General features: G+C 35.0%; 1 long non-coding RNA gene and 1 pseudogene across 1 annotated transcript; one reads left to right on the forward strand and one right to left on the reverse strand.

The window, feature by feature from the left end:
- Window positions 1-38637: 38637 nt before the first annotated feature.
- Window positions 38638-108215, forward strand: LOC139842160 (uncharacterized; annotated as a pseudogene).
- Window positions 65839-68445, reverse strand: LOC139844845 (uncharacterized). Its single transcript, XR_011758114.1, has 3 exons — window positions 67665-68445; window positions 66516-66689; window positions 65839-66033 (listed from the first exon to the last, which is right to left on the reverse strand). It is a non-coding gene; the product is annotated as an uncharacterized lncRNA (long non-coding RNA).
- Window positions 108216-144179: the final 35964 nt, after the last annotated feature.

Consider the following 144179-nt stretch of genomic DNA (forward strand, 5'->3'; position numbering starts at 1 on the left):
CAAATACATTGCTCCTGACTCTAAATCCTTACGGACAAATCTTTTTCATCATCCTTCGTTATTAGAAATTCTAAGATATCATCGTATCTTTCATTATAAATATCCTCGATATTTCTGAAGATATTTTCATAGCTATTCTTATCTGAAATCATTTATCTCTTGGCACTATCAGTGTTACATCATAAAGGAAGCTGTTTTAGTTTCTAAATTCTGAAAAAAATCGAATTTAAAATATGAATGTTTTTGAAGTAGTGTTGGGAACTGAAGCATGAGTTAGTATAATATAATGACACTTGATCAACGTGATTATATTACAGTAAGTCATGCTGAGTTTTGAATGAAACAAGATGATTCACAGACCATACCGTCATCATGTGCCATGTTACACAACTCTTGCATTCTACTTGATCTCTAATTATATCAAGAACATATTTCTTGAGAGCTCTGGCTTTTCCTGTGACTTCCGGTAATTTAACCAACCAAGATCTTGCTATTACAATTTTTCTCTTAGAACATTAGTCATGTTCATTCGAAACTCCATACATACGAATGCTAGACCATTAATTGTTGTGCTTAATGGCAAGTAGAGAAAACAAAAGCATGAAGCTTCGAAATAGAAAGGGGAGTATAAATCGCAGCAAATAAGAGAGAGCATTAACTGTGGATGTCAATGATTATAGAAAGACAGAAGCAGGGACTCCGAAAAATAAGGAAAGATATAAACCCCAATAAAAACCCAGAAATTACAAACCATGTATATCGATCCGTATAGCAATATAAAGACACGGGAGAACTAAAAACACTATAAAACCAAGAGTATAGTAGAAGTGAATAGATTCTTCCGGCGGCAGATAAAAAGAAGAATGACAGATATGAAAGTTAGGAGTATATCAAGAATCAGAACTTGATGGAGCATATTGACGAATGCTTTAAAGTATGAATTGAGGGAGAAAGAATAGAAGGTGTGAGCTATGGAAATAAGGAAACGAAGGAAGTGAATTTATAGTGAAATACCCGACAGAGCAATCGAAGCAGATTATTGCATTTAACCAAAGAAGATCCTAATTTCCTTAATTATTGAAAAACCAAATCTTATTACGAAGACTTTCTCTAAATCCCTTGAACTTTGGAAATCAACCCTATCTACGTCAAAAGATATGACGAAACTTTATTTTCTCATTTCACTCTTTTGCGATAGCTTCACTCATACTTTTCACATAATCGAGTTGTTTTATCCATATTACTCAATGACGATAAAACGCTAATTTCTAGCTCGTATGCATCATGAAAACATACTTACTATCAGCCATGACCATCCCAATCAAATTTCGGGACGAAATTTCTTTAACGAGTAGATACTGTGACGACCCAGAAATTTCCGACCAAATTTAAATTTAATCTTTATATGTTTCCGACACGATAAGCAAAGTCTATAATATTGAGTCTCAAAAGTTTTGAAATTATATTCATGTAATCAATTACCCTTTTGACTGTGTTCGATGATTTACGAACATTTATGTGTATATGGATATGTATATATAATATATAGTTATGTTAATTGAAAACGTTAACAAAGTATTAGATGAATAATACTTTACATGAACGTAATTGTTTCAATATATTTATCAACGGAATTAAAAGATAATATCAAATGATTGAATTATCAGATACATTATGATATTGTTACGGGTCTCTATTACGAGGTCCACATTGATTTGAGAAATCGTTCCTTTTTAACGGTATTCGGAATAATTGGTAAAGTGATCTACATATGAGAACAAAGTGTCAAATAACGATAATTAGACAAAAGTTAGTGGAAGACTAAATTTCATAATAATCAATTGATTTAGTTTCAAAGGTACGAAAACGTTTTTCGATATAATAGAATTTGATTATTTAAAATGTCTTTGATTAAATAACATGAGTTGGAATATTGGTTGTTAAATATATAAATAACTTGCAACGTATATTTAAAACGTGCTTAAATATATGATTTCAAATTAATTAAGTAAACGATAGTAACAATTGGTTATTGATTCGATTGATATTTAGTCATGTTAATTAGAACGTTTGAGAAGTTAAAATAAATCTTGGCGCATAAATGAATTATATCAAACTAAGTTCAAGAGTGTAAACGTTAAGTAATATAATAATTTATATTATGTAAACAATCTTAAATTATACTTTGAAATATAATTAATATTTGAAAAACTGAATATTATATTATTAAATAAATAGTTCTAAATTGATATTTCTAAATGAATATATATATATATATATATATATATATATATATATATATATATATATATATATATATATATATATATATATTTTACAACATGATAAAATATAATATTAACCTTGATATGAAACGTTTTGATTTAAAATAATACTATTATATATATATATATATATATATATATATATATATATATATATATATATATATATATATATATATATATATATATATATATATAATATATATAGCAAAACGATGATTTAAAGAAGCAAATGACCAAAACACTCATATGGATAAGTTACACTTTGAGTGGGATAGTTTTTCATTGATTTGAGTCGTGTTATTGATAAAGGTACATTACACGAAACGTAAAGTATAAGATTTTATAGCATAGGAAACCATGTTCTAAAAACCGGGACCGGGACACTAGTCGAGAGACAACGTACAAGTCTTTGGAACTAAAATTACAAGTTAACTATGCATGTAAATATAATATAATAATTAAATAATTATAAGAATTAAATATATTATATTAAATATTATATAAAACCGTCGGCAGGAAAATGTTAAAAACAAGTGAGTGCTGGCCAGGTACCCCATGCGATCGTATGGGATATACCCTTCACAGCCATGCGATCGCATGGCAAGGGGAGGCAGGTGAGGTTCTATAAAACGCGAAGTTTTCTGACGAATTCAATTCACATTTTATCAATCGATCTCTCTACTCTCTCTATAAATATATTATTATTATTATTATTATTATTATTATTATTATTATTATTTAGATTAATATTATTATTAATCTTATAGTTAGGAGTATTATTATTATTAGTGGTTGTATTATTATTAGTATTATACATAAAATACTACGACGAGGTCATGAGCGAGCTATTTCAAAACGGGTTTTTCGAGCGGGATAGAGCTAAGAAAATTATGGGTTATAGCTATGGAGGTTATGGGTATTTTTCGGGGGTATGCTCGTGAGGTCAATCTAGTGTTTATCATTTCTGTTGCGTCTACGTACTTTCTTGCAATATTGAATCACAATATTGATACGTGAGCATTCATATCTTATCTTTTATATATCAATAGTGTATCCCTGACTAGTGCTCGAGTATATATATTTATGCATGCTTGTATGCTTAATTTCGTCGTTAAATAGTTTATGATAAATCATAAATTTAATACATATGCTACTGAGATAACGTATATGATATGCATGTCGTTGAAAAGCTGGCGAAAAATTAATAACTTTTCATTTAGAAAGCGTATGGTTTCATTGAACGGATTGAAAGATATAGTCAACTGAATTATTATTAACTTTAGTATTATTATTATTACTATCTTCGTTATTATCGTCATTTTTATTATTATCTAATTATTGTTATTATTATTATCATTATCGTTATTAATATAAGTATTAACATTAAAAATTGTTATTTGTTATGATATATGGAGTAAAAGTCAAATATGGATGATAATTCTGTTTACATACGCATGCATAGGAATAGTTATTTGCATAGTAAAATTATGAATTATTGATTACTATTTCACCTACTCTATAATTGAAGATGAAAACGAGTAATGTACAGTTAAGTTTTAGTATTATAAATACTCACTCAATTGTAAGGATATGTACACCATTCTTCAATAAGAATTTACTCTCTTCTTTCTTCTTTCACATAAATGAAAATAGGCCACAAAATGTAGTTATATACTACTAAATTACAACACGTTATCAGCACGAAGAGCTCCCGTCGGCCACCGTCCTCCACCGTTGGAAGATCTTGAAACCTCATGTGTCTTTTAATCAAGAATTTATTAGCTTGGGTTCTTCCACCACTGATTCATCAGGTACTCTATACATGATTTAAATGACTACAAAATGAACACATGATAAAAAGAAATAAATAAAAATAATAATAACGACTACAAATTGTAAGATGACTTTTTGATAATTAAAACACATTTGTGGTACTCGACACTCGATCAATTTACTTATATTAAGGATTACCTTTGTAGTTAGCTACTACTTGAATTTAGATGTCTTTATGAAAACGGAACATACATCCATTTTTTTTTTGTGGTTCACATATAATTTCTTTTAATTTATTGATTTTTTGTTTATATACTCTTAAGAAAATTTTCCGATAGATAATACAAACAACTTACAAATATATGCATATTCAATATTTTCAAATTATAGAAATAATCAAACTTACACTAATTGGTCTACTTATCAGAAAAGTACCAGGCCCATCGTATATCAGAAATCAAGTCATACACTCGTTCATTTTCTTTTTCCAATCCTCTATGACGGATTTTTCTCTCTTAAAAAAAAATCTATACATATACAAACATGTACATTGTGCTAAAGGTGTTGTACCTTTTTCATAAATAATACTGAGTATACAAAAGTAGAGACCAAACCAACGTTTCTAAATGAGCCCAACTTAGGAAGAGAAAACAACTTACCACTCTCTTGAAGTTTTATTCGATCACCACCTTAATCACTAGCACCATCACACAACATGTTGTTTGGCATGAATGAGAAATAGACAACTTATAATAATTTGAGTATTGGACATTTATGCGTATATCAACATTTGAGAGATAAAGTTTACACTTTTTAATTACCTTTACAGCTTGCAAAACCTCTCATTCAAAATATCATTCACGAAGCTTAGGCCCACACTTTGTGATAGTGGAATTCATTAGGTACATCTAATTATTAATTTCTTTATTTTAAACGAAAAGCAAAAGCCACGATTTCTGTTTCCTGTGTGGCAACAACCGAATATTTTTTTTCCAAAACACTTTCGAGTCCTACAGCTGCTATGTTGTCCTATTACTATTTCTGTGATCCGTTTTATTCTGTTCTTATTTCAGTCATGTTCATAAATTTCGTACCACACACTTTAGTATTTTTTTTTTTTAGCGACAATCACCAAACCTAAAATACCCCACTTACCAATTTTCTTTTCACTAGTGGGTTATAAAAGTAGGAATATTGTAATGAAAATTGGGCCGCTGTTTTCATAGTTTAACATTTTAAAATTCAACAACTTGAAGTTAAAAACTCACAGTTGGTCACTTTATGAAGGTAGAACAAAAACGATGGCCGACAATGAGATTACATAAAATAACGAATAACTATTTTTTTTAGTTTGATTATTTTGAAAACTTGTCTTTTAAAAGTTGCAGTCAAATGATAAGACCTCACTAACCAAATCCCCAACTAATGATAATATCATTAATTTAAAATGACAAAAAGAAATATTTAAATACAACTTTCGGTTGATGATCGTGATTCGAGATAATGGCTATTGATATAAAAATAAATAAAAAATAAAAGCTATATCAAAACAAACACTATTTTTTTTTTTTTTTGGTATTGCGACGAGTACAAATCAACTAAAAGTCTAAAAGATAAATGCTCTTATAGGAACCAGATATTCACAATAATTGCCTAAGCTAGATATGAAACAAATAGTTCATCAAGAAAAAAAATATGCATCTAAAGCTTCTACTGAAAATTATTGTGCAAAGTACAACATATAACTATATGGTCAAATTCATTTGAGCCTTCGGGGTCACACACATATACACCGAGACGTCAAATAAAATATATATATGATGTATATATATTAGTCAAGTAACAAAATAGTAAATCAAAATTAATTCATATGAATAGTAAATGAAATGAAATTAATTAATTTACTATTCACATAAAAAGCGCATATGATGAAAAACACAGCGCATATGATTAAAACCGCATATGATGAAAAGCGCAGCGCATATGATGAAAAGCGCATATGAAGAAAAACGCATATGATAAAAAAACGCATATGATGAAAAGCGCAGCGCATATGATAAAAAGCGCATATGATATAAAGCGCATATGATGAAAAGCGCAGCGCATATGATGAAAAGCGCATATGATAAAAAGCGCATATGATGAAAAACACAGTGCATATGATTAAAAGCGCATATGGTGAAAAGGATATATGATGAAAAAGCACATATGGTAATTAATGAAAAAGCACATATAGTGATTAATGGAAAGCACATATGGTGATTAATGAAAAGTATATTGTGAAAAGGAATCACAAATGTTTCTTGAAAGAATTCAAGGTAAGATATGTGAATAAATTCATCCACTATGTGGACCATTTAGACATTTCGTGTTCTTATAGACGCATTTAGTAGATGGTCTCATGTTTGTCTATTATCAAGCCGTAAAATGGCATTTGCATAGTTTATTGCACAAATTATTAAATTAAGAGCACATTTTTCTGATTACACTATTAAAAGAGTGCAAATTGATAATGCTGATGAGTTAACATATCAAACATTTAATGATTATTATATTTCTATAGGGATTGTTGTTGAACATCCTATTACTCATGTACATACAAAATTGGTTTAGCTGAATCAATAATTAAATGCTTGCAGCTAATAACTAGACTATTGAAAATGAGTACAGAACTCTCAAAATTTATATGGGGGCATGCAAATTTACATGCTGTGATATTATTTCACATTAGACAAAGTGCAACTCATAAATATTCTTCCCTACAACTTGATTTTGGCCGAGAGCCAAATATTTCCCATTTGATTGTGCAGTGTATGCTCTAGTTGCACAACTTAAAATGGTTCCTGAAAGGAGGATGACGATATATATATTGAATAAAAAACATCTTCAATTATAAGATATATTGAACTCATGACAGGTGATGTTTTTTACAGCACGTTTTGCTGATTGTCACTTTAATGAAACATTGTTCCCTAAATTAGGGGGAGAAGTGAAAAATAAAGAAAAAGATGCTTCATGAAAAATAAAGAAAAAGATGCTTCATGATGTGAACATCAATTAAGGTATATAGAACTCGCATAAAAGAATGCGAAACAAAAGTTCAAAAATGTTGCATATGCAAGAACTTGCAAATTAATTACGTGATGCATTTAAAGATACAAAAAGAGTGACTAAATCATATATAATAACAGTAAAAGCTCCAGCTCGAATTGAAATTCTAAAAGCTGGCAATAATGTCACTCTTGAGTCTTTGCCACGCATGAAATGTGGAAGATCAATTGGTTCCGAAGATAAAAATCCTTGAAAAGAAAATCAGCTGATAATGAGGTGTTCAAGAAGAACCAAATATCAATACTCCTTCTGTAGAGGATATTGATAACAAATACAGAAATTGCAATAAATTGTGCAATATAATGAAACCGAAACGGAATGACAAATATTTATGAGAATTTTTCATATAATGACATCATAAATAAAGATGATGATCTAGAACCAAAATTTGTCATTGAGTGTCAAAATAGACATGACTGAGCTTAATTGAAAGGAGCAATACGAGCTGAATTAGAATCGCTCAATAAAAGAAAAGTTTTTGGATCAATCGTGATCACTTTTAAAGATGTGAAAAGTATGGGATACAAATGAATTTTTATCCGAAAAAAAATGCAAATGAAGTTACAAGGCAAAACTAGAATTGTAACTCAAGATTTCCTACAAAGACCAGAAATGAAATATGAGGAAGACTTATCATCCTGTAATGGATACAGTTACTTATTATATACTTAATCAACCTGGTAGTTACTTAAATGCATCTCATAGATGTTGTTACTACTTATCTGTATGGATCACTTGATAGTGATATACATGAATATACCTGAAGGGTTTAAGGTATCATAAGCATTTAATACAAAATCCAAAGGAATGTATTTCATTAAATCACAAAGATTTTTATATGGGATTATACAAGTACTTGATAAGAAAAGGGTATACATATAAACTTATTTGCACGTGTGTTTTATAAAAATAATGTTCGGATATGTGATCATAGTTGTTTATATTAATTATCTTAAATAAAGAAATCTATGAAGCCATTCAACTTCTAAAGAAATATTTTGAAATGGAAAAATCAAGTATTACATTGATTTACATATTGAGCATATGACTAATGACTTACTTATACATCAAACAATTTATACAGAAAAGATTTTAAAATATATTAATATGGACAAGACAAAAACCATTAAGTACTCCTATGGTTGTCAGATCTCAATATTGATACTGATCCATCCTCTAGAAGATCATGAAGATTTTCTTGGTTCATAAGTTCCATATTTTATTGCAATTGGGGCTCTTATGTATCTTACAAATTATACAAGACCTGACATTTCTTTTGCAGCTAATTTGTTGACAAGGTTCAACTCAGCCCCTACCAAAATACATTGGAATGGGATCAAATATATATTTTGATACCTTCGGGGAACTACTGATTTATAATTATTTTATTCTAACAACTCAAAACAAGATTTGTTTGGTTATATAGATGCAGATTATTTATCTGATCCACATAAAGCTAAATCTCAAACTGGATATGAATTCCTAAATGGAGGCACTCAATACCATGGTGTTCTCGAAAACAAATACTTGTTGCAACATCATCAAATGATGCCGAAGTGATTACATTACATGAAGCCACTCCGGAATGTTGTTGGTTGAGATAAATGACACAACTCATTACTGATTCTTGTGGGCTAGAACGCGATAAAAGTCTAACAAATATCTATGAAGATAATACAGCTTGCATAGCACCGATGAAAGAAGTGTATATCAAAAGTGACCAAACAAAACACATACCTCCTAGATTCTTCTCATACACTCAAGATCTCATCAAGGACAACCAGATTGAAATGAGATATATTCAATCCAGCAAAAATCTGCCCATTTTTTAACCAAAGCACTTCCAACTGCTGTTTTCAGAACACACGTTCACAATATTGGCATGAGACAAGTTCAAAAGATGTGACGACTCAACGATGTCTACTTGAGGGGGAGTCAACTCTATGCTGCACTCTTTTTCCCTTGGCTAAAGTTTTTATCCCACTGGGTTTTTCTTTAGCAAGGTTTTTAACGAGGCAGTACTAGTTGATCTGTAACGAAACAAAATTATCATCCAAGGGGGAGTGTTATGATATATGGAGTAAAAGTCAAATATGGATGATAATTCTGTTTACATACGCATGCAGAGGAATAGTTATTTGCATAGTAATATTATGAATTATTGATTACTATTTCACCTACTCTATAATTGAAGATGAAAACGAGTAATGTACAGTTAAGTTTTAGTATTATAAATACTCACTCAATTGTAAGGATATGTACACCATTCTTCAATAATAATTTACTCTCTTCTTTCTTCTTTCACATAAATTGAAAATAGGCCACAAAATGTAGTTATATACTACTAAATTACAACATTATTGTTATTATTACTACTATCGTTATTATCATTAAGGTTATTATTACTATTATTATTAATATTATTATTATTATTATTATTATTATTATTATTATTATTATTATTATTATTATTATTATTATTATCATTATAATAATTATTAGGATTAGAATTAGTATTATTATAATTATTATTATTAGTATCATTATCATTAAAACTAATGTTAGTGTCATCTAATTATTATGATTACTATTATTATCATTATTGTGAATGCGATATAAAAGAGAACTAAAAACAATTAAACAAATCGATTAGGAAATATTGAGTATAAGTATCATGATGAAATTAAAATATTGTAAGATATTGATTTAGATAAAAATATCGTTTTTATTATTTTTATCATTATTATTATTATTATTATTATTATTATTATTATTATTATTATTATTATTATTAAAAGTATCAATAATATTAAAACTATCATTTTTATTAAAATTATCATTTTTAATAGAAATATCATTGTTATTATAAAATATCATTATTATTATCAATTTAGTATTATTATTATTAAAAATTATCATTTTGAATAGAATTATTATTTTTATATAAAATATTATTATTATTAAAGTTAATATTAAAAAGTATTGTTATTATTAAAATTATCATGATTGGAATTATCATTTTATTATAATTAATATCATCATTAGTAAATATAAATATTTTTATTATTATTATTAGTATGATAATAATAATTATTATTATTATTATAAAATAATATAACTTTTACTCATTAGTAATATTATCAATATTATATTATTTAATCAAATAACATTTGATACAAATATATATTTATTAAATGTAATACAATTATACTAATAATACATATCACTATATTTTTATCATTAAAATGATATTATGTAAACGTTATACAAATTATAATACTTAATATATAAAAATATATTTTTATCATATATTAACATAAATTTTTATCGTTAATACATTATAATAAATGATGAAATAATTTAAGAAATATTTTCTATATAACTATTAATTATTTAAAATATGTAGAATAAATATAAGATATTTAATTATTAAAATAACATATAATTCAGTAAAATATAACATAGGTTTCAAATAAATATATATAAACTAATTACATTGATTTATCTAAAAATTTCCAAATACGACAAATTAGTCAGTTATGTGATAATTTGAGTTTTATAAATTATCGATTTATTCAACTATCAAGACTTATACTCTGGTAATATAATTATAAACATATATAAATTTTGATAGTCATTTTTGATTAAATAACTTATGTTGACTTTTGCATGATAATCTCGAGCATTAGGATTGTGATACACTACGAAGTGACCTAAATTGTTAGACAGATATTGACCAACATATAAATATGTATAATTAATATAGGTTCATGAATCCGAGGCCAACTCTGCACTTGTTCAGTGCCGTCATTTGCATGATTGCTAAGAAATACAGTATCGTGAGTTTCATTACTCCCTTTTTAAATGCTTTTGCAATATATATTTTTGGGACTGAGAATACATGTTCTGTTTTATAAATATTTGACAAAATAGACACAAGTACTCAAAATTACATTCTATTGTTGGATTATCGAAATCGAATATCACCCCTTTTAGCTAGATAGCCTAAGAATTGGGGAACAGACACCCTAATTGACGCGAATCCTAAAGGTATATCTACGGGCACTAACACCCCCCATTTCTGGAAAATGGAATGCTTTAGTACTTCGATTTAAAAGGTGATTGCGATTGCCGTTATATAGCATACTTGCGAGTATGCGGGGGATATTCTATATGCATCCTGTTAGTTCGGTTATCAAGCGTTCACCATACGAATGATTTTTATACACTTGCGAGTGTAATGTTATTTATGAAAAATGAAATCTTGTGGTCTATTAAAATTATGGAAATGATCGATTATGATAAACTAATGAACTCACCAACCTTTTGGTTGACACTTTTAAGCATGTTTATTCTCGGGTATTAAAGAAATCTTCCGATGTGCATTTGCTCATTTTAGAGATATTACTTGGAGTCATTCATGGAATATTTCAAAATACGTTGCATTCGAGTCGTTGAAGTCAATAAGATTATTATTAAGTCATTTATAGTTGGATATATTATGAAATAGCATGCATGCCTGTCAACTTTCGTTGTAATGAAAGTTTGTCTTTTAAAAACGAATGCAATGTTTGTAAAATGTATCATATAGAGGTCAAATACCTCGTAATGTAACCATATGTTATTGTATTCGTCCTTATTGATTAGGACGGGTTGTCTCGCGATTAAATGAATGGGAGAAGAAGGTTGTGATTGAAGAGCTTAAGGAAGGGACAGATCCTTTTGGTACTTTGGATGATGAGGAGGACAGGGCTCTTGAGATTGCAAGAGGTTACACGGAGGATAACCCACTGTACGTAACTCCACTTCAAGTAATAACTATTTCTGAGTTTTTAACTATGTAAGATCACCTTAATCATACTACTGTTTATGATGATTTAGAAGAAGGGGAGATCCCTCCGGATCTAACCAAGACTGAACAGGAATTGATGGACTGTCTAGAGCGAGAAGCTAAGGAATCTGCTGACGCTGCATCAAAAGCCTCGACTTCAGGGGCTCATAAGTTTGATGAGAATTTAAGTGATTCTGATGCTATTGATGAGAGTGATAACAGTTTTGATGAGGTTATTATTGAAGATGAGCTAACAGAGTCTTATCCTCGTTATGAAGGTTTTGCAGATGATGATCTTCCAACTTTTGCTGATTATTTTCAAATGAACGATGAGATTTTGAATAGAAAGTGCAAGGAGAAAGAACATAAAGAATAAGAGAGTGTGTAGACGGAAGGGTTTTTGCCAGTGAAAATTAATAAAGAAAAGGTAGAAGTGTTGGAAGAAGAATGGAAGATTTCAATGCGAATCCGAAAGTATGTGATGAAACCTGACGTGGAGCCTCAATTTTTGAAGTTTATTGAGTATTGCGAGAGTTTGCATGCTAAAGGAAAGATCATAGCTTGGGCCTACATAAAAAATTTCGATATCTACGCGATTAAGAAAGAACACGGAGTGGATTACATCAGATATGCACATGAGTTCACTTCGTCACCATATTTTGAATTTATGCAGGTCGCTAGGCTCAAGATGTTATATCAGGATTATGTTCGTATTCCTGATCTTTTGGATCGTAAGATAAGAAGATCATTTCGGTCGCCTAATTTCAAAGATTTTCGACCCCAATTTCTAAAGATCTCTTACAGGACGAACAAGAAAACGGGCATAAGAAGGAAGATAGTCAAATATCAACCTGTGAAGTATATGCGAAAGGTTCCTTTGAGGAAAATGTCGCAGCACTTCAGCCCTCATTTTCGTTGGTGGTATTATGATTAACGCTCTGAGGAAGCGGTTATCGTGTTAGATAAGGATGGAGGAGATAAAAATGATAGTATCAGGGTTCTCGATCCAATCTGACTGAGAAATTGCTGTGAAGAAGATATGTTTACCCTATACTACAACAAGATGCTCTATCGCCCAGAAAATCGTGTGCAGGCTGAACAGTATTGCAGAGTTGTGAAACTCTGTTATTTGAAGAACTGGGTGACTGATCCTTTTACTGATTGATAGCTGAATTCTTGTTCTACGGCTATGTCTTAGGGGGAGTTTGTTGGTGCATGAATCCCCAGCCGTAGTTTACGTTATCGTTTTAATACATTCAGTTATGTAATAACATTCTCGTATGACTATTGATTACATTTGTGTTTGTGTGTGCTTAGTTTTATAATAATCAATATGTTAAACTGCATACACATTCGACCGAGTGTGTTCACACACTCGACCGACTGTGTGACTCAGTCGACCGACTGAGTGACTCAGTCGACCGACTGTGTCGGGTTGCAGTATATATACGGGCTGAAATCTACTTTGATAGGTTACATTCCCTATCAACCCTAATTGACTGGTTACGATTTCTCTAGATCCCTAACACCATTACCACCGAAATAACACGTTAAGGAGTTGTTCTAATCTAGGTTTCACTCTAGGTTTGGCTTAAACGAATCTAATACGACCCATATCTCGGTTATAGTTGTATCTAGTGAATTCCGCATCTAGATACAATCCAAGCGACCTGAGATCCGTCAAACATCGTCTACAGAGCTGCAGCAAATTAAGCAAGAAATACTAGATTTTGACTAGATACGTGATTGAGGTATGTTTTCATTAATGACTTTATGTTAATCATAGTTTGCACAATTGCATTTTAATTGCCATATACGATTTGATTTCTATAATCAGTAATTATATATTTATATGGTGATTATGATGTCGCTTTTCTTAGTTATGCATGTGTGTAGAGGTAGATTTCGAAAGCTACATTTTGGGAGCAAAAATAAAAACAAAACTTTGTGCTCTTTTCTTAGAAGAGCATCATAGTTCTGATTATCGTTTGAATTTTTTTTTATATTTTAATTGATTATTCTATATTATTTTATAAATTATATTTATTTTATTTGTTGACTATAGCTCGGCAAGCTTATCTCTTTATCAACCATACAATAGTACAACAAGGTTTCTTGAGTGATCTGATTTTGTACATATGCTTAGTGTGTTACTTTTATTTAATTTTTAATGAGAAATGAGATGGAAGAAGGTTGAAATAAAGAAGAGATTATGAGAATACCATTACTGTTAAAAAAAAAAAGGGAAATGCCTCAAATTCAAATAAAAACCTAAAAATCTACGCTAAAGAAAATCGACGAGTCATTAGTGAGAAGAAATGGTAACGGTCGGATGGATGTTCACATTTGTTGACGGTACGTGATATTTGACCAAACCATAACTTCACGAAATAGACGAAAACAATCATGTTAACGTTTGGTCAAGTCAGTATGATTTGATTCATAATCAGGTTCTAATATTTGTGATTAGGATGAGTTTTGATCGTGATTTTGATTTTGACTTGGAGGTTTTTGATTTGTTATTGGTCAACTCATATGTGTCTTACTTTTGTCTCCATTTTGATGATTTGTCACTTTCTATAGATTTATCGAGTTGGAAGAAGGATGAAATGCAGATGAGAATATCACTACCATACTATTTAACAATGAAGGAAATATAAATTGTTATATAGACAAAAGTACATATAGCACGAGTACTAGTCTTGTTAATCGTTTTTTTTTTTATCATTTTGAAAGATATATATAGGAGTGGATTTTTTCCATCATTGAAATTACTTCAACCGATATATATAATTAATAATTGGTGAATTTAATAATTAAATAACGCATATATTGGTGAATTTAATAATTGATATGGTGGATATATCACCAACCGATACATATAAATGATAACACATCGAATTTGATTGGTAACTCCCTAATTTTTTTCTGCATTGGTATTGTTATCCATTAAAATTATCCGTCCACATTTATATTCGATCGTCAACATTCATATTAGGTGGAAGAAGTGGTTTAATGAATATCTCTTGAATATTAAAAACTACTTAAAATATTGTACTAACCTTATATTTAAATTGTTACTGATGACAAATTATACTTTTTGAAAACATTGATTTATTTTGATTTATTTGAATCTTTTAAAGTAATGACATATATGTAATAAGAACATTTGTTGTTTAAAAGTAGAATGTTAACGTGACTATGTTCTATGATAGAGGGATACTGTGATAAATGTTGTGTTATGATATTGTGAGTGATATAGTAAAATATAATTAGTACTCGAGTAAATAAGAAAATTAAAAATCTAATCAATGAAGTTGTATCTCTTCCGTTGTGAAAATCGTGGTTTTCCCCCCCACAGACAACTATGCCTGCCACAACTTGTGCTAAGGCAAGTTGTGGTACAACAATGTCCCTTTTTGTGGAAGCACAGCAAATGGTTTAAAAAAAAGTGACGAATATTTTTTTATTTGGTAAACTCATTATAAATAACATTCATCACTCTAATTAGGTGTTCTAAAGATATAGTATCAAAACTTCTTGATTATTATATAATAACTTAACTATAATAATAAAAAAGAAAGGAACCATCGACCACATGAAGATGATAGCCACCAGAGGAACATTTATAAAAAAATAGAAAACAATAATCATTAATTTTTGAAAAGCCAATGTAAAAGTAGTAATGAAACTAATACTGAGTAATTCTTAATATATATTTTCTTGACATATCCTGAACTTCTCATAGTAACAAACCTGCACAAAAGTAACAAAATACCTTTTGTAGATTGAGTGATTGACCACTTGCATGTCTATTAACCAACTCAACAGCTTGTTAATATTAAGTAATATTAATATTAAATATAAATAATTAAGGACCTATTAATTACACGTTCCATGATCATTTGACTTTCTCAACACCTCTCTCAAATTAAATGGAAAAAGGAACTTTTATTACATATGAAATCCATTACATAAATAGTCATTACCTGCAAAATGAAAATTGAGAAGACAGATTCAAAAGAAAATGCACCAGACATATTTATGTAACGGATTTCATAATCTGATGAGGGACTGGTTATTAAAATATTGTTTCTTACTTTTGAGTGGATCGCTTCGAGGACAAAAGGAAGGAAGTTAGATTGGTTATCATGGCTCTCGAATCCTTATGTATGTAGTTCGTGTTGTTTTCTTGATTGGGTTGCTCCCTTTGCATCCCTCGTTATGTATTTAGTCTAAGCTCGTGTTTGCTTGGGTCCTCTAGTCTTTGTAAAGAGGCCCTTGCTCTTGTAATCTCGTGTTTTTTATAAAATATATTTTGCCTTGCAAAAATAAATAAATATATTTTATATACTTTTCTAAAACTATGTCAAAATTTGCAGTGTAGAACTAATTCAGACGGAGGAAATGTAATTTATCTGTTTAGTGTTACGGCAGAGTTTCTTTTATATTTATTATTTGTTAAAATTAAAAAAAAAATAGCTAGTGGTAGGTTTCCATTACATTACATTAAAAATGATTAGCTATTGTTATGACAGTGCACACTAGTAAGAAGTTCGAAAACAGGCTTGGACTCGATCAATGGGCGAGTCCAGTGACATCAATAACCGTCATGTGGTAGTTGAAATGATATTGACAAATGAGGCACCACCAAGACTAGAGCATGAACATGAACTAAGACCAGATGTTACACAGGTGGGACAGGAACCAACCATGCCTTCAGCAGGACTAGATCAACAAGCACCCTCACCAAAACCACATGTTGCACCTGAAGTCGTCAGTGTAAATGAACCAGTAATTACTGCTGAACGTATACAGACACAAGGACCAAAACCCACTACTGCACCACCAATACCCAAATCTGCACAGAAACAAGTACAAGCATCAGCATCAAAACAACATCTTGCACATGAGGTAGTCAGTGTAAATGAACCTACTGAACTTATACAGACACAAGGACCAAAACCCACTACTGCACCAGCTCTACCACCGATACCCAAATCTGCACAAAAACATGGACAATCATCGACATCAGGACAAGCATCAGCATCGGGACAAGCTGTGTAGAGACCCGTCCTAATCCATCTGGACGAAGTCCATATTGATTACAAACGATTCACAATAGTTGATTACATCGCGAGGTACTTGACCTCTATATGATACATTTTACAAACATTACATTCATTTTTGAAAAGACAATCTTTCATTACATCGAAAGTTGACGGCATGCATACCATTTCATAATATATCCAACTATACTTGACTTAATAATAATCTTGATGAACTCAACGACTCGAATGCAACGTCTTTTGAAATATGTCATGAATGACTCCAAGTAATATCTCTAATATGAGCAAATGCACAGCGGAAGATTTCTTTCATACCTGAGAATAAACATGCTTTCAAGTGTCAACCAAAAGGTTGGTGAGTTCATAGGTTTTTCATAAAACAATAAAATTCATCATTTTGATAGACCACAAGATTTAAATCTTGCATGGTACAAATGGGCCTGAATCCTATACCCACCTATAATGTACATGCGATATCTTTTAAATACAGTACACCTTTCTCGTGTACGAAATCATCTTTCATAAATCTTAGTAACCGTACACATTTCTTGTGCATAAAAATGACATACACATAACCTGTGTATAAAATCATTCTCTCGATACATAACATTCACTTTTCATTGCTTTCATAGCTTGGCTTGGTAACCGACCTTAACATATAATGCGCATAATAATATCCCCAAAACAGAACATCTCGTCTGTATAATAATCATATAAACTTCGAAGTACTAAACACTACGCCCACTAGCCCTTCCGTCTATTGAACATTCTGGGTGGGGGTGTTAAACCCGGTAGCTACCTTTAGGATTCGCGTCAATTAGGCGTGCACTAATTCTCAAAATTAGTGATGTTCCCTAATTCTTAGGTTACCATGCAATAATAATCAGGGGAAAAATATTCATATCAATTGTGGAAATTATCAAGTCCACATAATTCAATGGTGGCAATTATCACGTCCACATAATTCATTCGAGGAATGTTTTGCTTGTGTCTATCTCGTCAAACAATTATAAAAGCATTTCATGTATTCGCAGTTCAAAATGTATTTCAAAAGCATTTAATAAAGCAGTTGTAAAAGTAGCGCATGTATTCTCAGTCCTAAAAATGTAAAGAGTAAAAGGGAGAAATGAAACTCACGTATACAAATATTGTAAAACAGTTAATAAAGCATTTGCATGTATTCTCAGCCCAAAAATGTAATGAGTAAAAAGGGAGCAAATGAACTCACTCTACTGTATTTTGTAGTAAAAATACATATGACGTCACTGAACAAGTTCAGGGTTGACCTCGGATTCACGAACCTATATTCAATCATGTATATTAATACATGTAATGGTAATCGAACAATTATATATTAGTAGTGATTCTATTTGTTATTTTATTTTATGTTTTATTAATAACTTAATTAGATATATTTATCTTTATATAGATAATTAACATTTATTATCAAAGTATTAATATGGTTAGGTTTTATATCATAAATATATTTTTATATAGAAAATCTTCATTTGATATATTAATAATACTAATAATAATAATGATAAAAATAATACTAATTATGATAATAATTATGATAATTCTAATAATAATAATAATAATAATAATAATAATAATAATAATAATAATAATAATAATAATAATAATAATAATAATAATAATAATAATAATAAGTAGGCTACCTCAGCTCAAGAAGTAATCCTAAAAAAATGCCCAAGTCCGGGTTTGAATCCACGACTTCCCGCTAACTCAAAAACAATCCTAACCATTACGCCATTTGAGTTTTTCTGAAACAATCACCATCTTAATTTCTTTTAAATCCTTTTCTATCCCTTCTTCTTCCTAAAATTTAACCGAATTCTCCGTAATCATAACATCAACATGCTTATCCTATCATCATCATCTTATCACCATCTAAAATCTCGTTATTACCACGATCCCATCACATTACCATCATGACTTGTCTCATCATCGAATACCTCATTTATACTGTATCACTATCTCATTAACATGTTAATTGAATATGGGTTATGGAACGTGACTATGTTTCGTGAAGTTGAGCTGAGTTTTAGAATTAATACAAGGAAATTGGGCCAAGTTATAAAGCTATGGATTAAAGGCCCAATGAAGCAAACGATTTCGTGGCCCATCTACCATTCAAAGGCCCAACAGAAAAATGAAGAGGCCCGATCACATGCACTTGTGGGTGTCTGGTATCCTGCGATGGTAGCAGGAGTTCAAGGGAAAAATTACACGATCATCACAACCTTAAATTTCTATCTTATCATAATCATCATCTTTATTTACCAAACTCGTTAACAACGTCATCGATCTTGTTGTTTATTACTATGATCATAATATTACCATCATTGAGTACATCATCAACTCATCTTCCCTATCAACTCTTCAGTCCAATAACGCACTAGATTAATCCATCCCAACTAGGAAAGTTAAATGGGTTTGATTATAACGGAATTATAGCTGTCGAATATTTAATCACAAGTGTACATGTTAGAATGATTGAAATGGAATTCTTGTGGAAAAGGAATCGTCCTTAACGCTATTCAAATCGCCCCACTAGTTCAAAAAGGCTGTCAACTTGTTGGCAAGAATAAAGGGGTAGGTTTTCCTTGGCCTACCACGAAAAAAAAATCAAAAGTAAGGAGTTTTTGTCGGACAAAAGGGAAAGAGAATATCATGCAATAGCATTATTCAAAGGCTGTTTTTGGGTTCCACTAATTGTTCGATCGAAGACCAACTGTACAACAACCTATCACAAATACATTCGGTGGCCATCTGTTTGTACTTGTTACCCTTATTTGTTTAAAATAATCAAGTGGGTTAGTTGATAAAAAGGGTGTCGGTAATGAGACTTGCTTTTGTTCCACTTGTATTAATAAAAACGCATTATATATAACACAAATTATACCTAAGTTGATCGAGCTGTATAAAAATCCTCGTCCTCTTTTTCCTTTGTAAAGTGTTCAATTATATTGGCTTTTGACACAGGAGTAGGAGAAGATTAAAATAGCAGTAGCTTCGTTCGATCATATCATAAAACGGGATATGGTAGTATAATTATGATAATTGATGGTGGTTACATGGTGGAGGAAAATGGTGATGATTGTCGACGTGTATTTGAATTGCACAGAAAAGAAAACAGTAGGTATGTTATTTAACTTGGATTTTGTTCAATAGAAGCTGAAACAGATAATTTGCAGTAGCAGTCAAGTAACTGAGATGATTGTTTGTGGTGGTTTGGTTTCAATGAAAATAATGGTGCTTGTTGGTATAGGGTTGATGAAGATGATTAGAAGGTGACGGAGGACATGGTTGATCAAGAAAACCAAAGGTGTGGTTGTTATGATGGCGATAACACAAAAAAAAATATAGAAAGGTGTCTCGATGGTATTGGAAGATCATGGTGGTTGATGGCGTTGGAGGTGGTGGAAGTGGTACCCGGAAGGTGGTGTTGTATGGTTACGATGTTGCTCGAACAAAGCATAAACAGAATTAGTTGATGAAGTCCATGGGTGTTGAGATGATGTTATAATGACAGTCCCTTTATAATTTTATTTGATTTTTCTTCCTTTAAGTTTTCTGTTTGTTTTCTCTCCTTTTGACTTGCAGCAGGGTTTTGTAAAGTGGAAATAATAGAATGATGATGTACATGAATTGATTTGTATTGGATTGTTGTGATCAAGGATATGGACGCCAGACAGGAATGAAAAGAAACAACAAAAAAATATAAAGTGATATCTTCAATTTCAACAGAATCGTACGGGTCTAGATTAATCTTTGTAATCAGATTCCAAAACTTACAAATCAAAAACAGTTTGGAAAAGGATGTGAAACTGAATTGTACGATTGATAAGGATAGGTAATAAGTTGTGCACAAGAACAAAAACTCAATCCAAATCGATGGATACGTTCAACAGATTCAATTCATTCTTGCTTTAATCAAATTAATATTAATAATATATATATATATATAAATGATAATAATAATACTTTTGATAATAATAATTAATAATTAATAATAATAATACTAATAATAATATAAATACAAAAAGAATAATTTATTTCTATTAATACAGATAATAAGATAATAATATTTATAATAATAATAATACCAACTAATACATAAGAATGATTCTAATGATAATGATATTTAGTTATAATAACAATGATAATAATAATTTTATTAATGTTAATAATCATAATGCTATACTAATCATGATGATATATGTATTATTAATGATAATAATATTATTAGTATAGTAACTATATTCTTCTAACTTGATATCGCATTTAATATATATATATATATATATATATATATATATATATATATATATATATATATATATATATATATATATATATATATATATATATATATATATATATATATATATATATATATATATATATATATATATATATATATATATATATATATGTATATATATGAAAGGATCCGAAACTAATCATCCGGACGTTGTCCATATTGATTACAAACGAATTACAATAGTTGATAACATTGCGAGGTACTTGCCCTCTATATGATACATCTTACAAACGTTGCATTTATTCTTAAAAGACAATCTATAGTTACATCCATAATTGACATATTCGCCTGACATTTCGTAATATTCAAATGACCTAAACCGCCATTTACTTAATAATAGTCTCTATGAACTTCAATGACTCGAATGCAACGCCTTATGATATAAGTCCTTAATGGCCTCAAGTAGTATCCTTAGTACGAGATAATGCACAGCGGAAGACTTAATTCATACCTGAGAATAACATGCTTTAAAATGTCAACATAAAGTTGGTGAGATATAGGTTTAATGTCGACAGCGATATAAATATAGACCACAAGATTTCATATATAAACATTTTAATAAAAATATTCTAAGTGGTTGAGCACTTGGTAACCATACTTAACAATTAATCACGTCGCATATTCCCTTTAATATGAAATCTTACTACACTGTACCAAGTGTAGTCACGAAACGAAGTACTGTGCAACCGTTGAATACTGGTCGTCCAGTCCGGTTGGGGTTGTCAGGCCCGATAGATCTATCAACAGGATTCGCGTTTACAATACCGCTGTAAATATTAGTTACCAAGCTACAGGGAAGTATGCCAGTGGTACAACTCAACGTAGAATATATTTTTCAATTACTTGTGTCCATAACGTAAAACATAAAATACATGTATTCTCATCCCGAAATATTTAGAGTTTAAAAGTGGGACTATATACTCACTTTCGTCTTGAAGATATATATAATTTGACTTGGTCTCCGGTTGATATCACGAACCTATCCATATATAATATATCAATACCTTTTCTTTTTAAACAAACGTCACATATATATACTTGTTATACTTTTAATACTTTGAATAATTCCTTAGTCCGTAGTTAGCAGCTCGTTGTTAGTAATTCAATTTTAATGGTTCATTTTTAGATGTTTAATATACCCGCAATGAAATAAATAAAACCCCCAACGAAATAAATAAAACCCCATCGTATATGTATTGGTCGAGATTAATCTTGACCCACGGTACCGGTGTTGTCAAATGACGTGTTGCGTACATAAAGTACCGGTGTTGTCAAATGACGTGTTGCGTACAAACATGGGATCTTATGATTAATCTTCTCGTGTTGTTTACGGGTGATCCTGAACCATATAAAATTGAATTATAAGTACATATATATAAAATATCATGTTATCTTAGAAATATGTGATTTATTTAATTTTTCCCAATTAATCCCGAAGTTAAACAAGTCTAGGATAACCAATTTTGTTTCGGTCATAGTTTCTTCGTTACAAATCCGTTTTCGTTGATTCAACTTGCCATCTCCTTGGATCGAGTCCCTCTTTAAGACTATGAACTGAAAATACCTTGGTTTGTATTCAAAATCACACGACATAGGTGAAACTTTAGTGAAACTTATGAAGTTAAACATTTTTGTTACAAAAAAATAACACTTAATGACCATTTTTCTAAAAATACTTATACTTTGAATTAAATCATGAAATTTCTATGTGTTAACATATTTATAGTAAAAATCATTTTTCCAGAACATAAACCTCCAATTCAAAGTTTAAGATAGTTTTTAATTATCCAACCCAAAACAGTCCCCGGTTACACTCCGACGTCGTAAAAACAGTTTTTAAGATATTCTTTGAAAAACCAAGTTATACCTTGTTAAGTTAGCATATATTTAAGTTATATTACAGGTCTTGAAGTATTTTAAAAGTTAAGTTAGAAGGATCTATTTAGTTTGCAAACAAGTTTGAAAACTTTCAAACTATGTTCTTGTTGTTAAAATTGTATACCACAAAATATGATAGCTATATATATATGAATCGAATAAGGTTATGAACATAGATACTACCTCAAGTTCCTTGGACAAGGTTTCTGTAAAAGAGGAGTAAAAAGCTAGAACCAAAAGGGTGATGGAATTGGATGAAAGATTGGAAGTAAGTTTGTGTTCTTGGAAGGATTTCTTGAAGTGTTTTTGTATGGTTTTCTTATGGTGTTTAAGTAAGGTTTTTGAAGCTAAATGATGGGGAAAATGCTTGGAGATGATCAAGTATGAAGTTAAGAGTATTTTGAGAGAGAAATGGAAGTGTAAGTATAAGAAAATGGGGTGAAGAAATGGTGTGCATGCATAAAAACGTTTTTAGGTTATAAAGGAAAAAAAAATACCTAACTTTGTTTTCTTGCTAAATAATTCATGCTACTTGACAAATGGTTGGTTCCACATGTTTCTTAATCATTTAAGGCTGCTAAGGAGCAGATTTTTATTGGTATATACCAATAGTAAATACATCTAGAAGCTGCGTATGATACGGGTACATATACCCTAGGTATACGTATAGAAATCTTTGAGAAAACGGAACGAGAATTCAAATATAGCTATCTTTTGTAAATATACTTATATTGTTTTATGTATTTAAGTCTTTAAAAGTGATTAAATACATTACTTATACGATATATGTATAAACATTATAGGTCATAAGTATTTAAGTCAAATAACGTTACGTATGGTTATCGTTTTGAAAACTTAAGTTAGTAGTTTCAAAATATACTTATAACTTATTGTTATTAATACAAAATGAGATATTAAAACATTCTTAGATCATGTTAAATATGTATATATACATATATATACACAAACGTATAATTATCATATATTGTATAGTTCGTGATATCATCGGTCAAACTAGACGGTCAAACGTTGTGTAAAACTCTTTTCGAAAACATAAGTCTCAACAATTTGGATTGCTTATCATGTTGGTAAGGTTTAATTTATGTAAATATTAATCTTATAAGTATAGAACGATCGAAAAAGTGCGGGTCAACTTTAGGGTTTTTGCTTATCGTGTCGGAACCATATAGAGATTAGAGTTTAAATTTGGTCGGAAATTTCCGGGTCGTTACAGTACCCACCCGTTAAAGAAATTTCGTCCTCGAAATTTGGTAGAGGTTGTCATAAATAACAATAGGAATGTTTTCATGACGAATATGAGGTAATAATGAAATTTTATCATTATTGAAAGATTTAGATAAAACGATTCGGTTATGTGAGACGCACGAGCGAAGCTATCACAAAAGAGTGAAATGAGTAAATATAGAATTGTTGTAACCGATGACGTGATTATGATCGATTTCCGGGATTTAAGGGTTTTAAAGAAAATCTTATGTAATAAGATTTAGTTTTGCGGCGATCAGGATCTTCTTTGATTTAACGCGGCAATCTGTTTTGATTTCTTTGTCGAATATTTCACTATAAATTTACCTCCTTCCCTTTCTTTCTTCCCACATCTTCTATTCTTTCTCTTTAGTTCCTACTTTAAGACATTCGCTAATATGCTCCATCCCATTCTAATCCTTGTTATATTTCTAACTTTCATATCTTTCATTCTTCTTTTTCATCTATCACCAGAAGAATCTATTCTCTTTTATCCTTTCCTTGGAATTATAATGTTTTTAATTCTCCCGTGCCTTTACGTTGCAATACGTATTGATATGCACGGTTTGTAGTTTCGGGGTTGTTGTTAGGTTTTATACCTTCCCTTATATTTCGATGTTCCTACTCCCATCCCTTAAAATCATTGTCATCCACAGTTAATGCTCTCTCTTATTTGCTGTAGTTTATGTTCCTATTTCTATTCTGAGGTTTTGTCCCTTCGTTTCTTCTTCCTGTCCTCGAGCCAAGCGAACAATGGTCCGAAATTCGTAGGTAGGAAATTTGGAATGAACCTAGCTATTGGTTTTAGAATGAAATTGTAATGGCACGATCTTGATTCGTTAAATTACTCGAATATTCCGGAAAATTAGAACTAACAAGGTGATACGTTCTAATATGTTTGGAGACTTGATAGAATGTAAGAGCCGTGTAACATGGCACATGATGACGGTACTGTGAATCATCACATTCCATTAGAAACTTAACATGACTTACTGTAATATAATGAAGTTGATCAAGTTTCATTATATTATACTAATTCATGCATCAGTTCCCAACACTACTTCAAATCATTTATATTTTAATCTCGGAGGTTTCAGAATTTAGAAATTAACACAGTTTCTTTTATATTGTAACGCAGATGTTACGGAGAGATAAATGATCGCAGATAGGAATAGTTGTAAAAATATCTCCAGAAATATGAAAAATATGTATAACGAATGATATGAAGATATCTTATAATATCTAAGATAAGATGATGATGAAAAATATCATCCTGGCAAGGTTTTGAATAAAGAGTAGGGTTCTTACTGACGGTTTCAGCAGGTACGGAATCGTTTGTATTCTTTGAGAGCAGGTTCAGTCCCTGTGATTTATCCACAGCCTCTTTCATACTTTGCTTCATCCGTTTTCTAGTTCCAAACTTTTTTTTTTCCAGCTTTACCACCTTACTATTCTTTGTCATCAAACTTTTGACCGTTAAAGTCGTTTACAGTTTTTGCTGCTTCGTTAGCATTTCAAGAACTATTTCATAGTCCCGGGTGTTTTTCAGAAACTTCACGTTCAGATTATGAAATTCTTAGGGATAGACATTATAGATATGATGGAAGAAGTTCCGCGAGATTTTCAAAATACTGATTGTTGATTTCGCCAAAAGGATAACGATCTGCTGGTGCACCTGTTGATGTTGTCGAGGGATATAAAAGGTTTTCCGGTAATGACGGCGAAAGGACAAGGTATAAATATCATGATTATAATAGAAATAATCTCACTGAAAAGTCGAAGTGGAGCTGTGACAAAATTAGCTTCTTGAAAAGGAATTGTAGGGTTGTTCTTGCTAATAAATGGCAAAGGATTCAATATGTTATGTGTTAAATTATGAATTTGGGTTCGAGAGTTCTTCAGGTGTATAACTGTATGTATAAATCTTCATTCCGTAGGCAAGGTGCGGCGGGTTCAACTTCTCGGTCGAGGTGTTTTCAGGAATCATGAAAGGATTTGAATGCGAATTGTAATCGTCAAGTTACGAATGAGGTTTAAGATAAAATCAAGTGGCAAGCTTGAAGAATTGTTTAGCTTCATATGTTACAATCAACATTTTAATTCATTTTAATTGTCCAGAGTTAGCCGGAACAGTTAGCGTGGAATCCTTAATAGATTTTTAATTAGTTAAATCGTGTGTTTCTAACAATTTTTTTTTTATTTTGTCCAATGTTTTCTTCTTTATGCCACTTGTTGGATTCTGGTAGGTCAAAATCCGAATATGAAATTTGATTGAAAATGGTTATTCTGGGGTGAGCGGATACGAATATCGGTGGTTGTAAGTAAGATAATAGATAACCGTTGAATCAGATTCAAGAATGTACAATATAACTTATTAATGTGAATTCTAAATATTCCTCGGGTACTACCCACCCGTTAAAATATTTTCATCATTAATAGTTTGTACGAAGGAATTTTTAATTACTATCTTTATGAAAATATACTTGCATATATATTTTCTTCAGAGATAATCATAGATTTAATGAGTCAATAAGATATTAAACTCATTTGATTTATCGTTAATTCTAGGTTACATAATCTCTAAGACTTTAGAAATTACATAATCGTCATACGATACATAAAGCGAAGATAATCGATGTAGAACGATATATAGAACGAAGATCATACTCGAAGTACAGATATTGAGTCGTGTGATGTTGATATTCGAGATACAGATTGTGATGTTGAGATTTAAGGCGCGGTTGTGATTGGGGTGATAAAGGTACTGTCAGCGTTGACGATGGTAGTACGGATTATGCTGCTGGTGCTGCTGTTGGTGTTTGTAACCTTCGCACCATATTCTCCAAAACCACTACCCGAGCACGGAGTTTGTTGACTTCTTCTATTATACCGGGATGATTGACGGTTGGAATGAGCGAATGAACAAGATTTGAAATATGGGATAGTATGTAATCATGACGAGATACTCTAGAAATGAGCGAGAAAATGGTGTTTCGAATAGGTTCGCCGGTAAGTGCTTCAGGTTCATCGTTAAGAGGACAATTTGGTGGATGGAATGGATCACCTTCTTCTTGCCTCCAGAAATTTAGTATATTACGAACCCATCCCCAATTCATCTAGAATAGATGATGGGAAATTGGTTGATCCATTCCGGTAACGCTGTTCTCGGAGCTCGAATGGAAATCCATATCGGCGAAGCTATCGAAGTCGGAGGAATTTGAGCTGGATGAAGAATCCATCTTGTATGGTCGGAGAAATGAATTTTTGGTTTGGAATAGATTATAGGAGTTGGGTTTGGTACTCTTCAATACATAATTTACATATGTATATATAATATCAAAATCCCATGAATTACGGAGAATCTTTGAAATACGTCAGGCAATGTCTATAGTAACAGATACGCTAGGATATGAATTTTGTCTATACACTATCGATGCACTAAATGCAGTAAGATGTGTCTAGACTTAAGAATGATAAGCAGGCAGTTCCCTAAGAATGATAAGCAGATGATTTCCGACTAGGATTGATAAGCAAAACTTTTGACAGGCAGACACGGTCAAAGTCCAGACTCACTTAATGTATCCTAACAACTACTAGTTAGACACACTAATGCAAGGCCTGGTTCGCTAAGACCAACGCTCTGATACCAACTGAAAGGATCCGAAACTAATCATCCGGACGTTGTCCATATTGATTACAAACGAATTACAATAGTTGATAACATTGCGAGGTACTTGCCCTCTATATGATACATCTTACAAACGTTGCATTTATTCTTAAAAGACAATCTATAGTTACATCCATAATTGACATATTCGCCTGACATTTCATAATATTCAAATGACCTAAACCGCCATTTACTTAATAATAGTCTCTATGAACTTCAATGACTCGAATGCAACGCCTTATGATATAAGTCCTTAATGGCCTCAAGTAGTATCCTTAGTACGAGATAATGCACAGCGGAAGACTTAATTCATACCTGAGAATAACATGCTTTAAAATGTCAACATAAAGTTGGTGAGATATAGGTTTAATGTCGACAGCGATATAAATATAGACCACAAGATTTCATATATAAACATTTTAATAAAAATATTCTAAGTGGTTGAGCACTTGGTAACCATACTTAACAATTAATCACGTCGCATATTCCCTTTAATATGAAATCTTACTACACTGTACCAAGTGTAGTCACGAAACGAAGTACTGTGCAACCGTTGAATACTGGTCGTCCAGTCCGGTTGGGGTTGTCAGGCCCGATAGATCTATCAACAGGATTCGCGTTTACAATACCGCTGTAAATATTAGTTACCAAGCTACAGGGAAGTATGCCAGTGGTACAACTCAACGTAGAATATATTTTTCAATTACTTGTGTCCATAACGTAAAACATAAAATACATGTATTCTCATCCCGAAATATTTAGAGTTTAAAAGTGGGACTATATACTCACTTTCGTCTTGAAGATATATATAATTTGACTTGGTCTCCGGTTGATATCACGAACCTATCCATATATAATATATCAATACCTTTTCTTTTTAAACAAACGTCACATATATATACTTGTTATACTTTTAATACTTTGAATAATTCCTTAGTCCGTAGTTAGCAGCTCGTTGTTAGTAATTCAATTTTAATGGTTCATTTTTAGATGTTTAATATACCCGCAATGAAATAAATAAAACCCCCAACGAAATAAATAAAACCCCATCGTATATGTATTGGTCGAGATTAATCTTGACCCACGGTACCGGTGTTGTCAAATGACGTGTTGCGTACATAAAGTACCGGTGTTGTCAAATGACGTGTTGCGTACAAACATGGGATCTTATGATTAATCTTCTCGTGTTGTTTACGGGTGATCCTGAACCATATAAAATTGAATTATAAGTACATATATATAAAATATCATGTTATCTTAGAAATATGTGATTTATTTAATTTTTCCCAATTAATCCCGAAGTTAAACAAGTCTAGGATAACCAATTTTGTTTCGGTCATAGTTTCTTCGTTACAAATCCGTTTTCGTTGATTCAACTTGCCATCTCCTTGGATCGAGTCCCTCTTTAAGACTATGAACTGAAAATACCTTGGTTTGTATTCAAAATCACACGGCATAGGTGAAACTTTAGTGAAACTTATGAAGTTAAACATTTTTGTTACAAAAAAATAACACTTAATGACCATTTTTCTAAAAATACTTATACTTTGAATTAAATCATGAAATTTCTATGAGTTAACATATTTATAGTAAAAATCATTTTTCCAGAACATAAACCTCCAATTCAAAGTTTAAGATAGTTTTTAATTATCCAACCCAAAACAGTCCCCGGTTACACTCCGACGTCGTAAAAACAGTTTTTAAGATATTCTTTGAAAAACCAAGTTATACCTTGTTAAGTTAGCATATATTTAAGTTATATTACAGGTCTTGAAGTATTTTAAAAGTTAAGTTAGAAGGATCTATTTAGTTTGCAAACAAGTTTGAAAACTTTCAAACTATGTTCTTGTTGTTAAAATTGTATACCACAAAATATGATAGCTATATATATATGAATCGAATAAGGTTATGAACATAGATACTACCTCAAGTTCCTTGGACAAGGTTTCTGTAAAAGAGGAGTAAAAAGCTAGAACCAAAAGGGTGATGGAATTGGATGAAAGATTGGAAGTAAGTTTGTGTTCTTGGAAGGATTTCTTGAAGTGTTTTTGTATGGTTTTCTTATGGTGTTTAAGTAAGGTTTTTGAAGCTAAATGATGGGGAAAATGCTTGGAGATGATCAAGTATGAAGTTAAGAGTATTTTGAGAGAGAAATGGAAGTGTAAGTATAAGAAAATGGGGTGAAGAAATGGTGTGCATGCATAAAAACGTTTTTAGGTTATAAAGGAAAAAAAAATACCTAACTTTGTTTTCTTGCTAAATAATTCATGCTACTTGACAAATGGTTGGTTCCACATGTTTCTTAATCATTTAAGACTGCTAAGGAGCAGATTTTTATTGGTATATACCAATAGTAAATACATCTAGAAGCTGCGTATGATACGGGTACATATACCCTAGGTATACGTATAGAAATCTTTGAGAAAACGGAACGAGGATTCAAATATAGCTATCTTTTGTAAATATACTTATATTGTTTTATGTATTTAAGTCTTTAAAAGTGATTAAATACATTACTTATACGATATATGTATAAACATTATAGGTCATAAGTATTTAAGTCAAATAACGTTACGTATGGTTATCGTTTTGAAAACTTAAGTTAGTAGTTTCAAAATATACTTATAACTTATTGTTATTAATACAAAATGAGATATTAAAACATTCTTAGATCATGTTAAATATGTATATATACATATATATACACAAACGTATAATTATCATATATTGTATAGTTCGTGATATCATCGGTCAAACTAGACGGTCAAACGTTGTGTAAAACTCTTTTCGAAAACATAAGTCTCAACAATTTGGATTGCTTATCATGTTGGTAAGGTTTAATTTATGTAAATATTAATCTTATAAGTATAGAACGATCGAAAAAGTGCGGGTCAACTTTAGGGTTTTTGCTTATCGTGTCGGAACCATATAGAGATTAGAGTTTAAATTTGGTCGGAAATTTCCGGGTCGTTACAATATATATATATATATATATATATATATATATATATATATATATATATATATATATATATATATATATATATATATATATATATATAATTATGTTCCAAATATTAAATATATAATAATTATATAATGAAACAAATAATTCTAAAGTATAACTTTTAATACATTGTTAATGTTTTGCAAATTATTATCTTTACTCACATCTAATCATAATATACTGTTCGTGAATCGTCGGAATGGTCAAAAGTCAATTGAATATATGAACAGTGTTCAAAAATTTTAAGATTTCAACTAGGGGTGATCACAAAACCGTCAAACCGCGAAAACCGGCCGGACCGGACCGATTTTTTGGTTCTGTCCAGTTTTGAATATTAGTGGTCCGGTCGCCGGTTTTAAGATATCTAAACCGCCAAACTCGGTTCGGTTTACAGTTTCATTAGGCCACCGGCCGATTAAACCGGACCGGACCGGACTAACCATCATTGTTCTAGACATTGGCCCACATTGTTTATATAATCTTATGATGGTCATTAAATAGAAAAATCATCAAAGAGATGATACTGCAGAACATGAATGTGACAAGAAACAAACCTTGCCACTTGAAAGCTCAACACATTGAGCTATAAACATACTGAAAGGGACAAGAATGCATACAACATCCAAGAACAAAATCAAAGTATCCCTAAACTGAATAAGGCTATCACTATATTTTACAAATAGTAAATAAACTTAAAAGTCAGCCACGAATAGAACCGATAATTTACATTCTCCAGCTATCAAAACCGCAACAGGTCATAAGATTAACCATTCTGTATTCACTAAAACTCGATCAATGCGTGAGCTCTACCCATCACCTCCTTCCCGTCTAAATTTAGCGTTTTGTAAAGCTTGAACTTATAAGTTTGCGTTGAACTTACATAAGCTACCCACATAAGCTACCCATTTTACCACTTCTTAATGGAAAGTAACAAATTACTTATTCAATGCTCTATTAAAAAAGTGAAGTTCAAAACCGTCAAACCGGTCAAACCGGACCGGACCAAAATGGACCAAACCAACCAGTTAGACGACTTTCTTGGTCTGCTCTGGTTTTACATTTGTTGAAACCGTGGTTGCCGGTTTGGTTTGAGATTTAGTCCAAACCGGACCAAACCGAACCGTGAACACCCCTAATTTCAACATTATAGACATTGCTTATCGTGTCGGAAACATATAAAGATTAAGTTTAAATTTGGTCGGAAATTTCCGGGTCGTCACAGTACCTACCCGTTAAAGAAATTTCGTCCCGAACTTTGAGTGTGGTCGTCATGGTTAACGATAAAAATGTTTTCATGACGAATATGAGTTGATAAATAGAGTTTTATAATCATTGAGTAATACAGATAAAACAATTCGATTATTCGAAGAGCACGAATGAAGCTATCACAAAAGAGTGAAATGAGAAAATAAAGATTCGCCTTAACTTTGACGTAGTCACATTTGAATTTAGAAAATAAGGTGCGTCTTAACTTTTGAAGTTGTCTTGGTTGAATTTCGGAATTCAAGGGATTTAAAGAAAATCTTCGAAATCTAAAAGATTTGATTCTTCGGCGAGTAAGGAAATTAAGATCTCTATAAGTAAATGCGATCATCTGTCTCGATTGCTTTGTCTGGTATTTTCACTATAAATGAACTTCTTCCATTCCATTAATTTCCACCACTCCCATTCTCTATACTTTAATTCATACTTCCAAATCATCAGTCAATATGCTTCATCCAGTTTTAATTCTGGATATATTCCTGACTTTCATATCGATCATTCTCCTTTTTTATCTACCACTGGAGGAATTTGTTCATTTCTACTATTACCTTGGGGTTATAGTGTTTTTAATTCTCCCGAGTCTTTATATTGTTATACACATTGATATACACGGTTTGTAATTCTTGTGTTGTTGCTGGGCTTTATATTTTCCCTTATATGTCGGAGCTCCATACTTTTATTTCTTCTTCCCGACTTCAAGTCAAGCGAATAATGGTCCAGAATTCGTAGGTATGAAGTTTCGATTGATCATCCTGTTCTAAGCAAGAAGGAACGTAATTGCACGATTTGATTTGGTAAATTACCAGAATTACTGAGAACGGAACTATCAAGAATATAATTTCTTGATACGTTCAGAGATTAAGCAGAATGAAAGAGTTGTGTAACATGACACATGATGATGGTATGATGTACTGTGAACCATCATCACGTTTCATTAGAAACTCAGCATGACTTACTGTAATATAACCATGTTGGTCGGGCGTCATTATATTATACTAACCCATGCTTCAATTCCCAACACTTCTCCCTAATTCATTCATAATTTATATTTAGATTTTACAGAAGTTTCCAATATAATGGGATACATAAAACACGAAGAGGTAGATAATTTCGGACAAGAATATTTATGAAAATATCCTCAGAAATATCGAAGATATTTATGATGATATTTTGGAATTTCTAAGTTCGAAGGTTGATGAAGAAAGATTTTTCCACAAGATTTTAACATGACGTCGGAGTAAGATATTCTCTAAAGATTTCATCGGATCCAGAATTACCTGAATTCTTTGAATATAGGGTTTGGTCCTTGTATTTGTCCTTGGTCTCCTTCATGGTTTGCTCAATCCGTTTTTCAGTACCAAAATTTCTATCGAGTGTTCCCAACACTCCATTCTTTATCATCAAACTCTTGGCCATTTAGACCATCTACAATTTTGTTGTTTCTTCTGCATTTAATGCTACCGTATCTGAATCATCGGTTATCAATCCGAGGTGGTTTCAAGAGAATTGTGTTTTTAGATGATTAAACACTGATGGTAATCGTCAAGATACGAATGATTGTTTAGGATGAAATCAAGTGGCAAACTTAAAGAATTGTTTAGTTTTATATGTTATAATCAATATTTTAATTCATTTTAATTGTCCAATGTTTTCTTCATTATGCCACTTGTTGGATTCTGAGAAGTCAAAATCCAAATATGAAATTGAATGAAAATGGTTATTTTGTGGTGAACAGATTCGTATATCGGTGAATGTAAGTAGGATAGTAAATGACTGTTAAATCAAATTAGAAGAATGCACATTGTAACTTATTAATGTGGAATTTAAATATTCTTCGAGTAATACCTACCCGTTAAAATGTTTTCATCATTAACAGTTTGTACAAAAGAATTTTTAATTACAATCTTTATGAAAACATATATACATATATATTTTCTTCAGATGTAATCATGGATTTTAACGAGTTAATATGATATTAAACTCATATGATTTTCGGTTTGAGCTAGAATAAGTAATCTCTAAAACTATTAGGAACCACATATTCTTCGCAGAATATTTCTTCACTGAAGTTATGGATCAATACTTCATCGTTCATTGTTGTTGGTACTCCTTGGTATCTATGGTGCGTATGATGTTGATGTTCGAGGTATAGATTGTGATGTCGAGACGTGTGATGCAGATGTTGCTGGTGGCGGTACTGTTGGTGTCAGTGATGTTGCTGAAGCTGGTATGTTTTGCACCATATTTTTCAAGGCTACATCTCGGGCGCGAAGCTCGTTGACTTATTATTCCGGGATGATTGGCGGTTGGAACAAGCAGATGAATAAGGTTTAGAATTGTAGATAATATATAATCGTTGCGAGATATCCTGAAAATGAGAGTAAAAATGGTGTTTCGGACTGGTTCGCCGGTAAGTGCTTTAGGTTCTTTGCCTAGAGGTGAATTTGGTTGATGGAAAGGATCACCTTCTTTTTATCTCCAATGATTAAGTAGGCTACGAACCCATCAGATGAATTGAGGATGGATGATTGGTTGATTCATTCAGGTGACGCTGCTTTCGGAGCTTAGATGAACATCCATGTCGGAATAGCTGTCGGAATTCGACGAACTTGAACTGGTTACAGAATTCATCTTGCGCGATTAGATAAAGGATTTTTCGATATGAATGATTTTCGGATATCTGATGATATTCTAATTACATAGAATATCTATGTATAGTACAGAAGATCCCGTAGATTACGGAGGAAATTAAGGAAACGTGTCAGATAACGTCTACAGTAACAGATACGCTAAGATATGGATTAGCAGATACGCTAAGATATGAATTTGTCTATACACTATTCATGCAATCAATGCAGCAAGATGTGTCTAGACTAAGAATGATAAGCAGATAATTTTGACAAGAAATGATAAGCAAAACTTTTGACATGCAGGCACGGTCGAAGTCCAGACTCACTAATGCATCCTAACGACTTATCAGTTAGACACACTAATGCAGACCTGGTTCGCTAAGACCACCGCTCTGATACCAACTGTAGAGACCCGTCTTAATCCATCTGGACGAAGTCCATATCGATTACAAACAATTCACAATAGTTGATTACATCGCGAGGTACTTGACCTCTATATGATACATTTTACAAACATTACATTCGTTTTTGAAAAGACAATCTTTCATTACATCGAAAGTTGACGGCATGCATACCATTTCATAATATATCCAACTATACTTGACAAAATAATAATCTTGATGAACTCAACGACTCGAATGCAACGTCTTTTGAAATATGTCATGAATGACTCCAAGTAATATCTCTAATATGAGCAAATGCACAGTGAAAGATTTCTTTCATACCTGAGAATAAACATGCTTTCAAGTGTCAACCAAAAGGTTGATGAGTTCATAGATTTTTCATAAACAATAAAATTCATCATTTTGATAGACCACAAGATTTAACTCCTGCATGGTACAAATGGGCCCGAATCCTATACCCACCTGTAATGTACATGCGATATCTTTTAAATACAGTACACCTTTCTCGTGTACGAAATCATCTTTCATAAATCTTAGTAACCGTACACATATCTTGTGCACAAAAATAACATACACATAACCTGTGTATAAAATCATTCTCTCGATACATAACATTCACTTTTCATTGCTTTCATAGCTTGACTTGGTAACCGACCTTAACATATAATGCACATAATAATATCCCCAAAACAGAACATCTCGTCTGTATAATAATCATATAAACTTCGAAGTACTAAACACCACGCCCACTAGCCCTTCTGTCTAGTGAACATTCTGGGTGGGGGTGTTAAACCCGGTAGCTACCTTTAGGATTCGCGTCAATTAGGCGTGCACTAATTCTCAAAATTAGTGATGTTCCCTAATTCTTAGGTTACCAAGCAATAATAATCAGGGGAAAAATATTCATATCAATTGTGGCAATTATCAAGTCCACATAATTCAATGGTGGCAATTATCACGTCCACATAATTCATTCGAGGAATGTTTTGCTTGTGTCTATCTCGTCAAACAATTATAAAAGCATTTCATGTATTCGCAGTTCAAAATGTATTTCAAAAGCATTTAATAAAGCAGTTGTAAAAGTAGCGCATGTATTCTCAGTCCCAAAAATGTAAAGAGTAAAAGGGAGCAAATGAAACTCACGCATACAAATATTGTAAAACAGTTAATAAAGCATTTGCATGTATTCTCAGCCCAAAAATGTAATGAGTAAAAAGGGAGCAAATGAACTCACTCTACTGTATTTTATAGTAAAAATACATATGACGTCACTGAACAAGTGCAGGGTTGACCTCGGATTCACGAACCTATATTCAATCATGTATATTAATACATGTAATGGTAATCGAACAATTATATATTAGTAGTGATTCTATTTGTTATTTTATTTTATATTTTATTAATAACTTAATTAGATATATTTATCTTTATATAGATAATTAACATTTATTACCAAAGTATTAATATGGTTAGGTTTTATATCATAAATATATTTTTATATAGTAAATCTTCATTTAATATATTAATAATACTAATAATAATAATGATAAAAATAATACTAATTATGATAATAATTATGATAATAATAATAATAATAATAATAATAATAATAATAATAATAATAATAATAATAATAATAATAATAATAATAATAATAATAATAATAATAATAATAATAATAATAATAATAATAATAATAAGTAGGCTACCTCAGCTCAAGAAATAATCCTAAAAAAATGCCCAAGTCCGGGTTTGAATCCACGACTTCCCGCTAACTCAAAAACAATCCTAACCATTACGCCATTTGAGTTTTTCTGAAACAATCACCATCTTAATTTCTTTTAAATCCTTTTCTATCCCTTCTTCTTCCTAAAATTTAACCGAATTCTCCGTAATCATAACATCAACATGCTTATCCTATCATCATCATCTTATCACCATCTAAAATCTCGTTATTACCACGATCCCATCATATTACCATCATGACTTGTCTCATCATCGAATACCTCATTTATACTGTATCACTATCTCATTAACATGTTAATTGAATATGGGTTATGGAACGTGACTATGTTTCGTGAAGTTGAGCTGAGTTTTAGAATTAATACAAGGAAATTGGGCCAAGTTATAAAGCTATGGATTAAAGGCCCAATGAAGCAAACGATTTCGTGGCCCATCTACCATTCAAAGGCCCAACAGAAAAATGAAGAGGCCCGATCACATGCACTTGTGGGTGTCTGGTATCCTGCGACGGTAGTAGGAGTTCAAGGGAAAAATTACACGATCATCACAACCTTAAATTTCTATCTTATCATAATCATCATCTTTATTTACCAAACTCGTTAACAACGTCATCGATCTTGTTGTTTATTACTATGATCATAATATTACCATCATTGAGTACATCATCAACTCATCTTCCCTATCAACTCTTCAGTCCAATAACGCACTAGATTAATCCATCCCAACTAGGAAAGTTAAATGGGTTTGATTATAACGGAATTATAGCTGTCGAATATTTAATCACAAGTGTACATGTTAGAATGATTGAAATGGAATTCTTGTGGAAAAGGAATCGTCCTTAACGCTATTCAAATCGCCCCACTAGTTCAAAAAGGCTGTCAACTTGTTGGCAAAAATAAAGGGGTAGGTTTTCCTTGGCCTACCACGAAAAAAAATCAAAAGTAAGGAGTTTTTGTCGGACAAAAGGGAAAGAGAATATCATGCAATAGCATTATTCAAAGGCTGTTTTTGGGTTCCACTAATTGTTCGATCGAAGACCAACTGTACAGCAACCTATCATAAATACATTCGGTGGCCATCTGTTTGTACTTGTTACCCTTATTTGTTTAAAATAATCAAGTGGGTTAGTTAATAAAAAGGGTGTCGGTAATGAGACTTGCTTTTGTTCCACTTGTATTAAAAAAACGCATTATATATAACACAAATTATACCTAAGTTGATCGAGCTGTATAAAAATCCTCGTCCTCTTTTTCCTTTGTAAAGTGTTCAATTATATTGGCTTTTGACACAGGAGTAGGAGAAGATTAAAATAGCAGTAGCTTCGTTCGATCATATCATAAAACGGGATATGGTAGTATAATTATGATAATTGATGGTGGTTACATGGTGGAGGAAAATGGTGATGATTGTCGACGTGTATTTGAATTGCACAGAAAAGAAAACAGTAGGTATGTTATTTAACTTGGATTTTGTTCAATAGAAGCTGAAACAGATAATTTGCAGTAGCAGTCAAGTAACTGAGATGATTGTTTGTGGTGGTTTGGTTTCAATGAAAATAATGGTGCTTATTGGTATAGGGTTGATGAAGATGATTAGAAGGTGACGGAGGACATGGTTGATCAAGAAAACCGAAGGTGTGGTTGTTATGATGGCGATAACACAAAAAAAAATATATAGAAAGGTGTCTCGATGGTATTGGAAGATCATGGTGGTTGATGGCGTTGGAGGTGGTGGAAGTGGTACCCGGAAGGCGGTGTTGTATGGTTACGATGTTACTCGAACAAAGCATAAACAGAATTAGTTGATGAAGTCCATGGGTGTTGAGGTGATGTTATAATGACGGTCCCTTTATATTTTTATTTGATTTTTCTTCCTTTAAGTTTTCTGTTTGTTTTCTCTCCTTTCGACTTGCAGCAGGGTTTTGTAAAGTGGAAATAATAGAATGATGATGTACATGAATTGATTTGTATTGGATTGTTGTGAGCAAGGATATGGACGCCAGACAGGAATGAAAAGTAACAACAAAAAAATATAAAGTGATATCTTCAATTTCAACAGAATCGTACGGGTCTAGATTAATCTTTGTAATCAGATTCCAAAACTTACAAATCAAATACAGCTTGAAAAAGGATGTGAAACTGAATTGTACGATTGATAAGGATAGGTAATAAGTTGTGCACAAGAACAAAAACTCAATCCAAATCGATGGATACGTTCAACAGATTCAATTCATTCTTGCTTTAATCAAATTAATATTAATAATCTATATATATAAATAATAATAATAATAATAATACTTTTGATAATAATAATTAATAATTAATAATAATACTAATAATAATATAAATACATAAAGAATAATTTATTTCTATTAATACAGATAATAAGATAATAATATTTATAATAATAATAATAATACAAACTAATACATAAGAATGATACTAATGATAATGATATTTAATTAACAACAATGATAATAATAATTTTATTAATGTTAATAATCATAATGCTATACTAATCATGATGATATATGTATTATTAATGATAATAATAATAATAATATTAGTATAGTAACTATATTCTTCTAACTTGATATCACATTTAATATATATATATATATATATATATATATATATATATATATATATATATATATATATATATATATATAATTATGTTCCAAATATTAAATATATAATAATTATATAATGAAACAAATAATTCTAGAGTATAACTTTTAATACATTGTTAATGTTTTGCAAATTATTATCTTTACTCACATCTAATCATAATATACTGTTCGTGAATCGTTGGAATGGTCAAAAGTCAATTGAATATATGAACAGTGTTCAAAAATTTTAAGATTTCAACATTACAGACTTTGCTTATCGTGTCGGAAACATATAAAGATTAAGTTTAAATTTGGTCGAAAATTTCCGGGTCGTCACAAGCTGCGCCTGCACTCAACCTTCCATGTCAAGATCTTTTAGCTGGTAAGCTATACTCCCTTGGGGCCCAAAATTTTGAAATACCCATATATTATTCTTTCAATGCTCGAACAAAAAAATACATCAATTTTAAAACAGTTTTGCGCAATTAAAAGAAAAGTTGAAGACCAACTTAAAGATTATCAAGAAAAAAAGATACACGTCAATCCCATTAATTAAGGATGCTTTAAGTTTTAACGCATGTCATTTAATAATTTAATTAAGAGTTGTAACTGATTGATGTTAATAACTATTGACAATGATATATTAGAGACCTTTGACTTTACCGTCCATGCCCTGTATGGGATTGGTGCGGGTTTCCTCTTGAGCACGTAGTTGGGGGCGAGTATAGCAACTGCGGAAATGATTGCGTGGGTGGTTAAGTCCCCGGAGTGATCCCAACTAACTGTTGTTAAAAAAAATAAAAAATTACGAGGGTCTATTATATCTCGAATAGGCCTTCTAAAATAATGAGAAAGCCATATCCACATGTTTAAAAAATATACTCTTGGTATGTAAAAATATTTGTTGAATACTTAGGTGCGAGAAGACAGGATATTTTTAAAATATGTCTCCCCTGTACAAATCATCAATGGAAGGAGATTGGGAATTAGCTAAAGACATATTGCAACGACCAATCAAGATTACAGTTGCAGACAATTGTTACAGTGTGGCATCACTGCAAATTTTGAAACGGTGCTTCATATTGCTGCATCATCTGCTCAAAGCACAGATTTCGTGCGACATGTTATTGGCGAGATGCAACCTGCGGATTTGATGTATCAGAATAAGAATGGGAACACTTCCCTTTGTTTGGCAGCTATGACAGAAAATGTTGAAATTGCCAGAATTATGGTGGCTAAGAACCGACGCCTGCTGACCGTCCGTAATAGTAATGATATGACACCGCTTTTAATTGCTGCTTTATATGGAAAGCGTGAAATGGTAACTTATCTCTACGATGAAACAAATCCGGATGGATGGTCATATGCGAATAATATATGGGTTTGTTTAAAATGTGTCGAGACTGATCTATTTGGTAAGGACTGTTTACCTTGTATTTTCGTATTATATTCATCCAATTATCATAAAGTATGATTCACGACTACATTAAAGATAAGCAAGTGTGATTAGGCTTATTTAGGCATAAATATCATATTTCTTTTCAGGGTTTATTTTCGTTTTCATATTTATTATAGGTTACGACTCATCAAGTAATTAGTGATCACTTCTTTGTAGATATTGCACTACGAATATTTCCAAACTTGGAAGGCGATGAAGGTGACAGAGAGATTCAGAGTATTCTTGGAGTTTTGGCTCGAAAACCTTCCGCATATTGTTGGGGTGACCTTCACCCCTTTCCCACATCGGTTGGAGAGGCAAAAACAAAGGCCCTTATATGTGGCTTGATACCTCTTCCTTACAGGACGCGTTTTAAACCCGTGAGGGCAGCTGAGTCGCTGGTGGCTCGCTGTTCCCAAAGCGGACAATATTCTGTGGTGGTCCTGGCTTCTATCTCCGTTGCCAACAACTGGTATCAGAGCCGGGGTTACCACACCGATGTTGGGGGAGGGGATTGTTGGGGTGACCTTCACCCCTTTCCCACATCGGTTGGAGAGGCAAAAACAAAGGCCCTTATATGTGGCTTGATACCTCTTCCTCACAGGACGCGTTTTAAACCCGTGAGGGCAGTTGAGTCGCTGGTGGCTCGCTGTTCCCAAAGCGGACAATATTCTATGGTGGTCCTGGCTTCTGTCTCCGTTTTGGGTTTTGTTATTGGGTTTCCAAATATGAGTAAGTATTAACAAGCCCAAGCCCAACAAAATTAGGCCCATTGTAACATCCCGCGTTTTTCCGTTAAATTTAATTTTAACACCGTCTTTTTTTTTTAAACATAATCTTTCGTATTTAAATTAATAGTTTCCGTGAGTAACGTTCATTATATTTCCGCTATTTAATTTTGACATCACCCGTTTACTCGAGCGTTTTAAAAATATTCGTTTGGTTAATTCCCGCACCCGATTTGAAACTCGAGGGACTAAAATTGACACGGGGCAAACTAGTTGACTAGGTCAACTAGTCCACCCCAATCACCACCATTCAACCATCTCCCTCTCTCTCTCTTTCTCTCTAGCAAGAACACACACACAAACCCCAACTTCATAGAATCATCATCTAAATTCGGGATTGGAAGCAAACTTCAAAACAAATTACATATTTGGAATCCTCTCTTCATCCTCTACAATTTGATACCAACTTCATCTCGTTTGGGTAACATTTCTAAAACTCTAGATTTCTCTAAATTCGTGTTTTTGATTTGAAATGGTGTTAGTTAGTGTCTATGGCTCGTGTATAACATGAATATATGTTTTGTTTGCTCGATTTGTCGATTTGGAGTAACTAATATGAACTTTGAAATGGGTTTGCTTAATCTTGCATTTTGGAAGATTAAATGTTGTTTGATTGTTAAAGTTCATGTTTTAATTGTGTTACTAGTATCACTAGCTTCGTTTTGATGCGTAGGTTGATTAAGAAAACTTCAAAAACCCGATTAATGATTTTGTGATGTTGACTAGGGTTTGATAGTTCTTGACATGAACTTTTGATGCTTGAATGCCATGGAATGTTAATTGTTAGTGATTAGTTGTAATGTATGCTTAATTACCTTCGAAACGGCATATCGTATGTGTAAATTGGATTCCCGAATCATAAAATACGTTTTACGAACTTGAAACTTTGAAAATAAACCTTTCTTGATCAATTGACGAGTTTTCGGTTATTGTAAATGATGTTTTTGATTGATGATATGTGGTTAGTTGTATTCCTCGTCAAAATACCTTTTCGACGATATATGATAGGCATTATAAGTGTTTGCGGGTCAAGTGTTGTGTTAGAAAAGGTTTTGGTTCGTGCACACTTGGAAAAACTGACCAGAATTCTCTGCCCAGGTAGTGGCGCAGCGCGCCCCATCCCCGCGCGGCGCGCGGATTGGCCTGGCCAGATTCTGCCTTGTTTGGCGCATTTCACGCGAAATGTTTGACTAGCTACCGACCTCCGATTCACATGAAACTTGTTTTAATATACTTGTATATGAATATTTAGCATAGAAAAATAGTTCGGGACCCGACCCGAACGCGTTGACTTTTTCGTTGACTTTGACCAAGTTTGACTTTTAGTCAAACTTAACCAAACTTTTATACAATCATTCTAACATGCTTTTATACTTGTTTCTTGTATGACACTTGACAACGTGATTCACATGCTATACTCAATCGAGTCGTAACGAGCCATAGGACTAATTGAACACATTTCACCCGACCTTGTGTCGTAACCGATTAATTGATATAACTTACTTGTTTAGGTCAAGGCTAAGCAACTTTCATGCATACGTTACTTTGTGAAGTACTTTTATACTCGTGCACTCGAGGTGAGATCATAGTCCCACCTTTTCAACAACTTTTTATACTTTTAAATTGTGGGCTGAGAAACATGTACTTTGTTACATTTTGTACTACTTACTTTTATACTTTGAACACAAGTACAAGGAAAACAAACATTCCACAGCGAGTTAGAACAAAAATCCTCAATTCGATTATCATTAGTTACACTTGCAGGGTGTAAGCGAGAACTTATATTGTGTGGCCATACGGGTTTGACAAACCCTCATTACGGACGGTTCGCTACCGTCTACGGATGAAATATATTTTCGGGAAACAGTGTATGTTCTAACACTATTGTGATGGGGTTCTATGGAAGGAAACGTTAAGTCTTGATAATTGGGTGCTCGCGAACAATACTTTTGGAATGCAAACGATTTTGATAATCAACTATGGGAATACTAAATCTTGTGGTTCAAAAACAACGTTTATTACAAACACCTATGATTTCACCAACGTTTTTCGTTGACAGTTTTCTATATGTTTCTCAGGTTCATACTTGGCTATTTGATACATGCTTCCGCGTACACTCATACTTGCTTGGAGTCGAGCATACATGCATACACTCTGATTTCTTGCTTGGGGTCAAGCATACATACATACATACGCTAGTGATAGCACCTTTGGATTCAAACATATTGTTTACATACTTACGCTATTTATAGCAACTGTGTTTTTCAACTTATATTATGTCGCAAGTTATTTCATTTATACTTTATGACTTTTGTAAACTTAGACTTGTTGTCGAACGGTTTTGTAAACTAAACTTGCAAGTCTTGTACCTTTCAAATGAATGCGACATAATTTTGGTCAAACGAGTCTCATATAGGGACTACGACCACACAACGGGACCTAAGTTAACGGCGCCGTCAATAACGGCTTTGGTCGGGTCGTTACAAGTGGTATCAGAGCGTTGGTTGTAGGGAACTAGGACGTGCTTTAGTGTGTCTAACAGAGTCGTTAGGACGCATTAGTGAGTCTAGACTACAACCGGATAGTTAGCATTTGCATTCTGACATACGTTTGCTATAGATAGCACTTACTTGACTACTTGTGCATTATACTTGAATCATTCTTAGGCAAACTTTTTAATGGTACCCAACCTTCATCATACGAACTCGCATTCCGCCACTTTTTGGTAACACACGTAAATTCATGATTCATACACGTATGGATGACGACGACTTCATTAGTCACACTTGTTCGGGAACTCTGTCTCCCGGATTGTTATTTGCCACCGTTTCAACTTACTATCGGTTTCCCACTGGTGTCTCTTACTATCTACTTTTTGGTGTTACTACCATCACTACTCTAGGTGAGTATCGTCATCAACATTTATCACTACGGTTGCGTGCTACTCGTTATCATGACTCGTTACTCTTTTCATACCTAAATACATTATTGTTTGAATCGAACCGATTTGACGTTAACAATCATTTATACACTTCCCGCGGGGAAACGCTTCTTTAGAGTTGTAGAAACTATTTCGATTTAATACGAGTCACGTTTGAGACGTCGTTACATTTTGTTCATTTTAGATTTTCGCGATGACACGAACTTGAATCTATAGAGTGATGTGGGAATGGAGGTATGAGTTAGCGTAATATAACGACACTCGATCAACGTGGTTATATTACGGTAAGACATACCAAAGTTCTAGTGACGCGTGATGGTGGTTAGACTCGATCAACCTAAACACCACCATGTGCCATGTACATGACTTCATCCTTTCATGTTTGGACATCCGAAAACTCCGAGAATATTGATAACAACCATACCGGGGACACCCCTTCGACTTTTGTCGAACTATACTTATGCTTCCGAATGAATTACCGATTCCTCTCGACTTCAACCGTATGTTACACGTGTATACTATCTCGTCCTCGCACAGTCTTATTGACTAATTACGATTTACTCGTTATGCTCGCACCGAGGCGGAAACTTCCCTCTCATCACACTCGTACTTCCGGTTCAGGAAATCTTTACTCTAGACTCTCAATGGGGGGAGAGACTCTCCACGTTATACTAGTATTCACCTCGAGGGTGAATAGTTCCGACGAACGTTTTTCTTTCAGAAACCGATGAGAACTTGCCCCGACGAACGTTTTTGGAAACTGATAAATTTTTCGCGACGCGAATTTTCTTGAGAAACTTGTCCTAACAAACTTGTCCAAATATACCTTACGGAATGTACTCCGTTTCGGACCGAGATCCTCGTTTCACTTCTAGATTTTGGAGTGCCTCACAAAAAGTCTCGGGACCACGTTTAGACATGAGTACCGCACATCAACCATAACCCGACGGACCGAACAAACATACGATTTAAGTCTTGAAAACCATAATACGAATTTGTATTACCAACTTCAAATTTACTTGAGAAAAGTATTTTCCTTTAACCGAATCCTCGTACTACAATGATTTTCATTCGAGTTTTAACGTCACTCCTTTTGAAACCACATGTGACCGGAAACGTCATTCTCCTTTGTCGAACCAAGTAAACGATGATCAATTCACCGGGGCCGAGGTTATTCATGAGCAACCGAGAAAATTTATTCATATTCAGGTAAAACCCTACGCGATTCGTAATCACCAAGAGCTACGCCGATGTTAGACGTAAACATTTCAAATTCCACGTGGGAAACCGCGTCACGTTAAAAGTCGCACCTTGGAAAGGTTTAATCCGTTTCGGGAAACGTAGGAAGCTAAATCCGCAATATTTTGATCCTTTAAATTCTTGGGGCGTTTTGGACCCGTCGCTAGCCGTTTAGACTTTTCCGACTCATTTTGGGTCTCCGTTTATCCTACATTCGATGTATCAACTCAAAGACGTGTTTTGCGATACGAGAACTTGATATCTCCTTTGGTGAACTCACTATCGACGATAAACTTCATTCCTAGGAGGGCCGGTCGAAACCATGAATCGTGAACCCAAACTCTAAGACGACGTGAAATCCCGACTGTCAAAGTTCGTTGAAATGTCCAAGGGAGTACCTTCACTTATTCGTAGAACCAACAACGCAAGATCTCGAGGAAGAAACAACAACTACTACTTCCAACTAAATTTCGGGACGAAATTTCTTTTGAGTTGTGGATAATGTAACATCCCGCGTTTTTCCGTTAAATTTAATTTTAACACCGTCTTTTTTTTTTTTTTAACATAATCTTTCGTATTTAAATTAATAGTTTCCGTGAGTAACGTTCATTATATTTCCGCTATTTAATTTTGACATCACCCGTTTACTCGAGCGTTTTAAAAATATTCGTTTGGTTAATTCCCGCACCCGATTTGAAACTCGAGGGACTAAAATTGACACGGGGCAAACTAGTTGACTAGGTCAACTAGTCCACCCCAATCACCACCATTCAACCATCTCCCTCTCTCTCTCTTTCTCTCTAGCAAGAACACACACACAAACCCCAACTTCATAGAATCATCATCTAAATTCGGGATTGGAAGCAAACTTCAAAACAAATTACATATTTGGAATCCTCTCTTCATCCTCTACAATTTGATACCAACTTCATCTCGTTTGGGTAACATTTCTAAAACTCTAGATTTCTCTAAATTCGTGTTTTTGATTTGAAATGGTGTTAGTTAGTGTCTATGGCTCGTGTATAACATGAATATATGTTTTGTTTGCTCGATTTGTCGATTTGGAGTAACTAATATGAACTTTGAAATGGGTTTGCTTAATCTTGCATTTTGGAAGATTAAATGTTGTTTGATTGTTAAAGTTCATGTTTTAATTGTGTTACTAGTATCACTAGCTTCGTTTTGATGCGTAGGTTGATTAAGAAAACTTCAAAAACCCGATTAATGATTTTGTGATGTTGACTAGGGTTTGATAGTTCTTGACATGAACTTTTGATGCTTGAATGCCATGGAATGTTAATTGTTAGTGATTAGTTGTAATGTATGCTTAATTACCTTCGAAACGGCATATCGTATGTGTAAATTGGATTCCCGAATCATAAAATACGTTTTACGAACTTGAAACTTTGAAAATAAACCTTTCTTGATCAATTGACGAGTTTTCGGTTATTGTAAATGATGTTTTTGATTGATGATATGTGGTTAGTTGTATTCCTCGTCAAAATACCTTTTCGACGATATATGATAGGCATTATAAGTGTTTGCGGGGCAAGTGTTGTGTTAGAAAAGGTTTTGGTTCGTGCACACTTGGAAAAACTGACCAGAATTCTCTGCCCAGGTAGTGGCGCGGCGCGCCCCATCCCCGCGCGGCGCGCGGATTGGCCTGGCCAGATTCTGCCTTGTTTGGCGCATTTCACGCGAAATGTTTGACTAGCTACCGACCTCCGATTCACATGAAACTTGTTTTAATATACTTGTATATGAATATTTAGCATAGAAAAATAGTTCGGGACCCGACCCGAACGCGTTGACTTTTTCGTTGACTTTGACCAAGTTTGACTTTTAGTCAAACTTAACCAAACTTTTATACAATCATTCTAACATGCTTTTATACTTGTTTCTTGTATGACACTTGACAACGTGATTCACATGCTATACTTAATCGAGTCGTAACGAGCCATAGGACTAATTGAACACATTTCACCCGACCTTGTGTCGTAACCGGTTAATTGATATAACTTACTTGTTTAGGTCAAGGCTAAGCAACTTTCATGCATACGTTACTTTGTGAAGTACTTTTATACTCGTGCACTCGAGGTGAGATCATAGTCCCACCTTTTCAACAACTTTTTATACTTTTAAATTGTGGGCTGAGAAACATGTACTTTGTTACATTTTGTACTACTTACTTTTATACTTTGAACACAAGTACAAGGAAAACAAACATTCCACAGCGAGTTAGAACAAAAATCCTCAATTCGATTATCATTAGTTACACTTGCAGGGTGTAAGCGAGAACTTATATTGTGTGGCCATACGGGTTTGACAAACCCTCATTACGGACGGTTCGCTACCGTCTACGGATGAAATATATTTTCGGGAAACAGTGTATGTTCTAACACTATTGTGATGGGGTTCTATGGAAGGAAACGTTAAGTCTTGATAATTGGGTGCTCGTGAACAATACTTTTGGAATGCAAACGATTTTGATAATCAACTATGGGAATACTAAATCTTGTGGTTCAAAAACAACGTTTATTACAAACACCTATGATTTCACCAACGTTTTTCGTTGACAGTTTTCTATATGTTTCTCAGGTTCATACTTGGCTATTTGATACATGCTTCCGCGTACACTCATACTTGCTTGGAGTCGAGCATACATGCATACACTCTGATTTCTTGCTTGGGGTCAAGCATACATACATACATACGCTAGTGATAGCACCTTTGGATTCAAACATATTGTTTACATACTTACGCTATTTATAGCAACTGTGTTTTTCAACTTATATTATGTCGCAAGTTATTTCATTTATACTTTATGACTTTTGTAAACTTAGACTTGTTGTCGAACGGTTTTGTAAACTAAACTTGCAAGTCTTGTACCTTTCAAATGAATGCGACATAATTTTGGTCAAACGAGTCTCATATAGGGACTACGACCACACAACGGGACCTAAGTTAACGGCGCCGTCAATAACGGCTTTGGTCGGGTCGTTACACCCATTGCTTGGTTGACTTGGTCAAGCATAGGAGGGCATCTTAAAACATCAAGTTGCAGCTGTTTTCATTATCAAGAGTGAAGAGAGTTCAAGAAAAAGAGAGAAAAAATCCCAATTTCCGTCACTTCTTACAGCAGTCCAGAAAACCTTCGATCCCCGGAGATCCGACCGTTGAATCTTCTTCATTTTTGGGCTGTGTCTTCCTGACATCAGTGCCAAGGTTTTCAACCGTTGAATTCGTCTAAAAGGCCTGTAGGTCGAGTTATTGCTGCTGGAGCAGAGAGCAGTTTTTGGGTGATTTATTCCTCTTTTGTCTTTATTTATTTCATATACTTGTTGATTGTTCTTGTTCAAGAGTATGATGATGTTGTATACCTCTAGTTGATCTAGAGAAGGATTATTATATTGCTCTCCTTGTTGATGATAGTGGAATTTAAGTGGCTTACGAGTCCCGTGGTTTTTACTCTCGATTTTGAGGGGTTTTCCACGTAAAAAGTCTCGCGTGTATTGTGTGTGCTTGATTATTCGTTATTAGTTGATTTGCTACTGATTTGGGGACTGATTTGGGTTGGTTTTGATATAGCTTGTTTGTTAGTTTCCTCACGGGTTCATACGGGTCGGGAAATGCTTGTCAAACGGGTTTGTTTCCGCTTTGTAGATTGCCCGTTGTGATTATTTTCCCATCAAATTGGTATCAAGAGCTAGGTTATTTGATTTGACTTGTGTGAAAGATGGAAGCTAATACAAGTAAAATGATTAGTTTAAATGGTTCAAATTATCATGTTTGGAAAGGTAAAATGGAGGATCTTCTTTATGTGAAAGATTATTATTTGCCTGTTTTTACTGAGGATAAACCTGAGGAAAAATCTGATGCTCAATGGAAAATTTTGCATAGACAAGTATGTGGGTATATTCGGCAGTGGGTTGATGATAATGTTGTGAATCATATTACTGGGGAGACTGATGCTAAAGCCTTATGGAAAAAGCTTGAGCAGTTATATGAACGAAAGACTGGGAATAACAAGTTGTTCTTAATTAAGCAGATGATGGCTTTGAAGTATCATGATGGGACTCCTATTACAGATCACCTAAATGCATATCAGGGTATTATAAATCAGCTTGCAGGTATGGGTATCAAGTTTGAGGATGAGATTCAGGGTCTCTGGTTACTTGGTACATTACCGGACTCTTGGGAGACTTTTAGGACATCTTTGTCCAACTCTGCACCGAATGGTACTATCACCATGGAATTGGCTAAGGGTAGTATTTTGAATGAAGAGATGAGAAGAAAGTCACAAGGTTCCTCTTCACAGTCAGATATCTTGGTCACAGAAACGCGGGGGAGAAGTCATAGTAGAGGTCAGGGTAAAAGAGGCAATCATCGTAGCAGCTCACGCAAAGGTAAATTTGCTAATGTTGAGTGTTATAATTGTCATGAAAAGGGGCACACAAAGTGGTATTGTCCAAAGTTAAAGAACGAGAAGAAAAAAGCATATGACAAGAATAAACAAAAGAAAAGTGATGGTGGTGATGATGATAAGGTTGAAGTTAACGCTATCACAGATGAGTTCTTTGTTTGTATTGATTATGATATGATCAATCTTACTCATGATGACACGAGTTGGATTGTTGATAGTGGTGCTACATGTCATGTTGCAATTTGTAGAGATCACTTCTCATCTTACACTCCAGGTGACTATGGATTTGCTAGGATGGGTAATGCCGGGTTATCAAAGATCGTTGGTATTGGAGATGTTTGTTTGAAATTTGACACGGGAATGGAGTTAGTTTTGCATAATGTAAAACATGTTCCGGATATGAGACTTAATGTTATTTCAACAGGAATTCTTGATGATGATGGTTATTATAACGGTTTTGGTAATGGTATTTGGAAACTAACTCTTGGTTCTATGATAGTGGGAAGAGGCAAGAAAGACTCAAGATTATACATCACGCGTCCGAAGATCATCCAGAACATTGTTAACGCAGTGGACAATGTTGATTCTACTGAGTTGTGGCATAAAAGACTTGGCCACATGAGTGAAAAGGGGATGTCTATCTTGTTCAAGAAGAATGTGTTGTCGGGTGTTAGTGATATTGATTTGAGTAAGTGTTCTCACTGTTTGGCAGGGAAACAGACCAGAGTTGCGTTTAAGAGTCATTCTCCTTTTCGAATGGAGAACATACTTGATCTAGTTCATTCGGATGTTTGTGGGCCTATGAAGACTAGGACACTTGGTGGATGTTCCTACTTTGTTACATTCATCGATGATCATTCCAGGAAGGTGTGGGTTTATACCTTAAAGTCAAAGGATCAAGTATTTGAAAAGTTTAAGGAATTTCATACACTATGAATGGCAAACGGGGAAGAAACTCAAGTGTATTCGGACTGATAATGGCGGTGAATACATTGGCAGATTTGATGCTTATTGTAAGGAGAATGGTATTCGGCATCAAAAGACTCCACCAAAGACACCTCAGTTGAATGGCTTAGTAGAGAGGATGAACAGAACTTTGGTTGAGAGAGTTAGATGTTTGCTTTCACATGCAGGGTTGTCCGATTCTTTTTGGGGTGAGGCTTTAAATACGGCAGTTCATATTATTAATCTAACCCCTTGTGTTCCTTTGCGTTTTGATGTTCCTAACAGGGTTTGGAGCGGCAAAGATGTTTCTTACCGTCATTTACGAGTTTTTGGATGTAAAGCTTTTGTTCATGTTCCCAAAGATGAGAGGTCAAAGCTTGATATGAAGACTAAGCCATGTGTATTCCTCGGCTATGGTGAAGATGATTTTGGGTACAGGTTATACGATCCAGTTCAGAAGAAACTTGTACGAAGCCGAGATGTTGTTTTTACAGAAGATCAGATGTTAAAAGATGTTGAGAAGACAGATTCAGTTCCTCAAACTAGTGCTGATCTTGTTGATTTGGATCCAGTTACTCCACAACATGTTGGAGATGATGTTCATAATGATGAACATGGTACTGATGATGATTATGCTTCGGAGCAGGTAGAGATTCCAGTACCAGATGTGCCCCCATTTGTCCCACTTAGGCGGTCTACTCGAGACCGTCATCCTTCTGTTAGATATTCTGCTGATGAGTATGTATTAGTTACTGATGGGGGAGAGCCAGAATGTTATTCAGAAGCAATGAAAGATGCGCATAAGAAAGAGTGGAGTGAAGCTATGCAAGATGAGATGAATTCTTTGCATGAGAACAATACTTATGAGCTGGTGAAGTTACCTAAAGGCAAGAGAGCTTTGAGAAACAAATGGGTATTCAAAGTGAAGACAGATGAGCTTACTTCACAACCAAGGTACAAAGCTAGGTTAGTCATTAAAGGATTCAGCCAGAAAAGGGGTATTGATTTTGATGAGATTTTCTCACCGGTTGTGAAGATGGGATCTATTTGAGTGGTTCTTGGGTTAGCTGCTAGTCTTGATCTTGAGGTTGAGCAGATGGATGTCAAGACTGCTTTTCTTCACGGTGATTTGGATAAGGAAATCTACATGATGCAACCTGAAGGTTTTCGGGTTAAGGGTAAAGAAAATTATGTTTGTAGACTTCAGAAAAGTTTATATGGGTTGAAGCAAGCACCGAGACAGTGGTATAAGAAGTTTGAGTCGGTTATAGGAAAGCAAGGCTATCGAAAGACAACTTCAGATCATTGTGTTTTCTTTCAGAGGTTTGGTGATGATGATTTCATCATATTGTTGTTATACGTTGATGATATGTTAATTGTTGGTAAAAATATTAAAAGAATTGCGCAGTTGAAGCGAGAATTGAGTAAGTCTTTTGCTATGAAAGACTTGGGGCCAGCAAAACAGATTCTTGGCATTCGGATTTCTAGAGATAGAGGTGCTAAGACGTTACATATATCACAAGAGCAATACATTGAAAAGGTGCTAAGTAGATTCAACATGAAGAATGCTAAAGTGGTTAGTTCCCCTCTTACAAACAACTTTAAGCTAACAGAAAGAGATTGTCCTACTTCAAAGGAGGATGTTGAGGAGATGGATATAGTTCCATATGCGTCAGCAGTTGGTAGCTTGATGTATGCTATGGTGTGTACTAGGCCAGATATAGCTCATGCGGTAAGTGTTGTTAGTCGGTTTATGTCAAATCCGGGTAAGAAGCATTGGGAAGCGGTTAAATGGATTATGAGATACTTACGAGGTACTTCAAAGTTAGGTATCACATTCGGAAATAGAGAGCCGGTGCTTGTTGGTTATACAGACTCAAATATGGCAGGAAACAAAGATAACATGAAATCCACTTCTGGATATTTGATGACTTTCGCAGGGGGAGCAGTTTCATGGCAATCAAGGTTACAAAAGTGTGTTGCATTGTCTACAACCGAGGCTGAGTATATGGCAGCAACAGAAGCGTGCAAAGAACTATTGTGGATGAAAAGGTTTCTACAAGACCTTGGGTTTAAGCAATCACGATATGTGGTTCTTTGTGATAATGAGAGTGCGGTTCATTTGGCTAGAAATTCTATGTATCATAAGCATACAAAACATATAGATGTGCGGTATCATTAGATTAGAGAACGTCTTGAAGATGGTTCGTTTGAACTTGATAAAGTTCACACCGATGATAATGGTTCCGACATGTTCGCAAAGGCTTTAGCAAGTGAGAAGCTCAAGGTATGTTGCTCGATCGCTGGGATGGCGATTCCTTCCTCATAATTGGAAAGGGGGAGATTTGTTGGGTTTTGTTATTGGGTTTCCAAATATGAGTAAGTATTAACAAGCCCAAGCCCAACAAAATTAGGCCCATTGCTTGGTTGACTTGGTCAAGCATAGGAGGGCATCTTAAAACATCAAGTTGCAGCTGTTTTCATTATCAAGAGTGAAGAGAGTTCAAGAAAAAGAGAGAGAAAATCCCAATTTCCGTCACTTCTTACAGCAGTCCAGAAAACCTTCGATCCCCGGAGATCCGACCGTTGAATCTTCTTCATTTTTGGGCTGTGTCTTCCTGACATCAGTGCCAAGGTTTTCAACCGTTGAATTCGTCTAAAAAGGCCTGTAGGTCGAGTTATTGCTGCTGGAGCAGAGAGCAGTTTTTGGGTGATTTATTCCTCTTTTGTCTTTATTTATTTCATATACTTGTTGATTGTTCTTGTTCAAGAGTATGATGATGTTGTATACCTCTAGTTGATCTAGAGAAGGATTATTGTATTGCTCTCCTTGTTGATGATAGTGGAATTTAAGTGGCTTACGAGTCCCGTGGTTTTTACTCTCGATTTTGAGGGGTTTTTCACGTAAAAAGTCTCGCGTGTATTGTGTGTGCTTGATTATTCGTTATTAGTTGATTTGCTACTGATTTGGGGACTGATTTGGGTTAGTTTTGATATAGCTTGTTTGTTAGTTTCCTCACGGGTTCATACGGGTCGGGAAATGCTTGTCAAACGGGTTTGTTTCCGCTTTGTAGATTGCCCGTTGTGATTATTTTCCCATCACATTTGAGGGACCCAAGCAACATCTTTTGAGGAGAATCCACAATTCAAGTAATTACAATTTGTTTATTTTTTATTATCATTGATCAATGTTAACATACATGGATCATCATCATCATCATCATCTAACTAGCTATATGATTTCATACTTCTTTTTTCAGTGATGGTTTATTTCAAGGAGATACCACATTCAAACACAAGTGAAGCAATGCAACTACTTAGACAAATTTTGACAAGTACAGAGAGATGGCAAGAAAATATATTATTTGATAAACTCCGAGGCCCTGTCACTACCACCACCGTTGGTCGACCACTAATAAAACAGAATACATACCCTTCTCGGGTACTTTTTATTGCTGCGGAAATGGGCAACACTACATTTATAGTTGAGCTTTTTCGTAAATATCCTGATCTTATTTGGAAAATAAACGACATTTACCAAAATATCTTTCACGTTGCTGTCTCTCGTCGCCATGAAAGTATCTACAATCTGTTATATGAGATTGGCTCAATGAAGGAATTAATAGTTGCTCAGAAGAACGTAGATGGGAATACTATGTTGCGTCATGTTGCTAAGAATGCTGAAAATAACGTACTTGAAGATATCTCAGGAGCAGCTTTTCAGATGCAACGTCGATTGTTGTGGTATAAGGTACGTTATCCATCCTATCGTACAGTAACAGTTAAGTTAAGAACCATTTTTATTCACCTTTTTTTCTTTCTATAAAGGGGTATTACACAAGTAGGTCATCAAACTATAAGAAAATGTTTGATTAGGGAAAATATACCAAGTTAATATTAACAGCCCATTATAACCCAAGGGGACTTTGGGGTTGTCTTTCAAAAAATAATAAAATTAACAAATCATTGTAGTCTTTTATATTTGTTATGCTTGTAACATATCTTGATTATGAAAAAACCAAACAAGTTAGTATTAACCTGGACTTTAAGAAGTATGACTATAGATGTTAATACTAACATATATATATCTTGTGATATAGGAAGTAGAGTCTATGATACCTTCTTCCTATCGAGAATGGAAGAACAAGCCTGGCCAAACGCCTTATGAACTCTTCACAACGACCCACAAAGATTTACTAAAGGACAGTGAAAAGTGGATGAGAGGAACATCAAGCAAATGCATGTTGGTTGCTACATTGATAGCCACCATTGTATTTGGTGTTGCTTTTACAATTCCAGGTGGGTATAACCAGACGTCTGGTTTTCCTATCTTTTATCACAATCCACCCTTCTTAGTGTTTGTCATGTTAGATGCCATATCTTTAACTTTGTCCGCCTCTTCAATCCTTGTGTTCTTATCCATCCTCACTTCTCGATATGCTCAAGAGGATTTCATAGCATCATTTGTTGGGAATTTATGAGCCCAAACAACAATCACCAATTCAGATTTGGTGATCCCACAAACAACAAACGGACAATAATAAAGAAAAATAAAGAAAACGACACAAGAAATTACGTGGTTATATGCAATCGGTTAGATTGCTTTAGTCCACGGCCAACTAGAGTGATTTTTATTGATATTTTCGTGCATACACTTTAGGGTTACAATATGATGTATTTATAGGCATAACATAACAAAGAAACAACTTGGAGAGCAAGAAAATGCATTTTTCCTCGTCAGGCTCCCGTCAGGTCTGGGTCGCGATGCCCCTCTAGGGTGTCACAATGCCCTTTAAAGCATGATATTGATCCCGAACAAATCTTTTGTTAAGGGGCATCGTGACTGATCCGGTCGCAAGGCACCTTAACACTGCAGCACACTTTTTTTTCTTCTTGTTTTGATATCCTTCACACATCCAACAATCTCCCACTTGAAGATAGTCAAAACATGACTAATTGTCAACCCAAAGCTAACCATCTCAACCAAGAACATCGAACCACCTTTTATACCTCCAATCAAACATGGGACACGCAAACTCAACATCGCTGGAAGAGCAGACTTTCGATACAAGGTCTACAACACTACTTGTCAAAATCTAACATCAATAACCCTTTATCACTCTAGTCGACGTCTTCCATTTTCAGTTAACAAGAAGACCAGTTGAAGCTATGCAGAACTTCAACTTCCCGATCGTAACCACCTTAGTACACATATGAGCAGGATTCTCAGTACCAGGAATTTTCGTAACAACTAAAGTACCATCTTCAATGAGTTCGCGAATTTTATGATACCTTAGCTTTATGTGTTTCGTATGACCATGAAACACCGGTTTCTTTCCTAAATGGATAGCACTTTGATTATCACAGTAAATGACCCAATTTTGTTGAACTCGCCCCAACTCCATCATAAAATTCTTCAATCAAACATGTTCTTTGCTTGCTTCGGCGGCGATCATATTCAGCCTCCGTTGTTGATAATGCAACACATCTTTCGAGTCTAGACAACCAACTAACTGCAGTCTTTTCAACCGTGAAAACATAACTCGTAGTGTTTTTCCCCTAATCATCACATCCACCCAAATCAGCATCAACGTACCCTCTCAAAATGGAATCACCTTTAGTGAATTGCAACCCCATTTTAGAAGTACATTTTAAGTAGCGCAAAAGCAACTTTATTCCTTCCCAATGTTCAATACCCGGATTCGACATAAACCGACTCACAACTCCTGCTACATGAGCTATGTCGGGTCTTGTACACACCATAGCATGCATAACACTTCCAACCGCAGATGCATAAGGAACTTGAGCCATTGCCTCTTTCTCTTTATCCGTTGTAGGTGATTGACTCTTCATAACTTCAAAGTACCGCCTAAAGGCAAGGATCGTGCCTTTGAATCTTCCATGTTGAACCGCTCTAACACTTTCTCGATATACTTGGTTTGAGACAAAGTTAAAGTACCTTCAACTAGATTCCTTGTAATACTCATCCCTAGTATTTGTTCAGCAGCACCCAAGTCTTTCATTTCGAACTCAAGAGATAATTGTCTCTTCAACTTATTGATCTCCGACATGTCTGATCCTGCAATCAACATATCATCAACATATAGTAACAATATAACATAGGAGGACTTGAATTTCTTCAAGTAACAACAATGATCCTAATTGCTTCTCATGAAGCCTCTCCTAGTCATAAATTCATCGAACTTCAAGTACCATTGCCGAGGTGCTTGTTTCAATCCATACAGACTTTTTTTTTTAATTTGCAAACCCACTTCTCATTACCAACTACCTCAAAGCCCATAGGTTGCATCATATAAATCTCTTCATTGAGATCCCCATGTAAGAATGCGGTCTTTACATCTAATTGTTCTAGATGTAAGTCATCGGCAGTTACAATACTCAAAACCAAACTAATAATAGTCATCTTCACAACCGGCGAGAAAATCTCTTTATAATCGACCCCCTCCCTTTGTTGAAATCCTTTAACTACTGATATGCGTAAAACACACCTAATCTTATTGTAATATACTTACGAATTCGTTCACAGGGAGCAGAGTTTAGGATTAAAAATACTAATAATTATTCTAGAGATTTTAGTTGTAAAATGGGGATTTGTTTTAAAACTAATATAAACAAAGAAAGATAATACGAATTCAATAGATAAAGGGGTATTCACTTAGAGTCAATTCCCTAGGTTTCAGATTGCTTTTTTTAAGAACAATGTAATTAAATCCCTAAGTATAACTCTCGTTAACCAAGTTCATTAATCAATTAGTAAAATAAGCTGGTGTCCCTTACTTAGTTACCAATTATATCATGAAAGTGTCGGTTTTTCACGTTGATCTCCTATACGCTTCTGAATAACACAATCAATCAATATTAACTACTCAAGATTATGATTCAGTTGAAGGGTAAATCGGCGTCGCTATTTAGGCTTCACAATTACCTACTCAATTGATGGGATTAATTACTTGTCTAATTACACCGGTCTCCCGTATATAATTCAACCAATCTAATTATCTCTCAATGACCTAGACAAGTTAATTAATCTAGTAACTCTCGTTACGTCAATCAACAGACAAGTAATTAATGGGATCAATTAATAGGAATAATTAAGAATATGAATAGAGTAATTAATTTAAATAGACAAAAGATTAGCAAGCCATCACCTAGGTTCAATCATCTAAGTGAATAGTAGGATTTAGCTACTCATGATCATTAAATAATCAACATAAACAATTAAGTACAAATAATTAACCACTAGTGCAAGGACCCGTGGATTCACGGGATTTTCAAGAGAAAATTATTGAATGATATGTTATATTTGAAGAATATTATTTAACCATGATATGGATGTTATATAATCAAAATGTGGATAAAATTGTTGGAAATTTAGTGTAATTTTGGGTTTTAATCTACACTTGTAAATGGGTTTGGAGGTACGGAGTGTACACCCATTAAGTGATAGATTACCCGGATCCAAAAGTGGTTTTCCATTATTTACTATCATGACTTAGTCTACCTGAAATTTGACTAAGTGTTTTCAGTACTAAGTTTTCTTAGTAAGCTGAAATTTGGCTAAGTGTTTTGTGCTGGTTGTTCTGCATTGCTGGTCCTTGTGCTGGTTGTTTTGCGCAGCTGGTCCCTGTGCTGGTTGTTCTGCGCAGCTGGTCCCTGTGCTGGTTGTTCTGCGCAGCTGGTCCTGTTTGCTGATTCCTCTGCGCTGCTGGTCCTGTATGCTGACTTTTGCGCTGCTGGTCCTGTTTGCTGATTTTTGCGCTGCTGGTCCTTTTGCAGTGCTGGTTCTTAAGAGACAGCAGTAAGAAAACACTTAACACAATTTTGAGTGATTACGGAAGAATTATTCTTGCACCCACTTTTACTTTAGTGGTTGAAGGAATAATACTTGTTTATTATAAAGTGATCACTCATGCTTTGATAGTTGTAAAATATAATATTTGTTTATTGTAAAAGTAACAACTTTTACTTTAATGATAGAAATGATAATATTTGTTTATTGTAAAAGTAATAACTTTTACTTTAATGATGGAAGAAATATTCTTCCTGTGGCCACTTTTGAATATTATAGAAGATACTTTTATTAATCAATCGGCCAATTGATTTTAAAAAAAGACTCTTTCATGATAAGGGTGTATATAAATATATTAATCAATATGCATGAGGAGATACACAAGTTACGAACACCAAAATATTCTTCTGCAAAAAGGATTCTTGTTTCTGCCAAAACAAGAATTTAATCTCTGTCTTATCCCAAAGTGATATTCGTGTAACCCAGGCTATAAGGGTCGAATAATTACTTTCGGAAAGTGATACCACGATTCAGTGATTTATCCGGCTATCGACTATTTTACCCTACACGAAAAAATTTAATAAAACTTCCAACAATCGAAAGTAATTATTTGTTATAATCGATGGCTGCTACGATGAAACACATGACGGCAAATTTCTCCAAACTTGATAAGTTTGAGAGAATTGATTTTAGGAGATGGCAAAAGAAGATGCACTTCTTTCTGAGCAGCATGAGTGTGGTGTACGTACTCAGCACACCAATTCCTGAAGATCATGGTGATGATGCCACTATTGAACAAATTCGGAAAAGGTGCAAGTGGGAGAACGATGACTACATCGCTAGAGGTTTAATCCTCAATGGTATGGCTGATTCCCTTTTTGATATTTACCTAAATGTTGAATCTTCTAAAGAACTATGGGACTGTTTAGAAACCAAGTATATGTCTGAGGATGCTTCTAGTAAAAAGTTCCTTGTGAGTAATTTACAAGATGGTCGATTCTAGATCGGTCTTGGAACAATACAATGAGCTCATTCGTATACTTGGTCAATTCACACAACATAAGATGAACATGGATGAGTCTATTCAAGTCTCAAGCATAATTGATAAACTACCTCCATCTTGGAAAGAATTTAAACATTCTTTGAAACATAAGAAGGAGGAGTTAACTCTTGTTGAATTGGGTAGTCATCTGCGTATTGAGGAATCCCTCAGGTTGCAGGATAATGACAAGCCAAAGAGCAACGAAGTTGCTGGTACGTCAGTTGTCAATATGGTGGAACATAAAAAGTTCATTAGTAATAATGACAAAAAGGGCAAACGTAAACATCAAGGTTATAACAAGGCTAATCCGAACAAGAAGTCTAAATTGACTTGTTGGAAGTGTGGTAAAACTGGACACATGAAAAAGGATTGCAAGGTTATTTTTGGTAATAATAATGCCAAATGATCTAGCACAAGCGGTTCGGGAAATGGTTTAAACAACCACAACTCGAAAGGTCAGAATATATTTAATAATTCAAATGAGAATTATTATGTTTCATATATATCTGAGGCTTATTTTGTGCAGGATGATGATGTCGCGTGGTGGGTTGACTCGGGAGCCACCACCCATGTATGCAAGGATAGATTTTGGTTCAAGACTTACGAGTCCGTGACTGATGGATCAATTCTTCATATGGGAAATGAGTCAACAGCCTCTGTTCATGGACGTGGAAGTGTGGATTTGTGTTTTAGTTCTGGAAAAACTATTTGTTTGTTTGATGTTTTGCATGTACCACAAATAAGAAAAAATTTGGTTTCCAGTAGTGTGTTAAATTGTTGTGGTTATAAACAAGTGATTGAATCTGATAAGTTTGTTTTGTCAAAACATGGTATGTTTGTTGGTTTTGGTTATTTATGCAATAGAATGTTTAGACTTAACATTAATCACTTGAATGTTAATTTTGCTTTTATATCTACTTCTAGCATAAATAATTCTACACTTTGGCATGCTAGACTAGGACATGTACACTTTAAAAGAATGCAAGATATGTCTAAAGATGGATTATTACCGGCCTTTGACATGAACAATGAAAAGTGTAAAACGTGTATGTTAACAAAGATCACTAAGAAACCATTTCAAAATGTACATCGTGATACTGAAATTTTGGAATTAATACATAGTGATTTATGTGATTTGCATGCTACTCCTACTTTAGGGAACAAGAAATATTTTGTGACTTTTATTGATGATGCTTCTAGATTTTGCTATGTTTATTTGTTACATTCTAAGGATGAAGCATTAGATAAATTTAAAATATTTAAAACTGAAGTAGAATTACAACAAAAGGCTTTGATTTAAAGACTTAGAACGGATAGGGGAGGTGAATACATTGACCAATCGTATTTCCAATCCGTTGGTATTATCCATGAGACCACAGCCCCTTATACTCCACAACAAAATGGTATATCTGAAAGGAAGAATAGGGTCCTTAAGGAAATGGTTAATTCCATGTTATCCTATTCGGATTTAAGTGAAGGATTTTGGGGGGAAGCTATGTTAACAGCTTGTTATTTGCTTAATAGAGTTCCTAACAAAAGAAACAAGATTACACCTTATGAACTTTGGAATAAAAGGAAACCTAACTTGAATTATCTTCGGGTATGGGGTTGTAGGGCGGTTGTAAGACTACCTGATCCCAAGAAGAAAAGTTTAGGTGAAAGAGGTATAGATTGCATATTTGTTGGATATGTTGAACATTCCAAGGCATATAGGTTCTATGTAATAGAGCCTAATGAGTTTGTCTCAATCAATTCTGTGATTGATTCAAGGGATGCAATCTTTGATGAAAATCGATTTCCATCTATACCTAGACCAAAGGATATGATTCCAAGTAACAATGGAATCAATAAGGATTGTAATGATGAAGTCTCTGAAAAGGCTGTTGATCAGTCACTTGAGCTTCGGAAAAGCAAAAGAAAAAGGAAACCTAAATCATTTGGACCAGATTTTCAACTATACTTAGTTGAAGGTTTTAGGGATGATGTTTCTACCCAATATTCGTATTGTTTCAATGTTGATGATGATCCTAAAACATATGATGAAGCAATGAGGTCTCAGGATGTTGCATTCTGGAAAGAGGCAATTAATGATGAGATGGATTCTATCATGGACAATAACACTTGGGTGTTAGCTGATCTACCTCCTGGTTGCAAACCTTTGGGTTGTAAATGGATCTTCAAAAAGAAGATGAAGGTGGATGGAACTATTGAAAAATTCAAGGCAAGGTTAGTCATTCAAGGCTTTAGACAAAAGTCTGGAATTGACTATTTTGATACTTATGCTCCCGTGGCACGTATCACTACCATTAGACTGCTGATTGCTTTGGCTACGATTCACAATCTAGTTATTCACCAGATGGATGTGAAGACAGCATTCTTGAATGGTGAATTGGACGAGGAGGTTTATATGAACCAACCTCGGGGCTTTGTCATGCCAGGAAATGAAGGCAAGGTGTGCAAACTTGTGAAATCCTTATATGGTTTGAAACAAGCACCCAAGCAATGGCATCAAAAGTTTGATGAAGTGATTTTATCTAGTGGTTTTAAATTAAACCAAGCAGATAAATGTGTATATAGTAAATTTGATGATTCTGGCAAAGGAGTTATAATTTGTCTATATGTTGATGGCATGTTAATCTTTGGGACTGACCAAAGTCAGGTTGATTTAACAAAAGAATTTTTGTCATCAAAATTCTCCATGAAAGATATGGGGGAGGCTGACGTTATCTTTGGCATTAGGATCAAACGTGAAAGCAAAGGAATTTCGATTTGTCAATCTCATTATATTGAGAAGGTGTTGAAAAAGTTCAATTGCTTTGAATGTAATCCTGTGAGTACCCCTGTTGATCCAAGTGAGAAGCTTATGCCTAATCAAGGTGAAGCTGTATCACAACTTGAGTATTCTCAGGTGATTGGCTGTTTGATGTACGCCATGACTTGTACAAGGCCGGATATTGCTTTTGCTGTGGGAAAACTGAGTAGATATACTAGTAATCCTAGTACTCATCATTGGCAAGCAATTAGGCGGGTACTGAAGTACTTGAAGAAAACTATGGACTATAGTTTATCTTATAATGGGTTTCCTTCGGTAATAGAAGGATATTCTGATGCGAGTTGGATAACCAATATTGAAGATCATTCTTCAACGAGTGGTTGGGTGTTCTTGCTTGGGGGAGGTGCTATTTCATGGGCTTCTAAGAAGCAGACATGTATTACCAACTCAACGATGGAATCTGAGTTTGTTGCTTTAGCTGCTGCTGGTAAAGAAGCAGAATGGCTTAGAAACTTGATCCATGAGATACCATTATGGCCTAAACCTATAACAGCCATGTCTATCCATTGTGATAGTGCTGCGACATTGGCAAAGGCTTATAGCCAGATGTACAATGGAAAGTCTAGACACTTAGGTGTCAGACATAGCATGATTCGTGAACTCATCATGAATGGGGTGATTTCTATAGTGTTCGTGAGGTCACAACAGAATTTAGCTGATCACTTGACGAAGGGATTGGCAAGAGACTTGGTGAACAAGTCTGCTGTGGGGATGGGTTTAAAGTCCACATAAATTTCTAATTATAAGATACCCAATTCCCTTCTGATGAAAATTAGAAGTTGAATTCAATGTGGAAGGCTTATACTTAGAAATTTGGAGTACAAAATTTTGTATCATCCCAAGGTAAGGTATGTACTCGGACCTGTTGAAGGTGAGGATGAAGTTTAGCTTCTTAATGGTTTATTTGAAAAAGTGCAATAGCAGGTGCATGACTGAAATGAACTACCTATGTGAATGTGAAGTTTTGCCGCTTCAACAAAGCTTGGACTTTTGCTTTAGATACATTCATTAATGGATATGGACACATGGCTTGTAAAGTGTCAGGATAGCTTTAGAGTATTTGAAAACTTATGTGTATGTTATTTTCAGTTATTCAAATGGGTTGAAGGGTTCAATTCTTAGAACACCCCGATTCTCGAATATTTGAAATGTGTAATGTACTAAGGTGAAAATTCAATCTTCAAGATATTTTCATTTATGCATAAGTTTTGTTTTAATTTGTTTAATTCTCATGAAATGAATTGCACTAAATTGGGGAGGATTGTTGGAAATTTAGTGTAATTTTGGGTTTTAATCTACACTTGTAAATGGGTTTGGAGGTACGGAGTGTACACCCATTAAGTGATAGATTACCCGGACCCAAAAGTGGTTTTCCATTATTTACTATCATGACTTGGTCTACCTGAAATTTAACTAAGTGTTTTCAGTACTAAGTGTTTTCAGTACTAAGTTTTCTTAGTAAGCTGAAATTTGGCTAAGTGTTTTGTGCTGGTTGTTCTGCATTGCTGGTCCTTGTGCTGGTTGTTTTGCGCAGCTGGTCCCTGTGCTGGTTGTTCTGCGCAGCTGGTCCCTGTGCTGGTTGTTCTGCGCAGCTGGTCCTGTTTGCTGATTCCTCTGCGCTGCTGGTCCTGTATGCTGACTTTTGCGCTGCTGGTCCTGTTTGCTGATTTTTGCGCTGCTGGTCCTTTTGCAGTGCTGGTTCTTAAGAGACAGCAGTAAGAAAACACTTAACACAATTTTGAGTGATTACGGAAGAATTATTCTTGCACCCACTTTTACTTTAGTGGTTGAAGGAATAATACTTGTTTATTATAAAGTGATCACTCATGCTTTGATAGTTGTAAAATATAATATTTGTTTATTGTAAAAGTAACAACTTTTACTTTAATGATAGAAATGATAATATTTATTTATTGTAAAAGTAATAACTTTTACTTTAATGATGGAAGAAATATTCTTCCTGTGGCCACTTTTGAATATTATAGAAGATACTTTTATTAATCAATCGGCCAATTGATTTTAAAAAAAGACTCTTTCATGATAAGGGTGTATATAAATATATTAATCAATATGCATGAGGAGATACACAAGTTACGAACACCAAAATATTCTTCTGCAAAAAGGATTCTTGTTTCTGCCAAAACAAGAATTTAATCTCTGTCTTATCCCAAAGTGATATTCGTGTAACCCAGGCTATAAGGGTCGAATAATTACTTTCGGAAAGTGATACCACGATTCAGTGATTTATCCGGCTATCGACTATTTTACCCTACACGAAAAAATTTAATAAATCCTCCAACAAAAATAACATAATTCATCAAGTTCGACGAAAATAGAAAACAACAATGATAAAGAAATATTAATGGGTTGATGTCTAAATATAGTCCTCAGGCATATGAATGGGTTGAAACATAATCAAAAAAGTCACATATCATATTCATCCTTAAAGATATATGAACTAAATATTATTCTTAAGAAATACTACTACTTTCTTCAAGTAACAAATAAATTTCAACGTTATCTTGTTAAAAACACTAAAATGTAGCATGTCTCAAAATTTGATTTTTCATATTCCAAAATTAATGTTTCCAATCTTAACATCAGCCAACATCTTCTTAGATTAGTTTTCAGCAACCCTTTTCTAATCTTTATGTGAAAACACCCATGGTTATCATCTGATCTTCGTATCTGCAAGTCAAAGTAGGCTAAATTTCATAACAGATACAACATCCTAATCCTTGTAGTCTTCATTTTAATCGTTGTTGTCTCTTGCATATCATCCAATTCAGTACACAATAATGATAGAGCATAAATTCGAGAATGTATATTCAAAGTGAGAAAACACTCACGGTAGAATAGTTAGGTAAATGGTCAAAACGTGAAAACAGCTGTATTTGTTGTTTAGTAACACGACAAAGCAAATCAGCTCCCAAATTTTTATGAGAAAAAGGAAACCATAATGGGGTCTAAGCATATTGATAGAGCATATTCACAATAATAAAACTCATGTGAACTAAAGTGGTCACTCTTCAAGATACATATAAAATTATAAGCTCATAAGTATGAACAATTAGCATCATCTTTGGATAACTTATGGCCTTAAAATATAAATGCTTAAACACTGTTTTATGCACATAACAGAAGCAACATGAGCAAGTAAAGTAGCAGACCTTTTCGAATTCGATCGATAAATGTTTTGGCCGGGGTTAGGTCTGCAAACAAATAGGTTTAATATCCAGAATCTTTTGGTAATATTTCTTTCAACTCTGCAGACCCAGTGAGCACCTCATCAAATTCATAGGTATCTTAGCCCCAACTGTTTTTTGTAGTTTCAACCATTTAAGCTGAAAAAACATACATCAAATAATCAAATGAGTAGACTTTGAACAACAAATCAAGCATCAATCATCAAGCATCAATAGTAAAAGAGTAGCTAAATTTATCCTTTGAAATGTATCATATTGCAGTGTTGCACACCTACTACAGTTGAAATTCCACACAATTCATAAAATCGGCATCTGCTACCGACTCATTAGCACTTTAAAATCTCAATCTCACTGTAGCATATAACTACCAGAAAATGCAATGTCAACCCTGGTTCAATTAATTTTTGTCCAATACAGTGTTCATCTTACAACGATTGCTACTTCCAAATATACAAACAAAATCTAACAGATAAATGCATATAGTGATAATATGCAAGATACTGGTAATTGAAATCAAATCAGTTAGAAGAAAAAGAAAGATTAAAAGTTTGTGTGATACCTTTTTTTGGAGAGGTTGACTAACAACGATATTTGAAGGAGCGGATAACTTTATTACTTATATCATATAATGATCTAGTGTATATTTTAGAAAATACATTAACCACGTAAAGTAAATCCAAAAATTTATCAATTATGTTTCAAACCCTAACATTTAAATAACACAAAACAATATTTAAGAACCTAAAAGGTAAGCTCATGTGAAAAACATTCAATATACATAAGTTTAAAAGGTAGTCTATGAACAACGAATAGAGATTCAAAGATCACAAAAGGATTACAGTTTGAAGAAAGGAGGGTGTTGAACTACTTTTATAGTTTCAAGAAAAGATAACATAGTTATATTGTCACAAATTCGATCAAAAATGATAGTTCATATTGTGTTCTTGTTTGAGACTTCCAATACAAATGCTAAGATATTACAACAAATATGAGGATTTATAATTACAAAGCCATAATTGTAAGAGACGGCGATCTTCATCAATAACAATAACAATAACAATAAAGCATTTCATTTTTAACATCAAGTACTCAACATCAAAAGGAGTCACATACCTCGATACTTCTATAATGAACATAAAAATCTTCAACATTGATATCAAAGCATCCCTTCCTTAAACATATCCTCCATCTCAAACTCCTCCTATTAGGACTTCATAACAAGTCAAACTTATAATCTCAAAATAATTTTTAATCAAAACATGGTTGAGAATCCAAATAATTGCCATAGGCATATCCCTTTGATCCAATATTGGACCAAGATTGTTTATCTCTTTGATGCTCCTAATAACCTTTGAATAGGTCCATCTAGATAAACAGATTGGTGTATAGTATGACAGAAACTGAACTAATCAATCATATTACCTGAATGAGTAAAATAGACAAATCAAGCCCTAAATAACTCCATTTAAAATATGCATTTTGAAATACTTGTAACCGGAAAACTAATGGCATCCATCTGTATCTTACCATAAGACTCGGTTAGAATGTTCATTTAAAGAACTTTAAAAAGCTTTGTTGACTTGTCTAGTATAGTTGGGTCAAAATTATAAATAAAGCATCATGAAATTCAGTTAGGAAATCGGTGGACCCAGTGAGCACCTCATCAAATTCATAGGTATCTTAGCCCCAACTGTTTTTTGTAGTTTCAACCATTTAAGCTGAAAAAACATACATCAAATAATCAAATGAGTAGACTTTGAACAACAAATCAAGCATGAATCATCAAGCATCAATAGTAAAAGAGTAGCTAAATTTATCTTTTGAAATGTATCATATTGCAGTGTTGCACACCTACAGTTGAAATTCCACATAATTCATAAAATCGGCATCTGCTACCGACTCATTAGCACTTTAAAATCTCAATCTCACTGTAACATATAACTCTACCAGAAAATGCAATGTCAACCCTAGAAGAAGAAGCGTGCTCTGCAATTACAATTACAATTTTGAGAGGCTCAAAAAATTGAGCGGTATTTTGCTGCATATTTATTTCACACACTTCTATTCATTTTCATTTTTAAATTTAAATTTAAAACAATTTAATTACCGGGAACTGCCATGCTATTTTTTTTTTTTTTTTTTTTTTTTTTGTAATTGTTTAATTTAGAATAAATCACCCCTTAATATTAGAGTAGAATAGATAGATTATATTAAAACAATTTAAAGGCCCTAGTTTTTTTTTTCTCTTCTTTTTTTATTTTTTTTTAAACTATAGAAAGACTTTTTAATGACATCACACTTTTAGCTAAATATTAGAGTAGAATAGATAGATTATATTAAAACAAGAAATTAAATAATTCGTACCAATCCTTTAATGTTGAAACAATAATCAAGGTTCGACTACAAATCTCAAACGAAGAAGACAAAGTCTTCAGATTACTCGATGTCCTTCAACCAAGAAAAGAAATAATATGGAGCAATGAATTAAATAATAGCTTTTAACCCTCCTTGACTTTTGATTTCTTTTCGTCAACCTCGTCAACCTCCAGGAACCCCAACAAAAGTGAGAGCAAATTAAAAATAATAAATTGTTATAATTTATCGGTATATAACTATCTTTAGTGGTCTGGTTCTTGACTGTAAGCTATTGATAATTTTTAGAAGATAAAAGAGAGGGAGAGAGTATATTGATATTATTCGGTGTGTCAAACTTACACACATATGAGGCTTATTTATAGTGCTTAAATCTACTGTACATACTTTACATAGTTAAGAGTTGTTAAATGCATTTGGCCATATGCATAAAAGTTGTCGGCCATACATATTTGTCTTATAACACTCTCCCTTGGACGACAATTTTGTTTCATTAAGATCAACTACAAGTTATTGCCTCGTTAAAAACCTTGCTAAAGAAAAACCAGTGGGAAAAACTTTAGCTAGGGGAAAAAGAGTGCAGCATATAGTTAACTCCCCCTCAAGTAGACATAGCTGAGTCGTCACATCTTTTGAACTTGCCTCATGCCAATATTGTGAATGTGTGTTCTGAAAATAGCGGTTGACAGTGCTTTGGTATAAAGATCAGCAGAGTTGTTGATTGAACGTATCTCATTTTAATCTGGTTGTCTTTTACGAGATCTTGAGTATATGAGAAGAATCTGAGTTTTCATCTGAAACTGTATCATCTAAATCTTTTATGTACAAGTTTAGCCCCTGTGATTTGTCTACAGTCTCCTTCATGATTTTGCTCAAACCCTTGTTTCAATTCCTATTCCCTTTTAGTCTTTTCTGAGCCTTACCAGCATACCATTCTTTTCCATCAAACTTATGACCGTTAAGACCGTCCATGGCTTTGGCGCCTCGTCAGCATTTATATTTTCTGTCACTTTTGATACTCTTCTTTCATTTGTATTATGCAAGCTGCATTTTCTTCATATATAGTTGTTGGTGAAGATAGTTGTTGGTCTTTTATAGCGTTCTAGTCCGCAAGAATCAATAATGATTTGTGTCATTGATCTCTCAACCAAACACATTTTCGAGTAGTTTCATATAATGCAATCACTTGGTCATGATTTGATGATGTTGCAATAAGTGTTTGTTTTAAGAACGCCATGATTTTGTGGTACCTCCATTTAGGAATGCATATCCAGTTTTAGATTTAGCTTTATGTGGATCAGATAAATAACCTGTATCTGCATAATCAACCAAATCTTGTTTTGATTCGTTAGAATAAAATAATCCTAAATCAGTAGTTCCTCGAAGGTATCGAGATATGTGTTTAATTCCATTCCAGTGTTTTTTGGTGGGAGCTGAGCTGAACCTTGCCAACAAATTAACTGCAAAAGAAATGTCAGGTCTTGTACAATTTGTAAGATACATAAGAGCTCCAATTGCACTAAGATATGGTACTTCTGGTCCTAGGATATCTTCATGATCTTCACATGGACGAAATAGATCAGTGTCAACATTAAGTGATCTAACAACCATAGGAGTACTTAATGGTTTTTGCCTTGTCCATATTGAAACGTTTTAAAATCTTTTATGCATAAGTTGTTTGATGTACAAGTAAACCATTAGACATATGCTCAATCTGCAAACCAAGGCAATACTTGGTTTTTCCGAGATCTTTCATTTCAAATTCTTTCTTTAGAAGTTGAACGGCTTCATGGATCTCTTTATTTGTACTTATGATGTTAAGATCATCGACATAAACGGCTATGATCACATATCCGGATGTTGTTTTCTTAATAAGAACACATGTTCAAATAAGATTATTTGTATACCATTTTTCTTATTAAGTAATCACTTAATTAGTTATACTATTGTATCAACCAATATAAAAATTTTTGTAATTTAATTGAGTACATTTCTTTGTGTTTTGCATTTGATGCTTCTGATACCTTAAATCCTTCAGGCATCTTCATATATATATATATATATATATATATATATATATATATATATATATATATATATATATATATATATATATATATATATATCACTATCAAGTGATCCATAAAGATCAGCAGTAATAACATCCATGAGATGCATTTCAAGATTTTTAGAAACTGGCAGGCTGATTAAGTATCTAAAAGTAATTGCATCTATAACAGGGGAATAAGTTTCATCATAATCAATTCCCGGTCTTTGAGAAAAAATATTGAGTTACAAGTCTAGCTTTATACCTTGTAACTTCATTTTTCTCATTTCATTTTCGCATAAAAATTCATCTATACTCCACATGTTTCACATCTTTAAGTGTGAGAACGATAGATCCAAAAACTTTTCTTTTATTGAGCGATTCAAATTCAGCTCATATTGCTCTTTTTCAATGATCCCAATCATGTCTATTTTTTCATGACAAATTTTGGTTCTGGATCATCATCATCATTCATGATGTCATATGCAACATTATATGAAAATATCTCATCAAGATTTTTCATGTCATTTCGGTTTCATAATATTTTTTTGAATGTGCATAATTGATTGCAATTTCCGTATTGACATCATCAATCTCCTCTGCAGAAGGAGTATTGATTTGTAGTTCTTCTTGAACACTTTCTTTTACCTCATTATCAGCTGATTTTCTTTTTCGAGGATTTTTATCTTTGGAACCAATTGGTTTCCCACGTTTCTGGCGTGACAAAGACTCATGAGTGACATTATTGCCAACTTTTAGAATTTCAATTCTAGCTGAAGCATTTACTGCTAGTATATATGATTTAGTCACTACTTTTTGTATCTGTAAATACATCAGGTAATTTATTTGCAAGTTCTTGCATATGTATTATTTTTTAACTTTCTTTTCGCATTCTTTTGTGCGATGATCAAGATACATTAATTTATGTTCACATCATGAAACATCTTTTTCTTTATTTTTCATTTCTCCCCCTAATATAGGGAACAATTTTTCATTATAATGACAATCAGCAAAATGTGTTGTAAAAATATCACTCGTCATGGGTTCAATATATCTTATGATTGAAGATGTTTCATATCCAACATATATTCCCATCCTTCTTTGAGGACCCATTTTAGTGCGTTGTGGTGGTGCGATAAGAACATAAACTGCACAACCAAATGTTCTAAGATGGAAAATATTTGACTCTCGACCAAAATTAAGTTGGTAATGGAGAATACTTATGACTTGCACTTGGTTTAATGCGAATTAATATCGCATCATGTAAATTTACATGTCCCCATATAAATATTGAGAGTTTTGTACTCATTACTAATTGTTTAGTTATTAGCTGCAAGAGTTTATCTATTGATTCAGCTAAACCAATTTTGTGTATACACATGAGCAACTGGATTTTCAACAACAATCCCTGTAGACATATAATAATCATTAAATGCTTGAGATGTTAACTCACAAGCATTATCAAGTCTCATCCTTTTAATGGTGTAATCAGAATAATGTGTTCTCAATTTAATAATTTGTGCAAAAATTTTGCAAATGTCATATTATGGCTTGATAACACACAAAGATGAGGCCATCCGCTAGATGCGTATATTAGAACCATGAAATATCAAAATGGTCTACATGATGCATGAATTGGTCCATATATATAACCTTGAATTTTTTCAAGAAACATTGGTGACTCTTTCTCAATATTCTTTTCATTAATCACCATATGTGCTTTTCATTAATCACCATATGTGCTTTTTCATTAATCACCATATGCTCTTTTCATTATATATCCTTTTCACCATATGCACTTTTAATCATATGCGCTGTGCTTTTCATCATATGCACTTTTCATCATATGCGCTTTTAATCATATGCGCTGCGCTTTTCATCATATGTACTTTTTATCATATGCGCTTTTAATCATATATCCTTTTCACCATATGCGTTTTTAATCATATGCGTTGTGCTTTTTATCATATTCACTTTTCATCATATGCACTTTTAATCATAAGCGCTGCGCTTTTCATCATATGCGCTTTTCATCATATGCACTTTTTATCATATGCGCTTTTCATCATATGCACTTTTTATCATATGCGCTTTTAATCATATATCCTTTTCACCATATGCGCTTTTAATTATATGCGCTGTGCTTTTTATCATATGCACTTTTCATCATATGCACTTTTAATCACATGCGCTGCGCTTTTCATCATATGCGCTTTTCATCATATGCACTTTTTATCATATGCGCTTTTAATCATATGCGCTGCGCTTTTCATCATATGCGCTTTTTATCATATGCGCTTTTAATCATATGCGCTGCGCTTTTCATCATATGCGCTTTTTGGTGCTATATAGATATTTCTCATTTTCGGTTATCATTGACTGATAATCATATCCATTATGATATATATATAAGAAAAACTTAACAAATTTCTCTTTGATTTGGGAGAAAACAAGACAGTGTTTATCATAAAATTCGTACCATTTGGTAATATGAATTTTTGTCTTTTTCGTTCTTTATATCAAGTTTGCAAGACCTGATATAGTATTTATAATTCCTTCATTTGATTTAAATCATTGAAATATTTCTTAGATTTGATCATAGTGTGTATGTTACCACTATCTGCAATACATAGGTCTTTACTATTTAATTGATGTTGTATTTCAGCAGGATTCATACTAAAACTTCAAATAAGATAAGCAAATAATGAGTTATATTTTAGCAAGATAATCAAGTTATATTACCTGCAAACAAGTTACAATCTGAAGTACATAAAAGATAACACTTAATAAACATATGCGTTATGGTCTAAAACCATTTATTTATGAGTGATACATAACAAGCTAGGCATCTTAGAAAATTCAAACCATTCAAGTCTCAAGGTAGCTCAGGGTTTATTTAATCAAGATTTTTCAACAGATTCACTCTCGTTTTCTTTTCTTTTGGGACTTATTTGTAGAGCTAAACAAGATGTTCATGTATTCAAGAAATACTAGACTGATGATCCACGTTACCAGATCATTAATAAGAATCTCCGGGATTCTTATAAGAGCGTCTACTAACATCTTCAAGTTTATTCTTTCATGGATCACCATTATTTCTTGATAATTAATATTGTATCTATCTTTGAGTATTTTCCATAATATACTTGGATCTTCGATCATATAATATGTAGATTCTAAGGACTTGTCAATATGTTTGCTAAGAAAAATACTTGATATTGCTTTCTCTTGTTCGGAACAATTGTTATTTTCATTCAGGGTTTCTAAAATACCGATTGATTCGAGATGTTTTTCTACATTCATAACCCATGTTAAGTAGTTGTTCCCACTTGATTCTAAAGGAGCAAATTTAAGCCTTTTCAAATTCGACATTTTCTATTATCAAAAGATGAACAACATAAATCATAATCATAATCAACTTCTATTCATAGACAGATAATAAAATGAAATTAGAATCATTTTAAATTCATAAGTAGCAAAAAACAGAATAATGGTATGATTACAAATGATAAAACCACAAGAGCAGGATAGAATATAGGTTCACCCCGTGGTATATTAGCAATAATGATGATAGTTAGTATGACCAATACAATAGGAAAAATCACCCTTGTGTGAATCATCTTTACAAAAAAAATTTTGAGAGTGGTAATCTGAGAAAATGAAGATTGATTTGTGAAAATATGAAAACGGAGATGTTTATTTTATATTTGAAAAATATAGTCGTTGTAACGTCGTTAGTTAACGTTAACAACCGTTATGTATATATGACCGTTGTAACGTAGTTAGTTGACGTTAATGACTGTTATGTACTCGTTGTATTAATAATAATTTTAATAAAATAATTTTATTAGTACAAATACGATTACTATAAATACATTTAGTATAAATATGTTTAGTATAAATACGAAGATTAAGAGAATAAACATATTATGCATAAATAATAAATTTTAAGAAAAAACATTAGTTTGCATGAAATAAATAATGATTAATTGCATAAGTAATCATAAATGTTAGATAACATAAATATAAATGTTAGTGAAGTTAAGAGTTAGATTACAGAAATATAATTCAGGCGGTATAACTGACCATATATAACTTAAATAATATAAATATAAATGTTAGTGAAGTTAATAAAAGTTAGATTACATAAATATAATTCAGGCGGTATAACCGACCATATATAACTTAAATAACATAAATATAAATGTCAGTGAAGTTAATAAAAGTTAGATTACATAAATATAATTCATGCGGTATAACCGACCATATATAACTTAAATAACATAAATATAAATGTTAGTGAAGTTAATAAAAGTTAGATTACATAAATATAATTCAGGCGGTATAACCGACCATATATAACTTAAATAACATAAATATAAATGTTAGTGAAGTTAATAAAAGTTAGATTACAGAAATATAATTTTACTTGTGATGATAATAATATTTACCTTACTAATAAATAATAGAAAATATCGTTAAAGAATTTCTTACCTTGATTAGTAACTTGTGCTTGCTTAGATAAACCTTGATTATACGGAGCAGTTCGTGCTGATAACGTGTTATAATTTATCAGTATATAACTACCTTTAGTGGTCTGGTTCTTGACTGTAAGCTATTGATAATTATTAGAAGATAAAAGAGAGGGAGAGAGTATATTGATATTATTCGGTGTGTCAAACTTACATACATATGAGGCTTATTTATAGTGCTTAAATCTACTGTACATACTTTACATAGTTAAGAGTTGTTAAATGCATTTGGCCATATGCATAAAAGTTGTCGGCCATACATATTTGTCATATAACATAAACTAGTCCGGACCGGCCCGCGCGTTGCGGTGGGGGCTTTCGGTCTGCGTATTTATATTTAACGTAGCGTTGAGTATTTACAGAGGGGAACACGGCTCATGTGTTAAACGCCGTTTTAGATGTCGTTGTGTTAAGCGTTTTTTAAAAAGTATCCGTTTCTAACGTAGTTAGTTTTGTTTTGTTCAATAAATTTTTTTGAGTATAACGGCTCTGTCGAAAAAATTTAACTCGCGGCGAGCAGAAAGATACGGGTTGTCGTTGTGTTTAGCGTTTTTTAAAAAGTGTCTTTTTCGAACGTGGTTAGTTTCGTTTTTTTCATGAAATTATTTCGAGTCTGACACTGCCGTCGAAAAAATTTAACTCGTGGCGAGCGAGAAGATACGGGTTGTTGTTGTGCTTAGTGTTTTTTTAAAAATTGTCCGTTCCGCGTATAGTTAGTCCCGTTGGGTTCATAAGATTTTTCCGAATTGAACGGTGGTCTCGGAAAAATTTAACTCGAACTGAGCGAGAAGATAGTGCTCGTTATAAATTCGGGTGGGGTTAGTTTTTTTTATTTTATTAAAATTATATATTTACACTTTTAACCCCTGGAAAAGGTGTGAACTTGAGGGGTCGTTGTGTAAATATGACCGAACTTGAGGGACCGGTTGTAATGTGAACGCAGGCTTAAAACTACAATCCGGTACAACAAAAACTACAAGGATTCTCACCACATTTAGTATATAAGGGTTAATATCCTAAATCTAATTCTCTTGTCTCTCGTCTCCCGAATGGGATCGCCCCCTTCTTTTCCAACGTACAGGGATATATATATATATATATATATATATATATATATATATATATATATATATATATATATATATATATTGTTATATGATGTCCTCCTTATCCCCTATGTCGGCTAGATAAAGTGTAGGGCCCAAGTAAAATTTACAAATCCATCGACAATTATTAACATCAACCATCGGCCCAATTTTTGAGAATTGATATTTCCACCACCAATTTTACTTGCTCCACTTATATTGTCTAAATTGCCCTTAATCAAAGACTTACACAAATTATTTAAAACTTTTTGTTATAATTTAGTGAGAGATATTTAGAGAAAAAGACATGAAATTATGGTGGAAGAAGTAAAATCAATGTTAGAAATATCATCTCTCAATTTGAATATAAGTCACCATTTTTTCATGACAAAATTACATGGGGTCCTTTGGTATGTTCAAAACTACAACCGGAGACCAAATATTTTTTTTTTGATTTGAGGGATCACTGCGATATGCATTCGTTTCACGGGGAGTCCATTTGCCTAACATCTGTGAGTTTTGACCGTTAAGTAACTGCACATGACCTACACATGAGGGCACAATGGTATTTTTTTTTGTTACCATTCCACTTTCATCACTCACCTTCATCCCCATAAAAATCCCCAACCCTAACACATACAGTAACCCTTAAACTAAATAAAAACTAAAATTTAACAACTCTGCACAAACAATTGTCAATTAGTTGTAATGCATCTTAATAAAATAAAAATTCGATCTGAAAATCTGAACAGAACAATAGCTATTAAGTATATATGAAAATATTTACCAAACAATTGATTCACTATGATCTTTCATATATATTTGTATATGAAATATTCTGACACATAAATACGATCTGAAATTCATGAACACCTTCGTTTACTCAGATCGATACTTCCAAATCTGAAAGTGTTCATCACAGCAAAACCTAGATCGAAAATCACAACCATAATCTGGGTTTGTTATTGCTTCATCGGAATAAAGTATGTATTCTTGATTTGCATCGAATATCTCATTCTCTAGCTCAACCTTCGATTTCGCTAACGCCGTCGTTGCCGTCGATTTTGCTGAAAACGTCGTTGTCATCGATTTCACCCACAATCGACCCCATGAACAAAGAAAATATTTTTAAAACAAAATCCAGATACTTCATCGATTGATTGTTTACTCTGATTTTGCCTCATTGATATCCGATTTTGCGATGTCAGTTGCACTAATATCTTCAAAGTTGGATTTACAGGTTAATTTTTAACTCATCTTTTATTTATTGAAACGAAATTTTCTGAAAATATATACTCCGTATCATTTTTGGGAGAAACGCACAAAGGTATAGACTGAAATTTATGAAAATGTAACAATGGTGGATGAATAAATTAATACAAGTATGAGTTATATATGGGTGGGGGTAATAATTGTGGGTGGATAATATTGCAGGTTGGTATGAAGGCACAAGTTTATAAGCATGTGGCAGTACAAGCTTACTTTAACGAACAAAGTCAAATAAATGTTAGGAATGGGTACAGGTAACACTTGGGGGGTAAAAAGACCAATATAACCTCATGTGCAAGTCATGTGCAATGTCTAACTGTCAGGATATCACGGACATTAAGGAAATGGTCTAGTCGTGAAATGAATGTATACCATAGTGACCCCTTAAGTCAAAAAAATTCTTTTGGACTCCGATTGTAATTTTAAACATATCACAAGGACCCCCCGTGTAATTTTGTCTTTTTTCATTTAATGATATTCAGCCCAATATCTTAATACTCCATGCGAGATGTAATAACCAAACGCGAATAATAGTACCGAACTGTATTGCCTTTAGCCTCGTATTTTTAAAAACAATCTCACATTTAGCAAACATGAAGTCTGGATCCGCGAAAAATATCCGAACAACAACTAATCCTTTATCTTTTTTTAACTTTATATTTAAGCATCATCCATTATCTCTCAATTCGCTCTTCAACTCGCTCAAATAACCAAATCAACAATTTCACCAAATGCGAACCCAAAACTCTTCGAATTCACATGAAGTCATAATAATAAGAATAGATATCGCGACTAAAAATATATATAATTGGAGCGATATCAACTACCAACCGAGCCTTGTACAGCTTTTTCCCGTTCAACTCATCTTTGACCCGAAAGACCCATTTATTGTGCAACGCATTTTTATTTGGAGGTAATTTCACTAGTGACCATGTCTTGTTCTTTATAAGTGACCCCATATCTTCTTTCATAGCAAGCTCCCACTGTATGGATTCTTTAGAATATCTTACTTCAAAATAACTCTCGGGTTCACCATTTTTGGTATAGAGCAAATGGTTTGCCGATGGAGAAAACCTAACATTAGGTTTGGGCGTTCTACTTGAGCATCTCAATGGTGGTGTAATGGGTTGTGGTGATTGAGGTACATCGCCACTATCTTCACCATTAGAGCTCCCACCACTTTTGAAGCTTTCACCACTCTCCGAATCATCCCCACCATTTTGATCCTCACCGTTAATCGGCAATTCAATAGTTTCCGAACTCCCACTAGAACCTGTATTTACATCAACAAAATCATCAAGCATAACCGTTTCATGATTAGCATTAACCGTTACCTTAGTGCCATACAACGAACTTTCATCAAAAGTAACATCTCGACTACGAATCACCTTCCTCGCCTCATTGTCCCAACACCTATAACCCATGTCATCCAAACCGTACCCGATAAATGTACATCTTCTTAATTTTGCATCAATTTTGTCTTTGTCTATGTCTTTGGTCTTCACATAAACATTGCAACCGAAAACCTTTAAGTGAGCCAAACTCACCCTTTTACCAGTGCATTCTTCTTCAAGAATTCGAAACTCTAACGGTGTTGAGGGTCCCCTATTAATCAAATAAGCTGTCGTATTCACGACATCCTCCCAAAACATCTTGGGTAGACCCGCATATAACTGCATACTCCTAGCCCGCTCATTAAGCGACCGGTTCATGCGTTCGGCAACCCCATTGTGCTGTGGTGTTTCCAGAACTGTTTTCAACATACGAATACCATGTTTCGCATAATAGTCTTTAAACTCTTTGCTACTGTATTCTCCTCCATTGTCAGATTTCAAGCACTTAACTTTCAAGTTAGTCTCGTTTTCAACAGCAGCTCTCAACACTTTAAAAGTAGCAAACACATCATATTTAACCTTAAGAAAATAAACTCATACCTTCCTTGTGGAGTCATCAATGAAGGTGACATAGTAGCGAGAACCACCACGTGACTCGACCGTTGTAGGTTCATAAATGTCGGAATGAACAAGTTCAAGCTTCTCCTTCTTTGCGCAATTCCCGATTTCCCAATTGACACCTTCTTTTGCTTCCCCAAAGTACATGGTTCGCAAAACCCGATATCCACCTTCTTTAAATCTAAAATCTTCCCGTTAAAAACTAGCAACTTCATCCCCTTCTCACTCATATGCCCTAAACGACGGTGCCATAAGGTAGAATCGGCCCCTACATTACTTGTCACATTAACCTCATCATCATCGAATACCGCGACCATGTATAAAGTTCCCCTTTTATGTCCTGATGCCATGATACGACCATCCCTTTTAACTTGCTGTAACATCGCATCTTTTTCCGTTATACTATTTTAAAGTCCGTTATATAATTATAACATCTTTCGTTAAAATGTGTTTTAAAATATTTCGTTTAGGTAATTCACGCACCCGCTTTTAAACTTGAGGGACTAAACTTGCCAAATGCCCAAAGTCTTGACTAGGTCAACTAGCAACCATGGCATCACCACCATTCATTATTCACCTCCTTTTTCACTTTTCTTAATACTTCCACCATTTTCTCTCAAACTCCTAATACAAAGAATCATCATCTAAATCGTTTCAAGGAAGCAAACATCAAAACAAATTACATATTTGGAATCCTTGCATCTTCCTCTTTGAATCCATACCAACTTTATTGCATTTGGGTAACTTTCTAAAAACACTAGATTTTGTGTTCTTGATGTTTTTAACTTATAGAAGTGTTAATTAGTGTCTATGGCTCAAGTCTAACATGAATATATGATTTGTATGCTTGTTCTTGTCATTTTGATGTAACTAGCTTAAACTTGAAATGGGTGTGCTTAATCTTGAGTTTTGGTGGATCATATGTTGTTAGATGTTAAAAGTGCATGTATTAAATGTGTTACTAGCATCACTAGCTTCAATTTGGTATGTAAGTTGACTTGGAAAAACCTCATTAACATGATTAAGGATTTTATGATTGTTGGTTAGGGTTTGGTAGCCTTGAATGTGATTTTTGATGCATTAAAAGCCTTGCAATGTTGTTTGTAAGTGTTTAGTAGTATTATATGTGTAATTACCTACGAAACGACGTATTATATGTGTGTAGTAAGTTCCCGAATCATCTTATGCGTTTTACGAACTTGAAACCTTGATAACGAGCTTTAAATGATCAATTGACGAGAATTAAATTATTGTAAATGATGTTTATGTTTGATGAAAAGTGTTTAGTTGTATTCCTTGTTAAATTACCTTTCCAACGATATAAGATAAGTGTTTTGAATGTTTACTGTTCATAAGTTATGGTTGTTGGAAGTTAGATTCGTTTAAGTGTTCAAAACTGCGAGACTTGCTGAACAGATACATGGAGCGGCGCTCCATAACCTTGAGCGGCGCTCCAAACCCGGCTGTCCAAAGTTTCACTTTTTCGTTTAATTCTAACTATGCTACGTACCTCCGATTAACATGAAACTTGTTCTAACATGCTCATATATGATTAAAAACCTCAGAAAAATAGTTCGGGACCCGACCCGAACGTGTTGACTTTTTCGTTGACTTTAACTTGACCAAAGTTGACTTTTGTCCAAACTTAACCAAATACTTATGCAATCATTCTAACATGCTTTTATACTTGTACCTTGCATGAAACTTGACAAATTTGATTCACATGCTATATAATCGAGTCGTAACGAGCCATAGGACTAATTGAACAACTTTGACCAATCGTGTTTACCATTATTGATACGACCTACTTGTTTATGTCAAGACTAGCATTCGTTCTTGCACACGTTTACTTGCGAAGTACTTTTATACGCTTGCACTTAAGGTGAGATCATAGTCCAACTTTTACTCTTTTATACTTATACGTGGGATGAGAAAACATAAACGATTTATACTTTTATACTTTGAACATAAATACGAAAGCAAAGATACATACGAGTTAGAACCAAAATCCTCAAGTCCAATTATCATCAGTTACACTTGTAGGGTGTAAGCGTGAACTTATGTTGTGTGGCCATACGGGTTTAACGAACCCTCATTCGGACGGTTCGCTACCGTTAGCGAATGAAATATAATTTTATCGGAATAGTGTAGGTTCTAACACTATATAAAGAGGTAAGATTCAGTTAAGCTTTGATAATTGGATGCTCGTGATACAAACACATCTTTTGAGATGTATACGCTTGATAATCGGTTTATACTAAATCTTGTGATTCAAAACATACTTTATACATATACCTATGATTTCACCAACATTTTCGTTGACAGATTTTCTATGTTTTTCTCAGGTCCTTGAATACTAGGTGATACATGCTTCCGCACTATACTTTTTTATACTTGCTTGGATGTCGAGTATACTTGCATACGTGGAGCGTCTTTTGACTTATTCTTAAATTGTGTCGCATGTGTTTCAATTGTACTTTAAACATTGTAATGTAACTAGTTGTCAAACTAATTTGTTAACCTTGAAACATCCTTACTTTTGAAATGAATGCGACATACTTTTGGTCAAACATTGTTTTAAAGACTTATGGCCACGTAACGGGACCTAAGTAGACGGCGTCATAAATGACGATTTTGTCGAGTCACTACAGATGGTATCAGAGCATTGGTTGTAGGGATTTACAGTTCATTGATGTCAACCCCGAGTCATAGGGTACATTAGTGAGTCTAGACTACAACCGGCATATAGACTTGAAGTATAACTTACTTGACTACTTGTGCATTTATACTCGAACTTTTCTATTCATACCTAACTCTTATTCCATCTTAATCTCACGTTGTTTAATTTGATTGACACGCCACCTTGACTATATGAAATAATGTCGATGCACATATGAATCAGGGTAATATAATTTCCAGGATTATATTACGGTGACACATATGAACGTTTCGACATTATGACATAAATAATTTAAGGTGAGTCAAGGAAAATTTTCTCTCTATCCTTATTCCATATCATGGTTAGTATTATTGAGAATACTAATCAACGGTATTCTTGTGTTTTGAAGGAACAATACCTCCTCGCCGTGTACCGCGCAATGAAACTCCCGAACAAGCTCTTCAACGAATGATAGCCACCGCCGTAGATGCGGCCATGGCCGGTCACTCATCTAACAACAACAACAATAACAACAACCACAACAACAACAATGGAGCCGGTAATTCAAACGAGGGATGCTTCTATAAAGCTTTCATGGGGTGCAAACCTCACACTTTCGATGGAACCGGAGGACCGGTTGTGCTCACCCGATGGTTTGAGCAAACGGAAACCGTCTTTAGCATAAGCGGTTGTCGGGACCAAGACAAGGTCAAGTACTCCACTCACACTTTCGCCGGTGTCGCGCTCACGTGGTGGAACATGTATGTACAATCGGTGGGTACCGATGAAGCCAACGCTCTCTCTTGGTCCGATTTGAAAGAAAAGATGATCACCGAATACTTTCCGCGCGAGGAAACCCGAAGGCTCGAACAAGAGCTAAGAACTCTAAAAGCGGTCGGAAACGACTTCAAGGCTTATAATCAACGATTTTCCAAACTAGCCTTGATGTGCCCAATCCTTATGAACCCTGAGTTTTTAAGGGTTGAACTTTACATGGATGGTCTTCCAAAGAGCATCAAACACGGAGTAATGTCATCCAAACCCACCAATCATCAAGAAGCTTTGAATATGGCCCATAAATTGATAGAAATGGTGGATGAGATCGTAGTACCGGCACTTAAAGCCGAGGATAAGTCGGGTGACAACAAAAGAAAATGGGAAGCCACTCCATCAAGCAACTACAACAACAACAACTTCACCAAAAAGCCTTTCACCTCCGAAGGTAAGAAGAGTTATGCCGGAAACTTGCCTTATTGTAACAAGTGCTACAAACATCATCTTGGTGAATGTGGCAAACCATTTTGCGTCAAGTGTCAAAGGAGTGGCCACGTGGCCCACGATTGTGGGAATACCGCCCCCCGTTGCTCAAAAGGGGCCCAATGCACCAAAACCGGGCATTTGTTATGAATGTGACCAACCGGGTCATTTTAGAAATGCGTGCCCAAAGAAGAAAGCTAACCCCAATACACGCGATCGGGCTTTCAACATCAACACCGAGGAAGTCTGAGATGACAATGAACTAGTCACGGGTACGTTTCTTCTCAACAATTCTTATGTCTCTTGCTTATTCGATTCGGGTGCCGATAAGAGTTTTGTATCCAAGGCTTTGACTCATTATTTTAGCACTCCACCACTCCCACTAGATACTACTTATACCATTGAAGTGGGCAACGGGAAACTATTAAGTGACGACAATTTTTTATCGGGGATGTACGTTAAACTTAATGGATAAAGAGTTTGAAATTGACTTGATACCTATAGAACTAGGGAGTTTTGATGTAATAGTTGGTATAGATTGGTTAGCCAAAACCAAATCTCACATCCTTTATGATCTTAAAGCAATTCAAATTCCTATCGAGAATGGTGAACCATTGATTGTTTATGGCGATAAGAGTTGCACCGGACTCAACCTCGACTTGTGCCTTAAAGTTAAAAAGTACCTTCGTAAAGGTTGTTTCGCAATTCTAGCCCACGTTAAGAAAATTGAGATCGACGAGAAGCATATCGATGATGTGCCAATTGTTAGTGATTTGTCCGATGTATTTCCCGATGAATTGCCGGGTCTTCCACCTCATCGACCGGTAGAATTCCAAATCGATCTTATTTCGGGAGCCGCACCCGTAGCACGTGCATCGTATAGACTTGCTCCATCCGAAATGCAAGAATTGCAAAGTCAAATTCAAGAACTACTTGACCGTGGTTTTATCCAACCTAGCCATTCACCATGAGGCGCTATGATTTTATTCGTTAAGAAGAAAGATGGATCCCTACGAATGTGTATCGACTATCGTGAACTAAACAAATTGATGGTTAACAACCGATATCCTCTTCCACGCATCGATGACCTCTTTGAACAATTACAAGGATCTCGTGTATATTCAAAAATCGATCTCCGCTTGGGTTATCATCAATTAAGGGTTAAGGGGGAAGATGTCTCCAAAACCACTTTCCGGACTTGTTATGGTAGTTATGAATTTCTTGTAATGCAATTTGGTCTCACTAACGTACCGGCGGTGTTCATGGATCTTATGAACCGCGTGTGCAAACCATACCTCGACAAATTCGTTATCGTGTTCATCGATTATATTTTGGTCTATTCTAAAAGCGAAGAAGAGCACGAACAACATCTCCGACTTGTGCTTGAACTCTTGAGACAAGAACGACTCTATGCCAAATTCTCCAAGTGTGAATTTTGGTTGAAGGAAGTTCAATTTCTTGGTCATGTTGTAAGTGATCAAGGTATTAAGGTCGATCCATCGAAAATCGAATCCATTTGCAAATGGGAAACTCCTACTGCTCCTATTCACATTCGTCAATTCTTGGGTTTCGCCGGTTACTATCATAGATTCATCAAAAATTTCTCCTTGGTTGCTCGTCCTCTAATCGCGTTGACCCACAAGGGAAAGAAATTCAATTGGGCGACCGAACAAGAGTCCGCGTTTCAAATCTTGAAGACAAAGCTAACCACCGCTCCTATCTTGTCTCTTCCCGAAGGCAATGACAATTTTGTTGTATATTGCGATGCCTCGAAACATGGTTTTGGGTATGTATTGATGCAATGAAAGAAAGTCATTGCTTATGCCTCTCGACAACTAAAAATTCATGAACGGAACTACACGACACATGATCTCGAACTCGGAGCCGTTGTCTTTGCACTTAAAATGTGGAGACACTATCTTTATGGAACCAAGAGTACTATCTTCACAAAAGCCTCCAGCACATCTTTGACCAAAAGCAACTACACATGAGACAACGCCGGTGGATTGAAACCTTAAACGACTACGATTGTGAGCTTCGTTACCATCCCGGAAAGGCAAATGTAGTGGCCGATGCCTTAAGTCGTAAAGAAAGAGCGGTGCCTCTTCGTGTCCGAGCTTTAAACATCATCATCTACACCAATCTCAATAGTCAAATACGTGTAGCCCAAGACGAGGCTCTCAAGGATGAAAACATCTCTCTCGAACACTTGAACGACCTCACCTCTTGATTCGAAGTTAAAGAAACCGGACTCTGATATTTCGCCGGAAGAATTTGGGTACCTAGTTATGGGGACCTACGAAGCCTTATTTTAGACGAAGCCCATAAGTCAAGATATTCGATTCACCCCAGTGCCAATAAGATGTACCACGACCTCAAGGAACAATATTGGTGGCTGAACATTAAAAGGGACGTCGCTACTTATGTTGGAAAATGCCTAACTTGCTCTAAGGTCAAAGCCGAACATCAAAGACCGTCCAGACTACTTCAACAACCCGAAATCCTGCAATAGAAGTGGGAAAGGATAACGATGGATTTTATCACCAAACTACCAAAGACGGTGGGCGGTTACGATACTATTTGGGTTATTGTTGACCGTCTCACCAAATCCGCGCACTTCCTAGCCATGAAGGAAACCTACAACATGGAAAAACTTGCACAACTTTACATTAAAGAGATCGTAGCCCGTCACGGTGTGCCTTTATTGATTATTTCCGACGGAGATGGCCGTTTTGTTTCTAGATTTTGGCGTACTTTACAAGAAGCGTTGGGAACGCGTTTAGACATGAGCACCGCATATCATCCACAAACTGACGGACAAAGCGAACGCACAATTCAAACCTTGGAAGACATGCTACGAGCTTGTGTTATCGATTTCGGAAAAGCTTGGGACAAGCACTTGCCTCTCGCTGAATTCTCTTACAACAATAGTTACCACGCGAGTATCAACGCCGCACCTTTCGAAGCTTTGTATGGATGAAAATGTCGTTCTCCTCTTTGTTGGGCCGAAGTAGGCGACACACAAATCACCGGACCCGAACTCATTCATGAAACAACCGAGAAGATCGTTCAAATCCGAGATAGGCTTAGGAAGGCCCGAAGTCGTCAAAAGAGCTATACCGACAAAAGACGCAACGATCTCGAATTCCAAGTCGGTGACCGTGTAATGTTAAAAGTTGCACCTTGGAAAGGTGTAATTCATTTCGGGAAACGCGGGAAGCTAAATCCGCGGTATATTGGTCCTTTCGAAATCTTGGAGCGTGTTGGAACCGTTGCTTATCGTTTAGATCTTCCGTCTCAACCGAGCTCCGTTCATCCTACTTTCCATGTGTCAAACTTGAAAAAGTGTTTTACCGAACCCGAACTCGTCATCCCTCTCGAGGAACTTACTATTGATGACAAACTCCACTTTGTGGAAGAATCGGTTGAAATTGTGGACCACTCCGTCAAAACGCTAAAACAAAGCCGAATTCCGATTGTCAAGGTCCGTTGGAACGCCAAAAGAGGACCCGAGTTTACTTGGGAAAGACAAGATCAAATGCAAAAGAAATACCCTCATTTATTCGTGGATTTGAAAACGCAAGATCTTGAGAAGAAACAACGACTACTACGTCTACTTAAATTTCGGGACGAAATTTCTTTTAAGGAGTAGGTAATGTAACATCGCATCTTTTTCCGTTATACTATTTTAAAGTCCGTTATATAATTATAACATCTTCCGTTAAAATGCGTTTTAAAATATTTCGTTTAGGTAATTCACGCACCCGCTTTTAAACTTGCGGGACTAAACTTTCCAAATGCCCAAAGTCTTGACTAGGTCAACTAGCAACCATGGCATCACCACCATTCATTATTCACCTCCTTTTTCACTTTTCTTAATACTTCCACCATTTTCTCTCAAACTCCTAATACAAAGAATCATCATCTAAATCGTTTCAAGGAAGCAAACATCAAAACAAATTACATATTTGGAATCCTTGCATCTTCCTCTTCGAATCCATACCAACTTTATTGCATTTGCGTAACTTTCTAAAAACACTAGATTTTGTGTTCTTGATGTTTTTAACTTATAGAAGTGTTAATTAGTGTCTATGGCTCAAGTCTAACATGAATATATGATTTGTATGCTTGTTCTTGTCATTTTGATGTAACTAGCTTAAACTTGAAATGAGTGTGCTTAATCTTGAGTTTTGGTGGATCATATGTTGTTAGATGTTAAAAGTGCATGTATTAAATGTGTTACTAGCATCACTAGCTTCAATTTGGTATGTAAGTTGACTTGGAAAAACCTCATTAACATGATTAAGGATTTTATGATTGTTGGTTAGGGTTTGGTAGCCTTGAATGTGATTTTTGATGCATTAAAAGCCTTGCAATGTTGTTTGTAAGTGTTTAGTAGTATTATATGTGTAATTACCTACGAAACGACGTATTATATGTGTGTAGTAAGTTCCCGAATCATCTTATGCGTTTTACGAACTTGAAACCTTGATAACGAGCTTTAAATGATCAATTGACGAGAATTCGATTATTGTAAATGATGTTTTTGTTTGATAAAAAGTGTTTAGTTGTATTCCTTGTTAAATTACCTTTCCAACGATATAAGATAAGTGTTTTGAATGTTTACGGTTCATAAGTTATGGTTGTTGGAAGTTAGATTCGTTTAAGTGTTCAAAACTGCGAGACTTGCTGAACAGATACATGGAGCGGCGCTCCATAACCTTGAGCGGCGCTCCAAACCCGGCTGTCCAAAGTTTCACTTTTTCGTTTAATTCTAACTATGCTACGCACCTCGGATTAACATGAAACTTGTTCTAACATGCTCATATATGATTAAAAACCTCAGAAAAATAGTTCGGGATCCGACCCGAACGTGTTGACTTTTTCGTTGACTTTGACTTGACCAAAGTTGACTTTTGTCCAAACTTAACCAAATACTTATGCAATCATTCTAACATGCTTTTATACTTGTACCTTGCATGAAACTTGACAAATTTGATTCACATGCTATATAATCGAGTCGTAACGAGCCATAGGACTAATTGAACAACTTTGACCAATCGTGTTTACCGTTATTGATATGACCTACTTGTTTAGGTCAAGACTAGCATTCATTCTTGCACACGTTTACTTACGAAGTACTTTTATACGCTTGCACTCAAGGTGAGATCATAGTCCCACTTTTACTCTTTTATACTTATACGTGGGATGAGAAAACATAAACGATTTATACTTTTATACTTTGAACACAGATACGAAAGCAAAGATACATACGAGTTAGAAACAAAATCCTCAAGTATAATTATCATCAGTTACACTTGTAGGATGTAAGCGTGAACTTATGTTGTGTGGCCATACGGGTTTAACGAACCCTCATTCGGACGGTTCACTACCGTTAGCGAATGAAATATAATTTTATCGGAATAGTGTAGGTTCTAACACTATATGCAGAGGTAAGATTCAGATAAGCTTTGATAATTGGATGCTCGTGATACAAACACATCTTTTGAGATGTATACGCTTGATAATCGGTTTATACTAAATCTTGTGGTTCAAAACATACTTTATACATATACCTATGATTTCACCAACATTTTCGTTGATAGATTTTCTATGTTTTTATCAGGTACTTGAATACTAGGTGACACTATACTTTTTGATACTTGCTTGGATGTCGAGTATACTTGCATATGTGGAGCATCTTTTGACTTATTCTTAAATTGTGTCGCATGTGTTTCAATTGTACTTTAAACATTGTAATGTAACTAGTTGTCGAACTACTTTGTAAACCTTGAAACATCCTTACTTTTGAAATGAATGCGACATACTTTTGGTCAAACGTTGTTTTAAAGACTTATGACCACGTAACGGGACCTAAGTAGACGGCGCCGCAAATGACGATTTTGTCGGGTCGCTACACTTGCCACTTGCGATCACCAAAGGTAGTGTGATTGCCTTCTTCATCCAATTGACCAACTGAGATAAGCTTCCGTTTTAAATCTGGAATGTACCTCACATCTTTCAATGTCTAATCGGATCCTTGGGATGTCCTTAATATCACATATCCAATGCCTCTTATGTCTAAGCATTTGTCATCCGCCAATCTTACTTTCCCCCAATAAGGTTTAAAAATCTTCATCATCTCCTTACTAGGATTAGCGTGGAATGATGCACCCGAATCCATGATCCAAGCTTCAACCGAATTTTCAACACAACACACCAAAGCGTCATCCGTATCTCCGGAAGTAAAGTTCACCCTAGCGTTATCCATTTTCGGATTCTTACATTGAGTGATAAAGTGACCCTTTTGATTGCAATTTCAACAAACCGCCGATTCTCGGTCCCTATAGTTATATCTCTTCTTGAATTTCTTACCCTTCTTCGTACCCTTATCGTTCTTCCTGCCCCTATTGTCAGTATTTAAGAGCGACCCTGATGATTCCCTGGAATTTCTCCTACGAGAATCTTCACCAAGAATCAAATCCCGAATCCCCTCAAACTTGAGTTTAGAAGTTCCCATAGAACTACTAACCGCCGTAAAGGTGTAGCGACCCGACCAAATCATCATTGACGGCGCCGTCTACTTAGGTCCCGTTACGTGGTCATAAGTCTTTAAAACAACGTTTGACCAAAAGATATGTCGCATTCATTTCAAATGTAAAGGTTGTTCAAGTTTACAAGAATAGTTCCACCACAAGTTACGATACAAAGTTTTAAGTACAAATGAAACTTATGCGACACAATTTAAAAGTATCCAAAAGACGCTCCATGTATGCATATATACTCGACATCCAATGCAAGTATCAAAATAATGAGCGGAAGCATGTATCATGTATCGTTCAAGGACCTGAGAAAAACATAGAAATCTGTCAACGAAAACGTTGGTGAAATCATAGGTTTTAGTAAGTAAGTACAAGTGAACCACAAGATTTGCATCAAAGAAATAATAGTAATACATTCCAAAAGTTTGTTTCACGAGCACCCAATTATCAAAGCTTAACATTCCATCCATTGTATACCCCATCCATAGTGCTAGAACAAACACTGATTCTCGAAAATATATTTCATCCGTAGACGGTAGCGAACCGTCAAAGATGAGGGTTGTCAACCCATATGGCCATATAACATAAGTTCTCGCTTACACCCGGCAAGTGTAACTAATGATAATCGAATTGAGGATTTTTGTTCTAAACTCGTATGTAGAATGTTTGTTTTCCCGTTCTTGTGTTCACTTAGTTCAAAAGAATCGTTTATGTTTTCTCATCCCAAATATAAGTTCAAAAAGAGTAAAAGTGGGACTATGATCTCACCTTGAGTGCAAGAGTTAATAAAGTACTTCAACAAGTAGACGCGTGCAAAGACAAAGCTAGTCTTGACCTAATCATATAGGTTGTATCAATAACGGTAAACACAAACGGTCAAAGATGTTCAATTAGTCCTATGGCTCGTTACGACTCGATTATTTAGCATGTGAAATCAAATTGTCAAGTTTCATGCAAGATACAAGTATATAAACAAGTTAGGAAGGTTGCATAATCATTTGGTTAAGTTTGACAAAAAGTCAAACTTTGGTCGGTCAAAGTCAACGAAAAAGTCAACACGTTCGGGTCGTGTCCCGAACTATTTTTCTGAGGTTTTTAATCATGTATGAGCATGTTAGGACAAGTTACATGTGAATCGGAGGTGCGTAGCATAGCAAACATTATTCAAAAATTGACCAAGTTGGACATACCAAAATGGCGCGCCGCGCGGGTATATGGCGCGCCGCGCCATTACCTGTGCAGAGAATTCTGGCAGTTTTTAAGTTTTATGCACGAACCTAACTTCAAACAATCACCATTTATGATCCGCAAACAATCAAGACAAGTATCTTATACCGTTGGGAAGGTAATTTGACGAGGAAAACAACTAAACACATTTCATCAATCAATCTACCTATTACAACAACCAAAACCGCATCTAATGCTTAACATTAACCGCATACAAGTTCATAAATGCAATTCAATGATTCGGGCAACCAATTTACATGAATGATATGCCGTTTCGAAGGTAATCAAGCATACAATCCAACTAAACACTTACCAATAATAATCCATGGCATTCAATGCATCAAAAGTCCATTTCAAATTCATCAAACCCTAACCCAAATTCACCAAAATCAATAATCAAGTTCATGAAGTTTTCTAAGGCAACCTACACATCAAATTGAAGCTAGTGATACAAGGAACACAATTAGAACATGAACTTTTAACATCTAACAACATATGATCATCCAAAATTCAAGAACAACACACCAAAATTCAAGTTCATGCTAGTTACACTAAAACAACGAGATCGAGCATATAAATCATATATTCATGTTAGACTTGAGCCATAGACACTAATTAACACTTTTATAAGTTAAAAACATCAAGAACACAAAATCTAGTGATTTTAGAAAGTTACCCAAATGAGATGAAGTTGGTACCAAAATGAAGAGGATGAAGAGAGGATCACGAATATGTAATTTATTTTGTTGTAAGCCTCCTAGATCGAATTTAGATGATGATTGAATGAATTTGGAAATTGGGTGTGTGTTCTTGCTAGAGAGAAAGAGAGAGAGATGGAGATGATAATGAATGGGTGAAAGGGGTTTGACCCTTTGACCTAGTCAAGGGTTTGATCCCTTGTCAAGTTTTAGTCCCTCAACTTTCGTTCGGGTGCGGGAATTACCTAAACGAGATAATTTAAAACGCGTATCAACGGGAGATGTTATAAACATATAACGGACTTTATATTAGTATAACGGAAAAGTAAACGGAAAAAGGTGGGATGTTACATTACCTACTCCTTAAAAGAAATTTCGTCCCGAAATTTAAGTAGGCGTAGTAGTCGTTGTTTCTTCCTCGAGATCTTGCGTTTCTGAATTCACAAATAGATGAGGATACTTCCTTTGCATTTAATCTTGTCTTTCCCAAGTAAACTCGGGTCCTCTTTTGGCATCCCAATGAACCTTGACAATCGGGATTCGGCTTTGTTTCAATGTCTTGACGGAGGTGTCCACAATTTCAACCGGTTCCTCCACAAAATGAAGTTTGTCATCCATAGTAAGTTCTTCGAGAGGGATGACGATATCGGGTTCGGCAAGACACTTTTTCAAGTTAGATACATGGAAGGTAGGATGAACGGAGTTCAATTGAGGCGGAAGATCTAAACGATAAGCAACGGTTCCAATACGCTCCAAGATTTCGAAAGGACCAATATACCGCGGATTTAGCTTCCCGCGTTTCCCAAAACGGATTACACCCTTCCAAGGTGCGACTTTTAACATTACTCGGTCACCGACTTGAAATTCAAGATCGTTGCGTCGTTTGTCGGTATAGCTCTTTTGACGACTTCGGGCCGTCCTAAGCCTATCTCGGATTTGAACGATTTTCTCGGTGGTTTCGTGAATGAGTTCGGGTCCGGTGATTTGCACGTCGCCTACCTCGGCCCAACAAAGAGGTGAACGACATTTGCGGCCATATAGCGCTTCAAAAGGTGCGGCTTTAATACTCGCGTGATAACTATTGTTGTAAGAGAACTCGGCGAGAGGTAAGTGCTTGTCCCAAGCTTTTCCGAAATCAACCACGCAAGCTCGTAACATGTCCTCTAAGGTTTGAATTGTACGTTCGCTTTGTCCATCGGTTTGAGGATGATATGCGGTGCTCATGTCTAAACGCGTTCCCAACGCTTCTTACAATGTACGCCAAAATCTAGAAACGAAACGGCCATCTCGGTCGGAGATAATCGATAAAGGTACACCGTGTCGGGCTACGATCTCCTTAATGTAAAGTTGTGCAAGTTTCTCCATTTTGTCCGTTTCTTTCATGGCAAGGAAGTGTGCGGATTTGGTGAGACGGTCAACAATAACCCAAATGGTATCATAACCGCCCGTCGTTTTTGGTAGCTTGGTGATAAAATCCATCGTTATCCTTTCCCACTTCCATTGCGGGATCTCGGGTTGTTGAAGTAGTCCGGACGGTCTTTGGTGTTCGGCTTTGACTTTGGAACATGTCAAACACTTGGAAACATAAGTAGCTACGTCCCTTTTGATGTTCGGCCACCAATATAGCTGTTTAAGGTCGTGGTACATCTTATTGGCACTGGGGTGAATCGAGTATCGTGACTTATGGGCTTCATCTAAAATAAGGCTTCGTAGGTCCCCATAACTAGGCACCCAAATCCTTCCGGCGAAATATCGGAGTCCGGTTTCTTTAACTTCGAATCGAGAGGTGAGGACGTTCAAGTGTTCGAGAGAGATGTTTTCATCCTTGAGAGCCTCATCTTGGGCTACCCGAATTTGGCTATTAAGGTTTGTGTGGATGGTGATGTTTAAGGCTCGGACACGAAGAGGCACCGCTCTTTCTTTTCGACTTAAGGCATCGGCTACTACATTTGCCTTCCCGGGATGGTAACGAAGCTCGCAATCGTAATCGTTTAAGGTTTCAATCCACCTTCGTTGTCTCATGTTTAGTTGCTTTTGATCGAAAATGTGTTGGAGGCTTTTGTGGTCGGTAAAGATAGTACTCTTGGTCCCGTAAAGATAGTGTCTCCACATTTTAAGTGCAAAGACAACGGCTCCGAGTTCGAGATCATGTGTCGTATAGTTTCGTTCATGAATTTTGAGTTGTCGAGAAGCATAAGCAATGACTTTCGTTCGTTGCATCAATACACACCCAAAACCATGTTTCGAGGCATCACAATATACAACAAAGTCATCATTGCCTTCGGGAAGTGACAAGATAGGAGCGGTGGTTAGCTTCGTTTTCAAGATTTGGAATGCGGATTCATGTTCGGTCGCCCAGATGAATTTATTTCCCTTGTGAGTCAATGCGGTTAGAGGGCGTGCAACCAAAGAGAAGTTTTCGATGAATCTACGATAGTACCCGGCGAGACCCAAAAATTGACGAATGTGAGTAGGAGTAGTAGGAGTCTCCCATTTGCTAATGGCTTCGATTTTCGTTGGATCGACTTTAATACCTTGGTCACTTACAACATGACCAAGAAATTGAACTTCCTTTAACCAAAATTCACACTTGGAGAATTTGGCATAGAGTTGTTCTTGTCTTAAAAGTTCAAGCACAAGTCGGAGATGTTGTTCGTGCTCTTCTTCATTTTTAGAATAGATCAATATGTCATCGATGAACACAATAACGAATTTATCGAGATACGGTTTGCACACGCGGTTCATAAGATCCATGAACACCGCCGGTGCGTTAGTGAGACCAAATGGCATGACAAGGAATTCATAACTACCATAACGAGTTCGGAAAGCGGTTTTGGAGACATCTTCCCCCTTAACCCTCAATTGATGATAACCCGAGCGGAGATCGATTTTCGAATATACACAAGACCCTTGTAGTTGATCAAAGAGGTCATCGATGCGAGGAAGAGGATATCGGTTCTTAACCGTCAATTTATTTAGTTCACGATAATCAATGCACATTCGTAGGGATCCGTCTTTCTTTTTAACAAACAAAATCGGAGCGCCCCAAGGTGAATGGCTAGGTTGGATAAAACCACGATCAAGTAGTTCTTGGATTTGACTTTGCAATTCTTGCATTTCAGATGGAGCGAGTCTATATGGTGCACGCGCTACGGATGCGGCTCCCGGAATAAGATCGATTTGGAATTCAACCGGTCGATGAGGCGGAAGACCCGGCAATTCGTCGGGAAATACATCGGAATAGTCACTAACAATTGGCACATCATCGATGTGCTTCTCATCGGACTCGACTTTCTTAACGTGAGCAAGGATCGCAAAACAACCCTTACGGAGTAGTTTTCTAACTTTAATACACGAAACGAGGTTGAGTCCGGTGCAACTCTTATCGCCATAGACGATCAAAGGTTCACCATTCTCGATAGGAATTCGGATTGCGTTAAGATCACAAAGAATGTGAGATTTCATTTTGACTAACCAATTCATACCGATTATTACATCAAAGCTTCCTAGTTCCATGGGTATCAAGTCAATTTCAAATTCCTTACCCAAAATGTTCAAAGTACACCCCCGGTAATATGTGTCGGCACTTAAGAGTTTTCCGTCGGCCACTTCGATGGAATAAGTAGTATCTAAAGGGTGTGGTGGAGTGCAAAGGGTAGGAGCTAAAGTCTTGGACACAAAACATTTATCGGCACCCGAATCGAATAAGCAAGAGACATAAGAATTGTTGAGAAGAAACGTACCCGTGACTAGTTCAGTGTCATCCCGGGCTTCCTCGGTGTTTATGTTGAAAGGTCGGCCGCGCTTATTGGGGTTATCTTTCTTCTTTGGGCATGCATTTCTATAATGACCCGTTTGGCCACATTCGTAACAAGTGCCCGTCTTTGGTGCATTGGGCCACTTTCGAGCGACGGGAGTGGCACTTTTACAATCGTTGGCCTTATGACCAACTCCTTGGCACCGGTGGCAAATTAACTTACTACATTCGCCAAAGTGATGTTTGTTGCATTTGTTACAAAGAGGTAGGTTCCCGGCATAACCTTTCTTGCCGTCGGAGGTGTAAGGCTTCTTAGTAAAGTTGTTGTTGTTTGATTGGGAGGGTTCCCATTTTCTTTTGTTGCCGCCCGATTTATCCTCGGCCTTAGGTGCCGGAACTACGATTTCGTCAACCGTTTCAATTAGTTGGCGAGCCATGTTCATAGCGGCTTGATGAGTAGTGGGTTTGGATGACATCACCCCTTGTTTGATGCTTTTTGGAAGACCGAGCATGTAGAGCTCAATCCTTTGAGATTCGGGGTTAACAAGATTAGGACACATCAAGGATAGTTCGGCGAAACGTTGATTATAAGCCTTAAGATCGTTTCCGACCGCTTTCAAAGCTCTTAGTTCTTCCTCAAGTTTTCGGGTTTCTTCGCGCGGAAAATATTCAACAATCATCTTTTCCTTTAGATCGGCCCAAGAGAGGGCATGAGCTTCATCGGTACCCACCGATTGAACATAGGTGTTCCACCATGTTAGAGCAATTCCGGAGAAAGTGTGAGTGGAGTATTTGACCTTGTTTTGGTCCCGGCAACCGCTTATGCTAAAGACGGCCTCGGTTTGTTCAAACCAACGAGTAAGCACAACCGGTCCCCCGGTTCCATCATAAGTGTGGGGTTTGCACCCCATGAAAGTTTTGTAGGAGCACCCTTCGCTAGAGTTACCGGCTCCTTGGTTGTTGTTGTTGTTGTTGTTGTTGTTGTTGTGGTTGTTATTATTATTGTTGTTGGATGAGTGACCGGCCATGGCCGCATCTACGGCGGTGGCTATCATCCGTTCGAGAGCTTGTTCGGGAGTTTCATTGCGGCGTACACGACGAGGAGCCATTGTTCCTTCAAGACACAAGAGTATCATTGATTAGTATTCTCAATAATACTAACCGTGATATAGAATAAAGATAAAGAGAAGTTTTTCCTCGACTCGCCTTAAATTCTTTATGTCATAATGTCGGAACGTTCATATGAGTCACCGTAATATAATCCCGGAAATTATATTACCCTGATTCATATGTGCATTCGACATCATTTCATATAGTCAAGGTGGCGCGTCAATCAAATTAAACAACGTGAGATTAAGATGAACTAAGAGTAGATATGAGTAGAAGCGTTCGAGTATAAATGCACAAGTAGTCAAGTAATTCCTACTTCAAGTCTATATGCCGGTTGTAGTCTAGACTCACCGATGTACCCTATGACTCGGGGTTGACACTAATGAACTCTAAATCCCTACAACCAACGCTCTGATACCATCTGTAGCGACCCGACCAAATCATCATTGACGGCGCCGTCTACTTAGGTCCCGTTACGTGGTCATAAGTCTTTAAAACAACATTTGACCAAAAGATATGTCGCATTCATTTCAAATGTAAAGGTTGTTCAAGTTTACAAGAATAGTTCCACCACAAGTTACGATACAAAGTTTTAAGTACAAATGAAACTTATGCGACACAATTTAAAAGTATCCAAAAGACGCTCCATGTATGCATATATACTCGACATCCAATGCAAGTATCAAAATAATGAGCGGAAGCATGTATCATGTATCGTTCAAGGACCTGAGAAAAACATAGAAATCTGTCAACGAAAACGTTGGTGAAATCATAGGTTTTAGTAAGTAAGTACAAGTGAACCACAAGATTTGCATCAAAGAAATAATAGTAATACATTCCAAAAGTTTGTTTCACGAGCACCCAATTATCAAAGCTTAACATTCCATCCATTGTATACCCCATCCATAGTGCTAGAACAAACACTGATTCTCGAAAATATATTTCATCCGTAGACGGTAGCGAACCGTCAAAGATGAGGGTTGTCAACCCATATGGCCATATAACATAAGTTCTCGCTTACACCCGGCAAGTGTAACTAATGATAATCGAATTGAGGATTTTTGTTCTAAACTCGTATGTAGAATGTTTGTTTTCCCGTTCTTGTGTTCACTTAGTTCAAAAGAATCGTTTATGTTTTCTCATCCCAAATATAAGTTCAAAAAGAGTAAAAGTGGGACTATGATCTCACCTTGAGTGCAAGAGTTAATAAAGTACTTCAACAAGTAGACGCGTGCAAAGACAAAGCTAGTCTTGACCTAATCATATAGGTTGTATCAATAACGGTAAACACAAACGGTCAAAGATGTTCAATTAGTCCTATGGCTCGTTACGACTCGATTATTTAGCATGTGAAATCAAATTGTCAAGTTTCATGCAAGATACAAGTATATAAACAAGTTAGGAAGGTTGCATAATCATTTGGTTAAGTTTGACAAAAAGTCAAACTTTGGTCGGTCAAAGTCAACGAAAAAGTCAACACGTTCGGGTCGTGTCCCGAACTATTTTTCTGAGGTTTTTAATCATGTATGAGCATGTTAGGACAAGTTACATGTGAATCGGAGGTGCGTAGCATAGCAAACATTATTCAAAAATTGACCAAGTTGGACAGACCAAAATGGCGCGCCGCGCGGGTATATGGCGCGCCGCGCCATTACCTGTGCAGAGAATTCTGGCAGTTTTTAAGTTTTATGCACGAACCTAACTTCAAACAATCACCATTTATGATCCGCAAACAATCAAGACAAGTATCTTATACCGTTGGGAAGGTAATTTGACGAGGAAAACAACTAAACACATTTCATCAATCAATCTACCTATTACAACAACCAAAACCGCATCTAATGCTTAACATTAACCGCATACAAGTTCATAAATGCAATTCAATGATTCGGGCAACCAATTTACATGAATGATATGCCGTTTCGAAGGTAATCAAGCATACAATCCAACTAAACACTTACCAATAATAATCCATGGCATTCAATGCATCAAAAGTCCATTTCAAATTCATCAAACCCTAACCCAAATTCACCAAAATCAATAATCAAGTTCATGAAGTTTTCTAAGGCAACCTACACATCAAATTGAAGCTAGTGATACAAGGAACACAATTAGAACATGAACTTTTAACATCTAACAACATATGATCATCCAAAATTCAAGAACAACACACCAAAATTCAAGTTCATGCTAGTTACACTAAAACAACGAGATCGAGCATATAAATCATATATTCATGTTAGACTTGAGCCATAGACACTAATTAACACTTTTATAAGTTAAAAACATCAAGAACACAAAATCTAGTGATTTTAGAAAGTTACCCAAATGAGATGAAGTTGGTACCAAAATGAAGAGGATGAAGAGAGGATCACGAATATGTAATTTATTTTGTTGTAAGCCTCCTAGATCGAATTTAGATGATGATTGAATGAATTTGGAAATTGGGTGTGTGTTCTTGCTAGAGAGAAAGAGAGAGAGATGGAGATGATAATGAATGGGTGAAAGGGGTTTGACCCTTTGACCTAGTCAAGGGTTTGATCCCTTGTCAAGTTTTAGTCCCTCAACTTTCGTTCGGGTGCGGGAATTACCTAAACGAGATAATTTAAAACGCGTATCAACGGGAGATGTTATAAACATATAACGGACTTTATATTAGTATAACGGAAAAGTAAACGGAAAAAGGTGGGATGTTACATTACCTACTCCTTAAAAGAAATTTCGTCCCGAAATTTAAGTAGGCGTAGTAGTCGTTGTTTCTTCCTCGAGATCTTGCGTTTCTGAATTCACAAATAGATGAGGATACTTCCTTTGCATTTAATCTTGTCTTTCCCAAGTAAACTCGGGTCCTCTTTTGGCATCCCAACGAACCTTGACAATCGGGATTCGGCTTTGTTTCAATGTCTTGACGGAGGTGTCCACAATTTCAACCGGTTCCTCCACAAAATGAAGTTTGTCATCCATAGTAAGTTCTTCGAGAGGGATGACGATATCGGGTTCGGCAAGACACTTTTTCAAGTTAGATACATGGAAGGTAGGATGAACGGAGTTCAATTGAGGCGGAAGATCTAAACGATAAGCAACGGTTCCAATACGCTCCAAGATTTCGAAAGGACCAATATACCGCGGATTTAGCTTCCCGCGTTTCCCAAAACGGATTACACCCTTCCAAGGTGCGACTTTTAACATTACTCGGTCACCGACTTGAAATTCAAGATCGTTGCGTCGTTTGTCGGTATAGCTCTTTTGACGACTTCGGGCCGTCCTAAGCCTATCTCGGATTTGAACGATTTTCTCGGTGGTTTCGTGAATGAGTTCGGGTCCGGTGATTTGCACGTCGCCTACCTCGGCCCAACAAAGAGGTGAACGACATTTGCGGCCATATAGCGCTTCAAAAGGTGCGGCTTTAATACTCGCGTGATAACTATTGTTGTAAGAGAACTCGGCGAGAGGTAAGTGCTTGTCCCAAGCTTTTCCGAAATCAACCACGCAAGCTCGTAACATGTCCTCTAAGGTTTGAATTGTACGTTCGCTTTGTCCATCGGTTTGAGGATGATATGCGGTGCTCATGTCTAAACGCGTTCCCAACGCTTCTTGCAATGTACGCCAAAATCTAGAAACGAAACGGCCATCTCGGTCGGAGATAATCGATAAAGGTACACCGTGTCGGGCTACGATCTCCTTAATGTAAAGTTGTGCAAGTTTCTCCATTTTGTCCGTTTCTTTCATGGCAAGGAAGTGTGCGGATTTGGTGAGACGGTCAACAATAACCCAAATGGTATCATAACCGCCCGTCGTTTTTGGTAGCTTGGTGATAAAATCCATCGTTATCCTTTCCCACTTCCATTGCGGGATCTCGGGTTGTTGAAGTAGTCCGGACGGTCTTTGGTGTTCGGCTTTGACTTTGGAACATGTCAAACACTTGGAAACATAAGTAGCTACGTCCCTTTTGATGTTCGGCCACCAATATAGCTGTTTAAGGTCGTGGTACATCTTATTGGCACCGGGGTGAATCGAGTATCGTGACTTATGGGCTTCATCTAAAATAAGGCTTCGTAGGTCCCCATAACTAGGCACCCAAATCCTTCCGGCGAAATATCGGAGTCCGGTTTCTTTAACTTCGAATCGAGAGGTGAGGACGTTCAAGTGTTCGAGAGAGATGTTTTCATCCTTGAGAGCCTCATCTTGGGCTACCCGAATTTGGCTATTAAGGTTTGTGTGGATGGTGATGTTTAAGGCTCGGACACGAAGAGGCACCGCTCTTTCTTTTCGACTTAAGGCATCGGCTACTACATTTGCCTTCCCGGGATGGTAACGAAGCTCGCAATCGTAATCGTTTAAGGTTTCAATCCACCTTCGTTGTCTCATGTTTAGTTGCTTTTGATCGAAAATGTGTTGGAGGCTTTTGTGGTCGGTAAAGATAGTACTCTTGGTCCCGTAAAGATAGTGTCTCCACATTTTAAGTGCAAAGACAACGGCTCCGAGTTCGAGATCATGTGTCGTATAGTTTCGTTCATGAATTTTGAGTTGTCGAGAAGCATAAGCAATGACTTTCGTTAGTTGCATCAATACACACCCAAAACCATGTTTCGAGGCATCACAATATACAACAAAGTCATCATTGCCTTCGGGAAGTGACAAGATAGGAGCGGTGGTTAGCTTCGTTTTCAAGATTTGGAATGCGGATTCATGTTCGGTCGCCCAGATGAATTTATTTCCCTTGTGAGTCAATGCGGTTAGAGGGCGTGCAACCAAAGAGAAGTTTTCGATGAATCTACGATAGTACCCGGCGAGACCCAAAAATTGACGAATGTGAGTAGGAGTAGTAGGAGTCTCCCATTTGCTAATGGCTTCGATTTTCGTTGGATCGACTTTAATACCTTGGTCACTTACAACATGACCAAGAAATTGAACTTCCTTTAACCAAAATTCACACTTGGAGAATTTGACATAGAGTTGTTCTTGTCTTAAAAGTTCAAGCACAAGTCGGAGATGTTGTTCGTGCTCTTCTTCATTTTTAGAATAGATCAATATGTCATCGATGAACACAATAACGAATTTATCGAGATACGGTTTGCACACGCGGTTCATAAGATCCATGAACACCGCCGGTGCGTTAGTGAGACCAAATGGCATGACAAGGAATTCATAACTACCATAACGAGTTCGGAAAGCGGTTTTGGAGACATCTTCCCCCTTAACCCTCAATTGATGATAACCCGAGCGGAGATCGATTTTCGAATATACACAAGACCCTTGTAGTTGATCAAAGAGGTCATCGATGCGAGGAAGAGGATATCGGTTCTTAACCGTCAATTTATTTAGTTCACGATAATCAATGCACATTCGTAGGGATCCGTCTTTCTTTTTAACAAACAAAATCGGAGCGCCCCAAGGTGAATGGCTAGGTTGGATAAAACCACGATCAAGTAGTTCTTGGATTTGACTTTGCAATTCTTGCATTTCAGATGGAGCGAGTCTATATGGTGCACGCGCTACGGGTGCGGCTCCCGGAATAAGATCGATTTGGAATTCAACCGGTCGATGAGGCGGAAGACCCGGCAATTCGTCGGGAAATACATCGGAATAGTCACTAACAATTGGCACATCATCGATGTGCTTCTCATCGGACTCGACTTTCTTAACGTGAGCAAGGATCGCAAAACAACCCTTACGGAGTAGTTTTCTAACTTTAATACACGAAACGAGGTTGAGTCCGGTGCAACTCTTATCGCCATAGACGATCAAAGGTTCACCATTCTCGATAGGAATTCGGATTGCGTTAAGATCACAAAGAATGTGAGATTTCATTTTGACTAACCAATTCATACCGATTATTACATCAAAGCTTCCTAGTTCCATGGGTATCAAGTCAATTTCAAATTCCTTACCCAAAATGTTCAAAGTACACCCCCGGTAATATGTGTCGGCACTTAAGAGTTTTCCGTCGGCCACTTCGATGGAATAAGTAGTATCTAAAGGGTGTGGTGGAGTGCAAAGGGTAGGAGCTAAAGTCTTGGACACAAAACATTTATCGGCACCCGAATCGAATAAGCAAGAGACATAAGAATTGTTGAGAAGAAACGTACCCGTGACTAGTTCAGTGTCATCCCGGGCTTCCTCGGTGTTTATGTTGAAAGCTCGGCCGCGCGTATTGGGGTTATCTTTCTTCTTTGGGCATGCATTTCTATAATGACCCGTTTGGCCACATTCGTAACAAGTGCCCGTCTTTGGTGCATTGGGCCACTTTCGAGCGACGGGAGTGGCACTTTTACAATCGTTGGCCTTATGACCAACTCCTTGGCACCGGTGGCAAATTAACTTACTACATTCGCCAAAGTGATGTTTGTTGCATTTGTTGCAAAGAGGTAGGTTCCCGGCATAACCTTTCTTGCCGTCGGAGGTGTAAGGCTTCTTAGTAAAGTTGTTGTTGTTTGATTGGGAGGGTTCCCATTTTCTTTTATTGCCGCCCGATTTATCCTCGGCCTTAGGTGCCGGAACTACAATTTCGTCAACCGTTTCAATTAGTTGGCGAGCCATGTTCATAGCGGCTTGATGAGTAGTGGGTTTGGATGACATCACCCCTTGTTTGATGCTTTTTGGAAGACCGAGCATGTAGAGCTCAATCCTTTGAGATTCGGGGTTAACAAGATTAGGACACATCAAGGATAGTTCGGCGAAACGTTGATTATAAGCCTTAAGATCGTTTCCGACCGCTTTCAAAGCTCTTAGTTCTTCCTCAAGTTTTCGGGTTTCTTCGCGCGGAAAATATTCAACAATCATCTTTTCCTTTAGATCGGCCCAAGAGAGGGCATGAGCTTCATCGGTACCCACCGATTGAACATAGGTGTTCCACCATGTTAGAGCAATTCCGGAGAAAGTGTGAGTGGAGTATTTGACCTTGTCTTGGTCCCGGCAACCGCTTATGCTAAAGACGGCCTCGGTTTGTTCAAACCAACGAGTAAGCACAACCGGTCCCCCGGTTCCATCATAAGTGTGGGGTTTGCACCCCATGAAAGTTTTGTAGGAGCACCCTTCGCTAGAGTTACCGGCTCCTTGGTTGTTGTTGTTGTTGTTGTTGTTGTTGTTGTTGTTGTTGTTGTTGTGGTTGTTATTATTATTGTTTTTGGATGAGTGACCGGCCATGGCCGCATCTACGGCGGTGGCTATCATCCGTTCGAGAGCTTGTTCGGGAGTTTCATTGCGGCGTACACGACGAGGAGCCATTGTTCCTTCAAGACACAAGAGTATCATTGATTAGTATTCTCAATAATACTAACCGTGATATAGAATAAAGATAAAGAGAAGTTTTTCCTCGACTCGCCTTAAATTCTTTATGTCATAATGTCGGAACGTTCATATGAGTCACCGTAATATAATCCCGGAAATTATATTACCCTGATTCATATGTGCATTCGACATCATTTCATATAGTCAAGGTGGCGCGTCAATCAAATTAAACAACGTGAGATTAAGATGAACTAAGAGTAGATATGAGTAGAAGCGTTCGAGTATAAATGCACAAGTAGTCAAGTAATTCCTACTTCAAGTCTATATGCCGGTTGTAGTCTAGACTCACCGATGTACCCTATGACTCGGGGTTGACACTAATGAACTCTAAATCCCTACAACCAACGCTCTGATACCATCTGTAGCAACCCGACCAAATCATCATTGACGGCGCCGTCTACTTAGGTCCCGTTACGTGGTCATAAGTCTTTAAAACAACGTTTGACCAAAAGATATGTCGCATTCATTTCAAATGTAAAGGTTGTTCAAGTTTACAAGAATAGTTCCACCACAAGTTACGATACAAAGTTTTAAGTACAAATGAAACTTATGCGACACAATTTAAAAGTATCCAAAAGACGCTCCATGTATGCATATATACTCGACATCCAATGCAAGTATCAAAATAATGAGCGGAAGCATGTATCATGTATCGTTCAAGGACCTGAGAAAAACATAGAAATCTGTCAACGAAAACGTTGGTGAAATCATAGGTTTTAGTAAGTAAGTACAAGTGAACCACAAGATTTGCATCAAAGAAATAATAGTAATACATTCCAAAAGTTTGTTTCACGAGCACCCAATTATCAAAGCTTAACATTCCATCCATTGTATACCCCATCCATAGTGCTAGAACAAACACTGATTCTCGAAAATATATTTCATCCGTAGACGGTAGCGAACCGTCAAAGATGAGGGTTGTCAACCCATATGGCCATATAACATAAGTTCTCGCTTACACCCGGCAAGTGTAACTAATGATAATCGAATTGAGGATTTTTGTTCTAAACTCGTATGTAGAATGTTTGTTTTCCCGTTCTTGTGTTCACTTAGTTCAAAAGAATCGTTTATGTTTTCTCATCCCAAATATAAGTTCAAAAAGAGTAAAAGTGGGACTATGATCTCACCTTGAGTGCAAGAGTTAATAAAGTACTTCAACAAGTAGACGCGTGCAAAGACAAAGCTAGTCTTGACCTAATCATATAGGTTGTATCAATAACGGTAAACACAAACGGTCAAAGATGTTCAATTAGTCCTATGGCTCGTTACGACTCGATTATTTAGCATGTGAAATCAAATTGTCAAGTTTCATGCAAGATACAAGTATATAAACAAGTTAGGAAGGTTGCATAATCATTTGGTTAAGTTTGACAAAAAGTCAAACTTTGGTCGGTCAAAGTCAACGAAAAAGTCAACACGTTCGGGTCGTGTCCCGAACTATTTTTCTGAGGTTTTTAATCATGTATGAGCATGTTAGGACAAGTTACATGTGAATCGGAGGTGCGTAGCATAGCAAACATTATTCAAAAATTGACCAAGTTGGACAGACCAAAATGGCGCGCCGCGCGGGTATATGGCGCGCCGCGCCATTACCTGTGCAGAGAATTCTGGCAGTTTTTAAGTTTTATGCACGAACCTAACTTCAAACAATCACCATTTATGATCCGCAAACAATCAAGACAAGTATCTTATACCGTTGGGAAGGTAATTTGACGAGGAAAACAACTAAACACATTTCATCAATCAATCTACCTATTACAACAACCAAAACCGCATCTAATGCTTAACATTAACCGCATACAAGTTCATAAATGCAATTCAATGATTCGGGCAACCAATTTACATGAATGATATGCCGTTTCGAAGGTAATCAAGCATACAATCCAACTAAACACTTACCAATAATAATCCATGGCATTCAATGCATCAAAAGTCCATTTCAAATTCATCAAACCCTAACCCAAATTCACCAAAATCAATAATCAAGTTCATGAAGTTTTCTAAGGCAACCTACACATCAAATTGAAGCTAGTGATACAAGGAACACAATTAGAACATGAACTTTTAACATCTAACAACATATGATCATCCAAAATTCAAGAACAACACACCAAAATTCAAGTTCATGCTAGTTACACTAAAACAACGAGATCGAGCATATAAATCATATATTCATGTTAGACTTGAGCCATAGACACTAATTAACACTTTTATAAGTTAAAAACATCAAGAACACAAAATCTAGTGATTTTAGAAAGTTACCCAAATGAGATGAAGTTGGTACCAAAATGAAGAGGATGAAGAGAGGATCACGAATATGTAATTTATTTTGTTGTAAGCCTCCTAGATCGAATTTAGATGATGATTGAATGAATTTGGAAATTGGGTGTGTGTTCTTGCTAGAGAGAAAGAGAGAGAGATGGAGATGATAATGAATGGGTGAAAGGGGTTTGACCCTTTGACCTAGTCAAGGGTTTGATCCCTTGTCAAGTTTTAGTCCCTCAACTTTCGTTCGGGTGCGGGAATTACCTAAACGAGATAATTTAAAACGCGTATCAACGGGAGATGTTATAAACATATAACGGACTTTATATTAGTATAACGGAAAAGTAAACGGAAAAAGGTGGGATGTTACAAAAGGTACCCGACCAATTTTCAGGCAAAGACGAATGCAAGATCAGTGCCTGAAGTTCGTCATCAAATACAATATCCACCGAAGCAAGTCTGGTGATGAGAATGTTAAAATCATTGATATGATCCGTAGCACTAGCACCCTCCTTCATCTTTTGGTTGAACAATTGACGCATGAGAAAAACCTTATTGGCTGCATTAGGTTTCTCATACATGTTTGTAAGTGCGTTAATGCACCCAAACGTAGTCTTCTTGTTATAACGTTGTAAGCAACGTTTTTTGCAAGAGACATCCTAACCGCCCCTAAAGCTTGACGATCTAGTAGATCCCAATCTTCTTGTTTAACTTCATCAGGTTTCTTCTCCTTTAAAGGTAAGTGCAATTTTTTCTGATACAAATAATCCTCTATTTGCATCTTCCAAAACCCGAAATCCTTCCCATCGAACCGATCAATTCTAAGCTTTCCTTCGTCCGCCATTGCGCCCTTTAATCGAACCTATGCTCTAGATACCAGTTGTTGGGAATTTATGAGCCTAAACAACAATCACCAATTCAGATTTGGTGATCCCACAAACAACAAACGGACAATAATAAAGAAAAGTAAAGAAAACGACATAAGAAATTACGTGGTTATATGCAATCGGTTAGTTTGCTTTAGTCCACGGCCAACTAGAGTGATTTTTATTGATATTTTCGTGCAGACACTTTAGGGTTACAATATGATGTATTTATAGGCATAACATAACAAAGAAACAACTTGAGAGCAAGAAAATGCGTTTTTCCTCCCGTTAGGTCTGGGTCGCGATGCCCCTCTAGAGTGTCGCGATGCCCTTTAAAGCATGATATTGATCCCGAACAAATCCTTTGTTAAGGGGCATCGTGACTGATCCGGTCGCAAGGCAACTTAACACTGCAACACTTTTTTTCTTCTTCTTGTTTTGATATCCTTCACACATCCCACATCATTACCTAACCGACTAATGGTAGGTCTAACAATGCTTTTCTTCTCCATAGTAACTATGATGATGGCTTTTAGCGTTAGTTTCTACGTGCTATACCGCCAAAAATTTGCCATTGTAGCAGGTTCAATTAGTCTACTTGCTCCAATACCTATCATTACATATGGCCAGTTACATTTTCCCCTTAAGAAGGACATGTACCACTTAACGTAAGGTTCAAGGGATTTGTTTAAGCCGAAGAAACAAATGCTCTATTGTCGACATCCAAGGTTTTAATGGTGGTACCTTGTTGAATTTATACTGAACTTGAAGATTCACTTTGAGATTTTGTTATGTTTTGTAGTGAAACTTGCTCATTTGTTTAAGTTTACATGTAGTAGCATTTTTCTCTCATCAAATAGTGTAGTTCTTTGTTTTCAGTAATTCAATTTTCCTGCAGTTAGTATGTTTTTAATCTAATTGCATGTGGTTTGATATTAGTGATGGGAGTTCAATCTATGTACTTAAGAATATATTGGTTATGTTTTATCTATAAGTTAAAATGACATAAAGCCTACCAAAATATTTTATTCTGTATAAATTGTATAACCTTAGAATTATTAGAAAAATATAACATATAAAACTATGTATTATATACGTAGTATAAACGAGCAGCAGGGAGGGTCCCCGCTTTGGTAGCTGAGAACCGAAAACATATTTTTAAAGAAAATGTTGAAAACATTATACTGACTTTATATGACAATAATAACAAAAAGTTAAAAATATACTCCGTAATACATATATGATCGATCATTTCTGTAAGAAAAATAATAATTTTTTTAAATGGTGTAACATAGTTTTTATATATACGATTGATCTCAGTGTCCAATATTACGTTTTGGGTTGTAACAAATTAATTGTATTAAATCGTCCCAAGTTCTATCGTACATTATTTCCTTTTGTTATGTAGCAAATTATTTGTTATAAATAATTATCATATAACCAGTTAACGTGCGAAAATGAATATATATATATATATATATATATATATATATATATATATATATATATATATATATATATATATATATATATAGTAGAGGGGTCAAATGAGAACTTTTTTTTGTGTGAGAACCATGAGAACTCAAAAATACACTGAAATTCAAGAAAAAAAGGGAAATTCGAGCAAACAAGGTGAAATTCGAGCAAAAACGGGACACGGGCAAACAAAAAACGTGATATTCGAACAAAAAAAAAGGCGGGCGAACAATTTGTGCTCTACATTTTGATAGTCGAACAAAAAAATGTAGAACACGTTGATATTCGAACAAAAAATGCGATATTCGAACAATTTGTGTTCTACATTTTGGTATTAGAACAAAAAAAAAATAAAAAATATTTTTTTTTACTCGACTATGATTTTTTTATTCGTCCGTGTTTTTAATTTTTGCTCGACTTCCCTTTTTTTGCTCGAATTCCCCTTTTTTTTGCTCGAATTCCCCTTTTTTTTGCTCGAATTTTAGTGTATTTGGGTGTATTTTGAAGTTCCTAGAGTTCTCACACTAAAAAAATTCTCACTGGATCCTCTCCATATATATATATATATATATATATATATATATATATATATATATATATATATATATAGTGGTAGGAAGAGGAAAGTAACCAATCGGGGGGAAACGGGGGGAAGCAAATTTTTTTTTTGTTCACGAACATTATAGATTGGATGAAAATATGAACATTTAATAAAGACACTTTGTGATAAATATTTTTATTTTGACGGAAAAACGCTTGAAGAAGTAATATATAACAATTATCGTGTTTTTCGAGCGTATGTTAAGGTTTAAATATTAGGGTTTAGATATTAAGGTTTAGATATTAGGGTTTATAAGGTTTAGATATTAGGGTTTAGAAATTTAGGGTTTATGTGACGACTCCGTCAAAACACTTAACGGCTCCGTCACTTGGTCCCACAGCTTGATCGAAACTCTATATGAATTTAATAAAACAACCTTGCATTCTTTATTTAAAAATGATTTCCTATAAAGGAAATCTACTAAAATGTATAAGTTTAGAAAAACTATACAATAATACTTTAACTAAAAGTTGACCAAAACAAAGTCAACAAACAACCACTATTTAATGTAACAAAATAGAATGCAAGTTAATGTTTAACAAAAGCTGCCATCATAAATATGCAGACTCTCTAAGCACAGCGGAAGCAATCAATCATGAACCTGAGAATAAAACATGCGAGTAACTGTCAACAAAAATGTTGAGTGAATTATAGGTTTAATATTGCAAACAATATTTAATTTAAACAATAAAAATTTATGTTTGAAAACATAAAAGTCCTTTTTAAACCACCAAATTATATGCTAGAAAACATATAATAAAACATTATTCCATTTTCCGTGAGCCACCTGGTAACCACTTAACCCTTTATTTACCCTTGCCAAACACAATAAATAATATACACCGAACAAGTGTATCTACAACAAAATACGAAGTACTAAACATTCCGATTATAAATTGCTAGCGCGACTAGCTCGAAATGGGGTTGTCAAACCCGATAGATCTATCCATAGGATTCGCGTTCACCAGTAGAAACCAGTGATTACAATTACCAGATTAGGGAATATTTTTGTTCGACTCACAATGAATAATTTAAACCAACTTCCACTTGTGTCCAAAATATAAAATAAATTGCATGTATTCTCATCCCAAAAGATTTAAAATAGAAAAATGGGACTATAACTCACCTTAATAGCAACTGAAGAAATCTCACAAACAAGCGAACAGCAAATAAAGTAAAGTGATCAAGAAAGATCACAACGCCGACCTATAAATAAAGCAGGCCGATATAAATAACTAACTTAGGTCAAGTCTTAGTATGATAGCTATTGTACATGTTGCAAGTAGGCATAGAATAACACTCGGCAAGCATCGGTTTGACTGGAACAGCATACGGACACACACTTTCTATTTTTAGAAAGTTTCTATTTTTAGCAGGTTTCCATTTTTGGAAAGTTTTCTATTTTAGGAAAGTTTCTATTTTTGGAAAGTTTCTATTTTTGGAAAGTTTCTATTTTTGGAAAGTTTCCAAATTTAGAAAGTTCTATTTTTAGAAAGTTTTGAAGTTAGGAAAGTTTCCTTATTTAGAAAGTCAACAGAAGTCAACTGAAAGTCAAAGTCAATCGAAAGTCAACTCAAAAGTCAACCTTGGTCAAACATAGTCAACATTAATTTGAAAAGTGTAAGTTATAATAATAACATAGGTTATAATGTTTATTAAAGTCAAAAGTGTATAATTATGTCTTAACATAAGTTTAATTAAATAAAAATGAATTATTAAAGTTTAGATAAGTTTAAATGATATAATTAATATAACATAAGTATTTAATTAATTAATTAAATATTAGTCATAATATAAGTATTATTAATTAATAATAAATTTTAAATCATATCATAAGTATTATTAATTAATAATGAATTATTAATCATATCATAAATTTCTAATTATACTTATTAAATCATAAGTATTTAATAATTAAATAATAACTAAGTCTTATAATAATTAAATAATTATTTAATCCTTATTATAAGTCCTATAATACTAATAATCTCATAATATAAGTTTAATACTTATCATAAGTATTTTTCATTAATAATAAAAGTATTATTAATCATAAGTTTAATTAAAATGTTAATTAAATCATAAGTCATAATTAAATGATATAATAAATATATATCATAAGTCTTAAATAATAATAATTACTTCTTATATCATAAGTAATTAATCAATAATGAAAATCATTATTTTTCTCATAAGTTTTAATATTTAACCATAAGTTTTAATCAAAAGTTCATCGGGTCGTATCTTGAGCCCCGGGTGTCGGTTTTCGGCGAGCCTTACATATATCTCCGCCTAAGCAAACCACCCGACACTTTGGTACACTCAAGAACACACCATGAACAGCCCACAAGTTGTGATATACAGTCAATACACTACTTGGAACTTCAATTCAATCAAAAACATGTTTTAGACGTAACGGGTGATTCGTGGCTCGGATTGAGATGACCCGAACATGAAAGTTCGCCCCACCATCAGTCGTAACACACTAACACACCCTAAAGTCACCAAATATGGTCACAAAGTCGGACCAAACCTGGTTCATACCAAAATCACATTTCAATCTTAACAAAATACCACTTTGATCGTAACTAGGGTTCCGGGAATCGAAACGACATGAATCCGGTGTCTAAAATTAATGTCTTGATGAGAGGAACTCATTTATATACTTTATTTTAACTTTTATATCAGTTACAAAGTCAGAAACACACGAAAAAGCTGCTGTCCAAATTATATCAAACCGAAAAATATGCAATCGAGTAATTCTACGAATACAATCAACATTACAACAACTAATAATCATCATACTAATAAAATATAATCAAAATACAGAAAAATAAAGAAAAATTAAAAATCTAGGGTTAGGGTTTATACCCTAATCAATAATCAAGTGATATAGACGCGTAGAGAACGATGAGAGGAATCCGTTTATGTTGAAAGCCCTAATTCTTAACCTTGATTTGATGATGAAATGGTGATGATGATGATGAAAGGGGACGTTCATGGGAGGAGAGGGAGGAAGGAGGTGAAAAAAATAAGATGATTAGGTTAGAAATGAGAGTAAGTAGTGAAGTTTAGAGTAATGGTCACTAGTTTGCAAGTTTGACAAAATACTCCCCTCCTTAAGGGATTTTCGGCCAAAAACTGAATGGGGTGGGCCCCATAGTGGCCCAATTTGATAAATGACAAAATCCTAGTGGCCCGAACGCCCGAACGAAACCCGAAACGCGAAAACGCCGCTACGCGATTAATTTTTCGAAGAGATAATAAGTACGCGACGAATAAAATATATAAACACTATATATAATCATATGACATCAAAATATCATATTTAAAATAATTAGGACTTAAAAATTCCAAAAGTTCGACCGTTGGTTTGAAAACCGAAAAGATTCGCCGGATAGAAATCCGCGACTCGTAGGAACGTATAATTTAAAATATGAATACAAATATTCATATAACACATAATAATTAATATATTATTACAAAAATAATAATATAGGTCATAGAAATGACGTGGCACGAATAACAATTAACGGTCGTTAAATAGTTAACGGTAAAAGATAACGGAAAAAGTAGGGTCGTTACAGTACCTTCCCGTTACGGAAATTTCGTCCCGAAATTTAAGCAGGTGCAGGGGTTGACTCAGCATTTGGGAACAAATGCGGGTACTTCTTCTTCATCTGATCTTCACGCTCCCAAGTGAACTCGGGATCGCTTCCGGTGTTCCATCTAACTCGAACAATAGGAATTTTACTCTGCTTAAGAGTCTTTACCTCTCGGTCCATAATTTCAACAGGTTCTTCAATAAAATAAAGTTGCTTATCAACATGAAGTTCATCAAAAAGAATAGTTTCATTGGCCTCGGCCAAACACTTCTTTAAATTCGATACATGAAAAACGTCACGAATAGCACTGAGTTCTTGTGGCAATTTCAAACGATAAGCCACTGGTCCAACTCTCTCAATAATCCCAAAAGGTCCAACAAATCGAGGATTCAACTTTCCCCTTTTACCAAAACGTACCACACCCTTCCAAGGTGAAACTTTCAACATAACACGATCACCGACCTGAAAGTCGATATCGTTCCTTCTCTTATCAGCATAACTCTTTTGCCTACTCCTGGCAGTTCTCAATCTTTCCTTAATCTGTGCAATCTTCTCGGTAGTCTCGTGAATGATCTCTGGTCATGTGAGTTGAGCATCCCCAACCTCATTCCAACAGACAGGAGACCTACACTTTCTATCATACAGAGCTTCAAATGGTGCGGCTTTAATACTTGCATGATAACTGCTGTTATAAGAAAACTCATCCAGTGGCAAATATTTATCCCACCCATTTCCAAAATCAATAACACACGCTCTTAACATGTTTTCTACGTTTGAATGGTCCTTTCACTCTGACCATCCGTCTGTGGATGATAAGCGGTGCTCATATCCAATTTAGTTCCTAGAGCACCTTGTTAGGACTGCCTCAGTCCAACATAATCGATACTGAAACACCATGTCTCGAAATAATCTCCTTCAAATACAAACGAGTAAACTTCTTCATTGAATATGTTTCCTTAATTGGCAAGAAAAGAGTTGACTTAGCGAGTCGGTAACAATCACCCAAATGGTATCATAACCACCCACAACTCTCGGTAACTTCGTAATAAAGTCCATCTTAATACCTTCCCACTTCCACTCGGAAATTTCAGGTCGCACCAAAAGTCCAAACGGTTTCTGATGTTCAGCTATAATCTTAGCACTGGTCAAACACTTAGCCACATACGTAGCCACATCAGCCTTCAAATGAGGCCACCAATACAGCTCCTTAAGATCATGATGCATCTTTCCTGAACCAGGATGAATAGAGTACCTAGACTTATGAGCCTTATCTAAAACAAGTTGTCGTAGGTCACCAAACTTCGGAACCCAAAGGCGTCCCGCAAAAATACCGAGTGCCATCGGTTCGTACATCTAACTGTTTACTCAAGCCTCGGACCTTCCCGTTACAAAATTCCCATCCTTCAAGGCTTCTTGTTGAGCTGCAAGAATCTGCCTTGCGAGGTTTGTTCGAATGGTCATATTTAAGGCTCTAAACCTACGAGGTTCAGCCCTTTCTTTACGACACAAGGCATCAGCCACAACATTGGCCTTACCCGGATGATATAAAAGTTCACAATCATAATCATTCAACGTCTCAATCCATCTGTGTTGTCTCATGTTCAGCTGTTTCTGATCGAGGATATGTTGAAGACTTTTGTGATCTGTGTACACAGTACTCTTAACCCCATACAAATAGCGTCTCCAAATCTTAAGTGCAAACACAACAGCTCCTAACACTAAATCATGGATTACGTAATTCTGCTCGTGAATCTTCAACTGACGTGACGCGTACGCAATAACTTTCTTTTGTTGCATCAAAACACAACCAAAGTCTTGACACGAAGCATCACAATAGATAACAAAATCATCATTACCCTCAGGTAGTGATAATATCGGTGCAGAAGTTAACTTCTTCTTCAGAGTTTGGAAAGCAGACTCTTGTTCACTCTTCCACTCGTACTTCTTCCCCTTATGCGTTAAAGCAGTCAGAGGTTTCGCTACTCGTGAAAAATCTTGAATGAACCTTCTATAATAGCCTGCTAATCCTAGAAACTGGCGAATCTGAGTAGGAGTTTTCGGAACTTCCCACTTTTCAATCGCCTCAATCTTAGCAGAATCAACTTGTATTCCCTATTTACTAACAATATGTCCGAGGAAATTGAACTTCTCTTAACCAGAAAGCACACTTAGAGAACTTAGCGTACAACTCTTCTTTCCTCAACAGATCAAGCACTAACTTTAAATGTTCTTCGCCCTTCATCTCTCTTAGAATAAATAAGGATGTGGTCGATGAAAACGGTAACGAATTTGTCCAGATAGGGTCTACACACACGGTTCATGAGGTCCATGAACACAACAGGTGCATTTGTCAATCTGAACGGCATAACAAGAAATTCAAAGTGACTATAACGGGTACAGAAAGCGGTTTTCGGAACATCAGATTCTTTAACACGCAACTGGTGAATAGCCTGAATGAAGATCGATCTCAGAATAAACGGACAAACCTTGAAGTTGATCGAACAGATCATCAATTCTCGGAAGAGGGTAACGGTTCTTAACTGTAAGCTTGTTCAACTCGCGATAATCACTATACCATCGGAACGAACCACCCTTCTTCTTAACAAACAAAACAGGAGCTCCCCAAGGGGACGATCTGGGATGAATGAAATGTAGTTGCAACAATGAGGGAAGAAATATATGAAGTAGTCACTTCGGTGGCATAGATATTTAAGGCAATTCTCTCGAAGGAGATAACGAGGATCATGGACTTCAAAGTAAATTTTGATTACATTTCCGAAAGGAAGACGTACGAAAGGTGTGATATTTCAACGAGAGTGAACTTCCTTGTACAATGAGCGAGGCAATCTAGGATTCATCCATATTCTTAAATTTATGTGCGGATGAAAAGAACGCGAATCATGGGTTATAAAGAATGGCCGACTCCAGGTTAGATGAATCTCCAAAAATAATTTCGTGCACCCTAAAGTATCGAATCCTAAGATTGATGTTTACGAGGGTGTTGCGGTTGACAGCGAAAATTGAGAGTAGAAACTCCTCAAACGGTCTAGAGTAATATATATCCATGATACCCATTATAACAACTGTTGGGGTAGAAACCCACCTAGCGCCTTTTCTACAATAAGGTGACCATCGAGGGTACCCCAGAAAATTGATTTATCGGTCCGTGTTTCGGCCATGTCCAACCATAAGAGATAAAATCTAATGAGCGCAAAGACTCTCCAACAAATTTACAAAGCCGGCCCCCCCCAAAGTGGTGTATGAGTTTCTATCAATGAACTTAATGGTAAGTTTCATCCTTAAACGGAGGATGAGGAGAACTGTGATCCAAACACTCGGTAGAGTAATGCGAACAGTTGATAAAATTAATCAAAGGAGTTTTGAAAAAGCTTGAAACGTCTGATGTAACCCCATAAATGGAACGAAGCTCTTAGTAAATTTAGAAGTATGTACAACGTGTACCATTTTACGTAAATCAATTTGAGTTAACTAAACAACTCAACAAGAGTGGTTTTTAAAATAATTTTGAAGGTATAATTTAGTGTATAATAGCCAAAATAGGTAAGGGTAAATTAGTCCATTTGAATTCATACGTACATATATGATTTTATAAATAGTATACATGACAAAATATTTCATTACTTCTATTCGCCCATAAATCTCGTGAGAACCGCCCAATTGCACAAATGTGTAAAATTTTTAATGAAAAGCAGGGTATCCGCATTACAGAGGTTACGAGTTGAAGTAAGATCGTTAAAGCTCGGGTGATGGACTTGAATCGTCTTGCGACATCTAATCAATAAATGCTACGAGGTCATGAAAACCAATGAGTTAAATATTGTTTTGACTATTATCAGGACATAAGTCCTTGGGCCAAAACTCTTCACGTGCGAAGCTGTCACTAACAAGAGAGTTATGAATGATAAAACATAGGGTAAGTAGTTCGGTTAAGACGAGTCTCTCGTATATCAACAAATAAGATAATGAGTATCTTCCTTACTCATGTAACAACGTTAGAATTTCCGAATGAGTGGTGTATAAATTTTCTCTGACTCGCTTTCTATTCCTCATGTCACAATATTGGGACTTTTTATGAATTAACGTAATATAATCACGTTGGCCTGACGCCATTATATTTCACTAACTCATAGTTCCATTCCAATATCACTACATAAGGTCAGGACACGTGGTCAACCTCGAATTTCAACACAATTTCCCTAAAATAATTTCTTAACAATGTGCTAAGGATAGCACAAGAGACAAAGACATCGAAAGTAATGAATAGGAGTAATGGTGACATGAAAATGTCTTCGAAGTACCAAGAATCTCTAAAAGTCAAGGATGACGTTTTTCGGTTCAAAAACCAAAGCACATAGGCACAACTGCACAATGGCATGTAATGTAACAAAAATGTTATATACCCAAACACAATAGCTGACATTGAAATGCCGAGCCTTTAGAAGTCAAGAATGACATCTCGCGTAATATAACTCAAACGTTATATACATAACCATAATAGATGACATAGAAATGCCAAGAATTTTAGAACACCTAATGTAACTCAAATGTTATATCAATAAACACAAATTATGACATAGAAATGTCGAGAATTTCAGAAGTCAAGAATGTCACCCCCCTCGGTTTCACTAACCGAGGTGTTCCCATAAGAGATGAACTCGCATGAGTCGGAGAATACGTTTAAATCGGAATGGGAGTTCCTCCCGGATTCAGAACATAATAGAAATGTATGTATGATAACAATATACATACCAACACGACACAAATAATCACATATAATAATATATAATAGGCCGGGCTGTAGACTAGACTCACTAATGCACCCTATTGACCCGGGTAACGACATCAATGCAGCCTAATTCCCTACAACCAGAGCTCTGATACCAACTGTGACGACTCCGTCAAAACACTTAACGGCTCCGTCACTTGGTCCCACAGCTTGATCGAAACTCTATATGAATTTAATAAAACAACCTTGCATTCTTTATTTAAAAATGATTTCCTATAAAGGAAATCTACTAAAATGTATAAGTTTAGAAAAACTATACAATAATACTTTAACTAAAAGTTGACCAAAACAAAGTCAACAAACAACCACTATTTAATGTAACAAAATAGAATGCAAGTTAATGTTTAACAAAAGCTGCCATCATAAATATGCAGACTCTCTAAGCACAGCGGAAGCAATCAATCATGAACCTGAGAATAAAACATGCGAGTAACTGTCAACAAAAATGTTGAGTGAATTATAGGTTTAATATTGCAAACAATATTTAATTTAAACAATAAAAATTTATGTTTGAAAACATAAAAGTCCTTTTTAAACCACCAAATTATATGCTAGAAAACATATAATAAAACATTATTCCATTTTCCGTGAGCCACCTGGTAACCACTTAACCCTTTATTTACCCTTGCCAAACACAATAAATAATATACACCGAACAAGTGTATCTACAACAAAATACGAAGTACTAAACATTCCGATTATAAATTGCTAGCGCGACTAGCTCGAAATGGGGTTGTCAAACCCGATAGATCTATCCATAGGATTCGCGTTCACCAGTAGAAACCAGTGATTACAATTACCAGATTAGGGAATATTTTTGTTCGACTCACAATGAATAATTTAAACCAACTTCCACTTGTGTCCAAAATATAAAATAAATTGCATGTATTCTCATCCCAAAAGATTTAAAATAGAAAAATGGGACTATAACTCACCTTAATAGCAACTGAAGAAATCTCACAAACAAGCGAACAGCAAATAAAGTAAAGTGATCAAGAAAGATCACAACGCCGACCTATAAATAAAGCAGGCCGATATAAATAACTAACTTAGGTCAAGTCTTAGTATGATAGCTATTGTACATGTTGCAAGTAGGCATAGAATAACACTCGGCAAGCATCGGTTTGACTGGAACAGCATACGGACACACACTTTCTATTTTTAGAAAGTTTCTATTTTTAGCAGGTTTCCATTTTTGGAAAGTTTTCTATTTTAGGAAAGTTTCTATTTTTGGAAAGTTTCTATTTTTGGAAAGTTTCTATTTTTGGAAAGTTTCCAAATTTAGAAAGTTCTATTTTTAGAAAGTTTTGAAGTTAGGAAAGTTTCCTTATTTAGAAAGTCAACAGAAGTCAACTGAAAGTCAAAGTCAATCGAAAGTCAACTCAAAAGTCAACCTTGGTCAAACATAGTCAACATTAATTTGAAAAGTGTAAGTTATAATAATAACATAGGTTATAATGTTTATTAAAGTCAAAAGTGTATAATTATGTCTTAACATAAGTTTAATTAAATAAAAATGAATTATTAAAGTTTAGATAAGTTTAAATGATATAATTAATATAACATAAGTATTTAATTAATTAATTAAATATTAGTCATAATATAAGTATTATTAATTAATAATAAATTTTAAATCATATCATAAGTATTATTAATTAATAATGAATTATTAATCATATCATAAATTTCTAATTATACTTATTAAATCATAAGTATTTAATAATTAAATAATAACTAAGTCTTATAATAATTAAATAATTATTTAATCCTTATTATAAGTCCTATAATACTAATAATCTCATAATATAAGTTTAATACTTATCATAAGTATTTTTCATTAATAATAAAAGTATTATTAATCATAAGTTTAATTAAAATGTTAATTAAATCATAAGTCATAATTAAATGATATAATAAATATATATCATAAGTCTTAAATAATAATAATTACTTCTTATATCATAAGTAATTAATCAATAATGAAAATCATTATTTTTCTCATAAGTTTTAATATTTAACCATAAGTTTTAATCAAAAGTTCATCGGGTCGTATCTTGAGCCCCGGGTGTCGGTTTTCGGCGAGCCTTACATATATCTCCGCCTAAGCAAACCACCCGACACTTTGGTACACTCAAGAACACACCATGAACAGCCCACAAGTTGTGATATACAGTCAATACACTACTTGGAACTTCAATTCAATCAAAAACATGTTTTAGACGTAACGGGTGATTCGTGGCTCGGATTGAGATGACCCGAACATGAAAGTTCGCCCCACCATCAGTCGTAACACACTAACACACCCTAAAGTCACCAAATATGGTCACAAAGTCGGACCAAACCTGGTTCATACCAAAATCACATTTCAATCTTAACAAAATACCACTTTGATCGTAACTAGGGTTCCGGGAATCGAAACGACATGAATCCGGTGTCTAAAATTAATGTCTTGATGAGAGGAACTCATTTATATACTTTATTTTAACTTTTATATCAGTTACAAAGTCAGAAACACACGAAAAAGCTGCTGTCCAAATTATATCAAACCGAAAAATATGCAATCGAGTAATTCTACGAATACAATCAACATTACAACAACTAATAATCATCATACTAATAAAATATAATCAAAATACAGAAAAATAAAGAAAAATTAAAAATCTAGGGTTAGGGTTTATACCCTAATCAATAATCAAGTGATATAGACGCGTAGAGAACGATGAGAGGAATCCGTTTATGTTGAAAGCCCTAATTCTTAACCTTGATTTGATGATGAAATGGTGATGATGATGATGAAAGGGGACGTTCATGGGAGGAGAGGGAGGAAGGAGGTGAAAAAAATAAGATGATTAGGTTAGAAATGAGAGTAAGTAGTGAAGTTTAGAGTAATGGTCACTAGTTTGCAAGTTTGACAAAATACTCCCCTCCTTAAGGGATTTTCGGCCAAAAACTGAATGGGGTGGGCCCCATAGTGGCCCAATTTGATAAATGACAAAATCCTAGTGGCCCGAACGCCCGAACGAAACCCGAAACGCGAAAACGCCGCTACGCGATTAATTTTTCGAAGAGATAATAAGTACGCGACGAATAAAATATATAAACACTATATATAATCATATGACATCAAAATATCATATTTAAAATAATTAGGACTTAAAAATTCCAAAAGTTCGACCGTTGGTTTGAAAACCGAAAAGATTCGCCGGATAGAAATCCGCGACTCGTAGGAACGTATAATTTAAAATATGAATACAAATATTCATATAACACATAATAATTAATATATTATTACAAAAATAATAATATAGGTCATAGAAATGACGTGGCACGAATAACAATTAACGGTCGTTAAATAGTTAACGGTAAAAGATAACGGAAAAAGTAGGGTCGTTACAGTTTAGGCTTTAGATTTAAGATTTAGATTGAGTTTTTAACACGAACGGTTTAGAATTTAGGGTTTAGCGTTTGGTGTTTTGAGTTTATGGAATAAACCCAAAACACCAAACCCTAAACCCTAAACTCTAAATCGGGCTAAATTTTACTTCACAAAACATAAAAAAAAAACGTTAACATTCTTCACGAACAATATTATCTTAATATGTTATTTTTGTCAATAGTTTTCCCGCTAAAATAATAACATTCATCACGAAGTGTCTTTTTTAAATGTTCATATTCTCATCCAATGTATAATGTTCGTGAACAAAATTTTTTCAAAAAACGAAAAAAAAAATTACTTCCCCCCGCTTCCTCTCGATTGGTTACTTATCCATTGATCATGCCCATATATATATATATATATATATATATATATATATATATATATATATATATATATATATATATAGGCTGGTTCAAACGAGAATCAAGAAAATGTATAGAACTGCGAGAACCAATCTGGATCACAATTTTTTTTTTTCAATCTTAAAATATATATTTTTAATAAAAAGGTATATTTGTAAAACCTTCCAAAACGTTTAGTTTTCTGTTTGTAACTTACACAAATTTGTTATTTAGCTCCTCATTGAAGGAAACAAATATTTGTAGTTTTGAGATTTTAATTTCTAGAAAATGTAAATGTAAATGTTAATAACGTTTTCAAACTATTTCTTTTGAAAATAGTAAAAAAAAATAAATAAAAAAAATTCAATATTTCAATCGAAATTCATACTTATGAAATTAACGTTCGTATTTGCGTAGGTGGATAGGTGCATATGTTCATATGTGAAAAGTTAGAAAAATAGATGTTCATATCTATGAAATTTAATTAACTTTCGTATGTGCATAGGTGATGTTCATATGTGAACAATTAAAAAAATAGTTGAAATTTCTTAGGTAAAAGTAAAGTTTTATATGGTCATTTGTGAATAATTAATCATTTAGTTTCTATACTATTAAACATAAACAATTTGAGTTTACATACGTTAATGAAACAAACATATGAACAAACTAGTGAGACTATATATATATATTATATATTATATTAGTTATATAAAGGGTTAAAGACATGAAAGTATATTGAACTTTTATTTATATTTATATATTTATTTATTTAAAAGTTCTGGACAAGATTATTTTATTATGTATATTTATTTATTTAAAAGTTCAAACGAGAAAAACAAAAAAGGGTGCGGGGAAAGAGCCCCTCCATGCCCAGAAAAGATTTGTCCATGGTGCTGCCTAGGGATGACAATAGATACCCGATTCAGTGGATGTCCACCCGATCCACCTGATTATTTGTGGATATGGACGATCCAATTGAATATGGATACAGATATGGATGAACCGAAATTGATATAGTATAGGAGGGATTGTTAATCTACTAATGGATATGAGATAGATAGTTTGGTTGAAACAAGCTCTTCTACAAATCAGATGATGATTACCCTTCATGTAATAACATTGGGATTTTCAAACGAATGGCTTGGAAATTTTTTTTTATTCACTTTCTATTCCGTAAGTCATGATATTGAAATTTCTATGTGAATTACCATAATATAATCACGTTGGTCAAGCGTCATTATATTTCACTAATTCATATTTCCATTTCAATATCACTCCACAAGGTCAGGATACGTGATCAAACTTAGATAGTTGACGTTGAAATGTTGAGTCATGAGTGACATCCCTGTGAGTCAAAGAATACTTTGTATCACAATGGTGAGTCAGATCATTAAGATAACAGTCACATAGTAAATGATCCTTCAGAGTCGGGATCAGGCAAGATGATAAGGTTTTGGCTTGACATCTTTAGGAAAAGATACAGAATATCAGAAGAGGTTCTAAGGCAACACGCAAGTCTAATAGCAGGGAGAGTGTCTAAAGAACTTAGGCAATCAGTGAGCAATTAAGCAGGAAATGTTATAGTCCTAGAATTGCTAAGGCACCCTATCTAGCACATAAGGCACACATAAAATGCAATTCTGGTTCTCTATAACAACATGGCTCTGATATCAATCTGTCACACCCCCTAAATGGGACCGGGGGTCATATGTGACTAACCAATACCAAAACACAAGTGTAAAGCGAGAACGACTCTAAATGAGACGTTTTTATTAAAATCCAAAGTATTATAGCAGCGGAATTAAATTGTCATTACAAAAAGAAGCCAAAATGTAAATGTAATTGTTCTAATGCAATAACATAAATATAAAATGCGGACTCTATAGCAGCATAGTCCAAGTAGCAAGTAATCTTTTAGCAGTCATCACCTGAGACAAAACATGTTTAAAGTGTCAACCAAAAATGGTTGGTGAATTCATAGGTTTATCAATAATAACCAAGTTTTTAGACCACAAGATATAATTATAAAGTTTGATGTAGAGACATCCTTCAAAAGCAAGTGCTGAAGTTATGATATCGAACTAAACATAAGTTACCCTAAACACTTTATTCGTTCGTGTCGTTGAATCATTAACATGTATCCATTGACCAACGATCACCTGGATAGAGATGAAATGTCCCGTTCTTATTGATTAAAAACGTTCCATATTAATTGGTTTCGTTGTGAGGTTTTGACCTCTATATGAGACGTTTTTCAAAGACTGCATTCATTTTTAAAACAAACCATAACCTTTATTTCATAAATAAAGGTTTAAAAAGCTTTACGTAGATTATCAAATAATGATAATCTAAAATATCATGTTTACACACGACCATTACATAATGGTTTACAATACAAATATGTTACATCGAAATCAGTTTCTTGAATGCAGTTTTTACACAATATCATACAAACATGGACTCCAAATCTTGTCCTTATTTTAGTATGCAACAGCGGAAGCTCTTAATATTCACCTGAGAATAAACATGCTTTAAACGTCAACAAAAATGTTGGTGAGTTATAGGTTTAACCTATATATATCAAATCGTAACAATACACCACAAGATTTCATATTTCAATACACATCCCATACATAGAGATAAAAATCATTCATATGGTGAACACCTGGTAACCGACATTAACAAGATGCATATATAAGAATATCCCCATCATTCCGGGACACCCTTCGGATATGATATAAATTTTGAAGTACTAAAGCATCCGGTACTTTGGATGGGGTTTGTTAGGCCCAATAGATCTATCTTTAGGATTCGCGTCAATTAGGGTGTATGTTCCCTAATTCTTAGATTACCAGACTTAATAAAAAGGGGCATATTCGATTTCGATAATTCAACCATAGAATGTAGTTTCACGTACTTGTGTCTATTTTGTAAATCATTTATAAAACCTGCATGTATTCTCATCCCAAAATATTAGATTTTAAAAGTGGGACTATAACTCACTTTCACAGATTTTTACTTCGTCGAGAAGTAAGACTTGGCCACTGTTGATTCACGAACCTATAACAATATATATACATATATATTAAAGTATGTTCAAAATATATTTACAACACTTTTAATATATTTTGATGTTTTAAGTTTATTAAGTCAGCTGTCCTCGTTAGTAACCTACAACTAGTTGTCCACAGTTAGATGTACAGAAATAAATCGATAAATATTATCTTGAATCAATCCACGACCCAGTGTATACGTATCTCAGTATTGATCACAACTCAAACTATATATATTTTGGAATCAACCTCAACCCTGTATAGCTAACTCCAACATTCACATATAGAGTGTCTATGGTTGTTCCGAAATATATATAGATGTGTCGACATGATAGGTCGAAACATTGTATACGTGTCTATGGTATCTCAAGATTACATAATATACAATACAAGTTGATTAAGTTATGGTTGGAATAGATTTGTTACCAATTTTCACGTAGCTAAAATGAGAAAAATTATCCAATCTTGTTTTTACCCATAACTTCTTCATTTTAAATCCGTTTTGAGTGAATCAAATTGCTATGGTTTCATATTGAACTCTATTTTATGAATCTAAACAGAAAAAGTATAGGTTTATAGTCGGAAAAATAAGTTACAAGTCGTTTTTGTAAAGGTAGTCATTTCAGTCGAAAGAACGACGTCTAGATGACCATTTTAAAAAACATACTTCCACTTTGAGTTTAACCATAATTTTTGGATGTAGTTTCATGTTCATAATAAAAATCATTTTCTCAAAATAACAACTTTTAAATCAAAGTTTATCATAGTTTTTAATTAACTAACCCAAAACAGCCCGCGGTGTTACTACGACGGCGTAAATCCGGTTTTACGGTGTTTTTCGTGTTTCCAGGTTTTAAATCATTAAGTTAGCATATCATATAGATATAGAACATGTGTTTAGTTAATTTTAAAAGTCAAGTTAGAAGGATTAACTTTTGTTTGCGAACAAGTTTAGAATTAACTAAACTATGTTCTAGTGATTACGAGTTTAAACCTTCGAATAAGATAGTTTTATATATATGAATCGAATGATGTTATGAACATCATTACTAACTCAAGTTTAGTAGGTAAACCTACTGGAAGTGACAAGAAATGATCTAGCTTCAAAGGATCTTGGATGGCTTGAAAGTTCTTGAAGTAGGATCATGACACAAAAACAAGTTCAAGTAAGATTTTTACTCGAATTAAGATAGTTTATAGTTATAGAAATTGAATCAAAGTTTGAATATGAATATTACCTTGAATAAGAAAGATAACCTACTGTATATAACAAAGGTTTCTTGATCTTAGATGATTACTTGGAATGGATTAGAAAGCTTGGAAGTAAATTAGTAAACTTGAAGGGATTTTTGAAGTGTTCTTGAAGTGTTCTTCCTATGATGATTATAGCTTGATTCTTGAAGTGATTTTTGATGAATATGATGATTAACTACTGTAAAAATACGTTCATAATAGTGTGTGTGTGTTGAGAGAGAATTAGAAAGAGAATTGGAAGTGAAATGGAGTGAATGATGAGTGGTAATTGGTGAGTGGTGAGTGGGGTTAAAAGGAGTTCTAGTTAGTTGACTAGCTCATGGTAGAAGTTAAAATTGATTAGTCATACATGACATAATCAAGAGTGGAATCCCATGCTAGTTCCTATTGGTATATACCCATAGTAAGTACGTTTTGAAGCTGTGTATAATACGGGTAAGAATACGACTAGAATTCTTGATGAAAGAAAAGAATGGGAAAGTATTTGTAACCATTTTTGTTAAGTATGAGTGTTTTGATATATGTCTTGAAGTCTTCCAAAAGTATTTTAATACATCTAAATACACTACATGTATATACATTTTAACTGAGTCGTTAAGTCATCGTTAGTCGTTACATGTAAGTGTTGTTTTGAAACCTTTAAGTTAACGATCTCAATTAATGTTGTTAACCCATTGTTTATTATATCTAATGAGATGTTAAATTATTATATTATCATGATATTATGATATATTAATATATCTTAATATGATATATATACATTTAAATGTCGTTACAACGATAATCGTTACATATATGTCTCGTTTCGAAATCCTTAAGTTAGTAGTCTTGTTTATATGTATATAACTCATTGTTAATATACTTATGGAGATACTTACTTATCATAATCTCATGTTAACCATATGTATATCCATATATATATCGTCATGTCGTTTTTACAAGTTTTAACGTTCGTGAATCGCCGGTCAACTTGGGTGGTCAATTGTCTATATGAAACATATTTCAATTAATCAAGTCTTAACAAGTTTGATTGCTTAACATGTTGGAAACATTTAATTATGTAAATATCAATCTCATTTAATATATATAAACATGGAAAAGTTCGGGTCACTACAGTACCTACCCGTTAAATAAATTTCGTCCCGAAATTTTAAGCTGTTGAAGGTGTTGACGAATCTTCTGGAAATAGATGCGGGTATTTCTTCTTCATCTGATCTTCACGCTCCCAGGTGAACTCGGGTCCTCTACGAGCATTCCATCGAACCTTAACAATTGGTATCTTGTTTTGATTAAGTCTTTTAACCTCACGATCCATTATTTCGACGGGTTCTTAGATGAATTGGAGTTTTTCGTTGATTTGGATTTCATCTAACGGAATAGTGAGATCTTCTTTAGCAAAACATTTCTTCAAATTCAAGACGTGGAAAGTGTTATGTACAGCCGCGAGTTGTTGAGGTAACTCAAGTCGGTAAGCTACTGATCCGACACGATCAATAATCTTGAATGGTCCAATATACCTTGGATTTAATTTCCCTCGCTTACCAAATCGAGCAACGCCTTTCCAAGGTGCAACTTTAAGCATGACCATCTCTTCAATTTTAAATTCTATATCTTTTCTTTTAATGTCAGCGTAGCTCTTTTGTCGACTTTGGGCGGTTTTCAACCGTTGTTGAATTTGGATGATCTTCTCGGTAGTTTCTTGTATAGTCTCCGGACCCGTAATCTGTCTATCCCCCACTTCACTCCAACAAATCGGAGACCTGCACTTTCTACCATAAAGTACTTCAAACGGTTCCATCTCAATGCTTGAATGGTAGCTGTTGTTGTAGGAAAATTCTGCTAACGGTAGATGTCGATCCCAACTGTTTCCGAAATCAATAACACATGCTCGTAGCATATCTTCAAGCGTTTGTATCGTCCTTTCGCTCTGCCCATCAATTTGTGGATGATAGGCAGTACTCATGTCTAGACGAGTTCCTAATGCTTGCTGTAATGTCTGCCAGAATCTTGAAATAAATCTGCCATCCCTATCAGAGATAATAGAGATTGGTATTCCATGTCTGGAGACGACTTCCTTCAAATACAGTCATGCTAACTTCTCCATCTTGTCATTTTCTCTTATTTGCAGGAAGTGTGCTGATTTGGTGAGACGATCAACTATTACCCAAATAGTATCAAAACCACTTGCAGTCCTTGGCAATTTAGTGATGAAATCCATGGTAATGTTTTCCCATTTCCATTCTGGGATTTCGGGTTGTTGAAGTAGACCTGATGGTTTCTGATGCTCAGCTTTGACCTTAGAACACGTCAAACATTCTCCTACATATTTAGCAACATCGGCTTTCATACCCGGCCACCAAAAATGTTTCTTGAGATCCTTGTACATCTTCCCCGTTCCAGGATGTATTGAGTATCTGGTTTTATGAGCTTCTCTAAGTACCATTTCTCTCATATCTCCAAATTTTGGTACCCAAATCCTTTCAGCCCTATACCGGGTTCCGTCTTCCCGAATATTAAGATGCTGCTCCGATCCTTTGGGTATTTCATCCTTTAAATTTCCTTCTTTTAAAACTCCTTATTGCGCCTCCTTTATTTGAGTAGTAAGGTTATTATGAATCATTATATTCATAGATTTTACTCGAATGGGTTCTCTGTCCTTCCTGCTCAAGGCATCGGCTACCACATTTGCCTTCCCCGGGTGGTAACGAATCTCAAAATCGTAATCATTCAACAATTCAATCCACCTACGCTGCCTCATATTCAGTTGTTTCTGATTAAATATGTGTTGAAGACTTTTGTGGTCGGTATATATAATACTTTTGACCCCATATTAGTAGTTCCTCCAAGTCTTTAATGCAAAAAAAACCGCGCCTAATTCCAAATCATGCATCGTATAATTTTGCTCGTGAATCTTCAATTGTCTAGACGCATAAGCAATCACCTTCGTTCGTTGCATTAATACACAACCGAGACCTTGCTTTGATGCGTCACAATAAATCACAAAATCATCATTCCCTTCAGGCAATGACAATATAGGTGCCGTAGTTAGCGTTTTCTTCAATAACTGAAACGCTTTCTCTTGTTCATCCTTCCATTCAAATTTCTCCCCTTTATGCGTTAATGCAGTCAAGGGTTTTGCTATTCTGGAAAAGTCTTGGATGAACCTTCTGTAGTAACCAGCTAGTCCTAAAAACTGGCGTATGTGTTTCGGAGTTTTCGAGGTTTTCCACTTTTCAACAGTTTCTATCTTTGCCAGATCCACCTTAATACCTTTTTTGTTCACTATGTGACCGAGGAATTGAACTTCTTCCAACCAAAATGCACACTTTGAAAATTTAGCGTACAATTCTTCCTTCCTCAATACTTCTAACACCTTTCTCAAATGTTCACCGTGTTCTTGGTCATTCTTTGAGTAAATAAGTATGTCATCAATGAAAACAATGACAAAATTGTCAAGGTATGGTCCACACACTCTGTTCATAAGGTCCATGAACACAGCTGGTGCATTAGTTAAACCAAATGGCATGACCATAAACTCGTAATGACCGTAACGTGTTCTGAAAGCAGTCTTTGGAATATCATCTTCTTTCACCCGCATTTGATGATACCCGGAACGTAAGTCAATCTTTGAATAAACAGACGAGCCTTGTAGTTGATCAAATAAGTCGTCGATTCTCGGTAGTGGGTAGCGGTTCTTGATGGTAAGTTTGTTCAACTCTCGGTAGTCGATACACAACCTGAATGTACCATCTTTCTTCTTGACAAACAAAACAGGAGCTCCCCACGGTGATGTGCTTGGTCGAATGAAACCATGCTCTAAAAGTTCTTGTAATTGGCTTTGCAGTTCTTTCATCTCGCTGGGTGCGAGTCTGTAAGGAGCACGAGCTATTGGTGCAGCTCCTGGTACAATATCTATTTGAAATTCAACGGATCGATGTGGGGGTAATCCCGGTAATTCTTTCGGAAATACATCGGGAAATTCTTTTGCGAAGGGAACATCATTGATGCTCTTTTCTTCAGTTTGTACTTTCTCGACGTGTGCTAGAACGGCATAGCAACCTTTTCTTATTAGTTTTTGTGCCTTCAAATTACTAATAAGATGTAGCTTCGTGTTGCCCTTTTCTCCGTACACCATTAAGGGTTTTCCTTTTTCTCGTATAATGCGAATTGCATTTTTGTAACAAAAGATCTCTGCTTTCACTTCTTTCAACCAGTCCATACCAATTATCACATCAAAACTCCCTAACTCTACTGGTATCAAGTCAATCTTAAATGTTTGGCTAACCAGTTTAATTTCTCGATTCCGACATATATTATCTGCTGAAATTAATTTACCATTTGCTAATTCGAGTAAAAATTTACTATCCAAAGGCGTCAATGGACAACTTAATTTAGCACAAAAATCTCTACTCATATAGCTTCTATCCGCACCCGAATCAAATAAAACGTAAGCAGATTTATTGTCAATAAGAAACGTACCCGTAACAAGCTCCGGGTCTTCCTGTGCCTCTGCCGCATTAATATTGAAAACTCTTCCGCGGCCTTGTCCATTCGTGTTCTCCTGGTTCGGGCAATTTCTAATAATGTGGCCCGGTTTTCCACATTTATAACAAACTACATTGGCATAACTTGCTCCGACACTACTTGCTCCGCCATTACTCGTTTCGACACCATTTGTTCCTTTCGTTCTATTAACCCCTGGTCCGTAGACCTCACACTTCGCCACGCTATGACCATTTCTTTTACACTTGTTGCAAAATTTGGTGCAGAACCCCGAGTGATACTTTTCACACCTTTGGCATAGCTGCTTCTGATTGTTGTTGTTGTTGCTGCGGTTATTATTGTTGTTGGGATGATTGTTGTAGTTGCTGTTGTTGTTGTTGTTGTTGTTGTTGTTGTTGTTGTTGTTGTTGGGCCATTTGTTGTAGTTGCGATTGATGTTGCGATTGTTGGGATAATTGTTGCGATTATTGTTGTAATTGCTGTTGTTGTTGTATTGCTGATTCTTATCACCATTTTCCTCCAACTTTCTTTTGACTTGCTTCACATTGGCCTCTTCAGCAGTCTGTTCTTTAATTCTTTCTTCAATCTGGTTCACTAGTTTGAGAGCCATTCTACATGCCTGTTGTATGGAGGCGGGCTCGTGTGAACTTATATCTTCTTGGATTCTTTCCGGTAATCCTTTCACAAACGCGTCGATCTTCTCTTCCTCATCTTCGAATGCTCCCGGACACAATAGGCGTAATTTTGTGAATTGTCTTTCGTACGTGGTAATATCAAATCCTTGGGTTCGTAACCCTCTAAGTTCTGTATTGAGCTTATTGACCTCGGTTCTGGGACGGTACTTCTCGTTCATCAAGTGCTTGAATGCTGACCACGGTAGTGCGTACGTATCGTCTTGTCCCACTTGCTCTAGATAGGTATTCCACCATGTTAACGCAGAACCTGTGAAGGTATGCGTAGCGTACTTTACTTTGTCCTCTTCAGTACACTTACTTATGGCAAACACTGATTCGACCTTCTCGGTCCACCGTTTCAATCTGATCGGTCCTTCGGTTCCATCAAATTCCAAAGGTTTGCAGGCAGTGAATTCTTTGTAGGTGCATCCTACACGATTTCCTGTACTGCTAGATCCAAGGTTATTGTTGGTATGTAGCGCAGCCTGTACTGCGGCTATGTTTGAAGCTAGAAAAGTACGGAATTCCTCTTCATTCATATTCACGGTGTGTCGAGTAGTCGGTGCCATTTCCTTCAAAATAGTCAAATGGAACAAGTTAATCATACAGAATATTAAGAGTAGTTAATAGTATTTCGTAGCATAATATGAACTCATTTATAAAAGCTTTTTCTTCATATTAGCGTTTTATAAGTTTAAATTCGGGTAGTACCTACCCGTTAAGTTCATACTTAGTAGCTAATATACAATTCAACTACTACAATTCTATATGAAAAACTGATTATAATAATATTTCGCGTTCAAACTTTTACACAATATTTTACAAACTTACAATACCGCTTATTTTACATATAGCATGAAATATAGCACACAATAAATTTGATACAAGATGGTTGTGAAGATAATTCTAGCTAGTACACAAGTTGTTCAGCAAAGGCAATAAAGACACGTAATTCATACGTCCAGAAACAAGTCATGCATTCTGGTTTTACTAGGATTACTTCCCATCCTTGGTCTTGTGGAACATAACCGTTATGGCCATTGATAAGACAGCGTGTTGTAACGTCGTCAAAGGGACGAGGGTTACGTAATGTCCAACAGTCCCGTAACAATCTAAAAACCTCATTTCTTACCCCAATTACTGACTCCGTCACTTGTGGGAACGTTTTGTTTAATAGTTGTAGCCCGATGTTCTTGTTCTCACTTTGGTGAGAAGCGAACATTACTAATCCGTAAGCATAACATGCTTCTTTATGTTGCATGTTAGCCGCTTTTTCTAAATCACGAAGTCCAATATTCGGATATATTGAGTCAAAATAATTTCTTAACCCATTGCGTAAAATAGCATTTGGGTTCCCCGCAATATATGCGTCAAAGTAAACACATCGTAACTTATGGATTTCCCAATGTGATATCCCCCATCTTTCGAACGAAAGCCTTTTATAAACCAAGGCATTCTTGGAACGTTCTTCGAATGTCTTACAAACTGATCTCGCCTTAAATAGTTGTGCCGAAGAATTTTGACCAACTCTAGACAAGATTTCATCAATCATGTCTCCGGGTAGGTCTCTTAAAATATTGGGTTGTCTATCCATTTTGTGTTTTTATACTGTAAAATAGACAAGAGTTAGATTCATAAAAAAAAATACTTATTAATACAAGCAATTTTTACATATATTATAAAGCATAAGCACACTATATTACATATATTACACCACACGAATACAACTATCTTATTCCGACTCGCTTGTTTCTTCTTCTCCGGTTTTGGTTCGTTTTGCCAAGTTTCTAGGGATATATGATGTTCCCCTAATACGAGCCGTCGTTTTCCACATTGGTTTAGAAAAACCTGGTGGTTTAGAGGTTCCCGGGTCATTGTTACAACTTAAGGACTTCGGGGGTTGACGATACATATAAAGTTCATCGGGGTTGGAATTAGATTTCTCTATTTTTATGCCCTTTCCCTTATTATTTTCTTTTGCCTTTTTAAATTCAGTTGGGGTAATTTCTATAACATCATCGAAATTCTCGTCGGAATCCGATTCATCGGAGAATTGGTAATCCTCCCAATATTTTACTTCCTTGACGGAAACACCATTGACCATAATTAACCTTGGTCGGTTGGTTGAGGATTTTCTTTTACTTAACTGTTTTATTATTTCCCCCACCGGTTCTATTTTTTCATCCGGTTCTGATTCTTCTTCCGGTTCCGATTCTTCTTCTGGTTCCGACTCTTCTTCCGGTTCCTCTTCGGGAACTTGTGAATCAGTCCACGAATCATTCCAATTTACATTTGACTCTTCATTATTATTAGGTGAGTCAATGGGACTTGTTCTAGAGGTAGACATCTATCACATAATATCAAACGCGTTAAGAGATTAATATATCACATAATATTCACATGTTAAAAATATATAGTTTCCAACAAAATTTGTTAAGCAATCATTTTTCAAGTAAACACGGTCGAAGTCCAGACTCATTAATGCATCCTAACAAACTCGATAAGACACACTAATGCAAAATTCTTTTTCTCTAAGACCAACGCTTGGATACCAACTGAAATGTCCCGTTCTTATTGATTAAAAACGTTCCATATTAATTGGTTTCGTTGCGAGGTTTTGACCTCTATATGAGACGTTTTTCAAAGACTGCATTCATTTTTAAAACAAACCATAACCTTTATTTCATAAATAAAGGTATAAAAAGCTTTACGTAGATTATCAAATAATGATAATCTAAAGTATCCTGTTTACACACGACCATTACATAATGGTTTACAATACAAATATGTTACATCGAAATCAGTTTCTTGAATGCAGTTTTTACACAATATCATACAAACATGGACTCCAAATCTTGTCCTTATTTTAGTATGCAATAGCGGAAGCTCTTAATATTCACCTGAGAATAAACATGCTTTAAACGTCAACAAAAATGTTGGTGAGTTATAGGTTTAACCTATATATATCAAATCGTAACAATAGACCACAAGATTTCATATTTCAATACACATCCCATACATAGAGATAAAAATCATTCATATGGTAAACACCTGGTAACCGACCTTAACAAGATGCATATATAAGAATATCCCAATCATTCCGGGACACCCTTCGGATATGATATAAATTTTGAAGTACTAAAGCATCCGGTACTTTGGATGGGGTTTGTTAGGCCCAATAGATCTATCTTTAGGATTCGCGTCAATTAGGGTGTATGTTCCCTAATTCTTAGATTACCAGACTTAATAAAAAGGGGCATATTCGATTTCGATAATTCAACCATAGAATGTAGTTTCACGTACTTGTGTCTATTTTGTAAATCATTTATAAAACCTGCATGTATTCTCATCCCAAAATATTAGATTTTAAAAGTGGGACTATAACTCACTTTCACAGATTTTTACTTCGTCGAGAAGTAAGACTTGGCCACTGTTGATTCACGAACCTATAACAATATATACATATATATTAAAGTATGTTCAAAATATATTTACAACACTTTTAATATATTTTGATGTTTTAAGTTTATTAAGTCAGCTGTCCTCGTTAGTAACCTACAACTAGTTGTCCACAGTTAGATGTACAGAAATAAATCGATAAATATTATCTTGAATCAATCCACGACCCAGTGTATACGTATCTCAGTATTGATCACAACTCAAACTATATATATTTTGGAATCAACCTCAACCCTGTATAGCTAACTCCAACATTCACATATAGAGTGTCTATGGTTGTTCCGAAATATATATAGATGTGTCGACATGATAGGTCGAAACATTGTATACGTGTCTATGGTATCTCAAGATTACATAATATACAATACAAGTTGATTAAGTTATGGTTGGAATAGATTTGTTACCAATTTTCACGTAGCTAAAATGAGAAAAATTATCCAATCTTGTTTTTACCCATAACTTCTTCATTTTAAATCCGTTTTGAGTGAATCAAATTGCTATGGTTTCATATTGAACTCTATTTTATGAATCTAAACAGAAAAAGTATAGGTTTATAGTCGGAAAAATAAGTTACAAGTCGTTTTTGTAAAGGTAGTCATTTCAGTCGAAAGAACGACGTCTAGATGACCATTTTAAAAAACATACTTCCACTTTGAGTTTAACCATAATTTTTGGATGTAGTTTCATGTTCATAATAAAAATCATTTTCTCAAAATAACAACTTTTAAATCAAAGTTTATCATAGTTTTTAATTAACTAACCCAAAACAGCCCGCGGTGTTACTACGACGGCGTAAATCCGGTTTTACGGTGTTTTTCGTGTTTCCAGGTTTTAAATCATTAAGTTAGCATATCATATAGATATAGAACATGTGTTTAGTTAATTTTAAAAGTCAAGTTAGAAGGATTAACTTTTGTTTGCGAACAAGTTTAGAATTAACTAAACTATGTTCTAGTGATTACGAGTTTAAACCTTCGAATAAGATAGTTTTATATATATGAATCGAATGATGTTATGAATATCATTACTAACTCAAGTTTAGTAGGTAAACCTACTGGAAGTGACAAGAAATGATCTAGCTTCAAAGGATCTTGGATGGCTTGAAAGTTCTTGAAGTAGGATCATGACACAAAAACAAGTTCAAGTAAGATTTTTACTCGAATTAAGATAGTTTATAGTTATAGAAATTGAATCAAAGTTTGAATATGAATATTACCTTGAATAAGAAAGATAACCTACTGTATATAACAAAGGTTTCTTGATCTTAGATGATTACTTGGAATGGATTAGAAAGCTTGGAAGTAAATTAGTAAACTTGAAGGGATTTTTGAAGTGTTCTTGAAGTGTTCTTCCTATGATGATTATAGCTTGATTCTTGAAGTGATTTTTGATGAATATGATGATTAACTACTGGAAAAATACGTTCATAATAGTGTGTGTGTGTTGAGAGAGAATTAGAAAGAGAATTGGAAGTGAAATGGAGTGAATGATGAGTGGTAATTGGTGAGTGGTGAGTGGGGTTAAAAGGAGTTCTAGTTAGTTGACTAGCTCATGGTAGAAGTTAAAATTGATTAGTCATACATGACATAATCAAGAGTGGAATCCCATGCTAGTTCCTATTGGTATATACCCATAGTAAGTACGTTTTGAAGCTGTGTATAATACGGGTAAGAATACGACTAGAATTCTTGATGAAAGAAAAGAATGGGAAAGTATTTGTAACCATTTTTGTTAAGTATGAGTGTTTTGATATATGTCTTGAAGTCTTCCAAAAGTATTTTAATACATCTAAATACACTACATGTATATACATTTTAACTGAGTCGTTAAGTCATCGTTAGTCGTTACATGTAAGTGTTGTTTTGAAACCTTTAAGTTAACGATCTCAATTAATGTTGTTAACCCATTGTTTATTATATCTAATGAGATGTTAAATTATTATATTATCATGATATTATGATATATTAATATATCTTAATATGATATATATACATTTAAATGTCGTTACAACGATAATCGTTACATATATGTCTCGTTTCGAAATCCTTAAGTTAGTAGTCTTGTTTATATGTATATAACTCATTGTTAATATAATTATGGAGATACTTACTTATCATAATCTCATGTTAACCATATGTATATCTATATATATATCGTCATGTCATTTTTACAAGTTTTAACGTTCGTGAATTGCCGGTCAACTTGGGTGGTCAATTGTCTATATGAAACATATTTCAATTAATCAAGTCTTAACAAGTTTGATTGCTTAACATGTTGGAAACATTTAATCATGTAAATATCAATCTCAATTAATATATATAAACATGGAAAAGTTCGGGTCACTACAAGAGACGTCGCTCTCAGTAGGCCTACTCACATTAACTAAGTTTGCGTTCACAAAGCAATTAACGATATCATGGTAGGGATTTAGCATGAAACATAACATTGCAGCACAGTTAAACAGTTTAGAGTACTTGTGTCTAAGCGTAAAACAGTTTTAAAACTAAGCATGTGTCTCACCCCAAGGTTTGTAAACAGTTAAGAAATAGTAAAAATGGGGCTATGAAGTTCACCTTAGTAGCAAGTAAATTATTCCACGCAAAGGAGAATGAAGAAAGTATGTAACCGGAGATCTCAACCTAGAGATATAACGTTTGGTTAGTTAATGTCTAACAGACATAAAGTATGTTTATTAATATAGCAACTATATTAACAGTGACGGTTCACGAGAAAAGTTCCTAATTCTCAAAAGTTTCTATTTTCGGAAACTTACTATTTATGGAAAGCTTCCACTTATAGTAAGTTTCTAGTTTTAGTAAGTTCGGGATATAGTCCTTCACAAAGACGTTGCACAACCTTGCCCGAACTTCGTTGCTATCAAGTAAGTCAGGGATGACCAGATGTAACCGGGGCTCAGGACTCTTGATCAGAAACTAAGTCATGACATTCGAGATCCACAAGCTTATCCCATAAATGGCAACCTAGACATCATCCTCTTATGACCGTAAGTAGCTGTGAAATTCGTATAAGTCATACGTTATCGATATCATTATAGTTTTCACGTTTTATATGCGTATAGGAATACGACACACTTAATATTATTTATGTGTTATTATACTTTATAGTTTCAATAATTAGTATAGTATAATAATTTAATTAAATTAAAATGTTTTTGTATAATAGTTTGTATGTTTTATTATCATTATATATTTATCACTTTTATTAAATCCTAAAGTCTTATCACTTTGATTATTATTTTATTATATTTTAAGTAACCTAGATAAGTTCTAAGTCTTTAATCCTTTATCTTATTTAATTAGTAACTTGTGTGTTTTCAAACTTAACAATATTACTTTATCATTATCTTTAAATAATTTAGATAAGTTTTAACTCTTTTAAATTTTTCCAACTACTATCTTATCCCTTATCTATTCTAAATTGTAGCCTTATTAATTTAAAATCATCATTATCATCTCATCGTAATATCATATTAATATCTTAATCATAATACCTTCGTCATCGTAATCATTATCTTAACATGATACATATAACATAACTTTTAATCATATTTTCATGTTACTAATTTATACTATCATGATTAAAGTTTTAACTTCAATGTCTTACATTTATCATAATCATCATACTAATCATACTTAACTTTTAAAAACCATTATGTTAACTTAATCATAACATAATACATATATCTTAATATTCAATCATACAAATTATTTTTATATGTGTATTTATGATTCATATATATTTATATGTATACATATACACACGCATACATAATACATGTTGTACACCCTGATTTTTTTTTAAATCACAGCGGAAGACAGAATTTACATAAATACCCTTAGTTAATTACAAACATGATCATCACAAATCATTAGTTAGTTACTTAATTACAAACCACCGGTGTTACGTTAAACAACTAGTTACATATTTATAAAAGTTAAGACATCAGAGTTCGTCTTGTCAAACATATCTTCAGCCCAACTCTCGTCCCTACTAGTACTAAAATCCAAAACCTGTAAGGGAGGAGGTGAGGAGTTAGCACTAGGCTAAGTGAATGGAACTATCAAAAGGTCTAATATACAGTACCAACTTGTACTCCCATAGCAACAACTTTATACAACTACATACAACATACAACAACTGGCAACTATGCTCCAACTAGAGGACCGGCAGCTTGTACGGGCACACGACCACTTGCTGATCAGTCTAGCATCTACCGATAGTCCTTACTACTGAATCCCCAGTATAGTCATCCACACGCAGGTGATGCGTCGTTCAACACTATACTCAACAAACAGTAGCCAACTGGACCCAACCACAACTAGGTTGACCTCTCTGAGCTGAACCTAATAGATCAAGGTTCCAACTACAACAACAACTTGTACACATACAATCAGTCAACTACTACTACTACAACAGGCAACTAATACTACTAAAAGCATGGCAACCCTAACTACGATCAACTGTACAACATAACTACTAAACATGGCAACTAACAACAATATAAATATAGTAGCGTAACTTGCTACTCTATACTACACCAAGTGATAATCCCACTCACTGATTACCAGCAACAGAAGGCACTCAGAATTCTAATCTTACTGAGCCTTCTCTTCGTCCTTATCACCTGAGAATAGACATAACACAGTCAGTAATCGTGTCTTGATAACAACCCAACAACCAGATAACAACACAACAACACCAAAACTAACACTTAATCACTTTATAACTGGTCTGCCAACCGTACGAGTAACACCATCACACGCACGTTTGATAACATTCACTCGTACGGTTAAGGTAGTCAACCGTGTGGTGAACTGTGCAAGTGAGTGGTGATGGGAACTTATGTTTTGATTGTGATGATACGTACGATTGAGATGTGACTCATGCGAGTCACTGGTCACTCGTGTGGTGAATCGAACAGATCAGGTGAGTCACTGTAGGATGTTTGGTCATAGACTAAATGTACGAGTGAGTTAAATTTGATCTAGCTTTTTAAAAGTTTACCATTGAAAATTACTCTTCAATACGATTCCAACGATATTTTATTCATCAAAAACGGAGTTACAGTTTGAAAGTTACGCCCTTTTCAATTTTACCAAAAGCTGACCAGTGCTCAACCGCGTGTCTGAGACCTCAAATGTACGGTTGAGCCCTCAACTACATGGTTGAGCCCTCAAACACGTGCTCAACCGCGTGGTTGTGCCCTCAAACGCGTGGGAGCTGTAGAACAGCTCCAACTCGCTATTTTCGCGTTTTTTGACCCCAAATCATGATTTTTGCTCAATCTGATCATGAAACCACTTCAAAAACATCATATAACAACTGTAGAACATATATCTAACATCAGTTAAGCATAACAAACACATAATCATAAGATTTAAGCATCAAAACCATACTTTTACTCAAGAACATAAAAACCCAATTTCTAACAATCAAAGCATGGATTCAACAAGACAAACCTAAGATGATGCTCACAATTGTAGCGACCCGACAAAATCGTCATTGACAGCGCCATCTACTTAGGTCCCGTCACGTGGTCAAAAGTCTTTAAAATAACTTTTGACCAAAGATATGTCGCATTCATTTCAAAAGTAAGAGTGTTTCAAAGTTTACAAGAATAGTTCAACCAAAAGTTACGTTACTAAGTTATAAGTACAATTGAAACCTATGCGACACAATTTTAGATAAAGTCAAAAGACGCTCCACGTATGCATGTATACTCAACATCCAAGCAAGTATCAAAAGTAATGAGCGGAAGCATGTATCACAAAAAGTTCAAGGACCTGAGAAAAACATAGAAATCTGTCAACGAAAATGTTGGTGAAATAATAGGTTTAAGTAATTAAGTACAAATGAACCACAAGATTTATATCATTGAAATAATAGTTATCCATTCCAAAAATTGTTATCACGAGCACCCAGTTATCAAGGCTTAACTTTCCATCCATAGAACCCCATCACAATAGTGTTAGAACATACACTGTTGCTCGAAAATATATTTCATCCGAAGTATCGGTAGCGAACCGTCCGAATGAGGTTTTGTCAAACCCATATGGATCCATACAACATAAGTTCTCGCTTACACCCGGCAAGTGTAACTAATGATAATAGAATTGAGGATTTTGTTCTAACTCGTATGTAGAATGTTTGTTTTCCTGTACTTGTGTTCACTTAGTAAAAAGAAACGTTTATGTTTTCTCATCCCAAATGTAAGTTCAAAAGAGTAAAAGTGGGACTATGATCTCACCTTGAGTGCACGTATGTAAAAGTACTTCAACAAGTAAACGTGTGCAAGAACAAACGCTAGTCTTGACCTAAACAAATAGGTTTGTATCAATATCGGTAAACACGGTCGGTCAAAGTGTTCAATTAGTCCTATGGCTCGTTACGACTCGATTACTATAGCTTGTGAGTCAAGTTGTCACGTTTCATGCAAGATACAAATATAAAAGCATGTTAGAACGATTGCACAAACATTTGGTTAAGTTTGATTAAAAGTCAACTTGGGTCGGGTCAAAGTCAACGAAAAAGTCAACACGTTCGGGTCGGGTCTCGAACTATTTTTCTGAGGTTTTTAATCATATATGAGCATGTTAGAACAAGTTACATGTGAATCGGAGGTGCGTAGTATAGCAAACATTTTTCGTAAAAATGGCAAACCAAAACAGTCCCTGGCAGTGCATCTGGACGGCGTCCAGATTTGCTGGACGGCGTCCAGCATTGAAGGACTGGACGGCGTCTAGTATTGAAGGACTGGACGGCGTCCAAGAATCTGGACGGCGTCCAAATCAGTATCCAGTTCCTGTTTTGCTGCAACACACAAATGCACGAACCAAAACTCAAACAATCTCAATTTATGACCCTTAAACAACCAAAACATGTATCTTATATCATCGGAAAGGTATTTTGACGAGGAAAACAACTAAGCATATTTCATCAATCAATCTACCACTTACAACAACTAAAATCACATTGAATGCTCAACATTTATTACATTCAAGTTCATAAATGCGGTTTGGTGATTCGGGAACTTACTACCTACATACAATACGCCATTTCGTAGGTAATCAAGCATACAATCCAACTAAATACTTACCAACAATAATTCATGGCATTCAATGCATCAAATGTTCACATTTAGTTCTATCAAACCCTAACCAACATCACCAAAATCAATAATCAAGTTTATGAAGTTTTCTAAAGCAACCTACACATCAAATTGAAGCTAGTGATACTAGTAACACAATTAAAACATGAACTTTTAATATCTAACAACTTTTAAGCAACTAAATCTCAAAAACAACACACCAAAATTGAAGTTCATGCTAGTTACTTCAAAACAACAAGATCGAGCATACAAATCACATATTCATGTTAGACTTGAGCCATAGACACTAATTAACACTTTTATAAGTTAAAAACATCAAGAACACAAAATCTAGTGATTTTAGAATACCCAAATGTAATGAAATCGGTATGGAATCGAAGAGGAAGATGCAAGGATTCCAAATATGCAATTTGTTTTGCAAAACACTTGCTAGATTGGATTTAGATGATGATTCTTTGGATTTGAGTTTGAGAGAAAAATGTTGAAGTAGTAAAAGAGAAAGAGATGGATGAATGGATGAGAGTGAATGTTGACCACTTTGACCTAGTAACATCTTTGGTCATTTGGCAAGTCTAGTCCCTCAAGTTTCATTCGGGTGCGTGAATTACCTAAACGAGATAATTTAAAACGCGTATCAATGAGAGATGTTATAAATATATAACGGACTTTAAAATGATTAAACGGAAAGTAAACGGAAAAAGGCGGGATGTTACATTACCTACTCATTAAAAGAAATTTCGTCCCGAACTTTAAGTAGGCGTGGTAGTCGTTGTTTCTTCCTCGGGATCATGCGTTTCCGAATTCACGAATAGATGAGGATACTTCCTTTGCATTTGATCATGCATTTTCCAAGTAAACTCGGGTCCCCTTTTGGCATTCCAATGGACCTTGACAATTGGAATTCGGCTTTGTTTTAACGTTTTGACGGAGGTGTCCACAATTTTAACCGGTTCCTCCACGAAATGAAGTTTGTCATCAATGGTAAGCTCCTCGAGAGGGATGACGATATCGGGTTCGGCAAGGCACTTTTTCAAGTTGGATACATGGAAGGTAGGATGAACAGAGCTTAATTGAGGCGGAAGATCTAAACGATAAGCAACGGTTCCAACATGCTCCAAGTTTTCGAAAGGACCAATATACCGCGGATTTAGCTTCCCGCATTTCCTGAAATGTATTACACCTCTCCAAGGTGCGACTTTTAACATTACGTGATCACCGACTTGAAATTCAAGGTCGTTGCGTCGTTTGTCGGTATAGTTCTTTTGACGACTACGGGCCGTCCTAAGCCTATCTCGGATTTGAACGATCTTCTTGGTTGTTTCATGAATGAGTTCGGGTCTAGTGATTTGTGTGTCGCCTACTTCGGCCCAACAAAGAGGTGAACAGCATTTTCGGCCATATAAAGCTTCAAATGGTGCGGCGTTAATACTCGCGTGATAACTATTGTTGTAGGAGAATTTGGCGAGAGGCAAGTGCTTATCCCAAGCTTTACCAAAGTCGATAATACAAGCTCGTAGCATGTCTTCCAAAGTTTGAATTGTGCGTTCACTTTGTCCGTCAGTTTGTGGATGATATGCGGTGCTCATGTCTAAACGCGTTCCCAACGCTTCTTGTAAAGTACGCCAAAATCTAGAAACAAAATGGCCATCTCAGTCGGAGATAATCGATAAGGGTACACCGTGGCGGGATACGATTTTTTTAATGTAAGGTTGTGCGAGTTTCTCCATGTTGTCGGTTTCCTTCATGGCTAGGAAGTGCGCGGATTTGGTGAGGCGGTCAACAATAACCCAAATAGTATCATAACCGCCCACCGTCTTTGGTAGTTTGGTGATAAAATCCATCGTTATCCTTTCCCACTTCCATTGCGGGATCTCGGGTTATTGAAGTAGTCCGGACGGTCTTTGATGTTCGGCTTTGACTTTGGAGCAAGTTAGGCATTTTCCAACATAAGTAGCGACGTCCCTTTTCATGTTCGGCCACCAATATTATTCTTTGAGGTCGTGGTACATCTTATTGGCGCCAGGGTGAATCGAGTATCGTGACTTGTGAGCTTCATCTAGAATGAGGTTTCGTAAATCCCCATAACTAGGCACCCAAATCCTTCCGGCGAAATATCGGAGTCCGGTCTCCTTAACTTCGAATCGAGAGGTGAGGACGTTCAAGTGTTCGAGAGAGATGTTTTCATCCTTGAGAGCCTCGTCTTGGGCTACACGAATTTGACTATTGAGGTTGGTGTGAATGATGATGTTTAAAGCCCGGACACGAAGAGGCACCGCCCTTTCTTTTCAACTTAAGGCATCGGCTGCTACATTTGCCTTTCCCGGATGGTAACGAAGCTCACAATCGTAATCGTTCAAA

The sequence above is a fragment of the Rutidosis leptorrhynchoides genome, chromosome 4 (assembly GCF_046630445.1).
Source record: "Rutidosis leptorrhynchoides isolate AG116_Rl617_1_P2 chromosome 4, CSIRO_AGI_Rlap_v1, whole genome shotgun sequence".
NCBI classification, from domain to species: Eukaryota; Viridiplantae; Streptophyta; class Magnoliopsida; order Asterales; family Asteraceae; genus Rutidosis; species Rutidosis leptorrhynchoides.